The sequence below is a fragment of the Sorghum bicolor genome, chromosome 1, assembly GCF_000003195.3.
Source record: "Sorghum bicolor cultivar BTx623 chromosome 1, Sorghum_bicolor_NCBIv3, whole genome shotgun sequence".
NCBI classification, from domain to species: Eukaryota; Viridiplantae; Streptophyta; class Magnoliopsida; order Poales; family Poaceae; genus Sorghum; species Sorghum bicolor.
Genome location: NC_012870.2, coordinates 72,051,640 through 72,178,793, shown reverse-complemented (window position 1 = coordinate 72,178,793; position 127,154 = coordinate 72,051,640). Strand labels below are relative to the sequence as shown.

The 127,154-nt window shown below is 43.5% G+C and overlaps 19 protein-coding genes across 22 annotated transcripts; 10 read left to right on the top strand and 9 right to left on the bottom strand.

Annotated features, from left to right (window-relative positions):
• Positions 5,588–8,254, bottom strand: LOC8056838 (probable protein kinase At2g41970). The gene is made up of 8 exons (XM_002465549.2): positions 8,139–8,254; positions 7,592–7,784; positions 7,254–7,504; positions 7,037–7,163; positions 6,628–6,901; positions 6,325–6,457; positions 6,147–6,233; positions 5,588–5,904 (listed from the first exon to the last, which is right to left on the bottom strand). The coding sequence occupies exons 2-8, from the start codon at positions 7,683–7,685 to the stop codon at positions 5,782–5,784; spliced, it is 1,089 nt and encodes a 362-aa protein (XP_002465594.1). The 5' UTR covers positions 7,686–7,784; positions 8,139–8,254; the 3' UTR covers positions 5,588–5,781.
• LOC8085240 (ubiquitin-60S ribosomal protein L40-2) lies at positions 9,062–11,635 on the bottom strand. The gene is made up of 4 exons (XM_002465548.2): positions 11,365–11,635; positions 11,080–11,269; positions 9,567–9,633; positions 9,062–9,438 (listed from the first exon to the last, which is right to left on the bottom strand). The coding sequence occupies exons 1-4, from the start codon at positions 11,465–11,467 to the stop codon at positions 9,409–9,411; spliced, it is 390 nt and encodes a 129-aa protein (XP_002465593.1). The 5' UTR covers positions 11,468–11,635; the 3' UTR covers positions 9,062–9,408.
• Positions 12,496–14,025, top strand: LOC8056837 (peroxidase A2). The gene is made up of 4 exons (XM_002468166.2): positions 12,496–12,805; positions 12,915–13,106; positions 13,225–13,387; positions 13,519–14,025. The coding sequence occupies exons 1-4, from the start codon at positions 12,593–12,595 to the stop codon at positions 13,944–13,946; spliced, it is 996 nt and encodes a 331-aa protein (XP_002468211.1). The 5' UTR covers positions 12,496–12,592; the 3' UTR covers positions 13,947–14,025.
• On the bottom strand, positions 18,074–22,327 carry LOC8056836 (proline-rich receptor-like protein kinase PERK8). The gene is made up of 7 exons (XM_002465547.2): positions 21,831–22,327; positions 21,294–21,349; positions 21,160–21,208; positions 20,566–20,649; positions 19,629–19,754; positions 18,625–18,698; positions 18,074–18,323 (listed from the first exon to the last, which is right to left on the bottom strand). Exons 1-7 carry the CDS (start codon positions 22,305–22,307, stop codon positions 18,260–18,262), a joined length of 930 nt encoding a protein of 309 aa, XP_002465592.1. The 5' UTR covers positions 22,308–22,327; the 3' UTR covers positions 18,074–18,259.
• Positions 30,588–32,841, bottom strand: LOC8056835 (peroxidase A2). Its single transcript, XM_002465546.2, has 4 exons — positions 32,410–32,841; positions 32,066–32,257; positions 31,331–31,493; positions 30,588–31,219 (listed from the first exon to the last, which is right to left on the bottom strand). Exons 1-4 carry the CDS (start codon positions 32,647–32,649, stop codon positions 30,801–30,803), a joined length of 1,014 nt encoding a protein of 337 aa, XP_002465591.1. The 5' UTR covers positions 32,650–32,841; the 3' UTR covers positions 30,588–30,800.
• Positions 34,149–35,993, bottom strand: LOC8085239 (peroxidase N). The gene is made up of 4 exons (XM_002465545.2): positions 35,715–35,993; positions 35,393–35,575; positions 35,106–35,271; positions 34,149–34,734 (listed from the first exon to the last, which is right to left on the bottom strand). The coding sequence occupies exons 1-4, from the start codon at positions 35,943–35,945 to the stop codon at positions 34,316–34,318; spliced, it is 999 nt and encodes a 332-aa protein (XP_002465590.1). The 5' UTR covers positions 35,946–35,993; the 3' UTR covers positions 34,149–34,315.
• Positions 40,653–45,346, top strand: LOC8085238 (glucose-induced degradation protein 8 homolog). The gene is made up of 5 exons (XM_002468165.2): positions 40,653–41,102; positions 41,182–41,288; positions 43,534–43,665; positions 43,797–43,953; positions 44,926–45,346. The coding sequence occupies exons 1-5, from the start codon at positions 40,883–40,885 to the stop codon at positions 45,045–45,047; spliced, it is 738 nt and encodes a 245-aa protein (XP_002468210.1). The 5' UTR covers positions 40,653–40,882; the 3' UTR covers positions 45,048–45,346.
• LOC8056834 (pentatricopeptide repeat-containing protein At4g37170) lies at positions 45,482–48,085 on the top strand. The gene has a single exon (XM_002468164.2). The coding sequence runs from the start codon at positions 45,990–45,992 to the stop codon at positions 47,895–47,897; it is 1,908 nt and encodes a 635-aa protein (XP_002468209.1). The 5' UTR covers positions 45,482–45,989; the 3' UTR covers positions 47,898–48,085.
• LOC110436140 (protein NRT1/ PTR FAMILY 8.3-like) lies at positions 48,235–52,460 on the bottom strand. Of its 2 annotated transcripts, none has more exons than XM_021462398.1 (5): positions 52,242–52,460; positions 51,587–51,686; positions 50,858–51,075; positions 49,968–50,524; positions 48,235–49,216 (listed from the first exon to the last, which is right to left on the bottom strand). In XM_021462398.1, exons 1-5 carry the CDS (start codon positions 52,320–52,322, stop codon positions 48,394–48,396), a joined length of 1,779 nt encoding a protein of 592 aa, XP_021318073.1. In that variant the 5' UTR covers positions 52,323–52,460; the 3' UTR covers positions 48,235–48,393. The 2 variants fall into 2 exon arrangements, with proteins under 2 accessions (XP_021318073.1, XP_021318076.1); XM_021462401.1 differs by having other exon boundaries at positions 48,316–49,216; positions 52,280–52,460.
• On the bottom strand, positions 54,527–58,013 carry LOC8056833 (protein NRT1/ PTR FAMILY 8.3). Its single transcript, XM_002465544.2, has 5 exons — positions 57,878–58,013; positions 57,206–57,299; positions 56,672–56,889; positions 55,943–56,484; positions 54,527–55,848 (listed from the first exon to the last, which is right to left on the bottom strand). Exons 1-5 carry the CDS (start codon positions 57,923–57,925, stop codon positions 55,050–55,052), a joined length of 1,701 nt encoding a protein of 566 aa, XP_002465589.2. The 5' UTR covers positions 57,926–58,013; the 3' UTR covers positions 54,527–55,049.
• LOC8085237 (protein NRT1/ PTR FAMILY 8.3) lies at positions 70,166–75,603 on the bottom strand. 3 transcript variants are annotated; one of them, XM_021451689.1, is made up of 6 exons: positions 75,323–75,602; positions 72,967–73,072; positions 72,451–72,668; positions 71,503–72,059; positions 71,250–71,301; positions 70,355–71,173 (listed from the first exon to the last, which is right to left on the bottom strand). In XM_021451689.1, the coding sequence occupies exons 1-5, from the start codon at positions 75,386–75,388 to the stop codon at positions 71,253–71,255; spliced, it is 996 nt and encodes a 331-aa protein (XP_021307364.1). In that variant the 5' UTR covers positions 75,389–75,602; the 3' UTR covers positions 70,355–71,173; positions 71,250–71,252. The 3 variants fall into 3 exon arrangements, with proteins under 3 accessions (XP_021307363.1, XP_002465588.1, XP_021307364.1); XM_021451688.1 differs by having other exon boundaries at positions 70,166–71,301; positions 75,323–75,603; XM_002465543.2 differs by lacking the exon at positions 71,250–71,301 and having other exon boundaries at positions 70,166–71,173; positions 75,323–75,601.
• Positions 82,112–84,840, top strand: LOC8085236 (glutamate decarboxylase 1). The gene is made up of 4 exons (XM_002468163.2): positions 82,112–82,321; positions 82,567–82,771; positions 83,258–83,458; positions 83,572–84,840. Exons 1-4 carry the CDS (start codon positions 82,236–82,238, stop codon positions 84,550–84,552), a joined length of 1,473 nt encoding a protein of 490 aa, XP_002468208.1. The 5' UTR covers positions 82,112–82,235; the 3' UTR covers positions 84,553–84,840.
• LOC8085235 (myb-related protein B) lies at positions 87,384–88,163 on the top strand. The gene has a single exon (XM_002468162.1). The coding sequence runs from the start codon at positions 87,384–87,386 to the stop codon at positions 88,161–88,163; it is 780 nt and encodes a 259-aa protein (XP_002468207.1).
• LOC8084954 lies at positions 89,464–90,054 on the top strand. The gene has a single exon (XM_002468161.1). It carries the CDS (start codon positions 89,464–89,466, stop codon positions 90,052–90,054), a length of 591 nt encoding a protein of 196 aa, XP_002468206.1.
• LOC8078877 lies at positions 91,025–91,976 on the top strand. The gene has a single exon (XM_002468160.2). It carries the CDS (start codon positions 91,078–91,080, stop codon positions 91,726–91,728), a length of 651 nt encoding a protein of 216 aa, XP_002468205.1. The 5' UTR covers positions 91,025–91,077; the 3' UTR covers positions 91,729–91,976.
• On the top strand, positions 98,868–108,589 carry LOC8078876 (anaphase-promoting complex subunit 6). Its single transcript, XM_002468159.2, has 16 exons — positions 98,868–99,471; positions 100,241–100,375; positions 100,463–100,536; positions 100,782–100,821; positions 102,084–102,129; positions 102,514–102,593; positions 102,690–102,865; positions 102,946–103,071; positions 103,421–103,495; positions 104,354–104,479; positions 105,578–105,647; positions 106,327–106,409; positions 106,918–107,031; positions 107,311–107,410; positions 107,949–107,984; positions 108,264–108,589. The coding sequence occupies exons 1-16, from the start codon at positions 99,106–99,108 to the stop codon at positions 108,354–108,356; spliced, it is 1,740 nt and encodes a 579-aa protein (XP_002468204.1). The 5' UTR covers positions 98,868–99,105; the 3' UTR covers positions 108,357–108,589.
• On the top strand, positions 111,069–115,569 carry LOC8078875 (transmembrane 9 superfamily member 3). Its single transcript, XM_002468158.2, has 7 exons — positions 111,069–111,440; positions 111,905–111,945; positions 112,037–112,622; positions 113,404–113,541; positions 113,660–113,816; positions 113,910–114,394; positions 114,969–115,569. The coding sequence occupies exons 1-7, from the start codon at positions 111,280–111,282 to the stop codon at positions 115,186–115,188; spliced, it is 1,788 nt and encodes a 595-aa protein (XP_002468203.1). The 5' UTR covers positions 111,069–111,279; the 3' UTR covers positions 115,189–115,569.
• Positions 116,475–119,200, top strand: LOC8056832 (probable NAD(P)H-dependent oxidoreductase 1). The gene is made up of 5 exons (XM_002468157.2): positions 116,475–116,492; positions 116,590–117,108; positions 118,071–118,314; positions 118,449–118,628; positions 118,770–119,200. The coding sequence occupies exons 2-5, from the start codon at positions 116,711–116,713 to the stop codon at positions 118,992–118,994; spliced, it is 1,047 nt and encodes a 348-aa protein (XP_002468202.1). The 5' UTR covers positions 116,475–116,492; positions 116,590–116,710; the 3' UTR covers positions 118,995–119,200.
• On the bottom strand, positions 122,100–126,715 carry LOC8078874 (protein indeterminate-domain 16). Its single transcript, XM_021457085.1, has 3 exons — positions 126,159–126,715; positions 125,515–125,995; positions 122,100–123,035 (listed from the first exon to the last, which is right to left on the bottom strand). Exons 1-3 carry the CDS (start codon positions 126,349–126,351, stop codon positions 122,330–122,332), a joined length of 1,380 nt encoding a protein of 459 aa, XP_021312760.1. The 5' UTR covers positions 126,352–126,715; the 3' UTR covers positions 122,100–122,329.

Sequence of the window (127,154 nt, the reverse complement as noted above, 5' to 3'; positions counted from 1 at the left end):
ACTTATTTGATTAACTTATTATTCAGAATTATATTTGTGTTTTTATGTGTATGTTAGATAGCCATCGTATGTTTTCAATTGACTTATGTTTTTTCTTGTTATCAACTTTGTTTTTTACTTGTTATTTTAAATATTAAAATATTTTGCAGATATTTCAAGTGAATACAAATATACTCGATGTCATAATTATAGAGATGTTGAGAATATCATACTTGCAGAAGTTATGAAAGTTATTATATATATGTTTTTTTGCAAGTTTTCATCATATTATGGAATTTCTTTTGTAGTATAGATTGTAAAAGTTACTTTTATTTCATCTCCCACCCCTTTTAAACCCTTGTCCCGTACCCCCGAACGATTAGTTTCTGAAAAGAAAAAAATGTTGATGAAACATATATAAGGAGAATATAATTCTCATAACTCTCAAAGTTTCAATTACGTATATGTTTTAGTTTGCAAAAAATAAAAAGTAATGTTGTATAACTTTGCATGTTTAATTTATTCCTTAAAGTTATGTTTGGTACCTCAGCTAGTGTAAGTTATGTGTGCACTTTTCAAAAAAATATTGACGTGCGTGTGCGTGAGAGTGCAAAAGAGAAAATTGGTTGCGCGTCGGACGTGCCAAAAGAAAATAAGGCCCACGTGAACGTTTGTTTGAAAAGAGAAAGAGAATGGAACGTCATAGTACTATCCTAAAATGGTATTAGGCGGGATTGATTGTTTCCTAAAAGGGAAATATGATTGGTCGGAAAATTGTTCGCTGAAATCAGTTTGACTGAACGTTCGCAAAATAGTGGTGTCGCATTCAGGCTAAGAAGCCCCAGCTGCCAGCTCTACAGACTGCAAACATGTGCCATTGGACATGTGCACTGTTCTCGCCTATGATTTTCATTTTTCAAGATGCGCACACTGTCCAAGGGTCCACGATCAGAAAGCCACAACCAAGAAGAATTCATGAAGCTATCATGTTCAGGACCGTTTCTTCTACGATGCAAAAACTCCTTGATGTGTATATAGATTTCTCTGAAAAATCATTTTAAAAAAATATTTCTCTGAAAAATACAAACTATGCTTTCAGAGTCAGGCTAGATCAGTACATTTATTTATAGGGCGCTTGATGATTTCTTTAGCCGAGTCCATTCTAAATCTAAGCAGACAGTCCACATATGAGTTTTCAGCCTATGACGAAACGGTGTCACCTAGGGAAGGAAGATCCCGACAACTGCAAGACTGCAATGCACGTCCTTGCCGTCTGCTAGCAATGCACGTCCTTGCCGTCTGCTAGACGCCTTGTCCGGTCGACCCGGACCGAGAGTTTCCTGGATATTTCCACTGTCTTTGTCTGAAATTTGTCGATATTGTTCAGCGCAGTTAAGTTGAAAGTGTCTGAAATTTTTCGATATTTTTCAGCACAGTTAAGGCCTTATTTGGATGTAGTCGGATTTGCATCAATCCACATGTGTTGGGGTGGGTTGAAGTGGAGCTTGAACTAAATTTCACCCCAATCCACTCCAACACATGTGAATTGAGGTGAATTCAACAACATCCAAACGAAACCTAAGTTGAAAATATAACATACCTCCGGCGACAAACATACTCTTCTTCGTCTTCCCAAAGAGAATGAATCAAGTTTATATAAAAGATTATTAATATTTGTGACATCGACAGTTACACCATGAAACTACTGTATTTGGTGATGAATTTAACAACGCTTGTTTAGTAATATAAATATTGGTGTATAAACTTGGTCAAATGTAAGAAAACTTTGACTTAGTATAAAACTAGAGTGCCATTCTTTTTTGGTATGGAGGTAGTAGTATTTGACTATTTGCGTCTCGTTCATCAGAAGATCCATGCGTCTAGTTTTGTCGCTTCCTTTTGATTTGTAATGCATTGGTTAAGGTCAATGTAGGCAAGCTTTCAACGTTGACAGACATACTAGCAGCAGGTGGCAATCATTTTTCTGACGAAAGTATTGTCAACCAACTCCCTCCAGATCGGTGTACTAAGCATTTGATATTGTGTAATGTAAAGAAACAATTCAGTAGGTTTCGCATCAATCTTTTGAGGCTTTGATTGCCGTAATCCGGGTTATTACAGTTGGCTTCTGTAATCCCTGTTATTGCAGTTGGCCTAATACGTTCAAAAAAACATTTGCAGTTGACCTAATTCGGGATCTAATGACAGCTTCTGTTGACAGAAACCTACTCTCGGAGTCGGACTGGCGTTTACTAGACCGGAGAGTCATCAGTGAAAAGAAACTTAACAAATTAAGCAGATATTGTTTGCAGGCCGGTAGATCATTTAGCAAAAACTAGCAAAGATCATTTGTGATTTTGCTAGTTATGTGGCGTCAAAGAAAAGTTCAGGTATACTGAGATTATTTATTCAGGACCTGCCCAATTGGTCAACTCTCCTTCTTAAGGCAGCATGGCCATTTGGTCACCATTTGAGGTTCGAAGTACTGGTATTTAAAAAGTCCAAGTCAGAAAAGGCCATTTAGGCTTTTGCTAGTACCAATATATAATAAATGCAGCATCAAAGAGAAGTTGAGGTATCTTACTGCAGAGAATAAATATTCAGGACTTGGCCAGCCACTGACCTGGGCATTTTTCTTGAGATTCAATGTGCTCACATATATGTAACTCATGTATGGACTTTTGCCAAGGTAATTTCTTGCCTTGTTTCTACTGAGGCTGTGTTAGAGCTAATTTTTTTTGATTTTACTACTGTAGCACTTTCGTTTGTATTTAATAAATATTGTTCAATCATGGACTATCTAGATTTAAAAGATTCTGTCTCGTGATTTTCAAGTAAGCTATACAATTAATAATTTTTTATCTATATTTAATGCTCTATGCATATATGCCGTAAAATTCGATGTGACAAAAATACTGAAAAGTTTTTGGATTTTCAATGGAACTAAACAAGGCCTGAACCGAAGTTAAAGTTATTGAGCACTTGTAAGTACTAGACCCCTCGATCGGCGGTGGGTAACCTACTAACCTCACATGCCTCCAATCAGGAATATATATGCTGCAAATGACTTGACATTCACATGATGCATCGCGACAAGGGGAAGGAGAAATAAAAGAATAAATTTCACAAAACCCACCAATGGACATTGGTCATTGGTCACAAACTTATAAACATTTTACGTAGTAGATTTCAGAAACCTACCACTATATTCTAGTCTGGTTTCTCACAAACATCAACTTTGTTGCCTTTTCCTCATCCATGTCCATCCAGGCCCATCATGTCATGTCACTGATGGTTCCATCAGACTCGTATAGTTTTGTGAGAAACCAATCCAAAGTAATGGTGCGTTTGTAAAATGAGCACGTAACAAATATTATAGGTTCGTGACCTTTTGTGTGGAAATTTACTCGAGAGAAAATTATCTGGATGTAGATGTGCCAGCAACCCTGCCCCAGTAAACTATGGATGATGTGATTTTGTCACCCTCAAGCTGCCAAGGTAAGGTTGCATCGATTCGTTTTAATTTGTTTTCGCAACAATAAGCCAACAGCCGCTGATTGCTTGCAAGAAAGTTGTCACGCTACTTGAGTGAAAGGAAAAGGGCCAGGTAGTGGACTTCGCAACCGCAAGAATCGAATGGAGCACCAGAGAGTTGGCAACCCCGACCGCGGCACATTGCCATCCCATCCTCTCGTCGGCGTGGCTGGCGCTCTCGTGTCCTCTTCCACGCAGCTCGCTTGCTCGGGCCACTGGGGCTACTGCAGATTCCTTTCGTCCTTGGTCCTTGGAGCTCTCCGACGCCGAGAAGAGGAGGACGGACAAGACAAACCGACGAGCGATCATAGCCGATGATGCATCGTGCAGTGGACGGATCGATCATCAGACATCGCCGCGATCCCCACGCGATGTGCGTCAGTCACAAGCGTACGTACACGCAGGGCCGTCTCTATAATTTTGAGGTCCCTTGTGCAAGTAAAAGGGTAAGGGCCTATCATTTTTTTATATATCAAATATATAAAATATATAGTACAACTAAAAAGAATTGATTTGCACCATATGTTTTAATTTATAAAAGATAATTATAGTACAACAAATAAATAGAATAGCATAGAATTAGAAATTTAGAACCCTATCACGGAATACTAATAATAAAATTGATAAAGTATCGATCAACAATGCTCTTACTCTTCCTGCTCCAGTGTCTAGTAGTGACATCGTGTGCGGACATGTGGTGTTAGCGTGTCATGGAGCCACATTGTTGTATTGGACGATTGGACAATAGAACGAGAAGACGATAAAGAGGAACATTGATTTGCTCAACTAATCGATTAAGCGAGAATATGAAGCAACACTAGCAATAGGTGGATGTGGATGACGTGCTGATTAATGAATTTCTTTTTTAAATTAATTGATGAATTTATATAGTGTCTGTATAAGCCTTCAAAAAATTAGATAAATCTATATACTAAGTATTACATATATATTTATAGGTGCTTTAGCGCCATGGGCCCCGCCGTCGTACCGGCTGCCCAATCCCTAGAGACGGCCCTACGTACACGCAGCCGTGTCGCTAGCTTCGCTGGCCGGGTGGCGATTACGGCAACAGAAATGGACGCTGGCCTGACCGCCTGAGGTGATGACGAGCTAGCTGAGTGCAGTTCAAGAGGTACTACGTGGTGGGAACCCAACAAAAACGCATCGATTGCCGGCTTGTAGCTGCACATCAGCTTGCTGGTAGCTGCAGCATCGCTCTCCGTGTTTTGTTCGGATGCTAAAAGTGAAGCCTGAGGCTGAAAGCGACGCGTGACGCTGACCCACGTGACACGTCGATGCTCGGGGACTCATCACTTGACTCTTTAGCGCGAGGCGTTTTGCGGCGTGCTCTGTCTCGTCTCGCCTCGCCTCGCCTGCCTTGGATTCTGAAACAGAGCTGTAGTAGAGCTAGAGTAGCAGCAGTACACGCAAAAGGGGAAAAAAGAGTTCACTTTCAGGAGCGTTGTGTTCTCACGTGCTCAGCGGTTTTCCCAACCTTTTTTTTTTCTTTTACAACTGTATGGAATTGTCACGGCGCACGTCGAGTCGTCGATCAACTCAAGTTTGGAGTGAAGTGTTCCTGTGGACAGGGGGGTTGCATTGCATGCCAGGCCTTCTTACCACTGGCTGGTAGACCGTAGACCTTATCCTCTTCACGATGTGGAGGTGGAGCTAAATCCATGCGATTGCGATGCGAGACACAGTACTGGTTCTGTACTGAGAATTGTCTGAATATAACGTGCCTACATCCTCGATCCGTGCTGAAGGTTACAGATTCGTTTTGGATCGGAGTAGACAGGCTCATGCCATCATGTCAAGGATGGTCCCACCAAGGTATACTGTCAAAGAGAACACCGATGATTACGGATTGCAACTGCACAAGGTGGGTCCATCGTCTCCTCTCGCTTAGCATTTTCTGGTTCCGTGGAATCTTTGATCCGTAGTCAGGAACAGGATAAGAACAAAGCAGTGCGGCAGGTCTCTCTGCCTGTGGGGCAAGCAGCAAGTTCCTTTCCTACCAACGGAAGGGGACAAGGAGGACTGGTGATGTGGAGTCTAAACTACATACTATATATTGAAGAGTCCCCAAAAAGGTGATGAACACTTGAATCCTTTGCAGATTGATCAGTCAGTACATGTTGCATTACAACCACACTGAAGGTGAGATGTACACACAAGCGACAGATAACCAAGAACACATCTTTGGAGGACATGTGCTGGAGATATATATGCTTGTGTATCATTATCATCTATCATGTTCATGTACTGCTAGGCCCCCCCAGCTGTGGCTGCGGCGGCCTTCACAAGAGGCTGCAGCGCCTTCACCACGATGGTCATGTTCGGCCGGAAATCCGACTCGTACTGCACACACAACGCCGCCACTGCCGCCATCTGAAACACAGGAATTCTCTCAAGTTATTTTTTGATGACTGACAGGATGTGAAGATCTCAAGGAGGATCGGTTAACACTTGACAGCAGAGCGAGCGTGAGCTTGTTTAAGGATGGAAACGGTGCTCTAAATGGATACTCGTAGTTCTTTCTCTAGTATAACTAATTAAATGAACTAAATTATTTAGTTTATTTAATTACACTAGAGAAGAACCGGGTTCATTCTCATCCTTAAGCTTGTTACCTTTGCTACTGCTTTTGGAGGATAGTCGTCCCCTAGCTTCGGGTCCACGCATTGGCTGACCTTGTCCTCGCTCAACCTCGGCGTGGCCTTAGTTTTGCCAGGGAAATTCAGGTATCAGTACAGTAAGCTTATGGATTATGCTGGGGCAGGAGTAGATAATTGAGCATGCTTGGCTCACCCAAGTCACCAGACTTTGCTGTCCCTTGGGCATGGTGTGGTCCACGGGCTTCCTGCCGGTTAGCAGCTCCAGCAGTATCACTCCAAAGCTATACACGTCGCTCTTGTGCGTCAACACTCCAGTCATCGCGTACCTTTAATTTGGAAAAGGATACCACATGTCATTAACATTGTTAATCAAATCCGTTTTGTCGCTCTAGCAATCTATTTTTTTTTTTTTAAAATATCTATCCACTTGGTCGGATAGCTGACAGACAAGCCAATTACAATTGGTAACTAACAAGTCCTGTTGATTAAAGCTTACTCGGGAGCATGGTAGCCGAAGGTGCCAAGGACGCGCGTGGAGTGGAGCCGCGCGGCGCCGTCGGGCGGCTGGCTGGTGAGGTTGAAGTCGGCGAGCTTGGAGTCGTGGCCGTCGAAGAGGAGGACGTTGCTGGAGCGCACGTCCCGGTGCACGATGGACGGCTGCACCTTCTCGTGCAGGTACTCGAGTCCCCTCGCCGCGCCGTAGGCGATCTTCACCCGCTGCGCCCAGCTCAGCGCCGGGCCCGGCGTCGCGTCCTTCACGCCCTTCTTTCCTGTTCAGCAATCCTCACATTTTTGTCACGTCAGGGTTTTCAGCGTGCAAAACTGACAGATCACACATGCCGTGGCATCTGCGAATCCTGAATGGTCAGAACACCGGCCGGCCGATGATAAAAGTGTTGCAGTACCGTGCAGCGTGTCGTGCAGCGAGCCGTGTGAGGCGAACTGGTAGACGAGGATCCTGTGGCTGTCGTCCAGGTAGTAGCCCATCAGCTGCAGGAAGTACTCGTTCTTCAGCCTCGAGACCATCGACAGCTGCAACAAGAAAACCACACCGGTTTGCCATTCGTTTTGTCTTTCAGTGAAAAAGGTTTGATCTGTTGGGTTTCAGTGGGTGCGGTGGACCTGAGCAGAGAAGTCAGCCAGAGAGTCGCTGGACACGCTGGGATCGAGCTTCTTGATGGCGACGGGCTCCCCGGAGGTCAGCACGGCGCGGTAGATTTTGCCGTAGGAGCCTTCCCCGATCAGGGCATTCGGCCCGAAGCTCCCCGTGATGTTGTTCAGCTCGCCCATGGAAATGGCCGGCACGTCGACGGGGAGGACCTTCGGCGGCCCGCTGCTCCTCGGCGCATTGGGCCCTCTTGGTTTGCCGCGGCCTGGCATTGTAGCAAACTGTGACACTGTGTGTTGTTGTGTATTGAGACCTGATGATGAGGAGGAGATGTTGGAATTCAAATCTTTACCTGCGTTGTGTTGCGACGTATTCCTAGGTGCTGCTGGGTGACGGCTCGCAGGTGCGGCGTACGTATCCTCCTCGGTACCACCGCAGCAGAACATCGTGTTGCCCCGGCTTTCCCTTGCACCACCGTGGAGATATGCGGTTTGGCGGCCGATCCGGTGGATCGGATCGGCCGAGTACCTTCTGATGAATAGTTGCTGTAAAATCGGAAAGTTACACGATAAATGCTTTGCTTCCATCGACCGTACACGTATATAAGCATTGTCATTTCAGATTATTTACCAAATTTATCAGCCATTTTATAGTATTTTTCTCTCATAATCTGTCAAACGAACATGCCAATACTACCGAAAGGAAAAAGAAAACAATCTATTGACCTATCAGCCTCGTAGGAAACAGACACGAAACTGTCTGAACGTTTAAAATCAGAGCAAGGAGAAAAAGAAGCTGCAGTGCCATATGCCATAAAAGAATTTGACGGGAGGCGATGAGAGAGCTAAGGGGAGGAAGAGGACCCAGACGACGAGACGAAGGCGAGGCGGCACACGTACGATTCAAGGAAGAGGTGGCGCCGCTCCCCGCCTCGCCGACGAGCGACGAGGTGGAAGACGTGTGGCGACCGGACGACCGAGGGGACGGCCGTCGCGTCGCGGGGAGGAGTCCAGGAGGGGGAGGGCAGATGGCAGGAGACGAGGAGGCTAATAAGAGCAAAGCATGGCGCTCCCAGCACCAGCCGACCGACGCGTTTCTCGGGGAAACAAAGGTGCGCCATGGCACCTTCCGCTTGACCCAAATTCGGACGCATGCATTGGGATCATTTTGAGCTCGCACCACGCACACGGCAGTCATACCAAAGAAAACCACATAGAACAGAGATGCAGCGACAGCACCCGAGCACCGAGGCTTGCTGCAGGCGGAGCTGGAGTTGTTCGTGCCGTTTCAGTAGTTTCCTGACAATACTCGACAAGCATGTGCATGTCAACCTGCGACTGCGAGCGCTGTACCATGCTTGCCTTCACTTCGACGTCCTCTAATGTCTCAAAATAAATTAATTCCTAAAATCACCTTAACTTTGATCAACTATGTAGAAAAAATAACATCTATTGAATCAAATAATTATACTATAAACATAGATTGTGTATCTATTTCTTTCAATTTTTGAAAACATCTTGAGAAAAAATGTCTATTGTTACTAATTTAATGTCATAAATATCAACACTTAATTTATAAAGTTAATCAAACTTAAATAGTTTGAAATACTTAAAGCAACTCTAGAAATTAATTTAATTTAAGACGAAGAGCACTAATTTCAGATGGAGAGTACTTAACTTCTGTTCCGACAAGGAAAACATAGGAAGAGTGAGGCACCAGGCATATAGTTGTCCTAAATACAACTTCTCTAACTTTAATCAAGCTTGAAACTTAGCATCTACAACTTTAAATAAATACACTATCTAGACATTTTTACAGATAATGATGTATATGATGAGTTCTTTTATTAAATTGATCAAAGTTAGAAAAAAAATAGTACAACCCGGGACAAAGCCAAATTAAAGTTACTAATTTCAAATGGAGTGGGTAGGACACGGCCCCGGCTGCCCACTAAACAAAATTGCAGCACCACACTGTGACCAAATCACAGTAGCTAATTAGCTATTGCCATATAGTACTGTCGTCATCGACAATCGACAAGGTGAAACATCACAACAGACCCAAATGTTGGGTAAACAAACTCGGTTCAACAAGACAACAACACAGTACAACATGCATTGCTACAACAGAGGACTTCAATTGTCCATGAAACTGACTAGCGGCAACACCTCAGTTCTTGATCTTCTTCTTGGCCCTCAGCTGAAAGAAGAAAAGCAATAGATATTTCATTAACTTAGTTGAGCTTCAGCACTTCACAAATGGCAGGACGGAGAAGACGTGTGCTAGCCTACATACAGGCACAACACTTGCAATGCAGTAACACTAACCTGGTTGCTGTGACCACACTTCTTCTTGCGGCAGTTGACAGCCCTGGGGTGCAGGCGTGCATAGCATCTGCAGATAAAAGGTAGAACATCAGGCCAATGAGGCAATGACCTAAAATGATTTCCGGATACAATGACATGGCAATGGGCAGGTAAATTGGCAAATCAGAGAAAAAATAGGCCTCAGGGTTTCAGCTCATAAGGTCACTTCGTGCATCTAATTGATTCATCAGTCATGCCAATCACTTTCCTCAGAAGAAAAGAACACAGTTTCACATTAAGAACAAAAACAAACACCATGAGTGCACCGCAATACACCTCTAACAGGTCCAAGTAATAGAAATGTACCCATAGAAAACAAAAGGCGAATGAGCAAAACACCTTGCATAATGCAACATCCCAGCTCTAGCTTAGCTTAGGTTGCATGCAAAAGGGCAAGTGAACAGGGACCAGATTTGTACAAAAGACAGAAGCATAAACAGTAAAGTCAGTACTGACCCCACGAGACTGAATAAAAAGAACCAAACTCCAGGTAAAACTACACTGAAGTCATACAAGGAGATGACAAATACTAAATGTTACAGCAAAGCAAAGATCAAAATGACTTAAGGGCTCTCAGTTTAAAGGCCAATCTTTTTCCACATGAGAAGATCCATCAGATGTGATCTTCCTTGCCCCTTCCACGGTGCTCTTCAATCTCGCCAAATCCTTCCATCTCAACCCTTTGGTGAAGAGCAGTGCTCAGGGAAGAATAAATTCCATGTTAGTTCTTCACCAAAAGGAAGAGATTTCACAAGGAAACACCGAGAGAGACAAGCAACAAAGGAAGAGAGGAAAATACACCTCCTCCGGTCTCCGGATTCAGTGTGGTTAAAGCAAGAAATCATCATCAAGCCAGTAATTGGTTATCCCAAATGTAATACAGCAAGAAAAAAAAAGATGGGAAAATGAAACAATCAGGCTGCTCAATGATGTGTTCAGTGTTAGAAATAGAACAATGATTGGCTGGTGAGAAAATGCTTAAATACACTAGAAGCCACATGCCCAGAGGTCATGAGATGTCTGGCCAATCATAGGGGCAAATCATGTTTCTTTCAAACACAAAACTAGAGGAGTTTTTGCATATTTGCTAATGATCTCTGGTGGTCTCATGTTATCAAGGTGTGCACGCTGATAAGCTAAAAATGAGAAGTATAATATAGCATCTGAGCTGGTTCAATCGCATAATTACATATCAAGCTCCTGCTAATGCTGAGGTTAAATTCCGTTTGCCAAATTGTTCATTTCTTAATAGCATTAGATCTCAAAAGTTTTGCATACACGAATCCCTGTGCAAGCATGCTCATGTAGTTATAAATTCCACATACCATGTGAAGTTCCTAGGAATAATCATCGTCGCTACGATTCGAGATTACGTTTTCGAACGACAATATTGCACTGAATGAATAGAACAAAGTTTCCATTTCGGGGTCACGGAAATGTTAACAGGGAGAGGGCGTAGGTGGTGGTAACTTACTTGCGGCAGATCATCTTGTCCTGGTTGTACTTGCGTGCGAGCGCCTGCAGCGAGGGCTCAATGATACCACCGCGGAGCCTGAGCACGAGGTGGAGCGTGGACTCCTTTTGGATGTTATAATCCGCGAGGGTGCGGCCATCCTCCAGCTGCTTCCCGGCAAAGATCAGCCGCTGCTGGTCCGGCGGGATTCCTACGGACGGAACAAACCGAATCGCTTAGCGCCTGCATTACATGCTGCTAATATTCTTGCTTCGCTACAACAGATGAGCTAACGCGCTCGCGTACCTTCCTTGTCCTGGATCTTGGCCTTGACATTGTCGATGGTGTCGCTGCTCTCCACCTCGAGGGTGATGGTCTTCCCAGTCAGGGTCTTCACGAAGATCTGCATCTTGTTGAACCTGGATGTTCTCGGGGCTGGGGGGCTCCTGTGATTGCTTCGGCGGCGGCGGCGGCGGCGCGTGCGGGGTTTTTATACGTGGTTGAGGCGGTGGTTTAGGGTTTGGTCCTAGGGAAGCGAGGCGGGCTGGTGGAGTGATATGGGCCGTTGAAATCGGGCAGTGCGTTTTGCTTTGTGGTGTTTCGGCCCATTGGATGTGGTGCAGAGCTGAGATCAGGCACGATGCTTCCACTGATCCTCTCAAAGGAAATTTTGATTCATTCTCGCAGTAATAAAAAATAAAAATAGAATAGAAACATGATTTCATAAAAGTCTTTTTACGATAATTTTGTACAGATGGATGCATGGAACTCGCTAGCGTCAGCATCACGACTGTGCGGGGGGAAAAAATGACGCAAAGAAATATTCATGCTAATATGAGGAAGACGCACTTGAGTTAAATCCCTTTACGACACTTCGATCGCGCTGTCAGGTACAGTAATTGTTGAAGATTAAACGGAGACGAATTCTTTATTTTAACATTAAACCGCTCCTCTGACGGTGAAGTTCTAAGTGAAGTCTTCACCGATGATTGAAGCGGGGTGAAAAAGGCACGAAGTATATCAACATCGCCAACTCATATTCAGACGCACTTTTGAAATATCTTTTGCGATTAGTTGTGCTTGTGTAATGTGTGCAATAATGTAAGCGTCTATAACGACAATTAACCGCACTCCGCAGGACCATTTCCTCGTCGCCTCTGCAACACAGAGACCCTTTCTTTTTCGTGAGGCAAACAGAGACCCTTTCTGAATAATTAACCAGCACGCGTTGCCCGGAGTGAGTCGCCGCGCGCACTGTTAGTGTTACTTGCCTTGATTTGTTATTTGCAATGAAAGCATCAAGGTCCGTCCGTCCCGGGAACATGTCAAAACCTCGCTTGCACGGCGTTACTATAAGTAGAATCATCACCATGCCCCGAACCACGACACACACGGACACACGGTCACCTCTAGCTAGAGCAAGCGAGAGCCGGGCGAGCTAGCCATAAGCCATAAACCTCGCTGCACACGCGACGAAACAAAGCGCGATCACGAGGCAGAGGTTTTGGAAGGGAGTCTTTCTCGGCAAAGATCGATGGCGGTCCCGGCGATGGCCGTAGCAGCCCTGTTCGCCCTCGCGGCGCTGGGCGGCGTCGCGGAGGCGCAGCAGCTGAGCACCGCGTACTACGACGGCTCGTGCCCGCACGTCTACGACACGGTGCGGCGCGTGGTCCAGGAGGCGCGCGCCTCCGACCCGCGCATCCTCGCCAGCCTCCTCCGCCTCCACTTCCACGACTGCTTCGTCAATGTACGTGCACGCCACGCCGCCCCATGCATGGCGGTAGCTGCCAAAGCCGTGTGTGCCAGAGAACCGATCTGACTCTGAACGGTGCTCGATTGATCGTGTGCTCGTGCAGGGTTGTGACGCGTCGCTGCTGCTCGACGAGACCCCGACGATGCGCAGCGAGAAGGCAGCCGACCCCAACAACGGCTCCGCGCGGGGGTTCCCCGTGGTGAACGACATCAAGGCCGCCCTGGAGAACGCCTGCCCAGGCGTCGTCTCCTGCGCTGACATCCTCGCCCTGGCCGCCGAGGTCTCCGTCGAGCTGGTTAGTGCTCTGACACGACATATATAGACGGTGCGAAGTTACCGTCGATCGAGAGCAACACTGCGGCTAGGGATCACTACTAATTATGCCGTTTTCCTGACTGGATATATATGAGCAGGCAGGAGGTCCGTACTGGAGGGTGATGCTGGGCCGGAGGGACGGCATGACGGCTAACTTCGACGGCGCCCAGGACCTCCCAAACCCGAAGGAAGCATTGAACGATCTGAAGCAGAAGTTCGCCGACCTCGGCCTCGACGACACCGATTTTGTTGCCCTCCAAGGTATTCTCATCTAGCACACGGAACCACACACACACACACACGCACACACACAACCGAAACTCAAGTATGTGCGGCCACCTGCTGAGCTCAAATCAAAATCAAATGTTGACGTGCCTCGTTGCACCATGCAGGGGCACACACGATCGGCCGCGCCCAGTGCACGTCCTTCCAGGACAGGCTCTACAACTTCAGCGGCACGGAGCGGGCGGACCCGACGCTGGACCGGTCCTACCTCGCCGCGCTCCGGGAGAGCTGCCCGGCGGCGGTGAGCGGCGGCAACACGCGCCTGAACAACCTCGACCCGGCCACGCCGGACACGTTCGACAACCACTACTACGCCAACATCCAGAGCAACCGCGGCCTGCTCAGGTCCGACCAGGCGATGCTCTCCGCGACGGAGGAGGGCGCGGCGTCCACCACGCCGATCGTCGCGCGGTTCGCCGACAGCCAGACCGAGTTCTTCAAAAGCTTCGCGACGGCCATGATCAAGATGGGGAACATCGCGCCCCTCACCGGGGGAATGGGGCAGGTCAGGAGGGACTGCAGGGTGGTGAACTGAACCTGATTCTGTTCTGATTGTAGTTTGCTCCTCAATATATATTCACTCATCACTCAACATGTAAATTCATGATTCTTTTCCCTACAGAAGTCCATGAAATTGTTTGATTTGGGAATATGTAATAAAGCAACGTTTTCTAAAAAAAAAATGTCTCGGTCTTTTTGTGAAGCACGATTATGCCTGTAAATGTAGTGCATGCAGAAGCATGACGGAAATATTCCAAACCGACCGCTTTCGTTTTCTATATTATGATACCGTTTTCTATATTATAATATCATTCTTAAATTTTGTCGAACATAAAAATTTATCCATTTTAATTGGTTTCACAACCATTTTTAATTATTTGTTATACTCTTTAATTGCTAAAATATAGAAATATTCTAAACCGATCGTTTTCGTTTTCTATATTGTAATTCCGTTTCCGACCGTTTTTACCTCAAAGTAGTACCCAAGTTCCCATAAAAAAAAAAAGACTAGATTGGTACTCCCTCCATACTAAAAAAGCAAAGCAGATGTTTTGGGCTCCCATTCCGTTTATACAAAGCCTGACGTTCTACTGTAGCAAGAGATAGTTTAGACGTGTTTATCCCTCAAGCATTAACCATAGCCGCCTACAGCGCTCCCGCATTAACCGCAGCCGCCTGCAGCAGACTCGACGCGCCGCCCATCAGGACTCCCTTCGTCTACCGCACCATGCAAAAATCGAAGCGCCGGATAAAAAAAGGGCGTTCATAAATCGAAGCACCGAATAAAAAAAAAGGTGCCTGTGAGGCTTCAAACTGAAGACCTCAAGTTAACACCCCCACACACTAGCCATTTGAACTACGAAGTATTTTTGAAAATAATGCACCCGCAGACCTATTTAATAAGGGCAAAGGAGAAAAAATATCCTTTAATTAATCACTCTTTGGTATCCTAAATGTTAAGAATTTCAGGTATGAAAAGATTATATTCTAATATTGATAAAAGGCACCTAACATTTGCGTGGTGATGTGAGGATATGGCGGTTTAACCCTACCTTACTAATTATAAGGGCATATTTGGTTTGACCTTTTTTGTCTAGTTATTATTGGTTCACACCGCTATGGATACCATTCCTTCTTACTCCCTCCATCCTAATTTATAAGTTATTATAAGAATTTTGGAGAATCCAAACATCTCAAGTTTGACCAATATTATAGAAAAAAATAGAAAGATTTATGACATCAAATAGATTTTACTATAAAAAATAACTAATGAAGAATATAATGATACTTAGTTGGTATCATAAATATTATTATGTTATTATATAAATTTGATCAAACTTGAGCTAAACCACAATTTATTAACTCTCCTAGTGTTTTAACATTCAAAATTTAGTATAAACTTTCCCTACTAGGTGATGCCCATTTCACAAACTTGAAGTTGCTCTGGGTAGAACAGGTTCTCGGCAGAGGTTTTTTTTTTTTGACAAATTCGGCAGAGGTTGGGAGGGCTCGAAACACACCTGTGCGCGGATGATTAGCCCGGCCTTCCAACAATTTTTATTCAAGGATGAATAAGAGAAAGATGAGAAAGAGAAGCGAAATATAAGAACTTTTAACCGGTGTTTAGGAGAGATTAATATTCGTGGCCGGTAGGCCTCCAACTATGAAGCCGTCCGGTCCGGGACGCTTTGTCCACTTGGCAAAGAGTTGATTATTCTCGAGGCAGATCTCTTCCTCTGAGAAGGGGGGCTCGACAGGTCCATGAGATCAGCACGCAGCAGTTGCAATTGCTACTCCTGTCCTGGAGATCAATCACCGCACCGCTGTGCGCCCACCGCCCAGAGCCTCTTCTGTCTTTACTACCACAGCCCAAGGGTTGCTGAGAAAGTGGTGTTCGAGCATTTGGCCTTCTCGTTGTTTGTCTTTACCGTTGAACAATATGTTCGAGCATAAGGTTGCTGCCGAGGTCATCCTCCGACCGAGTGATTTATTTGTTTTTTTTTCTTTGGTGATCTGCAACTTGGTATTTGCATTTGCAATGACCGTCGCAATTCGTAAAGGTAGGTGAGCATTTCAATTCTTGCGCTCAGTCCAACGCATTATGACCTCTCTGGCTTTCAAGTAGTTGCTCCTTGATCTGGTCAATCGACTGTTAGCTCTAGCTTTGGAGTTCTCGGCTTCTGGAGCCGTGTTCCTGAGATGTAAATCAAATCTACCGAGGCCTTGTTTAGTTTCCACCAAATTCCAAAAAGTTTTCAAGATTCCTTATCACATCGAATCTTGCGGCATATGCATGAAGCACTAAATATAGACGAAAACAAAAACTAATTACACAGTTTGGCTGTAAATCGCGAGACGAATCTTTTGACCCTATTTAATTTATGATTGGACAATATTTACCACAAACAAACGAAAATGTTACAGTAGTGAAATCCAAAAAAAATTCACATCTAAACAAGGCCCAGACACAAAATAAATTGCATTGAATTTTTTAGGAACCTTTTTTTTTAGGAAAACCCCAACGGAAACTTCTCTCACGTAGGTTGAAAATTTGCCAAGCAATTGGGACGACAAATTCTTGGCTTTAAGCGAGTAACCGAGAAATGACAGACAACACGTTTGTTAGGAGGGAATTGTTACAAGGGAATGGGAGTGAAGAGATGTGTGATTTTTTTTAATTTTTTTTGTGAAAACTTTTTTTTTTGATTGGTTGGTGGGCAGGGGAGTTCTTGGAGGAAGGGGAAGAGGAATAAGAGGGCCTCAACTCTCACCTTTTAAACCCAGGGATGGGTGGAAATTCAGTGCAGATTCCTTATCAACACAGGACACGCGTATCTCCACCGTTGATGATAACTTAAGTTACGATTTCTCATTTCCAAACCCACTAACCAAACAAAGGCAGAAAAAACTCCCTCTTAAACTCTCTCATTTCCAGCACATGCCAAACAGGAGATTGGGGGTACAAATTAAACTCCCACGTCAATTCCCTCCATCAACTCCCCTTCTTGAACTCTCTCTTAATTTTCAGCACATGCCAAACAGGAGATTGAGAGTATAAATCAAACTCCCACGTCATCTGAAACAAGGTTACATCGTTCACCACGGCTTCAATAATAAAGCTAGGGGGTTCATCGACCCAAGTACAAGAATTTTTGTGACTAAACCAGTTAAGTTGTGTGCTACTCTATTAATATCCCTATTACAATGATCTACAAAGATTGAATTAAAATCCTACCATAGCTTAATACACTCATCATAAATTGCACACCTGTTGTTGCCGAAAACCCTTCTTGCTTCATCGTGTCCACGACCTCCAAACAGTCAGAATGAATAAAGAGCCTCTGGCAGCCAATGTATTGGGCTAACAGGAGTCATTCTCTAAGAGCATATACCTCCGTTGTTGGAGCGTCCACTACATTGATCAAAATAACAGTAGGATGCAGCTATGAATGAACCAGTCGAGTCTGTGACTCCTCTGGTGCCTCCATCACCCCTCTCAATTCTATAGCCTGCATCTACATTCAAGAGCAAAGTTCCTTCTGTCGGCTTCTTCCAACCCTCTCCTCGTTTGGCGTTCTTTTTAGGAGCTCGCTGATAGTTTGTTGTCAACGTCACAATAGATAATGCACTTCTTATTGTTAGTTGGATTGTCTCGCCATAAACGAAATTCCTTCATTCCCACCATATATACCAACTGACTGTTAGAATCAATTCGGCCAGACCCAAATTATTCAAAAAAAAATCAAGTGATCTCGATCTGTTTATTATTGCGAGCAATCACTATTGATCCAGACCGGTCAGCTTGTATATACTTCTGAATCTCATGCCAAACACCTATCTTTTGCCATATATCATGTGCTCGCTTGCATAAGAACAAAAGGTGTTTAATATCTTCACATACTTCATTGCAAGCTGGGCAACTCCCTGAACTTTCAGTGTCGGTTTGCCAGAATACCTTTACATGGCAGTAACCCGTGCAGCACCCTCCACCCAAAAAATTTCACTAACTCCCACCTTCAATTCCCATGCCCTTTCTCTAAACTTGCCAAACACACCGAGCTCTTCACCACGCAAAAATAGAAGCTAGAAACTCAGAATACTCAACATGCCCGTGGGCCGGATTCAGCCAACTGTACGTATCATGAAAACTTGAAAAGCATCAGAGATGACTAGGATTTCAGTTTCATTTTATTAGATAATGTTGGCAATAAAACATCCAGAGGATCCTAAACATACAATGCTAGTCAATAAAACATCTTAACAAATTCCAACACGGAAGTTATTACAACCTACAAGACAAACACCTATGGTTTCAGCTTTATACAGTCACAGGCCGATTCTACAGGACTACAGAAGAAGTGCAAGGCGTTGCTTGTATCTTTCAATCCGACGACTCCGATCCTTTTGCAACCTAAACATTTGTGAAAAAAAAGAATGAGAAGTTGAGAACTGCTTGTCCCATCAGGATCACTATCTTGATATGTTGTTCGTTTCCGCTTTACAAACAGCAGTTGTACTGGGACAATAAGCTATCAACTTTGAACATAAGAACATGTACACTAATCAAGTTTATAACAACCACGCAGAGGCATGGACCAATAATTTCTATTGCAATGCCATGCATCTTCCTAATATTATATTATTATTTATTCTGATAATTGATTAACAATGTAGATAAGGTGTGAAATAAAACAAAAACAAAATATGCATACCCAGCACGTATCCTTTTGGCACGCTTTACATGCTGCTTCAATAAGTCACTTGTATTGTATTCACCGTTTTCATTCTGCAAGATGAAGGAGTAAATACATTACTATCCAGAGTGGAATATTGTAATGTTAAATGGGATTTGTGATCTTATGAAAAATAAAGGGGCTCAACAAACTAAAAACTACTGGTTGATGATGCAGAATAAGAAACAACTCTCTGAAAATTTCATTACCAAAGAAAAAAACAACTATTTCAAGACTTATGACACAACCAATGAACAGTTTATTGGTAAATTTGGTAGGGTACATGAGTATGAGACTGAATTTTGCAATCCGTTACTTAACTCTTCCCCAGGAATGAAGAATGTTGCTTTTTAGATGGGACAAATAATGTCTTAAGCAGAAGAAGCTGCAAACAAGAGTAACCTATGTGCAGCATCAAGCTCGGGAAATACTTCTGCAAACACAAAAACTGGAAGGGTACCAAGGGGAGACAAATACAATAAACAAGTGTAAAATCTAAAAGGCTCCACCCTACAAAAGTTGTCTAATCGCAAAAAAGACATTTGCAAGTCTATATCATAATGCTAGTTATGAAGGCCCAGATGCCAAAAACTTGTAAATGACACCACGAAGGTCTAAGAAAGACGAAGAAACTGTGGCCTATTGCGTCAAATGTATTTAGCTACATCTTTAATATACTCCTTCATAGTCAAAACCAAAGATAAAACTAAAAAAAAACATCTGTCTGCTAGTGACCTGCCACATAGTTCAATCAACAGTGGATTTTTCAAACTTATAGCCTTCTATATTTTAGAAAGTGGTATTGGCATGGTATAAGTTTAATGTTCAACTTTCAAAAACCCAAAAGTAACAATATTGACAACAAACAAGTAGAATCCAAAACTGAGTGAGGAAGATAATCCCAGTTGTGAACATCATAGTCCATTTATCAGAAGATATTAACTTAGTGAGCCAAACTGCAAAGCAAATTTTATAGAAGATACCTTCTGTGGCTCTTCATCTGAATCTTCACCTGCCGCATCATTATTGTCCCTTTCTGATATTCTAGAATCTACAACTGAAGCGGGCAAAGGTCTTGGAAGAAGTGGTTCACCATTTCCAAAGCTTGGCTGAGTTAATGAATAGAACATGAATCATATGCATGGATAACATGGCAACAACGGAGTTTGGACAGCAGATGCAATCAAACATCAAGAAGAAAATCGAAAATAAAAACACAATCCATCCAGACAAGAAATAGTAGTGTGATTGGGTTCCTGGAGTGTGGGGTCAAAAACAGAAGAAAAGGGAAGGCAACATCCATCTACACACAAAAAAAGGCAGTACTCTGTGTAAACTGATAAACTGCACTTAGCAATTCAGACAGGCATGGAGCTTGTTAAACTACATGAACTAAAATAATCGATCACATGTAGCCTCTAGATGAAACAAAATCAAAAGCAAGAAACACAAATTTACAATTTATTGATCATCGCAGAATATGTTTGCCTTCATATAACTCAAATCATGTTTCTATAGTACAGCATAGAATTTAAATCATCCTAGACATAAATACATAAGTAAATATTTGTCAAGGAAAAATATCAACACTTATTTCTGAAAGCAGATTGACTCCTAAGCAAAGATTCAGATTTTTGACATATACTGATCAAATATCCAAGATAAAGGGATCTGAGCAGGAATGTATTACTTCTCATACATCATACAAATATCTGGACAAAGAACACATAATTTTAATCAAAGTAAAAGATTAAGATAATGAAAGAAGGCACCATAAAAACACTTGAGGAATGTTAATCTGTTAGGCAGCTAATTTAGAGAAATTTCATAATAAAGGCATATTGCTAATTCAGAACAGTTTTAACAAGCAACCAAGTGACCAACTGCTACATTCATATGAAAGAAGAAAAGGATTCTAACCTGACTTTCATGTGGAACACCATTACGAACCCACGATCGACAGAGAGCATACAAGGATCCCGACTCACTATCCAGCAGGTTAACCTTTGAGCAACCAATACAAAACCATAAGAAATGTTAACTGTTCTGTGCAACCCATGTTATTTATCTATAAACTTAGCAAAATGGTCCTTATTTAGCAGCATAACAATCCCTTCATAAATAAGATGATAGTCCTAACTCTGGCTTATGACTTAAGTATCAATATGATCATAATTGTTTGAAGAATATGAAACCGAACCAGGTTGTCTTGCTCGAACAGGAAAAGAGAAATGAAGATAGCAGATAACATTGTCATAACTTTTTCCGCCTCTTTACTAAATACTCCATTCCAAATTGTAAGTCCTTCTGGCTCAGAACAACTTACAATATGGAACAAAGGGAGTATTAAAATATGTAAAGTCAAATGTCATCATGGATCCTATGATCCATTTCTATGCGGATTAAAAAATCCAAAAAGTACAATCATCGCAGTCTAACAAGACCATGTACGGAGTTACTGACAATAACACAATGATTAAACTATTGCAATTCGCCCAAAGAACAAGTACTTACTTTGCGGTCATTAATCACCACAACTGTAGGTTCTTCTCTGCTCTTTTCCCTGTAGTGAAGTCAAATGCATCATAGTATGCTACACGTTTTGATTCCAAATGAGAAACACATGTGATTGTTGTTTTGTTGAATACCTGTCTTTTGGGTTGCTCTGCTCATTGGATGGACCAACAGGTGGTATTGGATTAGCCTATGATGTTCCAAAAGAAACAGAACAAATATATTAATATTCAACTTGAGAAAGTCTTTCAAAGTATGACTTCGCTATTAATTTCTCTTACAACATATAACTACTAGAAGGCATGTAAAATATGAACAAATATTGCCTTTTTTTTAAAAAAAAATCCTAATATGGCCCTACATTTTGAAATCGAGGGAGTAACATGCTAAGACAACAGGCCACCCTGATTTATTCTCTCCAGTATTCCACGAGGACTGAATGAACAATGACTAACCACACACGTTGCCATTAGATCACTTTATCTACATCGTAACATCCCACAATATAGCCAGATATTTAATCGAACACCTCAAAAGCATCAGGCCAAGCCTCCAAATGCTCCATCAGACTCAAAAAAAATCAAAATTTACCGATCACAATCCAAAATCACAAGTAAATACTTAATTGGAGGACCCAAAATTTACCGATCACGAACAAAAAAATCACTGACCTTGGGCTGCGAAGCTATAGGAACTCCTCGGGGAGGCTGCTCGGGACGCGCCGCCACGCCCGCCACAAGCGCCCGAGGCACGGCCGCGAAGGACCGGGGCAGCTCGCGCACCAGGGGCTGCTGCTGCGCAATGGGGACGGCAACGGCGTGGGTCCGAGGGTACCCGACGGCCATCGGAGGAACGCGGCGGAGCTGCGCGTTCACGGCCGCGGCCGCGGAGTTGGACGTGGACGCGGATCTCAGGGCGGGGTAGAGGATGCCGTGGGGCACGGAGGAGCCGTGGCCCGGAGGGTTAGGGTTCAGCGGCCGGCCGGTGAAGAGCGGGGGAGCCGGTGCCGCCGCTGTGGCAGGCGGGGGTGACGTGGCGAGGAACGCGCGGGGGAGCTGGCGGGATGCGGCGGGCAACTGCGAGGACGTGGCGGCCGCGGCCGCCGGCTCGGCGGCGGTGGCGGGCTGCCCCTGCGGCGGGGAGGCCATGGCGTGTGGGTGTGGCGCGGGCGGAAACGGGAGCCGTGGACCGCGGCGGTGGGGTCGCGCTTTTGAAACCGTTTGAATCCGGTTCGTAGAGTCCTGCGTGTTGTGTACGAGTAGATCCAAATTTCAGGCGCGCGGATCTTTGTGCTTGTTTAGGTCTTAGTTTACTTTCCAAAAAATTTTGCAAAATTTTTCAGATTTCCCGTCACATCGAATTTTTAAACGTGTGCATGAAGTATTAAATATAGATGAAAATAAAAACTTATTACATAGTTTAGTCGAAATTGACGAGACGGATCTTTTGAGCCTAGTTAGTGCATGATTGGACAATATTTGTCAAATACAAACGAAAATGCTACAGTACCTGTTTTGTAAAATTTTTTGGAACTAAACAAGGCCGACTTCCAAAAATTTTACAAAATAATAATAGTAATATTTTTGTTTGTATTTGACAAATATTATTCAATTATGTACTATTTATGTTCCTCGCTCTATTCTGAATTACAGGTACAAGTCGTTCTGACTTTATAATTTGATTTGAAATTGAGCGATACAAATGAGCCGCTGGCGACGGTTGGGAAGTATAGCAAACCGTCGGAAACTGAAATCCCCTTCATTCATTTTTAGGCCTTGTTTAGTTTCTAGAAAATTTTACAAACATTTTTAGATTCTCTGTCACATTAAATCTTGCGGTACATGTATGAAGTATTAAATATAGGTAAATTGCACACTTTGCATGTAATTTGCGAGACGAATCTTTTGATATAGGCCTTGTTTCGTTTGTATTTGATAATACTTGCAATATTGGATAATATTTATCAAATACAAACGAAAGTGCTACTGTTCATTTTTGCAAAATTTTTTGCAAGTAAACAAGGCCTACATGGCTTGGTCATATAAAACTGACCTTTATAATATAACCTTTTGTGAACTTTTTTGCGATGATTTTTTTATAACACATTTTAAATGCAAATAAAACTGTAATGTTTATAAATACTTTTAAATATATTAAGTCATATCGATTTTGTAGAATGTATATAACCTGCTTGTCTTAAACTAAACGATGATAGTCCAAGCGTTAACTTGACAAGTTTTTTTTCCAAAAGAAATCTTAGACTTGGCAAAATATTTTTGCAAAATAACCCACTTTGTGACACTAGGCTTTGTTGATACAGGTGAACTTTTCTTGTATGATTTATATTTTATTAAGGATAAATTATAGCATATTAACTCCATTCTGCCCTAGCGCCGCTGCTGGTCCCCCTCCCTTCCCCTCCGGAAGCTGCTGATTGAGTCTAGTGTTAGTGTCTCTCCATGCCAAATTTTTTTATTGGAGTTTTATCTTCTCCTTCTCCTCTCCGGCGACGGTGAAGGAGAGAGGTGGAATCGGCTTCTCCATTGCGGCTCCGTTGAAGATAAGGACGACAACTTCGGCGTCAACATCTTCATCGACATGACGACATGGAGACTTTTGTTTCCGGACGGTGGCATCAAGGCGGAGATGATGTCGCCGCCATAGAATAATTTTCTTCAGTTTCTTCTCCATTTTATTGTGGTTAGATCTAGCCACAATGAAGGACTATGGATAATAATTTTCAGATTAGTCATCCTCACTCTTTGGTGGCAGAAAGAAGAAGAAGGACGACACCAAAAAGAAGAAGTTCCTCAATTTCGCTTATTGGAACGTTGGCCGTCGTTCGTTGGGCATTTGTTCTCAGGCTATTTGCCGAGTGTTTGTCTATGCGGTCATCTATACTACAAAGCATCTAATAGGTTAAGTTTTGAGTTGTGCTTTACAGAACGTGAGTACATTGTAATCCAAAGTGTCTGTAACATGTTTGATGTACTCAGCTATTATATAATATAATTATTCTTTTATCGAAAAAGGGGTAATTTATAGTGAAATGGATATATCGGGAGAGGTTCCTTTTGACCACGAGTAATACGCCACTCATTTCTCTGGCCTTGTATTGATTGCTAGAATAATCTACCCTAATTTCTATAACAATGCAGTAAGATGTCAGCTCTAAACTAATTAGACTTCTTGTGGTAGAACATGTCAAGCCAGGTTTAAAGCTCCATCCAAAAACTTCAGTGCGGGATTCTATGAAAATTGGAGTGTACACAGGCAACTTCAAGATTTATGGAATTTTTTTTGCGAGTTGCAAACTTGCAACATAGTATATGACCATTTTGTTAGGAGATGCTTATGGCATACACATTTGTCTCAGGGCAACTGCCACCTCTCCTCTGCAAACATTTGTAGAGATGCCACCATGGTGAGTTGCGCACTTGCGTCCCTCAAGCTGATTTGAATTCGAGTCCAATGCCAACACAAATGGTGGTCGCATTGGCGGAGCTCAGGCTAAGGTTTATGGCGAAGGAGGTTCATCATCAGCTTGATGAGATTCAAGAAGTTTGGATGTCTCCAACAGTTGTCAAATACTCCCTTTGTCCTAAATTATTTGTCGTGTTTGGTTTTCATATCGCAAATTTAACTCGTTTTGTAAAAAATACGTGCAACATTTGTATATCTAAATAAATTTATTAAAAACTAGATAGGTGTGAGCGCTTCACCAAAATGAATCTAACTAAATGCAAGATTTATTTGATTAATATTTGGTGATAAAACTCAAAGCTTCATGGATTTTTCATAAGCACCACAACTAGAAATAATTTCATGGAAAATATGGACAATGCATATACATATTTTCATCACAAAATTGTACTTCGCGCATTATTTGTACATCCATGGATAATCTATGACTATTTTAGAAAATATGAAGTGTTGGTATTTTTAAATGTACACGAATAAAATTTGCTAAGTGCATGGATACTGTTGTAGCTTTCACTAAGCTATCGTATTTACCCACAGGGAAACAATATTTAAAGAAGTTGATAGTTCACCATCATGTATCTACTAACTAATGTACCAACCAGACTAAAGTGGAGGTAAGTGTTGCTAATGGTAGAAATTATGAATAATAACACACACATAGGAGAACTCCATAGTAAATAAATGAGCAATCTAACTAGGTTGAGAGGACAACGGGTGAGTTTAAGATTTCATAAACACTTCTCTATTATTTTAGTTTTATAGGGTATAACTAATTTATAGGTAAATATAGTGATCACACACAATAACACTTTGGAGCAGCAATACATTTTCATCTCTCGAGGGTGTGAGAAAGTGTAGTTAGCGAAGGTTGCCTAAAGCTCTAGGACACCAATCCTAATGTGGTAGATTACAATGACCTGACAACCTGTCACCCCAGGAGCTACCACACTAACAGTAGGATTGGCGTAATCTTAGGTAATTTATAGTCTAGACGCCATGTCTAAACTACCGATTACTACCCTAGTCACGCGCTATAACTAGAGCACTAAATGCGAGCAGAGATCCCATGCTAAGATATGATAATTATACTATCCATACACATGAAAGGCATAAAAAGTAAATAGAGAAGATAAATATATTAAAACATAAGTCTTGCAAAGGTAAGATACAAAGATATACCAGACCTTCAAAGATTTCTTCAGAACCTAAGCATGACTCAACTCTCTCTAACTCTCATCTAGATCTAATCTACTTCTACATCTTAAAAGATTTGTGGAGATTCCTCTCTTGTGGTGTCTTGATCGGAATGAGAAATACGAATTAGGTTTCCCATATGCCTAAGGCTAGGGGGCAGGGGCTGGTATATATAGGGGAGATGGAGTAGAGGGCAAGGAATTGTCACGTTATCAATCCACGTCATCTCTCTCGACCACAGCTGGATCCATCGACTTAAAACTGCCTTTAAATTAACGATGTAGATCTTAGGAACATGTATGAGGTGGTGAAGAATGAACAAGCTCCGTGGCAGACCGACCACCCTAGGCCTTGGGTTGACTGGCCCACAAGCTTCGACAAGAGTGGGATCGCTTGGCTTTTAAGTCGGGCGAGGACTTCAACAATTTTACCCTCCACCTCTCTAGCCTAATGCAAGAGCTGTCTAGAAGGTTTTTCATGTCGTCCCTAAGAAGTACACCAAGGTCGCTCTAGCGGTGGAGACCCTCCTTGACCTCTCCGAGCTCACCATCAAGGAGGTGATAAGCCGCCTCAAGGTCGTCGATGACCGCGAGCAGCCACTTTGTGTTAAGCTGGCTACCACGAGAGGCAAGCTTCTTCTCAACGAGGAGCAGTGGCGCGCTCGCTAGGGTGAGCAGAATAGGGGGAGCATTTAGGTTCCTTGAGCGTCCGCACGTGGCGACCACGTAAGAAGGACAAGGCTCCTCATCCGCATGGTGGCGCCGTTGGCCACGCCAACAGCAAGCACAAAGCCAACTGTGACGACATCTGCTATAACTATGGCAGGACTAGCGAGGCGTGGCGGCCAGGCCCATGTCACGTAGGTCCAATGAAGCGCCCCTGGTAAACCAGGAACTCAAATGTGATACAATACTAGTCCCAGGAGACTAGTAACACATTTATTACATCAGATAAGTTTCAGCGCAGTAGTCTTGGAAAGCGTGGACAAGGAAGGCACACTATAATAATAAGACACCAAAATACAACACCGGTCCAAAGGACCCAGAAACAAACGATATCGCCATCGAACATCTGACAAGTCCCAATGCCACAGGCTTAGTTGGGTGCAAACACGACCTTACTCGAACGCCACTTCGGGATCGAAGTCCGGATCTTCCTCTGTTTAATAAAGCAAGGGTGAGTACAAAGTACTCAGCAAATCCAACCTTACCCTACGGAAGGGGTTAACAATATATGCATATGGATAAATCAAGGATGAGGCTTAGTTTTATTTGCATAAAGCTATCTTTTTACACATGCAAGGTTTCATTTCACAAATACTGTTGTAAAAGACCTCTTTTTTCACATATGATAGTATTTCCAAAAATGGGGGTTTGATCACAATTTTAAGTGTTGTTGAACCCTTGTTCCCACAACACAATGGCAGTCAACCATTTATTTCCAAAATCACACTCACTCTCATGTTTTCACTCATCCCAACCCATCTAGTTGTTGAAACCAAACCATAACCCGTCCGAGACCGCGGACACGGCTATCCAGATAGATTTACACTCTGCAGAGGTTGTACACTTTTCCCACAAGTAGGATACCATAACTTACACCGTCGTGCAAGCACAGATCCATCAAAGTCATTACCCTCCATAGCTAAGTAATGGCGCTCACCACGGGAACACTAAGGCCACATCTCATGATACCACAATAATTCACAAAGCTCTTTTCGTACATTTCCACAATTTCACATACATCACTTAGTGTCCCGTTGCACACCTGCCTCCAGGTGATTGCCATACTAACTAGAGGGATTTAGACTAAGCCTTTCCCATGCAAGGCGAGTGGTTGTACGATAAATGAGTTAGGCAAGATGAATCATCAACTCAGTCCTTAATCGAGACAAGGCGGATATCTTCACGCTTAACCCCGCAAGGTATAAGCCACAACACCAGGGCATCCCCAAAAGAGATCTCATCCACCCCATATCCATAGTAAACACATATATAACTTGTTCATTAACCCTTTCATAATACCCACAATTTATTTTCACCACTCACACCTTTTACTTTTAAAATCATTATATTTGAAAAATATAGCGATGAGTATCCAGGATGAGTAACAAGTCCTAAGCATACTAAATAATAATATTTCCGTCGTAGCATATTATTTGTTCCTAGGTTCGAACAAGACAATTACCGGGTAATATCAATTCAAGGATGGCTATTCAACAGGTTTTAACTAAGCAGCGAAAATACTTCGTACATATATCGTACATGCAATATTTAAAACGGCTTCTACGGGTTGTGTTTAAAAATAGGATCAATATGCATCAAAGGGGATCGGTTGGACTTGCCTCCGTCGGCGTCCTCGGCAAACTCCTGGTGACAATCCGGGTCCTCGGCGTCAAACTCGCGGTACTCGTCTCCAACGTTCTCGTTTTCCGGCTCGTTCACTCCGTCAGCTAAAATACGCGGCGACCGACACAGACAACAAGCACAGATAAATAATCACATAAATTCAAATGAGCTCTAAAAATCATGAAATTAATATGAGAGGTAGATCATGATTTTAGATGAATTTAGGAAAAAGAATTATTGAAATCAGAGTTAGCATGTGGCATTTGTGAAATGGCCGGAATTTAATCATGCGAAAAAGGCTAACGGTGATTAAGGAATGGATGCTTCACGTGGGCATTTGTTTGGCTGGTAGTGCATGTTGCATGCATGCATGTACTATTTGGAGTTAATGCTTGGCCCACACATGCATGGTTAGAGAGAAATTAGCAGGAGTCATTAGAACTCTTCTGTATGTCATGGTTCTATTCGTGGAGTTCTTGGCAGTGAACCGGTACAGACAAATACATGGAAAAATACAGAAAATACTACAGAAAGACAGAGAAGAGCAAGGAGATGCTCATGAGCTGCTCACCTCGTCTTGCGACGACAGTCGAGCTCGGCTTATGCGTATGGCCGTATACGGTATACGCGAAGTGAGAGCGAGTGAGCGAGTGAGTGAACGTGTTTCTCGGGTGGTGAGAGTGAGCACCCGAGGCTGGCTTTTTATAGGCCAAAGCGCTCAGCTGCGTGCCATTAAAAATGCTACTGTAGCGCATGGTCGGTGCCTAATTTCATGCTAAGGACGATGTCCCATTTGCATGCACGTTGCATGCAAATGGACGGTGCCTAATCACCGTGTCCTTGCATGCAGGTGCATGCAAATGGACGGTGGCATGTCCTGCATGCATGCATGAGATATATATTCGTGTAGGTGCACTGCTATGTTTTCTTGTATGTAAGCTTGCTGGTACTTGCTATTATTTGTGCGCGAAAAAATATAAATGGTGCCTAGTTGTACGTTGCGACTTGCTATCTTTTTGTACAGCAAAAGAGGCGCGGGAAAAGGCAAGAGGTGGGGCCCGCATGCCGCGGTGCGCGCGCGAGCGAGTGCGCTCGGCGAGGGGGCCGGGCGTGAGTGCGCTGCGGCGCTGATGGTGGTGGGGTCGGCGCACGCGCCGTTGCCGGGTATCGGGCAGAGCGAGCGAGCAAGAGGGATAAGTAGCGGACATATGATGCTCATGCCATGCGGTGCAGGTTATATTTAAAGATAGATAGTTAGAATGGATGGAAAAAGAATTAGATGGAGATACTATAGAGCTCAAATGATTTATAGTTTTTGAAATATATTTTGAAAATAATTTTTTTAATACGAGTGATTTTTGAATGTGAATTTTTGGGATGTTACATCCAAGCCGACAACGGCGACCCGACCCTATTTCTCATGCATGGGAGTGTCGACCTACACTTCTCTCCCATACCGGCCGTCACCATGCTCTTCCACCTTGACAAGCCGTGCGCTCACACCTTCCCTGTGAAGGGTTCGAGCGATGAGAAGATTAAGTATGGTACCTCGACACGATGCCACCCACCACATGACCGGGCGACGCGAGTACTTCTTTGACCTGGACTCCACTTGCGAGGCTCCATCAAGTTCGAGGACGCCTCCGCCATGGGCATCCAGGGTGCGGGCCCTTCATCTTCATCGCCAAGACTGGTGAGCGCTGGATGCTCACTAGTATCTTCTACATTCCCGCATTGAGGAACTCAATCATTAGCTTGGGGCAGCTGGATGAGAACAGGTAGCGTGTGGAGAACGAGAATGGACTGTTGTGCATCTAGGACTCTTGTCGTTATCTTCTCGCCTAGGTGAATAGGGGGAGCAACCGCCTATACGTCCTCCACGCAGAGGTGGCGCAGCCCCTCTGTCTTGCAGCTCGACACGACGACAACACATGGCGATGGCACGAACGCTTTGGGCATGTCAACTTTGAGGCTGTGAAACAGGTCGGGATTAGTCTCGGACGTCTTCCAAAAATACTCTTTCTCGCACTACTTACTCCAGCTTTGCAGTCCGGCGTCCTTTTCTTTTGCGCACCTGATGACGCTAGGATTTCTTCTTCACTGTTTTTTTAGGAATGAAGCTGCAGAAAATTTAATAAAAAATAAAACTAGAATAAAGATTCAAAAGTACAAAGCCTCGTAACCACAAGGCCACACTTCTAAAAGCTAAAAGCTAATTCTTCTTCATTGTTGAGGACGCCATGCGCAACACGCACGGTTTTTCCAGTTCGCAAAGATCCTGAAAGTCTGAAAAGTAATATCAGAACAAGTCTCGCAGCAAGGCAGTAGGGCCTGCAGCTTGCCGCATGATCTTCGTTCACAAGCCGCAACCAATGTAATGAGATTAATGTATGTACATGTTCATTGAACAAAACTGCAGACACCACTTTATTGTTTATATTGAATCTCCATGACATAAACAAATCGATCGGTGCATCATGCTATAATGCCCTCAAAACTATACGTACATGTTTGCAGCATCCTACATACAGCAGCACTGCTTTCACCAGTAACTTATAGGCACGCCACATTTACAAGAGCTACTACTCCTTGCAACGACCTTTGCTCGACGGGGGTCTAGCTTCCGTTGACCACTCTGCAGTTGTTCCTGATCTCACCCTGGCTCCCCGTCAGCACCTGGATGTTCCCCATGTTGATCATGGACCTGGTGAAGCTCTTGAAGAACTCCTTCTGGCTGCCGGCGAACCGGCCGACGATCGGCGCCGTGGGCGCGCCGGGCGTCGACAGCAGCTCCTGGTCGGACTGCAGCGTCCCGCGGCGCGCCTCGACGTTGGTGTAGTAGTTGTTGTCGAAGGTGTCCGGCGTGGTCGGGTCGAGGTCGTTCAGCGCCGACGCGTTGCCGCCCCTCGGGCACCGCAGCGAGAGGAACGCCCGGTACCCCCTGTCCAGCGTCGGGTCCGGCCGGTTCGTCCCGCTGAAGTTGTACAGCCGCGCCGTCACGAACTGGCACTGCACGCGCCCGAACGTGTGCGCCCCTGCAAATAATGCATCCACCGAGCGAGGTGGCACGATCATCTCTGTGTCGTGCAGCTGCAGGGCATGCACGGTGGTTTTCTCCGATCCGGACCCCTTAATTAATTAATTACCTGAGAGGGCGACGAGGTCGGTGTCGTCGAGGCCGACGGCGCCGAACTTCTGCTGGAGCGTGGTGAGGTTGTCGAAGGGGCTCGGGAGGTTGTTGGCGGCGGTGATGTTGGCGGTGGTGCCGTCGCGCCGGCCAAGAGGAACGCGCCACCGTGGCCCGCCGGACTGCGCATACGTACATACACGAACGGGACCACGCGTCATGTGACCGTGTTTGTTGGATTAGAGCGTGGCACGGAAAGGAAACTGATTGGCGCTTCGAACGAACGCCCTGCTGATGACAGCCGACGAGATGTGACGTGTGAATATCCACGTCGTACTGTACTAGACTACAAGTAGGTTATCTGTTTGTGCATGCTTTTCATTTAAAAGGCGTGCAATTTTGTCAACTTCTTCTCATAGATCTCTCTAATATATGGCCATACTAGCTAGCTACTACTAGTTCAATTATTTGGCACCGACGGCTTTCGAATTATTGCTCCAGGCCCATATATAGCTATTGCCTCCCGGCAAGGCAAGCAAAGCTTGTACAACGCCAGTCCGACAGTTTGTTTGCTGCTGTGTGTCAAGTCTTGAACAATGTCGATCGTTTTGTCAAGATCAACTCATTAACGGTGATACCGAGCTTAGTGTACTGAGGTAGAATTACATTCTTCTGTGAATGGAGGTGGAACGGTGGGTCGATATATGGGTGCTAGCGTAGACATTAATTTGCCGGCCGGCTAGAAAAAACTCACCAGTTCGACCGAGATCTTGGCGGCGATGGCCAGTATGTCAGCGCAGGAGACGACGCCAGGGCAGGCCTCCTCCAGCGCGGCCTTGACGGCGTCGACCACGGGGTACCCGCGCGCCGAGTTGTTGTTGGGCGTCGCGAACTTCTCCGACACGATGCTCGAGCTGTTGTCCAGCAGGATGGACCCGTCGCAGCCCTGACGACCCAGAAATAAACACATGCCGGCCGGCTCAGAACGTACGTATGTGTGGTGCGGCGCGCGGCGCGGGCAGGGCAGGGCAAGCGCCGAAGCCGGCCGGCGTCGTGGCCGTCTGCAGAACACGGGACCGGCCGGCTGCTTTTTTTTACCTGCACGAAGCAGTCGTGGAAGTGGAGGCGGGTGAGGCTGGCGTAGATGCGGACGTCGGCCTCGTGCGCCTTCTTCAGCACCCGCCGCACCACCCGGTGCACGTCGGGGCACGTCTGGTCGTAGTACTCGCTGCACAGCTCCGCCGCGCCGGCCCGGACGCCGAACCCGAGCGCGACGGCGGCGAACATGAGGACGGCGAGCTGGAGACTACAGGCCATGCTGCTGCCACGGGACGCCATTGATCGATCTCTCTCTAGCTAGCTTCTCTCCCACAGCGAGCTGGCTAGCTAGCTGCTGCAGTGCTGCGGGCGCTAGCTCGCAGTCGGGTGGTAGCTGTTGTGCACACTGGCATGCATGTGACTCGATCAGTTCGGTGTGTTATGGCCCGGCGACGGCGAGTCTTATAGCCACGGAGTTCGCAAGGTGGTTGTGTGGCCATTTGAGCACAGGGGAGCGCGCCTTTTCTTGGATCTGAAGGATGGGCAATCATATCATTCGGGTCGATGACGAGCGTTTTTCCTGGCAACGTTTCCGTCGCCGCGTCGTTTTCAGCTCAGAGATATATGGCAACCAGCATGCATGCATGCAGGTGCGCCGAGCAAAAGAGACACCCCGCAACTGCAATTTCTGCTTGTCAGCGTATGCATGGCTGTTCTAGCTGGTTTGGTTCGGTGCGCTCGAGCACGAGCAGCAGCTGCCTGCCTACCGTGCGGGGTCACAGTCAACGCGAGCTTTAATCAGCAACAGACGTGCTCCAGTACTGTACGTGGTTGCAGACTCGCACTAGCCAGCTGTGCAGTGTACGTAGAAAGTAGCCGGAGTTGTTCAGATACTACAAAGGAGGCTAATCTTGCGTAGTCGCACAGGTTATCATGTTCTGCAGTTGCAGCTTCTCTGATCTCTCACAGCAGGTGCAGTCATATATGGAGTGGCAGGTAGTCTGGACTCTGGAAGCGGGCAATGATTCCAAGAACGTACGTTTGTTGCTGATTTGAGGATCCGTGCGCACCGCAAGTAAATGGCCAGCAACTAATCAGCTCTCGTGATCTCGTTCCCGTGTTTCCTATAGATCGAAAATCCCATCGTCACGTGCTCCTAAAACCACTGAGAGCTTGTTTGGTTGCATTCGTATCCCACCCCAGTTCACGGAAACTGAAAATGGATTAGGATGATCGAAAGCAGCCAAAAAGGCCTAACGAAATCACTGCAGGTTGTCGCTGTTGCTATACTGTACCTGCAAAACCGATTAACTGAAAGCTGGCACTCCGCATTCGGATCGGTCTGAATTTCTATTCGCTCGTCTGATCGAGGAGCCAGCTGGGATAACGATATGATCGAGTTCTGGTTTCCCAGTCGCGATCCGGTCTCCTGCACCACAGTACGTGTAGTAGAGCGGTTGATGTTGGCCACTTTATACGTCAAGGATAGGGGTGATGATGTACTAGCAGGCTGCCAATTATGGAGAGAAGGCGAGACATCATTCTCATAACAGAACAGAAAGGGGAGCACGATGGGATTAGGTGACAAGGAAATCCAAGCCAAAATCTCAAGTTTCTCACAGAGGACTGGGGTCAGCTTTTATTCATTTTGTTTGCTTGCTTGTTCACGAGAACAACGTCGATCGGGGAACGCATGCACCTACTGCACTGTAGCGACAGTTACAGATCCTATTATCTCGTTCGTTTGCAGATAGGCGAGTAGTTACCACTCATCCGTCCCAATTGATACGCTAGCTGCATGCTGGCCCATACTATAAGTATATTATTGGCTTAAACCAAACGAAACACGCTTCACAAATTACTACACAATGACGACGTCACGATCTCGCTTTTTTTTTTGGAGATCCTAGTGCATGGCAAACACAGCGTGACGACGACGTGCACGCGGGCTGCTCGATGCATATACTCAGTTGACGGCACGGCAGTTCTTACGGATCTGGCCGGCGGAGCCGGTGAGCGGGCTGATGTTGCCCATCTTGACCATGGACCGGCCGAAGTCGCAGAAGAAGCGCTGGCTGTTGGCGCTGTATGCCTGCACGAGCGCCTTCGTGGCCGCCGCGCCGTCGTCGGTGCTGGAGAAGAGGCCTTGGTCGGAGGACAGCAGGCCCCTCTGGGTCAGCAGGTTCTGGTAGTAGTGGTTGTCGAACGTGTCGGCGGAGCCGGCGTCCAGCGCCGCCGTCTGGTTGCCGTCCCCGCCCTGGCACAGCGTCTGCAGGCTGGACGCCAGCGACGAGTTCAGCGTCGGGTCCACGGAGCTCGTCGTCGAGAAGTTGGATAGCCGGTTGCTGAACAGCGCGCACCGCGCTCGCCCGATCGTGTGGCCTCCTGCGCGTCCAGTTGCCGTCGATCGGGTCAGTAAATGTAATATCTCTTCTCTATTATAATTGAAATCTTATCTAGGCAAATTCCACCTGCAAGATCAATGACTCATAGTACATATCCTACAGATTTAACGGCCCAGATTAGAAGTATGATCACGACCTTACACACCTTTAGACTCGTGTCAATCACACATCACACAAATTCACCACGGGTGCGGCTCTAAATGCTACCGTAGCGTTAGCACGGGCAATATACTAGTACGTAATAGTAAACGTCCATTCATCACCATCACTACTCTTGACTCCCTAAATCAGTCCAGCTGGGAAAGTATTGTGTGTGCAGTGAAAGATGATGAGTGGGACTAGCAGTTATACCTGATAAAACGACCACGTCGGTTGTATTCAGACCCACATCATTGAACTTATTTGTGATGGTGTTGATGGGATCGAACGGGCTAGGCAGGTTACTGTTGGCACCGGACTGATTTGCCACCAGGCCATCCCTCCTTCCCAGCAGAACGTCGTAGTCTGGCCCTCCACTCTGAATAATACACCAGCAGGTACATTGCGAGTATTTTTCAGCGTGTGATGATGATGATGAACCGATGACTGAAGTCATGTGGGAGAGAGGGAAGGGAAGGGAAAGGGACGGGACGCAGCACCAGCAGCACTCCGTATTTAGCGGCGATCGCGAGGATATCGGCGCAGGAGACAACCCCGGGGCACGCCTTCTCGAGGTCGGCCTTGATGGCGTCGACGACCTCGAACCCACGCACCGAGTTCAGGTTCGGCGCCGCCAGCTTCTCGGTGTTATTCCCGTCCAGCAGGATCGAGCCGTCGCACCCCTGCGTTAGTTGCGTGCATGCATGCAGCGAGCAAAGTCTTTTTTCAATTCAGCTATCGATCGGTACATAAAAGTTGCATTGCATTGGGAGCGTGCGTGTATATATATGTGTCACGAGCGCGGTGTCTCGTACTACGTACGTTGACGAAGCAGTCGTGGAAGTGGAGCCTGAGCAGGGAGGCGCCCATGCGGGGCTCGGCCTTCATCGCGGCGGACACGCGCGCCTTCACGATGTCCTCCGCATGGGGGCAGCACCCGTCGTAGAAGTCGTCCGTCAGCTGGCCCCGCGCCACCGCGAGCACCGCGGCGGCGGCGAGCACGGCGAGGAGGCAGCTCATTATTGTGTCTCTGCAGGAGGAGTTGCGCTCCATGCTGTCTACCGTACCTCTGCAATCTGCACAACTGTCGATGTAAGTGCTGCCTCCTCTAGCTGATTCTTGCCGCGAGGCTTATATAGAAACGTTTTGGAGTGTTGAGAGTGAGTCAGTGTCAGTGACAACGCATGCAGTTAGTGCTGTTGGATAAACGGTAGACGACTGACTCGATGACGGGTAAGCGAGGGGGGTGGCGGCTGGCTGAGTGATGATGTGTCTGCGCGCGTGCGTTTTTCTCCGATCCCTGAATGGATCACAGCCGGACGCACTGATCGATCGCCTCGGTCGAGTTTTTCTGCATGGCGGCGCAAGTACGAGTCGCGAGCACTGTGAATAATCCCGTGCGTATAGTGGAGCTTCAACCGAGTGTCCAAGTGCAAGTGCCCGTACAGTAATGTAAATTGCTAATGCACGTTTCGCATGGACCTAGTAGTGAGTGGTGACGACGGCGGCTCTGCGAACCAATCAGTCAAGTGTGCACTCTGCAGTAGCCGTGCGTGCTCGCGCATCTTGTTAGGCCATAGCCCATTACGCAGCATGATGCATGGTTTTAAATTGCCCATTTTCAAGTTCCAGTCCCGTGCGTGGACCAGTTCCAGTTGTGATTGGGAGCCCTGCGTTGTTTTTATTGCCGTGCGCGGCTGTGCCTTCTGCGTAGTATATGACTTCGTGACGTCGTCTTAGAAGTTAGAACATCTTTGATCGTCGTCGTCTCCGCTCTCCAGTGGCCCAATGGATCGGATGACTATCGATTAGTGCACTGCGCACCGTAGAATCTGCATGCATGTATCTCATACACTTCTACATCGAGTAGTCGGCTAGTTGCAATTGCAACGTGTCTCCATCCAAGAGAGACGGCGACATGCAGGACTGAAGAACAAGCAGAGTTCGAAGAACAAACAAAGCACAAGAGAAGCGCGATCGGTGCGTCTTCGTTGCACCAACCTGAGAGTTGCTGGGCCTGAATGGGCTAACTGAGTCGGTTCACATAGTCACATGTCTATGCTTGGCCCAAGTATAATAGCTAGCATTGCTCCTTGTATGCAGAGGGTTTTGAATTGTATCCTGTATCTAGGCCTAAGTATCTGTCTTCCACTTCGGTTCTTCGGGACAAATTTGGTTTCTTGGAAATGACCGATCGATTCTACTTTGTCCATTCTAAATTGCAAGTCATTCCAAGAATCTTAGAGAGTTAAAGTATTTCAAATTTGACCAAAATTATAGAAAAAATTACAAAGTTTTGTGACGTCAAATAGATATACTATAAAAATACAAGTAATGAAAAAGCTAGTGATACTTAGTTGATATTATAAATGTTATTATTCTACTATATAATTTGGTCAAATTTGAGATGGTTTGACTCTCCAAAATTCTTGAAATGACTTATAATTTGAGATGGAGAGAGTAAGAAATTATAAAACCAAGCATTTCGATTTTCGCTGAACTAATCAAACCTTTTCAGCAAAGGTTAAGACAAAAAAAAGTGTGCAGGCTCTAAAGCAAATTTGAGAAACATTTTCTCTAGCTCATCGTCGCTGCTCCCGCAAGGTGCTTCGTAGCCAGGCGTGGTGCTCACCTGCGCTCAATAGGTCCATAGAGACAGTACACCCCGTGTACTCCACCGTTCTAACGGTGCTTTTATGTTCGTGTTCAATCCCATCACTCCGTGTCATCTCGCTATCTGGTGATGTTGGGCGTGTAAAAAACTTCTATTTCTTAATAAAAGATGTGCTAAGCACGCTCCTAAAAAAAGATCACAATAACACAAATATATAGCAATTCAGATATGAGACATCACACGTAAATCAATCATAGTCATACAAAATGAAAATTAGTGAAGTACAATTTATTTAATTCGGTTCTTCCGGTTAACCGAGAGTTAGAATTTGAAAGTGCATCTAATTCTATCATGGGTTTTGGTGATCTAATAACAATATAAAAAAAAGGTCTAACAAGATTTGTGCAGCATTTCAGTTTTTATTAAGGTGAAAAGTGCAGTTGGAAAAAGGAGACCCTCTAATTCGATACACAACAAATCCTACGGCAAAAAGGGCATAAATTTGGAAGCGTCACTTGTTTCATAAATTCTTTTGAACTTATCTTGTGCAATAAGGATAGAAACTAATCACTTTGCGAGTTTCTAATTGCTCAAACGTTTCTAAGTAAAACCTAGACAGGATAGAAGACGACCCTTTGTTTTGCAAAATGGGTGCTAACTATTCAGTGGTTGGAAACTGTGGGTCTTCACCAGAAATTCAAACTCATTAGAATGTCATGGTTTTTATAATTTAATTCTCACTAAGATTCACCATTTATGTGACCACAAATTCTGATCAACGGTCATACTTTTTGGGACATGATATTATTTTCTCAATTAACTTGTGCTTGAGCTCTAAGTTATCCAAGGGGTGAAATTTTTTGTCCCCATTAGAATTTTCTGGTCCCCGCATGGCTTGCATTTGAGAAGAGAAGGGGGTGTGTGTGTTATGTGTACCCCTCTACCTATTTCTCTTGTATTAACTCTTGGACACTACAACGACTTATCTTAAGTTGAACATATTTAGAGCTCCTTTTCTTTCTCTCATACTTCCTTGGAGAGGATTTGAGGAGTGATGCGAGAAAAGTATAGTGAAATTTATTTATCTAAATCTTTTGAGCACTTGTGACCTTTGCTCGTCTTGAATTTGTGTAGTATAGCTTTGAGAGTTTTATATTAAGGGTGTGTTTGGTTGTACGCCGTCACAGAAAACAAAGATTTTGTTTGGTTTAAGATAAAGCTATGGCGGCTAAAGTGCATGCAAGTTTAATTTCGTGACAAGACTTAGGAGCTAGATTTCTTTGCTGCAACTGCGGTGACTAAATTGACTCTAGATCTAAATTGACATAGCTTTTTTTATTAGTGGACTTTTCCCTTCAGCTTTACAAGCAGCTAATAAGAAAATTTCACTATAATCATTATGAACTGTGAAAACCTTATTACTCCGTATCATAATCATAAAGGAAAAAGTCTACTTACCCCCCTGAAGTATTAAGCTGTGTCTAACCTAGGCCCCCAAGTATAAAACCGGGTTTCCTACACTCTAAAGTTTGCAAAACCAGGCATCTGACCCCCTGGGCGGTTTGGGAGGGTGGTTTTGCCACGCTGGCGGCCAGCATGTCAGTGGTTTGGACACCGTGGCGCAGGGATGCGATGCAAGGGCTTCTTTGGGTCGCTGGCAGACGGGGCCCACTTGTCAAGCGACACCCCTCAAATACCCCGTTGGCTCCCCTGTTTCTCTCCCTCTCCGCCCGCGACAGTGGTTTGGACTCTTCCTCTCCGCCCATGACTCTTCCTCTTTCTCTCCCTGTTTCAGCAACAACAACTGTGGGCTTGGAAGGGGACTTGTAGAAAGCACAGAATGATCGATAATCCTTATCATCCATCCAAGACATGCTACCCCCTGCATTTGCATCCTCTGCACTGTCTGCATTGTCTGCAGATGCTTCATCACCAGCACTGTCTGCAGATGCTTCATCGCCTGCATTGCCATCACCTTCATCCTCTACTGGCAACACTTCAACTGCCTCGGCCTGAAGATCATCATCATCATTTGCTGTCCATATCTCTTGGTCATCTGCAGCCAACTCAGTCCCCACATTCTCAGTATACATGTCCACCACTAAACCTTCTGGATAGGTACCTGTTGCAGTGTGAGCCTGTAGCGTGACCTGACAAGAGGCATCATCAACCAACAACACCAGACCTGACATCATATCCATGTGTGGCTTCAACCAATACAACCTAATGACATGGTCAGTCCTATAATGATCTTCCAGATGTCCCTTGATCTCAAAATATGACAGCTTGTCCACATCAATCCAAGATTCGGCTATATCTCCACCCAAATAATACACATTCGCCCCTACTGTCTCAAACCAACCCCCATAATGAAACCTTATGCATATCATGTCTAGGTTCGCCATCTTGAGGCCTGACATCGACAAAAACATCATCACAAACTCCACCAATCTAGTGAAACAAGAACATTCAGCAAAAACCCTAACCCCTAAATACCATGAAAAACATCAACCCAGTGACATCGCGTGAGAAAAGCACACACTTTTACTAGTCATTATTCATGAACTCAACTCTAATGCCACTAAACCAAACAAATGTAGACCCACTACACCATTCAAGGGCTTCGAACTATTTACCAAAAAAACCCCAGTTTCCCTAATTCATCCACAAAATCATCACTCATACTAATTGAGCCAAGGAGGACAGTACACGCACGTGGAGGAGAAGCTCGAAGCCGATCACTGCTACCCGCCGCAGAGCATCTCCACCTCGCCTGTGTCGCCCGAGAGAGCCGCGCTGTAGTGGGGAAGAGGAAGAGTCGCAGGCGGAGAGGGAGAGAAACAAGGGAGCCGACGGGGTATTTGAGGGGTGTCGTCTGGCAAGTGGGCCCCGTCTGCCAGTGACCCAAAGAAGCCCCTGCATCGCATCCGTGCGCCACGGTGTCCAAACCACTGACACGCTGGCCGCCAGCGTGGCAAAACCACTCTCCCAAACCGCCCCAGGGGGTTAGATGTCTAGTTTTGCAAACTTTAGAGTGTAGAAAACCCGGTTTTATACTTGGAGGCCTAGGTTAGACACAGCTTAATACTTCAGGGGTAAGTAGACTTTTTCCTGATCATGAATCTCTAGTTTGCCACAGTTTAGGCAGTTGGATACTGTTGCAAGTAACAACCAGCTCTTTCTCCTCCAGACTCTCGGGGTCTCCCGACGTCGACTCATCCTCGGCTTCTCTCCAAGTCCTCGATCCATCCTCCGGCTGCCCCCTCCCCGCGGCGAAACCCTAGCCCGTCACCTCGCCGCCCGTCGCCGCAGGCTTATGGCGCCTATGTGACCGGACCAGCAGCCCGCCCCATCTCTCCCTTGGCCCCCGCGTCTGATGTTCCTCTCCCGCATCGTACTTCGCGACCTGGACTCAATCGACTCCCCGGCCTCCATGGCGTCCTCGAAGAAGGTTGTGACCCGTGACGAGTGGGAGCGGAAGCTCCGCGACGTCAAGATCCGCAAGGAGGACATGAACCGCCTCGTCATGAACTTCCTCGTCACCGAGGGCTTCGTCGACGCCGCCGACAAGTTCCGCATCGAGTCCGGCACCCAGCGTATTACACGCTTCTCTTTCTATCTTCCGCTATTGAACTTCCCGTGGAATTTTTTGAATTTCTGATTTTATTTTTGCAGCGGAGATTGACCTAGCGACCATAACGGATCGAATGGAGGTTAAGAGAGCAGTACAGTCGGGTAATGTTCAGGAGGCGATCGAGAAAATCAACGATCTTAACCCCACGGTTCGATTCTGTCTCTGTTCCTAGCAAAATTAGTTCAAATAACGTCCGAGATGCACATTTAGGTATTTTATTGTGTTGGAGAAGATCTCGAAGTAGGGTGTGGTTGCTGGGTTGTACAGATTTGGTTTCCATCCTCCTGTAGGTCTGAAATAAATATGGTCAACTAGAGAAGCACTCAGTTTTGCAATGTGGGTAACTTGGATGTACTGTCGCTGTGTTTGTCTTTGTCAGCAATTTAGAGTTGCAACTAGTTTAGAATACAGGAATAGAATCCTTTCCCAATCTAATTTGGTGACCTGTCATGTGTTTGGAGAAGTATGCAGGCGCTTCCTGTTGTATCAAATGATATGTTTCTGATTCGATCATCAGTTCTTACAGTTATTCTACTCTTTAGATTAATTGTCCACGTTTTGCCACACTTGATTGTTCAAATAGGTGCTGGAGATTCCTGCTGAGCAGGTTGCAGTTTTGAACATCTTTGTAACCAGCAGAAACCACTGAACAACTGAAATCCTTAATAAGTACAGTAGCATCCAATACACTTGGACCAATCAAGGAGTTAGGGCCAAGTATTTTGATCATGAAAAAACCCCAACAGTATAAAGATTGCACCTCATTGATTACTGATTAAACTCAGTTGATTATTTTGTTTGCCCAACACTAATGATTGATGAGACGAGGATCCAATGTGACATCCTTTTTCAACAAGTGTTTTCTGTTTCAGAATGGTGTTTTCCACCTTCATTGTCCCCTTTCTTGGAAATAGCTAACAAGTTTTGAGAAATGTTTCTTAGGGTTCTGTTCATTTTTACATACAACTCAGATAACATAGATGACCGAAAAAATATCAGCCATATTGCACATATGGCTAGTGATTTACTGTGAGAGTTGTGTTGTTTTACTATCCTTTTTTTTAAAGGAGAAGCCCTATCCATTTTTTTTAAAAAAATTAGTACAGAAGGGAAACCTCCACCATAAGATTTTATGTTAACTAAAAGAAAAGAAGCTGTATAAGAAACACAAAGCTGTACAAGCATTCAGCGAAAAGTAAACAACAACAAGCCTGAGAGAGGCTAGGAAACTAGGCTGGGGAATCTATAGAGAAGCCCTATCCTCAAGGTCATAAAACTTCCGTCATCTAATGTTCGTTATTTTTCTTTATACTAGAACACCCAGATATTGCAATGGGATGTACAGCTTGTTGTGTGGTCACTTCGAGCTATCTATTTTTATTGGAGTTAATTGGGCTTATCCCAACCTTATTTCAATTGAACCCCAATGCCCGTAATAAAGGTGGAAATTGTTAGGAGATCGATTCAGCTTAAATGAGTGGCTATTGTGTGAACTTGTTGTGAGGTTGAGAAAGGTGGAAGGAGAGCCACAAGCCTGCATGTGCCGAGCCGTGCTGAGTCGCGACATGCATGAGCTCAGGCATGGCTAGCCATGACATGACATGATGTGCAGTGCCAGGGAAGGTTTTGTAGCTCCAAACTATGACTGACCTGTTTTGGACAAGGATAGACTCTACCTTTGGCTGGGTCCGGGCCTTGGACTCTTAGGTTTACATTTGGCATCCGTGAAAGCGAGAAGGGTGGGAGTAATGGGACGCCCCAGGCCTTGGTCTCCTAGGTCTACATGTGCCATCCGTGAAAGCAAGAAGGGTGGAGTAAGGGGGATGACAGACTGTGGTAAAAATGAGAAGGGTGGGAGTGAGGGACAACAGACCGATGGACGAAAGAAGAGGGGTGAAGTGAGGGACGGCAGATCGAGTGGCGGACCAAATAAGGGGTGGGAGTGAGAGACAATGGACCAAAGAAATTACTGTACTTTAATATTAGGTAATAGGTACTTTAATATTAGGTAATAGATATATTAGGTAATAGATATAGATTAGAAGCATGTGCATTTGTTTGTGTTCTTCTGGGAGGGAGCTCTGTAAAGGTAGCATTTGTTAACTCATGTCTCCTTAATCGTTGTGCTGACTTGGGCCTTGTTTAGTTCCAAAAAATTTTGCAAAATTTTTTAGATTCCCCGTCACATCGAATCTTTAGACGTATGCATGGAGTATTAAATATAGATGAAAATAAAATCTAATTGCACAGTTTGGTCGAAATTGAGGAGACGAATCTTTTGAGCCTAATTAGTCTATGATTGGACAATATTTGTCAAATACAAACGAAAATGCTACAGTGTCGATTTCCCAAAAAATTTTGGACTAAACAAGGCCTTGGATGAATGTATGCAGATTCTGGACACGAATCCCCAACTATACTTTCATCTCCAGCAACAGAAACTAATAGAGTTGATTCGCGCGGGAAAAATAAATGAAGCTTTGGAGTTCGCTCAAGAAGAACTTGCACCGAGAGGCGAAGAAAATGTATTTATTTTTCTAGATTTACCTTTATACTTCATTTTGGTTTCAGGATTCAAATGTAATTTATTCCACACGCAACTGAACAGCTTTAAAGACACGTTGTGTGGCTTCTGCTTTTTCCCCCAATTTTGCAGCAAACATTTCTCGAGGAGATAGAAAAAACTGTAGCACTACTGGTTTTTGAAGATGTAAAAAATTGCCCTTACGGGGAACTTTTGGATGTTTCTCAACGTTTGAAGACTGCAAGCGAAGTTAATGCTGCTATTCTTACAAGCCAAAGTCATGAGAAAGGTTAGTAACATCTATTGTTTAGTTCAAGATTTAAATTTAGCAGAATTTACATCAAATCCTTTCCATGTGTAAATGTTTATTCATTGTGTAGTTTGCTATTTAAATTAGTCAAAGTTATATTTGGATAAAGGAAGGTGAGGCTGGTATCAATATATCTTAATAATTGAGAAGAAAGGAGGTGGAAAAACTGAAACCTGGTCATATCTATTCTCATTTTATACCCCTTGAAACATTTGGCATTGAATTTATCAAATTAGTAGTATTTAACAAGTTCAAGGTTCTGAAAACTGAAAAATACTCACTCTGGTCCTAAATGTGGGTAATTTTAGATTTGTCCTGTATCATATGCATGATGTATTAAATGAAATTAATTGATGTTGTAGATCTTATTAGTGCATTTTTTCCTATAAATTTGATCAGATTTAGAGAAGTTTGACTTAGGGCAAAGCTAAAACAAAGTACATTTCAGAGTGAAGGGAGTAGATTATAGCCGACTATATTAGTTGCTGTGATTCTGTCACTGCCTCACTGGAGAAGAAAGGAATAAGGAATTTTAATTATCTCATTTGTCGTATAACATATAAGGCTCCGCAATATTGTGGATCCGAATCCTGTGCAGTGGTGGTATGACTTCAACTTGACAGTCAGCGACTGACCAACAGGTTCAGATAGTTAAAAATGTAGGGCCTTTTCTTTTGTCTCTTGTGCTTATTATAAGTGTTAATTAAATCGATATGTACTGGAATGTTTTAAAGAATTTCTGATATGTGTGTACAATTTCCAACACAAACATTTAAATTTAGTTTTTAGGGCCTAAGTCATTCAGTTTACACTATAATTCAGTATTGTGTGATGTAGTTATGTTTTGTCTTATTTGTTTGGAACACAAACTGCTACATCCCTTGTTCGGATATGTTGCGACTTGTCGGTTTTACTAAAGTTCCTCTGTATATTCTTTTCCCACAATGGCAGATCCGAAGCTTCCAAGCTTGTTGAAGATGTTGAAATGGACACAAAATCAACTGGACGAAAAGGCGGCATATCCACGAATCAACGACTTCACCACTGCTGCACTGGAAGATCCATCGATATGAATCTGCTGCCAAGGTGATGATAATTGAGGGTAGGCACCGAGCCCGCCTGGTGCCTGCATGTGGTTTGCTCTGGATCTGTCAATAGATCATCAGCTGCAGCGATTGAGTTCACCCCTTTCACCAGTGTTTAGGCTCAATGCAAGCAGTTGATCTGAAAACTTCACCTGTGTTCTACCTGTACATGATGTAGAAGACATGTTTGAACCCATTTTCAGTCAGTGCAAATATTGGATTTGATTTTTCATGGACATATTCCCTTCAAACCTGTGGTACTTGCAACACGCAAATTGTTTCATTCATGGTTTGGGCATCGAATTCACGCTCCTGCTGTCAGTTTGATGCAACTGTGCAAAGCAGCTCATTTTTTTTTCCAATGTCAGAATCAATTGGAAGAGTTGAATTAGAGAATCTCTAATAGTTCCTAAAAACACAATCAGTAAACCAACGAGTTTTTTAAGAGGCTAAGTACATTTGTTTGGTTCCACTGACCGTTTTCAAAATCTCAGCTCTAAAATATATAAGGCAATTTCGTATCAGAAATCTTGGACTATTTTTAAATTATCCTAGTTACTTTTATGTTTTTTTTTCTATCTTGTACATTTGTACTTTTATACTTTCTTTCTCTTTTGTACGTGCTATCTTCCACCCCCGTACATTTCCACTGGGTTGATTTTCTTAAGTTCGAAAGTTTGTAAACTCAAGATTGAGAGAATTTTGAAAACTCTCAAGATTGAGAGTGGGTTTTGAGAACAATTGAGAATTTGAGATGCTCTCAGCGGCTACGGATCTTAGAAGCCATTGTTTAGCCGTAACAGTATGTTCCTTTTCCTCGCCGGCGGTAATGAGTCGCATTCACGGATCACCATTGCCGCTTCCCGCGTATCAGTATTCGCTCAGCTCGTTTAGTTTCATCACTTTGACCACGGCGGTCGGCGGCCATGCATGCCGTCGCGAGCCGCTATCCGCATGAAGCCCCCTTCTTTCTCGGTGTCCGTAACCACGGCATCCCAGCTCCACGACGCCATCGACCGCCTCCTCCCGCTCCTCCGCGCCGACGCCTCCCACGCCTCAGCCGCTCGCGCGATCGCCGCGGCCGTCGCCTCATTCCGGCCGCCCTCCACGCTCCTTTCCAACCGCATCCTCCACCTCCTCTCCTCCCACCCGGCCACTCTCCCGGACGCGCTCGCCCTCCTCTCCTCCCTCCCAAGCACCGATGTATGCTCCTACAACACCCTCGTCGCGGCGCTCGGCCGCTCCCCGCGCGGCCTCGCCTCCGCGCGCGCGCTGTTCGACCGAATGCCCCGGAGGGACCACTTCTCCTGGTCCGCCATCGTCTCCGCGCACGCGCGCCACGGCCAGCCCCGCGCCGCGCTCGCGATCTACCGCCGGATGCTGCGGGAGCCGGGGAGCGCCGGCGTGGACAACGAGTTCACCGCGTCCAGCGCGCTCGCCGCGGCCACGGCCGCCCGGTGCGCGCGCGCGGGGAGGGAGCTGCACTGCCACGTGGTCAGGAGAGGGATCGACGCGGATGCCGTCGTCTGGAGCGCGCTCGCAGACATGTACGCCAAGTGCGGGCGCGTGGACGACGCGAGGAGCGTGTTCGATAGGATGCCCGTTCGGGACGTCGTCTCTTGGACGGCCATGGTGGAGAGGTATTTTGACGCCAGGCGCGATGGCGAAGGCTTCAGGCTGTTCGTGCGCATGCTGAGGAGTGGCATTCAACCGAATGAGTTCACGTACGCAGGGGTTCTGCGTGCCTGCGCAGAATTCACCTCGGAGAAACTCGGGAAGCAGGTGCATGGTCGAATGACAAAGAGCAGGGCAGGGGATTCATGCTTTGCAGAGAGTGCGCTTGTGCACATGTACTCCAAGTACGGCGACATGGGAACTGCAGTGCGTGTCTTTAGGGGGATGCCAAAGCTGGACTTGGTGTCATGGACGGCCATGATCTCTGGCTATGCGCAGAATGGGCAGCCAGATGAGGCTTTGCGTTATTTCGACATGCTATTGAGGTCAGGATGCAGGCCTGATCATGTCACCTTTGTTGGTGTTCTATCTGCATGTGCTCATGCCGGCCTGGTTGATAAAGGTCTGAGTATCTTCCATTCGATAAAGGATGAATATGGTATTGAGCACACTGCTGATCATTATGCTTGTGTGATTGATCTCCTCAGCCGGTCAGGCCTGTTTGAGCGAGCAGAAGAGATGATCAACACAATGTCTGTAAAGCCTAACAAGTTCCTTTGGGCGTCCTTGCTTGGTGGCTGCCGGATCCATAAGAATGTCCGTCTCGCAAGGTGGGCAGCGGAAGCATTATTTGAAATTGAGCCTGAAAATCCAGCAACATATGTTACTCTAGCCAATATTTATGCATCGGTTGGTTTGTTTGATGAAGTTGAGAATACGAGACGGATCATGGAGTTAAAGGGCATAACTAAAATGCCAGCCTCAAGTTGGATTGAAGTTGGGACAAGAATGCATGTGTTTCTGGTTGGGGATAAGTTGCATCCTCAAGCTGAACAAGTATATGCGCTTCTGAAGAAGCTGTATGTAAAGATGAGGGAAGAAGGGTATGTGGCAGACACTGGATTTGTTCTCCATGACGTAGAAGATGAGCAGAAGCAGCAGGACATTGGTTATCATAGTGAGCGGCTTGCTGTTGCTTTTGGAATCATTGCCACTCCGAAGGGGGCTCCTATCAAGGTTTTCAAGAATCTGCGCATTTGTGGGGACTGTCATACCACTATTAAGTTAATATCAAAGATTGTGCAGAGAGAGATCATTGTCAGGGACTCTAATAGGTTCCATCACTTCAAGAACGGGAGTTGTTCTTGCAGGGACTATTGGTGATCTGTACTGCATATACAAGGAAATGGACAAATGGTTTCAAGTTTTAACTTTTGACTTTTTGATACTGGAAATGACTAAGGTCAATGTTTGGCAGTACTGATATGGTGGCTTGTTTGGCATGTTAGCTCTTTTGCAGTACAACTAGGCAAACTGCAACAAAATGGCACTTGAATCATTCCTTCTGCAAATTCTGTGATCTTCTGTCTCGAGAGATCTGCCTTGGAATGCTAAATACTCATTTTGCTTGCTCCTTTGCAGAGCATGCACATGCTGCAGCTGTTGCTTTTGGTAAAAGCGAAAGAAGGAAGGTGAGGAACTCAACCTTGATGAATATCTGTTACGCAAACCTACATGGATGTAGGCTTTATAAACCTTGCACATCCCATCTGTAGAATGTCAGTCAGATGAATCGCAGGACTTCAGAAGTCTGTACAATGCAATGTATTTGATAAGTATGGCACCTGGAATCACATTACAAGAGTTCACATAAATATAATCAAGAGGCTTTCTTATATCTGTATCTCACAGCACAGCCCATGTAAACTATCAAATTCACAAAGCTTATCCCAGCAATTAACCAAAAGAACCGGTCGAGATGGCCTTCATTCAGATTGTCAGGGATCCATCCAGGATCTCCTCCCTGAGTTGTAATGCACGACACCAACGTCAGTATGATGGAGCTTATATAGCTTCCCAGTGAGACTGTAATAAGTGCAAATGCACTACATAAACTCCTCATGGCATCTGGGGCCTCATCGTAAAAGAACTCGACTTGACCTATACAAGTAAACACCTCAGCAGCACCCACCAAGAAATATTGTGGTATTTGCCAAAGAATGCTCATTGGAACAGCAGCCTTCTCATGAATAAGACCTTCAGACCTGGCAATCTCTAAACGCTTCAACTCAACAAGAGCTGCAGATACCATCGCAAGAATTGACAGGGCTAATCCAATTCCCATCCGCTGGAGCTCAGAAAAACCCTTCTCCCTTCCAGTGAATTTTCTAGCTACTGGCACCAGAATGCGGTCATAAAGTGGAACCCATATGATGACGCTGATTACATCAAAAGTTGAGAGAGATGCAGGAGGAATATTGAAAGATCCAATGCGCTTGTCAAGAACCATGCCCTGCTCTATGAACATGGAAGAGTTTTGGGCGTAAACAGCACTGAATATGATAGTAGTAGCCCAAACGGGAAACATTCTTATTAGAATCTTCAATTCTTCCACCTGGGTAACTGTGCAAAGCTTCCATGGGTCTGTAAAGGATTCGCTCTTCAGGTCAGCAGATGAGATAACGGCAGCTCTATCAAGGAACCTACACAAAAGAGAGGTCGATAAAATGTTATCATAGTCACACAACAAAAGACAAGTCTGCAAATCAAGCTGCTTACAGGCGTAACGTATTTGGAAAAACAATTATGTAAGTAGCATGTATCTGGTCCTGTTCTGAGCCTTAAGTTATGTTACCAATCATTGCATTTACAAGCAATCACTTAACAAGATCACAAGTACACAGTAACAGGTGTCATGATGCATTTGCTTCCTCTAGGGAGTGTCATGTTGATTTGGATTACTATAGACTACTGAGTATTGGCAATTAAGTGTCAGTCACTATTCCTATTGTATTGGATGTCTAGTAGAACTACAACATACTCTATATTCTTTGTCACAAACTCACAAAGAAGTGTTATTTACAGCCCCCCCAAAGCAACTTTTAAAACTAATTTCTGCCGTATAAAACAACTTTTTGAGATAAATAAACTTGTACCATTATTTCATACTCAACATATGAAATATAATGCAGTCAAAGTATGGATAATTCAATTGGATGGGAGGAAGTATCATGGTTGTCTGATCCTATCAATATTTCCTATTTACTTTTCATTGCATTTATGTACTTATTTTCCAGTATCCTAAAGTTGAGACAATAAAAAGTTTATAGTGAAGTTCAATGTTTTTATGGCGTATAATAAGTACTGTCATTTCCAAAAGATTCCATAAATGTTGTGCCACATGATACTGAAACTAAAGTAATTAGTGACTCCATCACAGAGAATGAGAATTACTCGAGCTCATTTGTGTGCTCCAGCTTCCGGCTTCCCTCAATTGCTGAAGTTTGGCCATCAACTTCATAGAGGAGAGATGTATCATGTGGCACTTCAATGTGCCACTTACGAAATGCTGCTATAACTACCTGGCACACTCTTGTGAGTGGACTCCCACCAGGTTTTTGGAATCTGTACTTATTTGAAGCTGTGAGGAAGAATGAAATAGCTAATGCCATGAATATAGTAGGAATTGCAAATCCTATTCCCCAACCAGTGTTATCTTGTATCCACACTATGATAGTGCCTGATATGAATGCACCAATATTTATACAGAAGTAGAACCAATTGAAGAAGGAGCCCTTCTTAGCTCTCTCTGCTGGGTCAGTGTCATCAAATTGATCAGCTCCAAAGGAGGAGACACAAGGTTTGATACCTCCTGTCCCTAGGGCTATCATATAGAGACCAACAAAAAATACGCCATACTGAAGTAAGCTTGCTTCTGGACAAACTGTTCTTAAACATGAAGGTGGCTGCAATGCTGGGACTGATGCTGACAGCGTCAAAATAGCCAGGCCCTTCAGTAAAGAAAAAAGAGATCACATACTTGATTTAAATAATGTTTCAGGAAAGGGTAGACTTTTTTTTCACATGATAAAAATATATAAGAAAATTAAAATATTCAAGTTAATCTGAATCTGACACTAATGATGCAATCCAATATCCTTCATGATCATTTTTAATGTTCAATGGGCTTGCGTTAAAACAATTGCTCAATGGGCTCCACAATATAAGAATAAAGGCTATCCATAAAATATTAAGTAGCATATGCCACAAAGATTTTATTTTGTTTTCTACAATATTGTACTAAAATATGGTTATTACTTGGGTGGCAATATCTTTGTACTTACAATAAAGTAAACTGATGAGAAAACAGCAATTGTCCAGTATTTCCCCCAATGAGAATCTGCTAAGATGGCTCCAACAAGGGGAGTAAGATAGCATGTCCCTTGCCAAGTGGTAACATGTCTTGCAGCCTCAAGGTTGCCTAGATGAAGCTTCACTTTCAAATAAGTAACTAGGTTTTTTGCAATTCCGTAGTAGGCCAGCCTTTCACAACACTCATTCCCTGTCAAAAGACTAGCAATGCTGAAACTTCACAAAACTTGATTCTGGATTTATAAGTGCAGGAATGCTTCAATTTACCATATGATCTGTAATATGGGTTAGTCTTGAAACGTGTTGTGCTATATGAATCTGACTGTTCTGGCTAATGCTGAATATATGATTTTCCTGAGGATATAAAATTTCATGTACAATGCAGATGTTTGGAGAGAGATGATTTACAGAAAAAAAAAATCAAGGATTTTCTTTTGGTTATCCTGCAGCATGGTACTTGCCAAGTGCCTATGGAGAATCTTAGGTATGTGAAACTATATAAGCACTTGTAAGAATAGGTGAGCATGTTGGAAAATTGACCTCATAAGCAAAACAGAATCACAAATTACACATTAACAATGGACAGTTGAGATTATTAATGTGATCATATATCAAACAGAAGAATAGTGTTGGTAACAGAATATGGGCATGCCAAATTATGCTGCAAAGTTTTCTGGTATATGCATCTGCCAAAAAAATACCTAGGATGAAAAAACATGCTTTCCAATTGCCTGTAGTGCCCTTTAATGCAGGACACCCTTTGACATCAACAGATCCATCACCTGTGTAAAGGCCAGCATCCTGCTAAAAGATAACACTAGCACTTAGGCTTAAACCACCTAAATGGATTACATACACTGATCTTCCATAACGCTTTAGCAGTGCTACTTTTTTTTTATCCTCCAAAAAAGAAAGAAGAAGAAAAAAAGGAAAGGCACTTTAATTGCTTCACATCAATCTTCCCAACATGGACAAACAGGTTAAGAATTAGTAACTGTAGGCGTTCAACAAATCCCTTCACATTTATTTGGCTAATCCAATTTTCCACTCCACTTGCCTGAACTCCGAATTTAGGAGATAGCATGAAATACATTACCATACAAAACATGGCATCACATTTTTTCTCGAACAGAAAACATGGCATCAATTCATACACAGAAACTGAAGAACTCTGAACTGCCTTACAAGCTTTGACTTGGACTCGAGGGCTGGATTCCTCAAGCAGGAATTTTCGTTAAACAAAGAAAGAAACAAAATAGCTGGCCCGGAAAGGAACACTCTGAATCTCACAGACTGGTTACGATAAACTGCGGGATGGAATTTGAACCACAGAGAGATGGTAAGCTGGGACTTCACCTGTGGAAGTGGAAGGAGGAGCGGTTCGTGGTCCCTACCTCCACCCTCTTCTTGCAACAGCAGCCCTGGTGCCTCATCCATGGAGACAGAGGGCCTCCCGCAACCCCAAGTCCGGTCGACGGTCCACGGGAACAGCCGGAGCGGATCAAGAAGCTCCGCACTCGTCTGAGAGGGCGTTTTTCATTCACGTCACGAAAGAGAAAAATAATTGGGTAGGAGGGTCTTAGACGGAGTGGACCGCGGCAGACAGACAATTCTACAGCTTGGTGCCAATTTTTTTTCAAGATTTACCATTAATCTAATCTTTGGACCATATGTAGAGCATTGAATATAAATAAAAAAAATAAAGTTTAGCTTTAATTTACAAGAAGAATCTTTTAAGCCTAATTAATTTATGCTTGATAATAATTGCTAAATACAAATTAAAGTGCTATATATATTTGGAGACTTTTTTTTTGCCAGAGCAGTATTCCTATACCCATGTGCCGACTCAATTTGCTTAGGTCTACTAAGGAACAGTATATTGGTATAACATTTTAGACTTTGATTTGATAAATTAGTGATATATATAATTATGTCTGTATGATATATTACATATAATTTAGCCATAGAGCTGGCTTGGGAGGCTAACAGTTAGCTGCTAATTTTTAGCCAGATGGGATCTAGGTAGAACTAATCGTTAGTCCATATCAAAGTAACAATTACTTCATTAGTCGAAGAAAACAAACTATTGGGAGCTAGAAATGGTCTTGGTAGAGATAAGACGCCTTCTGTCCTCCGTCTCTCTCATCTCAGACATTGCCTAGCATGGAGGATGTGGCACACGCCTCGTCATTGATCTGTACAATGTTTGGAGAACGAATGGAGGTGGCAGAGGACGAAGGTCTGGCCCCTGTCGTCGATCCGCGACGATATCGACCTATGTGGTGGCCCTACAAAAACTGTTATCGATTTGCATCCTCCGCTCTTGCCTCTACGTTGAACTCCCTGCGCTGCTACACACCTTCTTCCTCATCGGCAGCAGATTGGAGGTTGTGGACGAGGCTTGCTAGGGTTGTGGACAAAGCTAGATCCTGGTGTCGCCTCACCAGCGGATCTGACGAGCTCGTTTGCTCGCTAGATCTCACCTCGGCCCTCTCCATTATAAGTTGTTTTTGGCTTTTCTAAATACATTAATTATATAATTAGTGTATATCTATATACATGACAAAAATCCTTTATCTTAAAAAAAGTTTGTAAGACTAAATGAAAATAGAAACAAGTTTATCACATAAATATATAAAAAGTGAAACAAAGAATGATGGATTGTAAACCTGGACAAACCAAATTTTAGGCAAACATAGAACTAACAACTTTTCTCCCCTTGCTTCTTTGCTTCTTAAATGGAAAAGCAGAGTCCTGTCATTTGCTTAAGAAAAATATAAAAACTAGCAAGGGGGTACCTCAGGAACTAGCTCTTGAATCTCTGTATCCATGGCAGCTCAAATCTCAGTCTAGACTCAAGTCCAGACTCAAAGTGTGACATACAACCGATTAGAAAGGTTCGCACCTCAAGTAGGAGGTTGTGGACTCTCCTTTCGTGTATTACCCGGACTGCATCTTGTAGGGTGTACATCTGTCATGATCATGAGAGACTCTTAGAGATATAGTCCAGCGACAACCTATAGATGTGCTATACAAGTATATCTTTAAGTTAGACCTGTCTCTAATTATCTCTAATTATATCTTCAATAGCCTCCTTCTACATATTTATTCGCCAAAGAGGTATTCCCTCCATGCTAAATTATAAGATATTTTAGCTTTTTAGATATATTGTTTTTACTATGTATCTAGAGATAGCGTATATCTAAGTATATAAACAAAGCTATGTCAAAAAAAGTTAAAATATCTTATAATTTGGAATGGAGGAAGTAGTGCAGCTGAAGAATAAATGAAAAGCAGTTTCTTCCACATTATTAGTGTAGAACACATAATTGTAGTTGTTCCCGTTCAACCTATGCATATGGAATCCAAAGTCTAGACAAAAGGTGCAAGAGATTTTATGTTTTTGTATGGAAAGTTGTAGAACTTAGAGGAAAAAATGTACTGTTTCCTAGATGTACTTCCAAGAGTCTTTTCAATCATGATGAACTTGAATTGCTTGAATTGTTTGATATAACAAAGTTGATCAAGAACTTTACAACTCAAGAAAAAATAACATGCTTGCAAAAGTTATGATTATTGAAGAACATGGATTTGATTGTGTGCCTATTTCTGATAAAGCAAAGCTTGACATGAGGATGGAAAATATAGGTTCAAGGGTTAAGTAAGGATTTAGCCTCAAGAAATTAAGTGAAGGTAAAGGGTAAGCGATGGCTTGGAACTAAGGATGAAGAAACAAGTGCTTTGGTTAACACCAATGAATTAATCATTGTTTACGGAGTTATGCACTGTCAAGTATCAAATAGTTGTTGGATCATAAGTTGAAGTGACTTGAAACTATAAATTAAGATGTGTTGAAATAGTTCGTGTCACAAGCTCAAGGTGGATTTGCTCAAAGGATTGAGACAAGAGTGGTTAAAAACATGTATGAAGATATATTCATAAGAAATGTCATATGAATACATTGAAAACTTGTGTGGTTAAATAGACATATCCTTTAATCTTGAGTATTTGTATGTCATACTATTAAGAAGGATGCAATTTCAATTGATCAACAAGTCTAAAGTAGTGCTGAAACTAACCAAACAAGCTCTGAGAAAACCGCCAGGTTGAGGTCACAACACTTTAAAATGGTCCAGGTCTAATTAAATTCAACACATAATAGCGCTAGTAAACGCTCTTGCGCCTGTACCGCCCCGCGCAGCACACGAAAACCGCCAGGTTGAGCGCGCTGAGCGCCGCGAGGAGCCAAAAGAAGCGATCGAGGTGGCCGTCGTTGAGGTCATCGGGTATCCACCCGGGCTCGCCGCCCCTCGTCGTGAGCCAGGCCACCGCGGTCACCACGAGCGAGCTCAGGTAGCTCCCGAGCGCCACGGTCAGCAGTCCCAGTGCCGAGCACAGGCTCCGCATCGACGCCGGAGCCTCGTTGTAGAAGAACTCCGTCTGCCCGACGCACGCGAACACGACGCTGGCGCCGACCAGGAAGTACTGGGGCACCTGCCACAGGATGCTCATGGGCACCTCGCCCTCGCCGTGCGCGGCCGCCAGCGCCAGGCGCCGCGTCTCGACCAGCGCCGCGGCGGTCATCACCAGGACGGACAGGACCAGGCCAGTGCCGAAGCGCTGCAGCTCCGAGAGGCCCCTTTCCCTGCCGGTGAGTCGCCTAGCCGCCGGCACGATGACCTTGTCGTAGATGGGCACCCAGAAAATGACACTGACTGCGTCGAACGACGCCAGGGACGCCGGCGGGATGGCGAACGCGCCGACCTGCTTGTCCATCGTCCTGCCTTGCTCCAGGAACGTCGAGGAGAACTGCGCGAGGACGGCGAAGTATACGATCCCGGTGGCCCAGATGGGAAGCATTCCGATGATCACCTTCAGTTCTTGGACCTGGGTGACGGTGCAGAGCCTCCATGGATCATTCAGCTCCTCGGCTGATGTGATCACCGCAGCCTTGTCAAGGAATCTGCTCAAAACAAACAAACTTGCTAGTTACATCTAAGGACTGGACCTGAAAATGAAAAGAGCGTTCACAAATCACAGCAGGTTCAGGCAAGGACCTTAGCACTGGTGTATGCTGCAGTTTATCGCCATCCGCCATTGATGCCTTCTCTTGTAGTAACTCGTGGAGGAGAGAGTCGTCATTCGGCAATCCAACATCCCATTTCCGGACAGCTGCAACAATGACTTGGAAAACTCTCACGATTGGACTCCCCATGGGTTTCTGGACCGTGTATGAACTTGAACCCAACACGAAGCTCGTGATGGCCAACGCGATAAACAGGGTCGGGATCCAGAGGCCAACTACCCACCCGAAATGATCTTGCGCCCACACAACGACGGTGCCCGAGACGAAGCTGCCGATGTAGATGGCGAAGAAGAACCAGTTAAAGAAGGAATCCTTCTTCAGCCTCTCGGCTGGGTTGCTGTCATCGAATTGGTCAGCTCCAAACGATGAAACACAGGGCTTTATCCCACCAGCTCCGATGGCCATCAGGTATAGGCCGAGGAAGAACACAAATGACTTCGATGAACCATCCTGCAGGCAATCAGGTCCAGCACAAGTCGGGAATGATGCTGAAATGGACATTGCAGCCATCCCCTTGTGTTGAACAAGAACAGTAACCTGGTCAGTGGAAATTAAGTAGGTGCGCCCAACAGCATTATGGAAAGATTGGTTCATGGCAAGATGTAAATTCGTCTCCAGAAATGGTATAATAGAGTTTTTCCTATCCTTTTTTAAATAAATTACTTTTTATTTTTATAAAGTTTGTATTTTGTGTGCTTACAACTAGGTAAACTGTGAAGAAAGCCACTGTGGTCAGGTATCTGCCCAAATAGGAATCTGCTATGATAGCTCCAACCAGTGGTGCGATATAGCAAGTCCCCTGCCAATTTGTATAGTTTCTTGCTGCGGTAACATTATTTTCATGTAGCACTGTCTTGAGAAATGTAACCAGGTTGAACTGGATCCCGTAGTATGCTAGCTCCTCAAAGCATTCAGTCACTGCAGTAAAGGAGTAACAAGTGGGAACTGTCAAGCAAATTGCATAAGAGTAGTAGTATCAGAGAGCTTATACGGCTTTAATCAGTGAATTGAAACTGACTAGGAAAAATTCTTCATGTCATTGCAAATCCTCTGGCCCAGATTTGCCATCGCCTGTGTCTATGACATTTGGATCCAGATCATGGCATGTCTAGGATTGAGGGTTCTTTTTTTCCCAGTGGCAAAAAATGAATAAGTCCTACCCTTAGCATTTTGCATGCCCTTTCGTTTAAACATTTTTGTGAGATCTGTATGAAATTTGTTTTCTTAAGCTTACCTAAGATATAAATGCATGCTCTCCATCCGTCGGTGGTATGGTGCTCGACTCCCTTGATTTCAACAATCTTTTCGCTTGTTCCTTCTATTAAATTCTGTGGTGACACCAAAAAAAAACAAATTATATATAGTTGTTGCAAATTAAATGCAGGATAGTTCAACAAAAGATTCTGGAATCAGAGCCAGAGAATATGGATGCAAGCAGGAGTTAGTTGCACATAAACTTCTTCCTCATCATTATTCTTTCATATATAAGATAGAGTTGTAAGAAAGTTAAGGCATGACTCGATGTCAGCAATATATGAACAAAAAAGATGATGCAAGCAGGAGTTAGTTGCACGTAAACTTCTTCCTCGTCATTATCCTTTCATATACAAAATAGGGTTCTAAGAAAGTTCAGGTATGACTCAATCCCATCAATATGAAAAAAAAAATGAAAAATGAAAAAAAAACATAATGTAAAGATTAGACCTTTGAGAAAACAAATGTAAATTAGATATAGAAAATAAGTTTGGAACTTTTTGAGGCGGCTGTTCCTTCTTTCTCGAGGGTATGGAAAAGGAACACACGATGGGAAAATTATTAATAAAGATTACTCAGCTAAGTGATGTAAGGACACAACAAATCAAGCTGTAGAAAGCATGAGAGTGGAAGATGGACTATACATATCGACCTCAAGAAGTGGTTCTTCAGACAGCAGTTTCCCCCTCTGAGATTCCATAGTAACTCAAGCTGTTTCACTTGGTCTACTAGGAGAAGCGAAGGGCACTGTAGCGAAGGGCACTGTATGATTGAGGGCACGGAGAGGCTGGACGCAAAACCGAAAGAACGATGCCTCAATTTATATATGGAGCTTGCAGCAGCAGATCCCATATCAAAAAGTAAAGGACAGGCACGTAAGGATAAAGAAATGACCTGGCGTACGTTAAATCAGTCCTCCTTTGATCCTTTCCTTCTCTGAATCAACTGGCTTAGGGGTAAATTACAAGTCAATGATAATCCCAATTAATTTAACATAAGATAAGTTGAATCGTTTGGCTAATACTTTTGGTTGTGTTAAGGGCACCCTGCCATTTTTTCGTGATCAGACATTTAGTCTGTTTTTCATTAAAAAGAAATAGATGTTAAACTGTTACAACAATAGACATCTCGGTAATCCTAAGATTACCAAGACCCCCAAGCACCCGATACAAGAAAACACGCAAGAGGGGCGAAAAGGAGAGGACCCTTCGCCACAGATCTAATGGATTGGACCAGGAAAAAAAATCAACACAAAGATTGCCCACATAGAAGACAAAGCTGTGGTGGCAAAGCATCCACAAATAAGAGCAGAGATTACGGCAATGACAATGACAACAAAGCATCTATCGGAGAACAACGGTAGCGGTAAAGCATCCACTATAAATAACCAAGCAGTAACGGCACCAAAGCATTTGCCAAGAGAGTAATAGTGACCAGGTAGCCACTGTGAACAACCGAGCGACTGCAGCGGTAACAACAATAGTGACCAGGTAGCCGCTGTGAATCGAGCGACTGATGTGGCAACATCAACAGCGACAAGGTAGCCACTATGAACAACCGAGTGACTATAGTAGTAACATCAATATTAACCAAGTAGCCGTTGTGAACCGAGCAACTACAACGGCAACATCAACAGCGACCAGGTAACCGCTATGAACAACCGAGCGACTGCAGTGACAACATCAACTAAGGCAGGGCAAACCGATGCAAAGAGTAGAATAAAACACAAGCAGGCACATCAAGGAGTGTCTCTGGCAAACAGTGCGGGGGGGAGCAAGCGGAGTGCATCAATGAAGCCTTCAAAAATAGGATGACATATGTGACACTAACTTCGTTGGGAGAAGCACCCGAAAGAGATTTTTGTCCCCAAACTTGCCCCAGCAACCCCCAATGACTAACTGAGCATTTGACGATGCCTCCAAGAAGGTGATGACGTTGGTGTGCCACCATCGTCAGCCCAAGGCAAGAAGCCTGACGAGGTTTTCACCCCAAGACTACTCACTGACCACGGCAGGCCAGATCCGTACCCTGGCCAACCGGTGGAACACCAGGGGAGGAGGCCGCCACTAGCCATAGAAGGGGGTAGAGCCGGCCCTGCGAGCGCAGTTCTGGCCCTGCTGGCTAGCCTACGTGCTAGAGATAGCAGTAGGGGAGGAGGCAGAAGGGCGACACTGTAGACCATCTGTGAGCTAGGAAGCCACTCAAGCACGCCGCCAACCGCATGCCAAGAGGCCATGCGAGCTGTTGCCACCACCCAGAGCGCCACCTCTCTAGGTCAAGCCCTGACCACGGGCTAGCCAAATCTAGCCGCTGGCTGTCACCGCCTCGATCGTGCCGCAACTACCATGGAGTGCCGCAAGCTAGCCAGATCTGCCAACTTGCGACCGTCGCCTAGGCCCCAGCCTCCGACCACCCACAGGGAGGCCACATGAGCCTTGCCACAAAACCGAGGAAGGGGATGGTAGCCCGGTCCTGAGGAGCCTAGATCTGACCCACCAACCGTTGAACTTGTTAGAGAAGGCTAAAGTAGAGGTAGGTGGGGGTGGGAAGGAGGGGATGGGGGAGAAGGGATGCGACAAGCACCTTTTTTGGCCTATCATAGGCTGGCACCACCGCACGTTGGAGGGTGGTAACGGCGGCCAGAGCGAAGGCGACGAGGTAGAGTCCTTAGGGCACCCTCGAGTCGCCCTTGGGGAGCGCTCGGGGGAAGGGGCTTAGGGTTGTGCAATCATGCTACAAGACATATGATAAAAGTGGAGGGATAGACTATTCGGCACCCTGCCATTCACCTATCTTGGTCTACCTTTGGGCCTAACCAAACCAAGAGCGGAGGAATATCTTCCTCTAGTGAACAAATGTGAAAGAAGATTGGTCAGTATTTCACATTTTTATCACAGGTTGGTAAGCTTGAGCTGACTAATGCAGTACTCATTGCTCTTCCAACTTTCTTGAGTTTCCTCACTTTACTTCCAGCAGTGATCAAACAGATTGACAAATACAAATACCACTGTCTTTGGAGGGTGCAAATAAAAAGCTCCTTGAGATTGGTCTATTTACCAAAAAAAGGAGGTCTAGGATTAATCAATCTAAAAAAACACAATGAAGCTCTAATGTTGAAGAACCTTTATAAGTTCTTTAACAAGAAAGATATCCCTGGGTTGCCTTAATATGATAAAAGACAACTCAAATGAAAAATTACATAGTAAGGGATCTTTCTAGTGGAGAGACAATCTTAAGTTGTTAGATTGCTTCAAACCATTTTCTTTAGAGGTACAAAATGGTCAAATCTGCATCTTCTGGCAAGATAACAGGCTATAACAGCCCTTAAAGGAAGAATACATAGAATTATACTCTTTTATCAATGCAAAGACAATTTCAGTCCATAACTTGTACGCACAAGAGCCCATCACAGAATTGCCTTATACTCAGCTCCAAGCAGCCCAATCTTTGCTACAACATTTCCCCTTGACAAACCGGAATAACACTTGAACCTCCAATTGGGGAACCTTCTCTACCTTAAGGGCTTACACTAGCTTGATTGGCCAAATACAAGTACATCAATCTTTTAAATGACTCTAGGATTGTTTCTGCCAATCTAAAAATAAATTTTTCTTCTGGCTTCTCCAAAAAGACTGGCTCAACACTAGAAACATTTTAAGAAGGGAGAACCTATAGTTAGAATCCTACAATTGTCTATTGTGTCTATTCACAACACATGTTTCTATTCTGCCTCTTTACTAAGGATTGCTGGAATATCTTAGAAATTGAAATTCAGGATGGATCAACTTTACCACAAATCTTACTGAAAATCAAAACACAGCCCCACCCGATGTTTTTCATGATGATGGCAATTCTACTGTGTTGGGCAATTTGGACAGTAATGAATGATTATATTTTCAACAATATACAGTCACAAATCAACTCAGGAAAGGAAACCTATAGAAAAGAGATGAGATTGTTGTCCTTGAGAGAAAAAGCTTGATATTCAAGCATTTTTGACTTATGGGTCCTAAATCTGTTGTACTCTTCCTTTTGTTCTTATTTTTTTCCTTTTCTTTTTGTCTCCTAAAGGCATGTACATTGCTACACGTTAGCGTTCTCATACTCTGTCTCATGTAGTACCACACAGAATTTTTTTCGTGATGTGGAGGAAAGAGAGAGGGAAGAGAGAAAGAGGTCGGTGTCTAGCTCTCGAGAAATGGATTTTATTCCCTTTTGTAGCGAGCTATGCTCACTATATCCTTTTTCATATAGGAGGGACAACTGTGTTCACCATCTAGCGAACCAAACGTTGTACATCTATATTTGGTCAGAATGGCCAACCTATATAGAGGAAATCAAACTATGATATCCTGAGGGCCACTTTAGTAGAGCTCTCATCAGCTGCCACTCCCACTCTTCAATGAGAATGACAAGTTTGGTGAGACTTCTCTGTCTGCTGGAGGAACTCGCTCCTACTCTCTTATCACCCATAGAGAAGGGCACCAATCGCGCGATGGCACAGGCCGTGTCGATAGCAAAGGAGGAGGAGGCAACTGTGGCAAGGCAGAACATGACAAAGGTAGAGGAAGGCTGAGTGGTAGCATGATAGAGGCAGGGATGATCGGCTGGGAGGCGAGGATGGGGAAGGCGAGGGAGCGGCACGGATCTATGGGCAGTGGTTTTTTAGGCCCTGTTTAGTTGCAAAAAATTACAAAATAAACACTGTAGCATTTTATTTGTGTTTTATAAATATTGTTGACTAACTAGGCTTAAAAGATTTTTCTTTCGCAAATTACAGCCAAACTGTATAATTATTTATTTTTTATCTATATTTAATTTTTTTATGCATGTGCTGTAAGATTTGATTCGATGAGAAATTTTGAAAATTTTTACAAAATTTTTAAGAAGTAGACAAGGCTAGCTCCTGATGAGTTGCAATGCAAGTTGGGCGGAGCGACGGGAGCGATTCCCACGTGGAGCAGTGCGCCTTTGACAGGGCTTCGCTGATTCCCACGGAGAGCGGAGCCAGGGGAGGGCTGCCAAAGGTGCCCTGCAGCTGACGAGCACTTCTCTGCTCGGTGCGCTAGACTACGGGACAGCCCACTTCCCCGACGCCGTCGGCACATGCGCCCCTGTCCACACCCACATGTGCCGCATGCTGCGACAATCGTTGGCGGCTTGGGGCTCCCACCGGCCACCGCTCCGGCGATGGCCTCCTCCACCGAGAGTCTCCAGCGCCACCCGCCCACCCGGGACACCTTGCATAGCCTGCCACTGCTGCAGGACGTCGGGTCCATGTCGCCAAGTGCAAGTGAATCAGGAATCAGGGCTGACGAACAGTGAACAAAATTGTATGTGAACACACTGATGAATAGTGCATGAGAGTATCAGACCGCGCATGAGGGTTAATCAGTGCGTAAACAGTATCAAACAGTAGTAGATAGCACAGTGAACACTAAACACTGCTGAACAGTGTGTGAGGCTATGAGCGTGCTCGAATTTATGTATAAGGGTTATCTAATCTTTTAAAAATATAATAATCTATTGGTGTTAGATTTAAATTTACTAGCAAAAAATATCCGTACATTGCAACAGGAGAAAAAAAGCTATCAAATCTATATCTATATCTATATCTATATCTATATCTATATCTATATCTATATCTTTATTACCTAATTATATATATCTATATCTATACCTAATAATAAAAAGGTAAATTTTTTTTGTTTATCTTTCTCTAACTACCGAACGATGAAAAGTTTCTTTATATAACTTGTGCTCATACGAGTTAGAATAACTTGTGTCTAAATCAATATGGAGTAGGTCCTAATATAAATAGATTCCTCACATCCTAAGTATTCTAAATAGAACTCTTAATAATCAGATAGAAAATGATAAGAATTACGTTCTTTATTTTGATCCACTTTATTTAGATAGATGTTAATCAGAGGCAAAAGAAAAAAAATCAAAAGTCCTAATCCGTAGTTTCTTCTTCTTCTTCTTCTTCTTCTCTAATAATAAAAAGGCTAAATTTCTGGTCGTTTTGGTTTTTGATCAAGCCCAACTATTCGCTTGTTTCAGTCTAAAATTGGTTTAAACTCGTGTTAGGCTTCCGAGTTAGATTCAGCCCATAACTTTCCTTTTTTACCCTAACCCAATTGGACAGGAGTCTTCGTGCCATAAACAGAAAATAAGCTAAAAATAATAGAAAACCAGATCCGAATGAGAGAAGCATCATTTAATTAATCTTTAGACCAGTGGACATATAAAGATACGGTGGATTGAAATTTTCACAATTATATATTAGGAAAAAAATTTATATGTGTACTCGAAATAAAGCACTAACAGATATATTCTTTTCTTAAAAAAGTTAGGTACTAGGTTTTTATTTTTTTAAAAAAATTAGTAATGAATTTTAGAGAATAAACTAGTAAAACCAGTTAGATGATCAAATTTGTCTGATATTGGCGTTTGATGTTTTAGAGTTGTATGGCCGGCTGAAAATAAATTTGGGAATTATTGGATGACCAAAAGGGCTTCTTCTGAAAAGGTGCAACAACATTTTTACTAACCTAGGCACAGTCGGTTCTTAACACCAAGAAACTTTTACGGAAGGAAAAAAAACCTTCTTTCTATTTTAAATTGTAGGTCGAAAGAAAAACACCACTGAATGGTTGACAGATTCGACTGATAAACTCAAGCGAACAAGTTTAATTTTTTCTATATATTTCGATATATTATGTTAACTCAGAATAATTTACAATTTAGAATAAACGGAATATCTAATAGTGCACCAGCTCAAAAGCAGTTGATACGTACACTCGTGCGGTTCCACCATTACGTCACATATCTGCATGACTTGTTAAACAAGTCCAAATCTGATCTCTGCTATACAGTAATACAGGCCACGGGTAGCAGATGCAGATCTAATTCTGACAAGGAAACTATAGTTATCAACAGGTCAGCGACTGAAATGATTGATAGCATAAATGTATCTCTTTTGTTTGTCACAAACAGATTATTAGGCCTTGTTTACTTCCACTCCAAAATCTAAATTTTTTTAAAATTCCCTGTCATATCGAATCTTTAGACGCATACATAGAGTATTAAATATAGACGAAAATAAAAATTAATTGCACAGTTTGGTCGGAATTTACGAGACGAATCTTTTGAACATAATTAGTCTATGGTTGGACAATAATTACCACAGACAAACGAAAGTGCTACACTACCGTGAAATTTTTCACTTCAAAAGCTAAACACGGCCTTAATATAGATGAACTTTAAATTAAACTGCAGAAGCTAGCTCTTGCACCTGTACAAATGTATTACTGTGCATGACAGTAAATGGATGTTTAAGACTGTTCTGTTTTGCGTTTTTCAGCTCTACTTTACGTTTTTTAGTCAAACAGTTTCAGCTCTATGTATTCTGTTTGAGAAAAAAAATGTGGAGTTATAGAGCACCTAAAGAGGTGCTCTACAACTCTAGGTTTTCGTAAAGCTGCTCTACAGTAAGGTCTTGTTTAGTTCACCCGAAAACCAAAAAGTTTTCAAAATTCTCCGTCACATCCAATCTTGCGGCACATGTACGAAGTATTAAATATAGACGAAAACAAAAACTAATTATACAGTTTGTCTGTAAATCGCGAGACGAATCTTGTGACTCTAGTTAGTCTATGATCGGACAATATTTACCATAAACAAACGAAAGTGCTACGGTAGCGAAATCCGAAAAAATTTCGCATCTAAACATGGTCTAATTTTTATGAGCAGTCTTCAACATCTCTAAAGAAGAAAATTCGGAGAGCTGAGGCGTGCTACCATACCATCATGAAAAACCAGTCAGGATGTTCATTCCTCTTCGGCAACTGTCACATAGTGGCATGTGCTGCCTCGTAGCTCCACTAGACCACTAGAGAACTGGTCATCAACTCATCATTTCTGCTGCGAGCATCTTGCTGTGTGAGGATCTCTAGGGCATTATTTGATTTGTGGACGAGCCCAGCCTCATTCGCATCTACGTCAGGCTCCTGGTAGCCATGACACGGAACTGTGTTTGGTTGCCTGTTTACACAGAGTTAGGCTGTGGCCTTATTTAGTTCGCAAAAATTTTGGTTTTTGGCTACTGTAGCACTTTCGTTTTTATTTGCCAAACATTGTCCAATCACGGAGTAACTAAGCTCAAAAAATTTATCTCACAAATTATAAATAAATTGTGCAATTGGTTTTTATTTTTTACTATATTTAATGCTCCATGCATGCGACCAAAGATTCGATGTGATGAGAAATCTTAAAAAATTTTGCGAACTAAACAAGGCCTATATGTTGACACCGTTTTTGGGTATTAGCCCTTTGTGTTTGCAGATCAGCTTTTGCACCAACACTATATATCCTAAAAAACTGTTGGTTTGCTTAAAAAAAAAACAGGTTACCTGAAGCATACATAAACAATCATCATCATAATGACACGATGTTTATTATATACAAATATTACCTTATACTTTTAATTTATCTTATTACTCCTTAATATTAATTGAAATATATTAATATCATTATATATGCTAATAATGTATTAATAATATCATGATATATAATTTTATGTGCTAAAATATATCAATAATATCACGTCTTGCAAAAAAAGTATTAATGATGTCATTAGATGGCAGCCTGACCTAGGAGAAACGGCCACAATCCTCGTGTCCCCAGAGCCAAGTTGGGGGACGTTTTTTGCACATGATGAGCCAAGCTCAGGTGCTAGAGCAGCAAACCAAAACACACACACACACAAACACACACACACACACATATATATATATATAGAAGTCACATCTCATGCACCTAGCCCGGAAAAATTCAAACAACTAAGGCCTTGTTTAGTTCAAAAAATTTTAGAAAATTGACACTGTAGCACTTTCGTTTGTATTTGACAAATATTGTCTAATCATAGATTAACTAGGCTCAAAAGATTCGTCTCGTCAATTTCGACCAAACTATGCAATTAGTTTTTATTTTTTTTATATTTAATATTCCATATATGCGTCTAAAGATTCGATGTGACGGAGAATGTGAAAAATTTTGCAAAATCTTCTGTGAACTAAACAAGGCCTTAGTTTGCAAAATTTTTGGGTTTTGGCTACTGTAGCACTTTTGTTTTTATTTGATAAACATTATCCAATCATGGAGTAACTAGGCTCAAAAGATTCATCTCACAAATTACAGGTAAACTGTGTAATTAGTTTTTATTTTCGTCTATAATTAATGCTTCATGCATGCGACTAAAGATTCGATGTGACGGGAAATCTTAGAAATTTTTGCGAACTAAACAAGGCCTAATCACACGACACACCCTAGGGTCACTTTCCTTTCTGCCACAAGATTGGGTTTTCCCTTCTCATATTGGTTTGGTGGTCAAGCTAACATGACTCTGATATCTCCAATCTTGCACTTTCAAATCGCATTACTGGTATCTCGCCCGTACCATAGGATGGCAGATAAATCGTCCTTTCCACACCCTAGAAGCGTTCACTAAAGGCTTGTTTATTCGTGAAAATATGTGGTTGAAACCAAGCATACTAGAAATTAATTCAAAAAAACATATTTTCGTCATTCTAAAAAAATGAAATTTGGTAATATTGCATACAAATATATACTTATGCGCAAAAATTAAGATATGAACTTAAACTAAAAAAATCATGCAAAAAATAATAAATTTAGTAAATTTTAGATTCATGTGCCCTAAAAGACAAGATCTAGAACTAAAGCTATTATTTTCATATGATTTTTCAAAGGCGGGATTACATCTCAACTTTTGCATGGGAGTACATATTTATATGCACTATTGATGTGCCAAATTTCAGATTTTTAACAGCCAAAATAAATTTTGAATTGATTTTAATGTTCCCACCTAGTATGTGCTTTGCACCATATATTTTGCCTGTTTATTTATGCTCTTAAAACTAAAAAAATAATGTATAAATAAATTTTACTCTGCTGTAGAACTGACTTAATTTGATCTCTACCATAGCAAATTAGCACACACTAGACCTTCAGCCCATGAGGAAAATTATAGCAATTAATTTGCATGGTTTTCTCTTTATTCATTTTCTAAGGCAATACGAATATAGCTATTATGTAATCTCTATTCAATAATTATAAACTTAACAATTGTTTTCTAAGAGTATATGTTTTTTCATCCATATCTACCATTTTTCCTTTTTTACATAAAACATCTAATACCTTCAATTCGCATTTAGTTCAAACCTTACCTTAAGATAATCAAGCCTGCTTGAGCTTATCTGACGAATCTGTCAGCTACTCAGCAATGTTTTTTTCTCACAATAAGTCAGCGAACAGTACTTTTAGCCATGACTTTTTAGCCAAGCGACCAAGCTGATGATTCTTATTGCAGAACATGTCTTAGGCATTTTATCAAGTTAAGTTAAAATCCGTCTGCTTGTTATATCTTTTATTAACTTTTTTTGTATTTTAATAAAAATAATAGTTTTAGGACATGGACTATACTTTAAGCACTCCGATAGAATGTCACTCAAGATCATGGTAAACTTTGAAGTGAGGTGCGCCTAGAGGCTGCAATAGGTCCCGACCGACTACCCATAGGCCGATTTAATAATCATGAGGATTGAAATGGAGAAAAGTTAGTCCACATCCGGTTTGAACCACATCCCTATCCCCGTTCCTCGGATACCTGCCCCAAGAAAAACTTTTATTTTGAATAAGGCTCTTGGTTTGTTAAAATCCTACTAAAAGCTCAACATATAGCATAGTATAAATAACAAACTAAACTCTAAACTAGATATCTCTTCTAACACGAAATCTTACTCGTTCAGCTTATATTGATTTGATATTACGGATTTGCTTTTGCTCTCTAAATGTTGTATTTTATAACAGTAGCCTCCACGAGCAATAAATTCCCACCTGGTGATGGGGATGAAAGAAAAATCTTCCCAGTGAGCGTTCACAGGGACAAGGATGGAAAATTTTCCTCCCTGACATGATGGGAATGGGAACGAAGCTATACCCCCAACGGAAAATTCCCTGTTGACATCCTACGATAACCTTAGGTCTGCACTAACCTCCCACACTTTTGATTATATTTCATAGTAGTATAGATGGATAATTAAGTTATCATGTGGGGTTACTTATTAATAATGGTAGATATGAATAATTATTAAAATATGAATAGAACCAGATGACTAATGTATCAATAGTGATGGGAGTCTACCAAGTTGATAATCATATCTTTCTATTTTGTAATAATTTTTAGGATTTATGTTGCACATCCTGTAAGTATTAACGTGGGCCTCCAATTAGTAATATTAAGATATGTGTTGTCATCATTTGTATTACACCTATTTGGGTCTTCAATATGAAATTTGGTTGAAGACTTGAAGCATGAACTCAATATAAATTAAATAAGCTCTTGTTGTAATCCTTTGTGTGACATTATGAAATAATATTTTGACTTTCGACTTTCAATCTTATTAGTTGTCGTAAATTTTGTATCACTTGTTGAGTTGAAACACTAGTGCTCATTGTAGCTTTTATTCAACATTTTCTGTTGTATTTTATTAAAAAATATTATTGGTCCTAAACTATAGTCTTACTCTACAATGGTATAAACCATCTTTCCTCCGTGTGCTACGAGCCTACGACACTCAAGAGTTGTGCTATAGCGAAGAACTACATGTGTATTAAAACATACGGTGCTTAAAATTAAATTACATGTATTAACATGACGTAATATTTCAATTAATAAAATATATAAATTTATTTAAACTAATAATTTACAAAGGTTGTTATCATTGTTGAGTAATATAATTTAAAGTGAGGCCTTGTTTAGTTCACCCCAAAAACCAAAAACTTTTTAAGATTCCCCGTCACATCGAATCTTGCGACACATGCATGGAGCATTAAATATAGATAAAAATAAAAACTAATTACACAGTTTGTCTGTAAATCGCGAGACGAATCTTTTAAGCCTAGTTACTTCATGATTGAACAATGTTTGTCAAATAAAAACGAAAGTGCTACAGTGTCATTTTTTCAAAACTTTTTGGAACTAAACAAGGCCTGATTATCAATGATAAGGGAAAATATTTCACGCTCGATGAACTATTAAAATAATTATTTATCCAATATTTGGATGTCTACTTTGTTTATATAGTGATGCATAGCATTATGCTTACTTTTAATCTATCGACGGAAGTGTATAATTTTTTTTCCTGGAGCGTCTCCTAAGGATTAACGTGAAGGTTCTTTTGGCCTCCAATTCATTACTACTCTCAAATTATTAGATATTTGATTTTCTTTTAACACCAAGTTTGACTGCTTATCTTATTCAAAAAATATGCAGAATATCACTTCTTTTGTCATCGCTTGGTTTATTAATAAAAGTTCTTTAAGAATAACTTAAAGTTGACTACGTTTATGCTACTTTTTTAATAAGATAAGTGATCAAACTTGGGATAAAAAAGTAAACGTCTTATAATTTAGGATGAATGGAGTATATAAGATGGTTACTGCTGAAACAGCTTCTAGGATAGTTTTATAGACACAAATTTTTTATCCATCCCATCGAATCTTTGGACACATGCATGGAACATTAAATGTAGATAAAAAATAAACTAATTACACAGTTTGGTTGAAAATCGTGGGACGAATCTTTTAAGCCTAGTTAGTCTATGATTAGCCTTAAGTGCTACAGTAACTCACATGTGCTAATGACAGATTAATTATGCTTAATAGATTTGTCTTGCAGTTTCCTGACGAGCTATGTAATTTGTTTTTTATTAGTTTATAATAACCCCTCCTGACATCCTTCCGACACATTAGATGCCAAAAATTGTTCATCTCCAATCTAAACAGGGCCTTACAATTTGAAACGAATGGAGTACATCAGCAGGTCCATAACAGAACGATCGAAACAAAAACAGCCTCATGAAAAAATGTCTATGGGGTAAATGATGTATTATTATCCAAGTAATGTTGTGTCCAGTACCAAAGATGAAGTAATGTACGCTACACAAGAGATTATGACGCACTGTAGTATTTCAGAATAAACAAATTGTACATAGAGCTTTGCTGTACAAATAGATTGCAAAAAGGAAAAGGAAACCCGGAACTTTAAGCAACAGAGGCTCTCTTGCACTTGTATTGTTGAGCGTAATATATAAAAACAAGGAAATTTAAAGAGCTGAGACCAGCTATCAGCCAGAAAAAACGGTCAAGATGGCCTTCGTTTAAGTTATCAGGGATCCACCCCAATTGCCCATTTCGAGTTGTGAAATATGACACCAGGGTCAAGATGAATGAGCTGAGATAACTTCCAAGTGACACGGTAACAAGAGCGAAAGCTGAGCATAGGCTTCTCATGGCGTCTGGTGACTGATTGTAGAAAAACTCAGCTTGACCGATTGATGTGAACACCTCGCCCACGCCAACCAGCAAGTACTGTGGTGCTTGCCAAAGGATGCTCATAGGAACAGGTACCTTCTGATGAACCAGATCCTCTGCTCTTGCGACCTGCAGACGCTTGATCTCGACTAATGCTGCAACTGCCACTGCAACTGTAGATACAAATAGACCAATTCCCATCCGTTGAAGTTCTGAGAAACCTCTCTCTTTTCCACTGAATCTCCTGGCTATGGGCACAACTAATCTCTCATAAATTGGAACCCAAACAACAATACTGATAACATCTAGGGATGACAGAGTTGCTGCTGGAATCTTGAAAGAACCAATTTGGTTATCGAGGGCCATCCCTTGTTCTATGAACATCGATGAGTTTTGAGCACATACGGTGAAGAACACAATTCCTGTTGCCCAGATTGGAAACATCCTCAGTAATATTTTAAGCTCTTCAACTTGTGTGACTGTGCAAAGTCTCCATGGATTGCGAGAACCATCATGTTCATTCCACAAAACGACTGCAGCTTTGTCAAGGAAACTGTTCAGGAAAGAGAACGTGTCAACTGGGACAGTATGCGAATCTCTGCGTATGTACAAATCCTGTGTATGCTTACCTTTCATAGTTCTGAAAAAGGTTGCTGTGTCCAGGAAGTTCCAAGACACAAGCTTAAAAGCATGCAAAGTCAGAACAAAAGTGCAGTATAAATGAAAATCTGTATTTGATACACTTTGGTAAACTTTTATCTTTGAATATATGTTTTCCCCAAATATGTAATCTAAACCACAACTTCTTAATGCCTTTCTCCTTTGAGTAAAAGGATATATCTTACAGGGAAAATAATTGTCACTGGTAACCAAGAAAAGTACCTGAATTCACTACTGTGCTCCAGCTTACGACTCCCCTCAATAGCTGAAGTCTTACCATCTAGCTCATAGAGAAGAGAACTGTCAACTGGCAAATCCGCTTTTCGCTTGTGAGTGGCTGCCACAACTACCTGACATGCTCTTGTAAGTGGGCTTCCTCCCGGTATCTGAAATCTATACCTTTCTGAACCTATAAAAAAGCTTCCAATAGCCAAGGCAATGAAAAAAGTAGGGATCCCAAATCCAATGCCATATCCATAATTCTCTTGTACCCAAATAAGAACTGTGCCAGAGATCAAAGAACCAATATTTATGCAGAAATAAAACCAATTGAAGAAAGCGCCTTTCTTTGTTTTCTCAACTGGATCAGTATCATCGAATTGGTCAGCCCCAAAGGACGAAACACATGGCTTTATACCACCAGCTCCCAAAGCAATCATGTATAATCCAACAAAGTATATAAGGTACTGAGGTAAGGTCGGTTGTGGACAAATAGACCCAACACATTGAGGGGGCTGGAAAGAAGGAACTGATGCTGAAAGTGTCAATGCCGCCATCCCCTTCATTGAATGCACATTAAGAAGTCGTTAGCACTTAGCACAGACTATCTGCAGGAATAAGTGCTTAAGCAGGATAAAAGATTCATAATTCACAGGTAGAGAAAGACAAGTAGGTCTGCAATTGACGCATCATGCATGTTTTCAATGAACTATCATGCCAATAAACACTCATAACAATTATGAAGTTACTTATGTCATAGCCAAAAAGCTATATGTGAACATCTATCCGATCTTTCTTTAATTCTCAACCATGAGTTAATACCAATGCAGAACAACATACTACTATTTTAGGGCACTTAATACATTAACTTCCCTAAAAAAATTAATGCATTAACATGACACTAAGGCACAACTACGAGTTTCTTGAGATAAATGCACATATGTGTCTTACAAGAAAGTAAATAGTGGAGAAAACAGCAATAGTCCTGTACTTTCCCCAGTACGAATCTGCTAAGGTTGCTCCAATAAGTGGTGTAAGATAACAAGTTCCTTGCCAGGTTGTGAAGTTCCTCGCAGCAGAGACATTTCCTTCATGTAGCCTTGTTGAAAGGTAAGTGACCAAACTTTTTGAGATTCCATAGTAGGCCAAACGTTCACATATTTCAGTTCCTATCATATAACAGAAAGGCAATTTCCAATTGGACATGATATTAGATCTAAGTATGAAAAACTTATGTTTATGATGTTTAGCACATCAAAGATTCATAGATTTACAAACACTCTTAAGCTCAAAAATGCTGAACAAAGGTTTCCACTTAAATCAGTTAAATGTGCTAAAAAATAAGAAGTCAGTTGGACCTATGATTCCATAAATAAGTTTATAGTGACATGATTCAGCTGGTTTTCATTCAAGAAAAAAAATATGTTCATGTTATTTCTCAGCGGAAAGCTCTGACTGAATTCTTACCAAGAATCAATGAACATGCTCTCCAGTTCCCTGTGTTATGCTTTAAAATAGGAAAACCTCTAAAGTCAACTGATCCATCACCTGTGTACCCGGCAACGGCAAGATCCTGTCCACAATGTAAAATTGTTTACAATTTATCTGCAAACCATTCAACAAGCAGGTGCTTCCAGGGCAGAGAACACAAAACTATTGAAAGAAACAACAGGAAAATAGTAGATAGAATTTGTAGGAAGTGGCATTCTATTTAATGACACAGACATAAATCTTGTACTTTCATACCTGCCAACTATGATCAATCTTAAACCAGTTTTACATGATGTTAAACAGAGAATATAAGGAGTATGTCATTTCTCAGGATCAACACAAGATGCTTTCAATGGTAGGTGTACATGACTATGTGATCACCATACAGTGTTCATATACACTTCTCAACCCCACCGAAAAGCTCATTGTGCACTTCGTTAATTGTTCATTACTTCATTAGTAGATAATTCCACCACTGTGGCATTTCAGGAGAACTACTCCAGGAAAAACGAGGACAAACATCTCTTATCAAATGGCAAGATATCCTCCAACAGTAGTTTTAGATAGACAACATGAATATAAACTAGAACTAGAAAGAACAAATCATCATTACTTCAAAATGAATGTTCCAACATGATTGGAGAGCTTAGACCTCTTTATGTACTCCCTCCATCCCAAAACAAATCGATTTCTAGAGTTGTCCTAAGTCAAACTATTTTAGGTTTGACCAAATTTATAGAAAAGGGCACCAATATTTATGAGACTAAATTAGTATCACTAGATACTTAAAAGTTAATGGACCTACATGACACCTCCTTAAAAGTTAATGGACCTCTGGTGCATTTTACTCATGTATTTATTTGGTGTCATAGATGTTGTTACTCTTTCATATAAAGTTGGTCAAACTTAAGATAATTTGACTTTAGGTGATTCTAGGAATTGATTTATTTTGGGACAGAGTGAGTATCCACAAGGTAAAAAACTCACATGTCAAGGACAATTGCTATGGCCTCACCTGGAATATTTAGCAATGATGCTAAATCTATTATCTAAATTTCAGTTCCCCTCTTTGTTCATCTAATTTCACTTCTGTAAGTATTTTTTTCAACGAAAGTGGTGAAGGAACTTTTATTGTTATTGTTCCAAAGAGAAAACAAAAAAAGTTTGGTCCATAGGTTGGTAACTGCCTTCAAACATTAATTGACACATTGAACAGCTGAGCATAGCAGATATCCTCTTTTCCTAATCCTAAAGTTTTGTTGCAGCTTAACTTTATTTTTCTAAGAGATGATTTTAATTCTTCAAAAAAAAAATTACGAGACCCAGTTACAGATGCAGACGCTCACATAGAGCGCACACTCACCCCTATGAACGCACGCACGCACACCCTACCCCTATAAGCATTGATCGAAGAAAACAAAGGTTTTCTTTTGCGGAGGGTGGATTAGAATTCAGTAACCCGTAACCTCAATGACTACGACAAGAATAGATAAACGGGTCTAAACCATTCACGTTTCAGTCAAACATGTGTAACCCATTCCACTCCAACTGTTTCAATCAAGTCTTCAAAAAAGTTACCCACTACCAATCAAATTAGAAATCAAAGCTCTCAATCAAAGCAACATCAGCGTATTTTGTACTGAAAATTAAATCTAAAACTGATTTGGTTCACTTCCACTACTCCACAAGTACTTTTTTTAGAGCAAAAACATTTTTTGGAGCATTCCACAAGTAACTTTCACAAGTCAATCGATCTATAGTCCCCAACACTGTTGCGTATTGCAACCTACTACATCCAACCCATTATTCCAAGATGTATCCTATTTATTTTCATTTGTTATACAGCCAGCGTCCCCCCCCCCCCTGTTCATTGGTATTTTCATTTCACATAACTATTGAATTTGCAATCCAGCAAACAGAAGCACACACTAATCATTAATCAATTCAAAGGTCCACGTGATCCCAAGAATCCCAGGAACTGAGCAATAGAAGTGCAGTTTCCTCCTCCTTTCTCTTGCTATTCTGACCAATTTAAGCATTTGCAATCAAGCGGAACTTAGGTCTTGTTTAGTTGGCAAAATTTTGGTTTTTTGACTACTGTAGCACTTTCGTTTTTATTTGACAAACATTGTCTAATCACGGAGTAACTAGGCTCAAAAGATTCATGTGATGGGAAATCTTGAAAATTTTTGCGAACTAAACAAGACCTTAACCAAAAGAAGAAGCTAAAGGGGATTAAAAAAAGAACCCCCTACGGATTCTGAATCTTGGTGGACCAAAAGTTCAGGAAAAAAAGGAACAAAATCTCCATGCAGAACTAGTGCTGAAGTACCTCTGGCGGCTCCGTCGCGCGCAGCAGCAGGTTCTGCCGCCGCTCCTCCTCCAGCGATGACTCCATGAATGCAGCTTCTGAAGCCGTGGAGGCTTTTATCTCCAGGAGTAAGGAAAAGCTTCGAGCCTTGAAGGGTGATCAGCGATTGCTTCTTCGGCAATTGATGCTGCTGCAAGTAATATTATTATTGATTCGCCAAGCAGAGACGACGAAACAACGAGCTTATCGTTTTGAGTTTTGTATGACCTCCGCTGCCGTTTAGCTCCAGCAGAGTCGCCGAACTTGTTGGGACTTGGGAATAACTCGTTGGCGATATTACATCCATATCCTCCTCAAACCACGTAATTGCAAAAGTGTTAAATACTTTCTGAATTGTTGATTTAACGTGAAGGTGTGTCATGTGTGCACTTCGCTAGTTCTGTATGCTATTATAGTATTGGAGAAGTCTAATCCATCCTCTCATCTATTGATAGTTGTCTATTTCACCCCTCAACTATAATACTAGACTAGATATTTTATCTTTCAACCATCTAAATAATTTCTTGAGGCGATTTTGAAAATAGTTTTGCTGATATGGCATATTCAAAAGTCTATATAATCTCTTAACCTATCAAAAGTTGACCGCATAATCCTCTCATCAACTATAAAATATGTTAATATTATATTATTAGTATATTTAAAATAAGAATAAAATTGTAATTAAATATAAATTTAAAAATTTAGATATTTTTTCGGATACCACCTTGACGGATGTATCTACAAGCTGCTTGTATAGTATGCGGATGTATCTGGTTTTTTCCACATTATCTATTATCCGTAGGATATTGATGATATTACATTTGTATTTGATATCGCATGTGAAAAATTATCCAAATATTTAAATCACTATTTAAATAAGTGTTTATATTGGTTCGGTCGAATGGAAGGTCGCATAAATATCCATACTATTTTTCTCCTTAATATTATCGTATTTTATAGTTGATGGGGTCATGTAGTCAACCCTTGATAAGTTAAGGGATTATGTAGACTTCTGAATATGCCACATTAGCAAAACTACTTTGAAAATTGCCTCAAGGAGTTATTTAAATGGTTTTCAATAGTTCAAGAAGTAGACTACGTGATTTTATAGGTGAAGGGGTGAAGTAGACAACCACAAATAGTGGAGGGGGTTAAGTAAATTTTTTCCTTATAGTATTAAAAACTTGTAGTATCAAGAAAACATAGTTTTAGAACATATTGATGTGCAAAATCATGGTTTAGAAAAGAGGTCTATAATGAAGTTTTAAAAATTTAAAAAAGACTACAATTTTAGCTGGTATTTAAAATCATAAATGTTGTATCCAAACACTTCATGACACTCTAAACCAAAGTATTTTACAAAATCATAATATTTTTAAAAAAATCCAAAAAATACTTTGTACCCAAACTTGGACCGAAGCCTGTCATATTTCTGTACAAATAATCTAAGGATATACTCCTAGTAACAAGTAATTTTCTTGGGTTGCCTTATTACATTTCATAAATACTAGCAAAAATACCTGTGCGTTGTAATGAGAGAAAAAAAAACTATTAAATCTATATCTATATCTATATCTCTATTATCTAATTATATATCTATACCTAATAATAAAGAGGCAAAATTTCAAGCTCCTTTTTTCGTCCATCTATTTTTTGTCTTTCTTTTTCTAACTAACGAACAATGGAGAGTTTCTTTTATTTGGACTTATATATATAACTCATGCTCATACGAGTTAGAATAACTTGCGTCCAAACCAATATAGAGTAGGAGCCTTAATATAAATAAATTCCTCACGTCCTAAGTATTCTAAGTAGAACTCTTAATAGTTAGATAAAAAAGTATAAGAATTATGTTCTTTATTTTGCTCCGCTTTTTTTTATTTAGTTAGAATGTTAATCAGAGATAAAAGAAAAATTAAAGTCCTAATATGTAATTCCTTCTTCTTCTTTTTCTCTAATAATAAAAAGGCAAAATTAGTATAACAGTGATTCATCCACATATTACAACATGCTAAACGCTTGGTTCCTACAAAAATCATAGGCCTGGGAAATGGACCTGACACCCGGCCGGCCTTATGGGCTTAGATTTGCAGCTTGGGCTTGGGCTATGATTCACTTGATGAAGACCCCTCTTTTATAATCGCTTGGATGAAAATCAGAATCATCATCACTTCGGTCTAGACTTGTGGGGAAGCGGATAGGAGAATAATGGGCAGAAAAAGGAGCGGACACACTGAAATTTTGCATCTTTATAAATAAAGATAGATTTCGTAGGAGTACGTAGGAGTAATAAAGTCGTGTTTTGGTTTTGAAGACTAGACCAAAAGGGTAAGTATTTACTTTAGGGTAAATATTTTTTTTCAACCTCCAAGCTTCACGACAATCTGATTTTCAATCCTAAACACAAAGTCAATTAACAGCACCCTTCAATTATTAAAACCAGATAAATTTGATTCTCTAGCTAGTTTTACATATATGGTTTTCTAAATTCCAAAAACAATAAAAATCTGTTATGATCTCAAAAAAATTATAACTGATTTATTTTCAGTCAAAAAAATATGAAACTAATACCAATCTATTTTATGAAAAATGTTATCTAGCTATTTATGGTGTATATGTAGTTATTTGGAACTGGTCTATTTTTATCCTTATTGCTCTATTGCTTGTAGTCGTGCTTATTATTTATTTAAAATAAATAAGATCAAAATAAGTCTAATTAGAGCACCAGTAGGTAGATAACATTTTCTGAAAAAAATGAAAGTAATTTTATATTAGGATATGTTTGGATCCTTTTATTTTAGAAGAATTGAAATCTACATAATGGATTAGGCTATTTGACTTATAATTTGACATTTCATAACTTTTCTAAGCTTACAAATAAGCTTATCTTAAATTTATAGGGTGTGAGATGGGAATGAATTCTATAGATCATAATGCTATAATTTCATTCTCTAACTTATGAGCTTTTTACCTGTGTGCTATTATAAAAGTTTAAAATGACTTGTGTACCATCGAAGTTTTTAAAACCTCCTTAGTACCTTTGTATGAAATTTTCTTTCCCCATGTTCCACTTCGGTCAATTTTGCTTGTAACAGCACGTAACGGCCAGCGGAAAAGATGATTTTGCCCTCGGTTATAAAATGTATCAAAATTTTCATTTTTTCCTTAAGTGCCACTATAAGGATAGTACGAGGTACTGTAGCGGACTGTCCGCGCACCTCCAATTTTGTGGAGTTTGATTCGTTTATTTGAGAGTTTGTTTTCATCGGTGCTCGATGAGTACTTTTGGGTGTGCTTTAAGACTTCAGATGTGGTATCCTGCTACCAGTTAGCACGTATATCTCATATCTTTGGTGAGTGTTTTTTTTTGAATTATTTGTGAGCCAAGAACCAAAAGTTTCGAAAGAAATTTGAGGTTCTCTTTTATCGCCATTTCGGTCCTTCACTGATAGCAATAGACTGATCGAACGCAAGAAACACAACTCCTGATTCCAATAGACTGAGCGTCGTCAATATATACCTAAAGTCCTAAAGATAATCTAGAAAAGTTGAAGCGGCGTGTACGTGGTCGGTTGGAGCTAGCGAACGCATAAACAAGTCCTTGGATTCCTTGCTCTTGGCAAAGAAGCAAAGCACCGGTTCGTGTGAAAAAAAAAAAATCAGCATGATTCCGCGGATATGATGCGAGAGCGTGGCTTAGGCTAGTCTCAATGTATGTTTTATGAGAGTGTCATGCATATTAAATAGGGTGCCACATAAGTAAAATTGCTGATTTGGCAGGATCATTAAATGAAGGAGTTTCATCATATGAGAGAGGAGTTTCATCTCCATAAAATTTTGTGGCTCGGTTATCTAGTTTATAGTCTTGATAACTGTGTCATGAAAGTAATGCATTGAAAGTAACCTTAGCTTCCTGCCAACTTACCAAGGCAAAGTGCAATGTGTGTGCGAACATCCAGGCACCTCCCCCAGATGCACTGTCGTAGAGACAGAATACCACTTTTAGACGGTTGTCTAGTAGCCGCGTCCCCCCTTTCCGCCTTTGACTACTCCCGAGACAGTTTCTCCGTACCTGATTTGCCAAGCATCAGGATAGATGGGAAGGTCTGTTTGCAAAGAACGGCTCAAAATTTCTGCGTGCGTGCAATGCTGGTTTGTGAGTGATACGTAGTACTGTGTTAACGTAGGTGCTCTATCGATGAGAACATGGGGAACATGCATGTTTGGGACAGGTAGTTCGTCCGGACCGTTGATTTCCAATGTACTTAAACCTGCCTAGCTAGCTATTTTGGCTGCAGTCAATTTTGCATTTTGTGATGGATGACATTTGAATTGAACAATGAAATGGGAACATAGACTTTAGAGTTTTACTATAAATGTAAGATTTTGTTCTCCCGTGTCACTAGAAAGGGTTATTTGGTGCGACCTGGTGGGGAGCAAGCCGACGAGTAAAACAGAAGTATCTATCCTTTTTTAGAGAAAGAGAAGAGTAGCGTTTGAATGGTCTCATACTCTCATGTATCCGTAGTTGCATACGTGAAGGTACAGAGTCTGGTCTTTCAATTGCTCTTTCGTTTAACGTCTGCCGCATCTGACGTAGCAGCTGATCGAACTGCTGCCGATTCAGCGACCATTCTACAAACTTGGCAAATTCAAACGGCAGCTGGTGGCTACGACTGAACATGAACCACAAACAAAAAAAGGACTGGGCTTTCGTAGCCGGTGCAGCAATGAGAAATCCAGGAGACAAACGAAGCGGCCTACACCTACCACCACAACTCCACGACCACGTACGAGCAAGCAGCACCAGCAACCAGCAACCACTACTAGAGAAAGCCAGATTTGCCCTCTCTGCCGAGCGTTTTGGGCCCTCGGCAAAGACCCTGGATCCGGTAGACCATTCCACATGCGGCACTCTGTTTTGTATGCAGGGTTAATAGCTCGATTATTAAATCGCGAGTCCAAGAAACGCGCTTTTTCTCTCATGAAATGAAAACATGAAACGAAATGATGTCGCTCGCTCGGCAGTGTGGTACTGGTACAGCCACGGGCGGGCAGACACGCCACACGCGGCGAGTCGGTCGGTGGGCAGGACGGGCGGACCGCGGAGACCACCCACCCATACCGTGCGTGCGTGACATGTGACTGCGTGTGGCGTGCGCGGTGAGGCTTATCTTGGAATTGTTGGACGGAAAGGCCGTGGGTCATCGGGTCGACGCGCACGCGGGTTGCCGCAGCAGGCAGGACTGCAGGAGGGGGAGGCTCGCCTGGTGCCGGGCGCGGGCGGTTTCGTTTCGCCGCCTACGGCCTACCCCTGCGCAAACCGGCGGCGTCCGGTGCCGCCGCCCGCCGACTGGCCTGCCGTGCTGGACGCGCGGTGGGTCGCAGTCGCAGCCCATCGCGCGCGCTGCGCCGTGACAAGGACGTCACGCCACGACCCCGGCCGGCCGGGGCGGCTACGGCTTCCGCGCTTCGGTTTCAATTCAGAGGCATCATCTTGCGAGCGCCGAGCCACATTTGTTTATTCCTTGCCCGTTGCCCTACGCTTCGCGCAGCCGATCGAGAGCAGAACCCGGCCGCGGCACGCAGCTGTTTTGGCGCTGGTTCCACTGACGACCCTGCACCGCGCCTGGGAGTCGGGCAGAGCCGGCGAGTCTGTGGGTCGCTCGTCGGTGGAGCTCACATAATGAACGAAACCCGGAACGAGATAGAAAGAGAAATGGCTCTCGGTCGGTCTCGGTGCGTTAGCTTTCACTTCTGAATTAGTGCGTAAGCCAGCGAGAGTGGATAGAAAGCAAGAAGTTTCCTCTTTTTATTTACCGACTTCCGGCACTGACTGAAGTGTCAACTACAAATGTGGTGCCGCGATGTGAAACAGGGTGCACACGACGACGGACTCCTGCTGACCGGGAAATTCAACGCAGAAGCGTATGTATATATGTCAAAACGTACTAATAGTAGTACATCCTGTACGCACATGTTGGTCTTTTTACACATGGTTATGGTCTGGTCGTTCCTTACAGGGTTCGGTATTTCCAGGAGGAGAAACTTTGTACAGGTAGTTCACGGGTCAAGATCCTTAATCTGACCTTTTGCAAATATACCCAGAGAGCTTGTTTTCCCATTTTCTTTTGAACCACTCAGATCTTGTCTTTTCATGCTATTATTTCCTTTCTCGTTTTTTGGCGATGCGAAGAGCCAAGTGGGACCGTGGACAAAACGTAAAAATTGATTCGTTCTTCTTGGGCAAGTTAACTTTGACTCTCGCCAATGTGTTTTCCAGACATGGTTCGATCTGTTTCTTTTATAAGGACAACTACTATATGTTGTCTCTACCTTGCTCTCATCAGAGGGGAAAATGGAGAATCAGATCGTCGTCGTCCATCAATCGAACCAAGCATTGCCATTTTTACCTCCCACGGCGTCAAATCATACGAGAGCTCGCAGTGGGCACAAACTCATCGCAAAAAACGGCACCAGCGCTGCTCTTTCGCCTGCGCGGCGCCGCGGCTGCTCTTCAATTTGTCTTGCCCTCTAGATAGAGTCTCACGTACGACGCAGCGGCAGTCGTCGATTTTTTTTTTTTTTTGACTGAACGCAGTCGTCGAATATGGAAAGTTCCGGACGAAAATTGGGCTGCTATTGCACCGGAAAGCATCAGGAGGACGCGATGTCTGCTGCCGCTCTTTGCCAGGGCCAGCCGCACCCGCACCCGCGCCGCGTGGCCCGTCAGCCCGTGGGGCGCGCATGCATAAATACCGGTGCGCTACCCCCGCCACAAACACACACAACAACACACAAGCCCCCTGCAACTGCAGGTCGTCTTCTTCCCCAAGCCTAGACCCAAGAACGAAACACAGGTGTTGGCAGATCGCTCGCTCGACCGATCGCAACCATGGTGCTCTCCAAGGCCGTCTCCGAGAGTGACATGTCCGTGCACTCCACGTTCGCGTCGCGCTACGTCCGGTCGTCTCTCCCAAGGTATATGCACCCATCTCCCCTCTCAGCTGTTCATTCTTTCAATTGGATCGGCTGGCTACTCTGTCTCGCATCAATTTGTTTTTTGCCGGCGTTTGCGCTGGAACGAACGGCCGATTTGTCTGCAGCAGGGCTTTTTTTTTTTGAGCAATCTGCAGCAGGGCTTTGAGCAATGGCTGCAATGGCATACCCCGAGCCCAGTTGATGCCGAATTAATGCTGACTTTTGGTCTCGCTGCGCGGCCGCAGGTATCGCATGCCGGAGAACTCGATCCCCAAGGAGGCGGCGTACCAGATCATCAACGACGAGCTGATGCTGGACGGGAACCCGCGCCTGAACCTGGCGTCCTTCGTCACCACCTGGATGGAGCCCGAGTGCGACAAGCTCATCATGGCCGCCATCAACAAGAACTACGTCGACATGGACGAGTACCCCGTCACCACCGAGCTCCAGGTACATCACCCGGCCTCAGCAGTTAGTTCACTCTGTCGTCCCTCGCCTGTGTTGTGCTCTCAGATCGGAGAGACGGTTCTTGGTCGGCGAAGGTTGGCTGACCTGACCACGCCGTCCGGGGGCCCGCCATGCTGGCACAATTTTTTAGTTTTCCTTTTTTTTTGAGCCAAAAAAAGGCACAATTGTTTAGGTTGGGGATAGGAAGCTGCCACTTGCCGGGCCCCAACTTCCACTTGTTTTTTTCCCCCCGGCGCAGCCCACGACCCTGGTTGCTGTATAGATCATTTGTTTTTCTGTTCATCAATTCATGGCATGATCGTCACTAATGGCGCTCGTGGGATGAGAACTTTGTTTTGCCTGAAAATAAAATACAAGATCTGCGATGTATACCTTGGGCCGTGCCGTTGCGTCAGTCACTGAGATTTTGTGTTCTTTTCCCTCTTCTGACACCCGGGCACCCTGCTGCGCCGACATTGCATTTTGCAGAACCGGTGCGTGAACATGATCGCTCATCTCTTCAACGCGCCGCTGGGCGAGTCCGAGACGGCGGTGGGCGTCGGCACGGTGGGCTCGTCGGAGGCCATCATGCTGGCCGGGCTGGCCTTCAAGCGCAGGTGGCAGAACAAGCGCAGGGCCGAGGGCAAGCCGTTTGACAAGCCCAACATCGTCACCGGCGCCAACGTCCAGGTATAAAATTCATTTGATTTTGCCTCCAAGGTTCAGATTTTGAGTTGTGTTATTATCCCCCAACAAGGCAATCGCAATCGACTGCTTGATGAATCTTAATTAAAAACCTGCAGGTTTGCTGGGAAAAGTTCGCGAGGTACTTCGAGGTGGAGCTGAGGGAGGTGAAGCTGCGCGACGGCTACTACGTGATGGACCCGGAGAAGGCGGTGGAGATGGTGGACGAGAACACCATCTGCGTCGCGGCGATCCTGGGCTCCACGCTCAACGGCGAGTTCGAGGACGTGAAGCTGCTCAACGACCTGCTGGAGGTGAAGAACGGGGAGACCGGGTGGGGGACGCCCATCCACGTGGACGCGGCGAGCGGCGGCTTCATCGCGCCCTTCCTGTACCCGGAGCTGGAGTGGGACTTCCGCCTGCCCTGGGTCAAGAGCATCAACGTCAGCGGCCACAAGTACGGGCTCGTCTACGCCGGCATCGGCTGGTGCATCTGGCGCAGCAAGGAGGACCTGCCGGAGGAGCTCATCTTCCACATCAACTACCTCGGCGCCGACCAGCCGACGTTCACGCTCAACTTCTCCAAGGGCTCGAGCCAAGTCATCGCGCAGTACTACCAGCTCATCCGCCATGGCTTCGAGGGATACAGGAACATCATGGAGAACTGCCACGAGAACGCCATGGTGCTCAAGGAAGGCCTGGAGAAGACGGGCCGCTTCAACATCGTGTCCAAGGACGAGGGCGTCCCGCTGGTGGCCTTCTCGCTCAAGGACCGCAGCCGGCACGACGAGTTCGAGATCTCCGACATGCTGCGCCGCTTCGGCTGGATCGTGCCGGCCTACACCATGCCCGCCGACGCGCAGCACGTCACGGTGCTCCGCGTCGTCATCCGGGAGGAGTTCAGCCGCACCCTCGCCGAGCGCCTCGTCCTCGACATCGAGAAGGTGATGTACCAGCTGGACGCGCTGCCGTCCAGGATCCCGCCCCCTCCACCGCCGGCACAGCTGGTCAGGAAAAAGTCGGAGCTCGAGACGCAGAGGTCGGTGACGGAGGCGTGGAAGAAGTTTGTGCTCGCCAAGAAGACCAACGGCGTCTGCTAGTGACAGTTCCACCACTAGAACATCACCATGATGGTCCTCGGGCCTGGTGAACTACCCATGAATATTATCTCAGTGCCGATTTGAGTGAGCACTGCGATCTATTACAAATCTGGGTAGAGTGTGTTACTAATTTGTGCAGTTGCTATGCACTGAGTTGCTATAAGTTCGAGACCAACAGTTTTATTTTCCAAGGAAGAGAGTAACAGGCTGGTGTCGATTAATGTTCGTCATGCATGTGCGATTTCTTAAGTAGCAGTATAAAATAAACATATAGAAGTAATTAAATCAGTCAACTGGAAATTGGAGATTCATCTTTTTTTTTCTTAAAGGCTGCAAAAGCTTTGACAGATTTTTATTAGACGAAAAAAGGTTTGTTACAAAAAAAAAAAAACAGCTCGAGTGCTACCTTAACCAACGGGTCAGCTACTCTACCCTGTACACTTAAGAAAAACATGACAGGAAAACAAACATTTGGGAGAAGGAAAACTTCTGCTACTGGATAGAGATTCATCTTGTGTTTGACGTGAGTGAGGGTTTCCAAGAGCCTCTCAGCATTGCTTTATCACAAAGTTTAAAACACAGAAAAAAAAATTAGGCTTCAATAAATTGATTAGATTTTCTAAACTAACATTTATCTCTGCTCACCAAAATAACCGTTCTTGTTCTTTTCCACTCCAAAACAACCATTCTTGCTCTTTTCTACTCTCCAGTTTCCGATCCGATCTCCAAAATAACCAACCATTCTCGCTCTCCAATAAGCTTTTTAAATCCAATATATGGTAGTTCTCTCATGCTTTTTCATACAAGGAAAATTCTGATAAGCCATTGTAGTATAGAGAATGAAACCTAGAGAGTATGTCGGAGACATGAGAGATATATAAAAAATATTCATGGAATGGTTGTCCAAATAGAGATGTAGAGATTGAAGTTCAAAGAGACTCTTGGAGTTGCTTAAGCATATCCGAGAAACTCTTTACATGGCTCTTTATCAGAAAATTTAGAAAACAAATAAAAAAACTAGGCTCCAATAGACTCTCTCAACAACTCTCCATCTCTTTTGCTCTCTGAAACCACCCTGCTCACTACTAATGGAGAGACTATATATATCTCTCTAAAATCAAGATATAGTAGTTTCCTAATGATTTTTTCATATAAAAGAGACTATGATAAACCATTGAAGTATAGAAAACGAAACTTATAGTCTTTTTGAGACATGAGAGATATAGGGACAATAATTATGAGATGGTTGTCTAAATAGAGATAGAGATAGGATTTAGAGGGGTTCTTGGAGTTGAGTTGTCACCTTTAATGATTTTATATGTTTTTAAGACAGAATTACATAATACTAACATAAAAATTTCAGATAAAAATTACATGATGATACCTTTAAGATTATGGATATTTCAGAAATTTAAAACACTAGAAGTACCTTTAAAATTGCATAATGATATCTTTAATATAAAATTTCAGCTAAAAATTGCACAGTATCCGTCCAATAGGCTAGCAAAGCAGCAAGAAGAGAGGGTCCAAGCTTCATTCTTATTTCATCTACCCACGGCAAAAGTGCCACCAAGGCGCATTGTAATCAAACTCTCTCTATATTAATACAAAGACACATAAATCTCTTATATGTTCAATAAAAAGAAAAATTAAGTTGCACGGTACTATAGCATGATCAAGAGGATCCTCAAACTGCAGCTCCTCCAGCACCTTTCTTGCCTGTGCAGGAGCTAGCACTACGAGAGAAGGGAACTTTGCTGAGTGTCGCAGGCTTTGCTGAGCGCCAAAATACGGGCACTCGACAGAGCCTCTCTTTGCCGAGTGTTGCACTCGGCAAAGATTTGCACTGGACAAAGAGTGGCTTTGTCGAGTGCCAAAAAAAGTCTGGCACTCGGCAAAGAGCTGCTCCGAGTGCAACAGTCGGCAAAGAAGGTTTTTAATTTAAAAAAAATAGGCAAAGAAAAAACGGCGTGACCTGCCTGGTAGACGGCGTTAAATCTTTATCGAGCGTCACTGTGGCACTTGGTAACTCCTTTGTCGAGAGCCCGCATTTTGGCACTCGGTAAAGCAGACTTTACCGTCAACATCTTCGCCGTAATTCTTTGCCGAGTGTTGCACTCGACAAAGGCTTTGCCGAGTGCAATTTTGCCTTTGTTAAGTGCAACAGACACTCGGCAAAGAACCCGTCTGCAGTAGTGTAGAGTGGTTTTTCGTCTGCTACAATAGTCTACCATACTTTGTATATCCAAAAGAGGAACCTAGCGCGTTCGATAACAAGAAAAATTAAATTGTACGGTACTATAGCATGATCAAGACGAGCCTCAAACTGCAGCTCCTCCAGCACCTTTCTTGCCTGGGCAGGAGCTAGAGCCGTTTTTCGTCTGCTACAATAGTCTATCGTACCTGTATATCTCAAATAGTAATCTAGGAGCCGGAGTCGGAGCGCGCAAGAGCTCAAAACATACGTTGTCGTCTGAATAATTAATATGTATCGAACTCTGTATCTATATGACCTAATCGATTTCATATCATAACTGAAAGTATTATTCGCTGATTTATTATAAGAGAAAAAACATCTTTATATTGAAGAAAAAGTATGGCTTAGACAAGCGAACCGAGCCGCCGTGCGCGTCGAAACCCTGTATCGATCGAACTCGTAGTTCGTTACCGAACTCTACAAAAGGAGGAAAACCGCCGCCGCGGCCCTGCGGCACCGAACCAACCGCATCCGCTATTCCTCCGCTCCAACAAGGCACGGAAGAAACGACTCGATCGAGCCGCCGCCGCAAGAAACGACGGAAAGGCGCGCGGAAGAGGGCGATCGACAACCGATGGCGGTGCCGGAAGAGGCGGCGGTCGGCGATGGCCGGCCGGTGGCGACGAAGAAGTCAGCGTGGACCAAGGAGGAGGACGCCGTGCTGCGGGAGCAGGTCCTGCTGCACGGCCCGCAGAACTGGGCGGCCATCAGCGAGGCGTTGGCCGGGCGCAACCCCAAGTCGTGCCGCCTCCGCTGGTGCCAGCACCTGAGCCCCCTCGTCGACACCGCCAGGCCCTTCACCCCCCTGGAGGACGAGAAGATCATCGCGTCCTACTGCGTGTTCGGCAGCAAGTGGGCCACCATCGCGGGCTTCCTCCCGGGCCGCACCGACAACGCCATCAAGAACCGCTGGCACTCCGTGCTCAGCAAGGTGTACCAGCAGCAGCAGCGGGCGGCTGCACCCATCCGCCGCCTCCCCGACGGGACGTTGGTTCTGTTTCCTTTGACGCCAGGGGATGTCAAGGCGTTCCGCATGGACACCATCCCAGTGCCCCGCCACCCGCCGCCGGGGATTGGTCTGAGCGGCGAGTGCCTGAACCTGTTTCCGCTGGTGGCGGGGGATCTCGTCAGGGGCAATAATGCGAGCGAGGCGGCGGCGATGGTTGTGGATTGCAGCACCGACGAATCGCTCGTCGAGCTGAGGCTCTGGCCGTCCACGAACCACGACGGCGGCGTTCAGGACGACGAATCGCTCGCCGAGCTGAGGCTCTGGCCGTCCACCAACCACGGGGGCGGCGTTCAGGGCGATGGTGCAGGCAGTTCGGGCGCCCAAGACTGTCTTGTATCTGCCTGAATTCTTCTTGTCCTGTGGTCCCTTGGTTGCCTTTGTTCTGAACTTTTGGTTTTGTAACAAATTTCCATGACCGACTGAACTTGCGATGGAGCATAGAGGTTAGTGATACATTAGCTTGGAGCAGAGAAACTTTCGATGATGTTCTTGCATTTCTGTTGTCTTTCAAGTTTCAGGTTAATGAGACTGCATTAGACAAGGAATTGTGCTGATGATTCGGTGATGTACCGGAGACTGAAATTGAAGGGCAGAGGGCCGCTTTATGCGCCCTGTTTCTATTGAACTCGCTGTTTCTATAGAACTCGGGATGTCTTCTTGTTGATCTGCCTGGGTTTCAGATTCTGTGATTATTGTTGCTACAAGTATATAACATACGTCGTAAAATCAAGAGTGAGTTACCGAGACTTCGATGGAGAGGTCATACGTTTATTTTAGGCCTTGTTTACATCTAACAAGTTTTTGGATTTTGATATTATAGTACTTTCGTTTTTATTTGCCAAACATTAGTCAATTATAGAGTAACTAGGTTTTGAAGATTCGTCTCACGATTTACAGGCAAACTATACAATTAGTTTTGTTTTTATCTATAAAATATAAATTGATGTGACGTTTAGGGTAGCATATCACTAAATCACCCCAACATTAGATATATGCCACGGCTGAGCTTGTCAAATAATTTCTCATCTATAATTTTTAAGTAAAATGAAGAAAAATTCTCTCCAATAGTTTGACATCACAATTCTTCATCTTTTTCAACTTGGCATATCTCCTTGTCAAACGCACAAATATACGCGCGGGCTCCGTGCTTGGCATCGGTCTTTTTTCCTCATGCTTAGCAGGGCTCTTCGTTTCGTTAGCGGCCGATCGCGAAAAAAAAAGCAGGGCCCTTCGTTTCGTTAGCGGATTTTGAGGTTTTGAAAAAGAAATTTGTCAAACCGTTGGAGATGAGATTATTTTTTTCTTCCTATATTATTTTGGGAGTTAGCAAACAAGAAAACGAATTTGGCAGACGGTTGAAGATGCTCTTCATTTTGCAACGTTCCAAGATGCGTTAACGATTCCTGATTTTTCAAGTATAGGAAGGAAGGATTAAATCCTGTATCATCTTTTACTTATCGCCATAAATGAAAATTCAAAACAAGTAGTATTTCTTTCTTCTTATTAATATAGTAATATATGGTGATGGGTTAACGCTAATCAACTCCACCTATACGACGCCCTATATGTAACCACGCAGGCAACCCCAATCCTCGATCGTCTCTGCGATTCCACCCACGCCGCAAAAAAAAGCATTCCCTCTCCGATGGCTTTCTCGGCTTCCGTCGTCCAAGTCTCCGCCGTCGTCGTCTTAGCCGTCCTCTTCGCAACGGCCACCGCGGCAGGGGCGAACAATGGCACTGTGGCCACGAACACCGCTGAGATGGCGGCGCGCCACGGTGGTGGAAACTCCACCACGGCGTTGCCGGCGGCAGCGGCGTCCAACGAGTACACCTGCTATCTGTGCCAGAAGCGCAAGAGCCTGATGATCAAGCGGTGCCCCATCGCGAAGGACGGCTGCCACGTCGCCTGCGTGACGCTGCCGACCCCTTCCACGCCCTCCCCTCCGCACCCGGTGGCCGCCACCGCCGGCGGCAGTGGCAGGGACGCCGACGACTGCTACGTCATGAAGGTGTACCCTGACGGCAGCTGGGTCGTCGTAGACGTGGTCAGCTGCCGGCAGGCCGCCCCGGCGTGCTACCTCACGTGCAACGACGGCGACGAGCCTGGCCGGGACGATGGGGCCGCCGGGACCACCCCGGCAGCGCCGAGGGGCGCGCTGCCGTCCCTCCTGGCCGACTTCGAGCGGTGCGGCGACCATGCCACAGCACAGGGCGCCGCCGTCCCAGCCATTTAGCACTGGCAGTAGGCTAGTAGCCACGAGCCCACGACGATGCATTGCAATTGTCAAAATGTCCGATCGAACAGACTTTTTTGTCCCGTGCGTGTGCATGTCCACGTGAGGCCCGCCCATGTCGTTGGTCCCTCAACTATTCAGAAAATGACTATTCTGCCAAAAATATATATATATAGTACTATGAAACAAGAACGATCAGTAGACGTACGGAACTCTGAAGCGCTAGAGCCGGCTACAGAGGTGAAGAAGCCACCTCACTCACCGGGGGCTACAAACATCACAAATTGGCGATTCGGTGGTTTGTTTTCGTAAACCGCTATGAATAGTTACCATTGCTTTCCGCATTTTATCCACGACCACGCCTACTACTAGCTACAACTGAAGATAAGAGCCTGGTACGGTGGTACCGTGGTACGTCTCATGGTCTTGTTTTAATTTAAATTTTTTTAGATTTCTGTCATATCAAATCTTACGGCACATACATTGAGTATTAAATATAAATAAAAATAATAACTAATTGTACATTTTACTCATAATTTATGAGACGTATTTTTTAAAGCTAGATAGTTCATAATTAAATAATATTTATCAAATACAAACGAAAGTTGTATAATATTCGTTTTGCAAAAAAAAAAAATAGAACTAAACGAGGACATGGTCCTGAAAACATTCAGGGCCGTACGTGAAGCGTTGCCACGCGGTCCAACTCCAGAGACCAGAGTCGAGCGTCCTTTGTAGATTGCTGGCTGGCCTGTGGTGTGGTAAACGTCTGCGAATGACGTTGCTAGCTAGCGAGAAGCAATAAGTAGAGTAGCATCACTCCAAAATGTTAATACAGCCAAATTCAAGGAGCTAGATTGCTTCTAAAGTGAGAATTAAACCAGTCAAAGTTAACTGCAAATTGATAGCGGGCATTCATTCATGCTTCCCCGGAAAAGTCCAAGAACAAGCAAGTACATTAGTTCGCCGCTTCGCCCACATTTTCGCACCAACACGCACAATCTCTCCCTCTTTGCCCCTCAGATGCCTCTCTCAGCAGCTTCCATCCTCCATGCCTTCCTCCTCACCATTCTCCTCGGCGGCGGCGCCACGGCCTCCTTCCCGCCTGGCGACGGCGACGGCGACGTGAACCCGTCGACGATGTTTACCAACGACACGGGGACGTCCCGCATCGCCGACGACACGGAGAGATACATCTGCTACCTCTGCACGGGCCGCAACCCGTTGCTGATCAGGTATTGCCCCATCTACTGGGACGAGTGCCACCTCGTCTGCTACGCCGACGATGCGCCCGCCGCCACTGCCGCCGCCATTCCCGCCGCGCCCTTGCCGGCGGCGTCGGCCAATCCCAGCGGGGTGCACGACGACGACGAGTGCTACGTCATGAAGCTGTACCGGAACGGCAGCTACACCATCGTCACCCGCCTCGGCTGCGCCCGGATCGCCACGTGCCTCCTCTCCTGCGGCGGCGGCGACATGGCCGACAGCGACAGGAAAGCCCTGCAGGGCACCGCGACGAAGACTGCAGCGCCGACGGCGACGACGGCTGCGGTCCAGGGGAGTTTAACGCCCCTGCTCGCGGATTTCCAGCGGTGCGGCACGCAGGTCACTGCGACGCCGTCTCTGCGTGGCAGCGGCGGCGTCCGGGCTGGTGGTGCGCGGCGACGGCGCTAGCTCTGTTGGGACGGTCCGATCTCCGATGGATGGACGCGTACCGCGCGTGTGCGATGGCTGCATCTGCATGCGGCAATGCGCGAGTGCGTGTCAGCTGGTCGCGTGCGTAGTTTGTGCCGGTAGCGCATTTGCGTCCAAAACCAAATGACTTTGGACGCTTCTTTAGCAGACGTGATAAAAGCTGAGAGATTACCTGCTGTATCGAGCATTTGATTTGATTCGATCCCGATAAGAAAATTTCGTCCAAACAGCTCCCGGCGAGCTCCAAATTGTATCTGTCCGTGCGCTCCGTGCGTTTTGAAAAAACGGTTGCATGTAAGATACGCCGCTAGTCCGTATGATGGGTGGCGAATTATTTTTCTTCAAAATCTATCGCTCCTTTACATGGTCGGCCGCTGCGTGAAGGTTTAGGCCTTGTTTACTTTCTCCCTAAAACCAAATTCTTTTTAAAATTTTTCATCACATCAAATCTTTTAACGCATGCATAGAGTATTAAATATAGATAAAATTTAAAACTAATTGCATAGTTTGTCTGTAATTTGTGATACAAATCTTTTGAACCTAGTTAATCCATAATTAGACAATATTTATCAAATATAAACAAAAATACTACAGTATTCTGAAACAATTTCGTTGAGGAACTAAACGCGGCCTTAGGCCCTGTTTAGTTCTCCACCAAAAAAATTTTCATCCATCCCATCGAATCTTTGGACACATGCATAAAACACTAAATGTACATAAAAAATAAACTAATTACACAGTTTGGTTGAAAAACGTGAGACGAATCTTTTAAGCCTAGTTACTCCATGATTTGCCTTAAGTGCTACAGTAACCCACATGTGCTAATGATAGATTAATTATGCTTAATAGATTTGTCTTGCAGTTTTCTGATGAGCTATGTAATTTGTTTTTTTATTAGCTTCTAAAAACCCCTCCCGACATCCTTCCGACATATCCGATGTGACATTCAAAAATTTTTTATTTTCAATCTAAACAGGGCCGTGCCCGAACTGAGGAGCGCGGATGTCACAATAGTCAGGGTTCAAGGTATTGTGCACGTCATGCTTGCAGTATTTAGATCTTCAAGTATATCTCAGTCACGTGTGTTTTTAGATATAGTTGTAGCTCTAGCTTGTGCCTAGTGTGCGTGCGTTCACACGTATGTAGTGTGATGTGAGTTTGTGTTTAAGTTTGAATACTATAACTTGTACTTGAAGTCTCGAGGTATTAAAAAAGCAAAATAAATATCCAAATCATTATTTTTAAAGTAAATTGCACGACCGATCCTTAAAGTATTACGTGGTTATTATCTAGGTCCCTAAACTCTGAAATCATACGTCTAACTCCCTAATATATTTAAGTGACTTGTCCAGATCCAAAATACATATGAGAAGGGTTAGAAGCTGATATGGTCATCCACGTGGATATGATTTAAGCTCATGACCCCTGATTTAAACCCACGCGTGCAGCCGCCGGCTCGCCCCTACTCACCATCACGGCACCCGCAGCATACGACAAGGTCATGTAGGCAGCAATGACGGCTGGTTACGCTGCTGAGCGGGGTGAGGTAGACATGGGAGGGGCTTGGTCTGCGGTCATCCAGTGTTACGCTCACCCACACGGTGGGGGGCATACACCACCAGCAGCAACACCTTTGGCCGCACACAACCGCAGACACCGCCGCTAGCCATGACAAGTGGACGCTGCCACGCTGGGCACCATGGGACTCTCAGTTTAGTGTTCTTGTGATTAAATCAAGTCCATATGGACAACCACTTGAGCTTCTAACCCTTGTTTGCGTATGTTTTGGACCTAGATGAAATCACTTAAATATATTAGAGACCTAAACCATGCAATTTACTCTTATCTTTATATATATGGGAATACTATCAAAAAATGAATATCCAATCATTATCCTATAGGGACCCCTTTTATGGGATGGAAGTTGTTTCATCAAAAACTCTATTCATATCAAGTCGGAAGGATATAAGGAGTATCTTTAGAGTAGCTCTAACGAAGCTAAACGTGGGGACCATTTAGATTGCTTATCTCTAGTCACCCAAAGTGAAAACTCTCTAGTTATGATTAAATTTGTAGAAAAATATATTAATATATATGATAATATACTTATACACTATCAAGACCTATTTATTGTGGTTTTACTAAAATAGATTTGATGCTATAGATGAGATTTTAACTATGACTCAACTCAAATACGTGACTTGTGTGTGCACCTGTTATGAAGGACGTGCTACGCGCCTGACAAGGTATTATACCATGAGCGTGATGACATGATATGGTGCGGAGTGGGTTGGATTTTGCCACTTGGACCGTCAAATGTGCAATTACCAAGAGCGGTTTGTCAGTTGACGGGGGACGGAGGAATGCTTGGATGGGTGACGTTATCAAGACATTTACCATCAAGTACCAGTGCACCCTTGCAATCTCACTCTAATAATTTAATTAGAACCTCAAATATAAACCTAACCAAGCACCAATGACCTGATAACCAAATTTAAAATAATTGAGAAATCCTATGCTCTTCTAAAGCAAAACTCCACTATTTATTTTTCTTAACGTATAAGCTATCTAACTAGACAATCCACTATAATACAGTACACAATTAAAATTTGTTAGCTCATACAATTATAATGTCCATGTCAGCAAGTTGTCTATTTCTATAAACATGCAAACTATCTAACTAGATAATAAATATTTTATTATATTTATTCTTTATGTCTGCGTCAATGCGCGTATCTCTCCTACTTAAAACATGTAACTAGGACCCGTCTATCACACTCCTATGGTGAAGCCTCGCTGAACCCGCGTCTCACTCCTTGCCCATTCCTCATTCATTCGGGTGGTGTTTGTCCTCCCAATCAGGAGCTCTTCTGCCACCCAACCCTAATGTGTAGCCCGTGCCTGCCCTCCCCACGCACCTCGACCTCATCCCCTCCTCTGCTCCCAGTCCAGCAACATGGCCCTTGAGCCATTGAGCGCTCGTCTATCCCCTCCAATGCTCCTGTGTGCGCTCGCGAGGGTGCTATCTCGCCCGCCGCCTTGCTCGCCCGTCGAAGGAGGAGACGCGCCTGCCGCCGCGGGGGGATCCGTACGCGCGGACGGGCCGGACCTGACCTGACCTAACCTGCCGCGCGCCGCCGCGTGCGGGCGTGCCTCAGTCGGTGCGTCCCTCAGAACTCGCGCTCCATCGCCGTTCGTTTGGTCACGCGTGGGGGTCAGCGTGCCGTGTCTGGGATTAGATCGGTCGGGGGGGGGGGGACGACAAGGTCACAACCCGCTGGATCGGCCGCCGCGGGTTCCGTCTGCCCTTCCGATGGGATTGGAGCCGCGTCGTCGTCATTGGGGAAGACGTGGTGGGCGATCTGGAGGGGGAAGTGCGGGGGAGCGTTAGTTGCGCTGCTCCCAGACTTAATCTGGCGTCAGCCATTGGGCGAAGGATGCTTCCCAATCCAGGAGTCACGCGAGGGAGAACCCGTTTCGCATCTTTGTTTCTTTTAGGCCTTGTTTAGTTCCGAAAATTTTTGCAAAATAGGAATAGTAACACTTTCGTTTGTATTTGACAAATATTGTCCAATTATGAACTAAGTAGACTCAAAAGATTTGTCTCGTCAATTTCGACCAAACTGTACAATTAGTTTTTATTTTCATCTATATTTAATACTTCATGCATACGTCTAAAGATTCGATGTGACGGGGAATCTGAAAAAGTTTGCAAAATTTTTAGGGAACTAAACAAGGCCTTATTTACAACTTGTTCGGCCCTGCAGATATGTCGTTGTGGGTGCAGAGTTTTTTTTAAAAAAATATTCCATCTCCTTTTGTATGTCAATAAGCCGTTTAGCACGATGCCGATCAGTACCAATATGTGTTCGATTTCTCTTTTTTTTTTTTTGGGGGGGGGGGGGGGGGGGGGGGGCTAGATCGTGGACCTTTGGCAAATGCAGAAGCATAGATCCATTGATTGTACAACCTGTTCAGCCCTGCAGATATCTCTAAATTAATAATTTGCCTACATTCCTGAATTCTAGCCTCTACTCAAATTAAAAAAAATTAGCAGTCTGCAGTCCTTATATTGATAGATCAATTAGTAGTGTATAGATTTCTTGCTGCTTCTCAATGCTTGTAGTTGTGCATTGAGTACACTTAGCTTGCAGTCCTCCTGGTTCTTGCTACTGAGCCTCTGTGTCTCACCTCTGCCCTGAGCCGAGACACCGTCGCACACGTCGGCGACTAAAGCAATTCAAGCAACGTCGTGTCGCTGTGCCACCAAATCGTATGATATCTCTTCCCCTTGTTTCCTGATGTGTGGATTTGAATTAATTGCCTTAATTCAGAACTGTAAATCAATTTGAGTTTCTAGCTAGGAAAAATCCACTTATCTCTACCTCGCTGAACTAATTTCAGTGTTGGGATTACATCCTAGAGAAATTCAATTTAGTTATTTTTTGGTGTAGTAGTTCAAATTACCTTTGCTTTGCCAGATAGCTGAAGATGCTAGAAAATGTTGTCTACAAATTACCTTTGCTTTGCCAGATAGCAGTATGATGGTGCATAACAAACACAGCTCTGAAAGTAGGCATCCTATTATTTGACTGCATAAAGTTTTGTTCTCCTAGACATGTTTAGCACCTTACCTGATAGAAACAACTAATAACTTGCACTAAATTAAAACAATTACTGTTTTGTTCTATTTCCAAATTTGTATGCAAACTCTCTCATATGAAATCCTAGGAATGTGAATGCTACCTTCATTCAAGAGAGGAATAAAACATTAATGCATAGAGGTCACCATAAGTCCCTTATTTGTACTTTCTCCTCAAATCAAATCATTCAACTATTCATTCCTAATAAATCTTACTACGGAGATCCCTACACTTGAGAACATGTTCAGACCATTTAATGAAATATGAACAGTTTTACAACCCTATGTTTTAGCAGCTTCTTGTATTGTGTGCCTAAAAGTTGTACAAACACACGCACTACTATGTATAAAATTCCAGTACATATTTTATTTGCCATCTGGTTTCGTTTTGCTTGTAACAAGGCACAATCACTGACCTATGAGTAATCATATATTTCAAGTCTCCATATGATCTCTTGTATTAGTGTAGTAGTTTGATAATTCAATATCCTACTTTGGTCTTGTTCTTTCCCACGTGTATTCATAGTCCAGTTGATAGTTCAATATGATATTGTGATCTCGATCTCTTTACATGTGTATTCATAATCCAAGTCAGCCGGCACATCTCCTGCTTGAGATCACTATAGAGATCAGCTGGCAGAAAAAAATATTTCTGATGGTGGCAAGGTGAGGCATTTCAGGAGGCCTGTCATCATTGTCAGCTTGAAGCTGACGGTGATCATGACAAATACAAGTGGTGGAGTACATGCAATAGATGATGTTGGCACTGCCGCGGAGTAGTTTTGTGCTAATCATGACACTGTAGCTTATTGACAATACAATCCCAGAGATCAACCTTGCAAATATGGTTCCTCTCCATGCACTAAACAATTCTTTGGTTTCTGTATATCTTCTAAGCTGAAGTATTGTCTTATTTGAGGATAATTTAGAATAATGTCATCAGTTTTCTTATTTGAGGTTCACTTAATTTTTTATTCAATTCGATGCATCTGAATTACTATAATCTATGTTGGAGGAGCCAGAGGCAGATGTATCTGACCTGTTGATGGCACTAGGATTAACTATGATTCTGATAAATTAGCAGTTGTACTGCAGATTTTTACTATCACCTTATTGCACAAAGCATGGACTTGTCACGAATATGGCACTTTAAGTGTCATTTCTTTTTTGTAATAGCACAACACATTCAACTTAGAATTATCATGATATTATTTTTCTCATTGCAACGCACGGGTACAATGAAACTCCACTTTTTTGTTTCCATTGATTTTTTAAGTTCCTTTTTTTCTATAGAGACAAGTTAAAATTTATTTGTCTTCATTTTGAGCCATTACTTTTTGATACTCTTATTGTGTTGAAAGTTTAAATTCCTAACCTGCTATTTTTTCTAACTTCTATTGTGTTAAATTGTATCGAAAATTTTAAGATTCCCGTAGCAACGCACGGGCATTTACCTAGTATAAAAAAAAATCAAGACTCCAATGACCGGTTGTTGTGTGATCGGCTGCAGCTTGTTCACCTGTGGATTGCGTTCTTGCTCTCACTGACTCACATATGGGCATATGGCCCTGTCTCTGCTCTTGGATGTCGAGCATTAGAAGTTGGAAGAGCAAGGTTGCGCAACATACGCCCGTTTGCGACACCTGTTACTCTACAATTACTCTGTTTGACCACCGAACTAAAGTTGGGTGTTTGGATCTAAAGTTTAGTAGATGTACATGGTGGGGCTTATGGGTACTAATAAAAAAAATTACAGATTTTGTTAGTAATCCACGAGACGAATTCACTAAGCCTAATTAATCTGTTATTAATAAATATTTACTGTAGTATTATATTATTAAATTATAGACTAATTAGATTTAAAAAACCTATCTTATAAATTAGTCTCTCAATCTGTATATTTAGTTTTTAGTTTATATATAATACTCCCAAACGTTCAATAGGATAGAGACTAAACTTTAGCATAGAGAATCAAATGTGCCTTAGTTCATAATTGAATAATCAATTAAATATGGACTAATTAAATTTTATTTCTAATGTATTCCATTCTATTCATTAATTAATCAGTCTTTATTAGTTTATATTATATCAAGATTAGTTTATATTTAGATCTTCTATTTAGCATTCAAAACATGAACTAAGGCTCTATTTGTTGTGGGAATTTTTTTCCCTTCCTGCGTTTTATGTGAACGTGAAACTCCCGTGTTCCAAATAGATCCAAGTTAGTTTAGTCCATGTAAACATCCCTAGATACTTTCATCTCTATAAAACTCACTTATTCTGTTGCCATATACTCCCTCCGTCCCAAAATAAGTGTCGCTTTCGCTTCTCGAGAAATAACTTTAACTAAATATATAATAAAAATATTAATATTTATAGTACATAATTAGTATCATTGGAAAGATCTTTAAGTCTAGTTTTTTAACAAATTTATTTAGAGATACAAATATTGCATGTATTTTTTACAAATCGAATCAAACTTGTAGCACAAAAACCTAAAACGACACTCTTTTTGGAACGGAGGGAGTACTGTATATTATTAAATGTCTATATAACCGTTCAAAAAAAAGCAGGTAAAACTTTCACGGACTGATCTCATGCAACACACCAGCTGAGGTGACCCACACACGAGATGACGAGACATGAGTACATGACACAATCCATCGCTGGTTCGACCTGTTTTTCCTTCGAAACAATCCCGAACCCTAATTCGAATGTGGAACTCAAATTTCGGTTTCCCTCGCATCCCGCCCACATCCTCCACAGCCGCCGACGCAGCAGCCGAGCCGAGTCCCAAGCGGAGGAGAATAGGAGAGGCCGCCGATCCGCCGCCGGAGATGAGGGAGGAGGCGCTGGAGCGGCTGCGCGGGGTGGTGCGGGACTGCGCCGGGAAGCACCTCTACAAGTCGGCCATCTTCCTCGCCGACAAGGTGGCCACGGTCACGGGGGACCCTGGCGACATCTACATGCTCGCGCAGGCACTCTTCCTCGGCCGCCAATTCCGCCGCGCGCTCCACCTCCTCAACAATTCCCGCCTGCTCCGCGACCTCCGGTTCAGATTCCTCGCCGCCAAGTGTCTCGTAAGAAGGCCGCTGAGCACCCCCCCTCCTCCCCTCCACCCGCCGCCCCCCCCCCCCCCTCTCTTTCCCGCCGGTTCATTCCGTCGAGCACGCCGCATGCGTGTCAGTATGGGCCCCGCGTTCTGCTCCTCGCTGTTTGGATCGCGGGGCGTCCCTGGGTTTCCATTCATTACCCGCAGCTCTCGACATTTCGTCAGGCGTTCTGGGCTAGTACTTTGGCCAAACACCTTGCGGGCATTTTCAGCTGATTGTTAAAAATACTGAGATTCGCTTGATTCTATTTTGGGTGATGCTTTTGAGTGTGGCTGGGCATTTGCTTAGATACATTGCGCCCTTAGTGTCATCAATTTCGTTTTGGGCCTGTAGTGGAAACCTTCTAAATGTTCACACGCTGCCTTGATTTATGTTTGCCACTATACAAATTGATTGTGTGTTTTTGTATTCTTTTTTTATCAGTCTCCTGCTACTTAGAGCTAGTTAGAACAATGTCAGGACTTCTTAGATGGAAAATGGTCAATAGTGCCACATGGAATGAGCAGCATGTTTCTGATGTATTTCTCCTAATCCTGGAAATTAGAGCAACGAGAAGAGCATGTGGGCATATAAGATGGTGTGACATATGATTTATATAAATGTATTTTTCATATATGGATTTTTAACTGAAGGCTTCAGTTTTCCGTTTCTAGGTTAGTCTAGATTGTTAACTTAGCGAGAGCTTTGTGCTTCTGCTACAACTTCAACTTCACAGTTTTGTTTCTTTGTTTATTAGGAGGAGTTGAAAGAGTGGCATCAGTGTTTGTTGATGCTTGGGGATGCGAAAGTGGATGAGCATGGAAATGTCCTTGACCAGGATGATGGCAGTGATTTTTATTTTGATAAGGATGCTGAAGATCGTGAGATCAATGTGTGATGATGCTCCTTCCCTCCCTGAACACCTTCCTCTGTTCTGGTTGTTAGATGATTGCTTACTACTGTAATACTTGCTTGCCAGATCAAATCAGCTCTATGTTTCTTACGTGGTAAGGCTTATGAAGCACTGGACAACCGTGATCTTGCTCGCCAATGGTAAAAATAAGTAGCTTCATTTGCTTTTCTTTTGGTTAAAATTGATGGTGTATTTCAAAATAGTACCATTATCATCAATATATTCAATTAGTTTTTATGCATTTTTGCTAAAATATCTTTTCCCTGTACACTTATCCTTAATTTAGAGTTATATAGTAAAATAAAGTTAAAAGTTTGGTTATGCTGCTGCTTGCTAGTCTTCTGTTGTACCTGACCTTTATGATTTTCTTCCCTCTTGGTCTCAGGTACAAGGCAGCTGTTAAAGCCGATCCTCTGTGTTATGAGGTGAGAAGAACAGTGACTCAATGACAGTACTATTCTTTTTATGAGAAAAAAGAGCATGCAGTATCATGTTATTATTATCTTTTTTGAAACGACCGGCAGGAGTTCTGCCCGGCATATATTAATAGAGAAGAAGAGTAAGTTCAAACATGAAATAGAAGTTTCAAATTGGAGTAAAAAACAAAAAGTCAAAGAGCTCCGCTAGAGGACTACTCTCGAGATAAGCTCCTTGAGCCTCTTGGCTCCCGCAAGGCACCAGCTCCTAGCTTCCTCATTGATTTTCGCAATTAGGCTTTCCGCAGTGGAATGGTAACATTGAAAAATCCTAGCACTGCGTTCCTTCCAGAGCTCCCAAGTCACCAGGATTGTCAAGTACCGAATGGCTTTAATAGGCATACCCTCAGCCTTTCCGACTGCACGCCACCAAATGGACACAGGTTCAAAGGAAGTCCAGCCCGAAGGGTCCTGGAGCCGTCTCAGTCCAAGTTCTTACCGCAGACCAAACTCGTTGGCTGTATTGACAATGTGCAAGCAAGTGTACTATTGATTCATCCGTCCTATGACAAAGAGGACATAAACGTTGCTTTGGCCATCCTCTTCTAGCCAAGCGATCTGCTGTCCAAAGGCGATCTTGGACAGCCAACCAAGCAAAAAACTTGCATTTTGCTGGTGCCCAGGACTTCCAAATTAGAGTTTCTAGTTTGGTTGTTTATCGATCCATGAAATTGCACCATGTAAGCTGATTTTGATGAATAATCAGCATTGGTGTTGAGAGTCTATCTTAATGTCTAATTCCATGCATGTACAGTGCACACACCTTACACGCAATGTCTGAATTGTTTTATGTGTTTCTTATTTACTTTGACCTGTATATTTCTCACTTGGGTAGTCTGAACTGTATGATGAGTCTGTCTACTATGACACTCATGATGCACATGCTGTTTTTGTTGAAGTTAAACGATACCTACGACCAATTAATATGCCTAACCTTTCAATATTGTGGACAGGTGTCTTATAAGTTAGAACTATAGACTATAGTGCTATTACTTGTAGTGTCAAATGAACAATGTGTCACACCCTGTTTACTACCGTTGTTTCCACAGATTCTGAAAATTGAAATAAGCTCATAGAACTGTATAAAAACCATGTGTATTGGATATTTTGGCAATTACAATTCTCGTTGACAGTCTCTCGAGTTGATATAATGCTATATGATATTCTAACTTTGTAGGCTCCTAAATCTGATTCATTTATATATGTTTCAGGCTCTCGAATGTCTTGTTGATAATTATATGTTGACATGTGAGGAAGGTAATATTCAAATTGGGCTTTTGCTTATCTTGAGGCTTTCTTATATCTTGAATTAGTTTGTTGCATCACTTTTGGATTTAGAAGTTAGAACCACATTCATTCCCAATATGATCTACCGGCCATATAGATTTTTCGGTTAACCTATGCATTTCAATCATGTTTTAAGCAGATAACTTATAACTAGAAATGGCTAGACATTCTACTACCAGCTTGATAGGATTGATTAATCTGATTGCACATATGCAAAATGTATCTGTTGAGGGCATTTCTGTAAAATATCATAAGTTCTATTTTGTCCATTTAAATTATTTGTAGAACATGTTTTACTTGGAACCTCCTGTGGTCCTGAACATTATACTAACATGGTGCAACGGTATTTTTCAGAATCTGAGCTATTGTCCTCTCTGCAATTTGGGGAAGAAGATGGGTGGCTATCAACATTCTACTCATGTTTGATCACGAAGGTACTTGAATTAGTATCTGAACTTTGACACATGCAAATGATGGAAGTATAATGGTACTTGCTTCCTTTTCGCTAACGGTTTCTCTTCTGCCTTTAGCATGAAAAAGAAGATTTAGTTGAAGCAAAATTCAAGAAGCTTGAACAAGAAGCTTGTAGTATTTCGTCCTCGAGTTCTGGTGAAAGAATGAAAAATAACATTGATGTTTTGGCTTGCAAAGCTGAATACCACCACCAGAGTGGAGAGTACCAAAAATGTTTTCAACTCACATCCTCGTAAGTTGGTAGCATTCATTACTATTTCACTTTTCATTTACTTACAAATGTTTATTACATATGTTGCAAATTTGTCTCAGGTTACTTGAGAGAGACCCTTTCCATTTAAAGAGCACATTAGTTCATTTGGCAACTGCATTGGAGCTTGGTCATTCCAATGATCTTTATCTTTTGGCATGCAACTTAGTGAAGGATTATCCTCAAAAGTGAGTATGGATCTTAATGATTGATTGATTAATTGATTCATGATTTTATCTCCATGATCCAATATGATCAGTATTCTGACTTAATTTTCGACAAAAGTTTGGAGTATTCCTTCTGACTGAAAGGTTTATCTGATTCTATAAAAGACTATTACTGCTAGGTGCCCTGATTCAGTGATTCCTCACTTCATTTGCATGTCAATAATTTGAGATATAGTAAGGCTTGGTTGTACTGTGCACTATATGCAACCTTTCATTGCATGACTGGGTAGAAGTTTTCTCTTTTTCCTTGATAGTTTGCTGCCAATCATGATCATTGCATAATTCTAATTTCTACTCATTTCATTTGCAGAGCTCTTTCATGGTTTGCTGTCGGTTGCTATTACTACTGTATTAAGAAGTATGATCAAGCGCGAAGATACTTCGGGTGATCATCTTGTCCTGTTTAAATGTCACAATTCACCACATTATCATTTTCATTTCTAGCTTCATTATTCTACCATTTTTTTCTCGGTGAAAATCTTAGTGCGGAAACTTTGGCACTACTTGCTATTTTTTCATGGTAATTACTATTAGAATATTATTTTTTTGTCGAACTTGTACCACTACATTTCTTTGAGCCAGTGCACGGCTTGAACGACATGTAGTTACAGGTCGTGAAAAATCTATGACTTCGAAAGTATTGTGTAAGCTTGCTTCCCAAGCAATTCTGCATTTAATTTATTAATTGTGACGCCATGCTATGGTGAACAGAATATTATTAAGCAGTAGTCAGCATGTGATAACTTGAGCTAACTCAGGTTTCCTACCATGCTCTCAAAGTTGTTATCTTCAGTTGGATGAGACACCTTGCTTATTTAAGAGAATATGCATTCATGTGCTGCAAAACATGCCACACCATTTTTTTTTGTTATACTATCTCTCCATCTCAAAAAGTAAACAAAATGTAAGGCACGGTTTATAAGTTTGGAGGAAGTACTATTTCCCCTTGAACCTGCGGGAAAGCTCATGTATCAATCATGCAGAATTGTAGTTTACATGTAAGCAAAAACAACCAACATTTTATCCCAAATTTATGTATCAACTAACTGTAACCAGTATGAACAAGATGCCGAGCGCTGTTCTAAGACATGTACCTCTGGCATAAAGGCTGGGCAAGGGCCAAATAAGGTCTCACTTGAGTTTTATTTCTCTGTTCTAACTTTTATGTTTCAATGGAATGATTTTAATTGATAAAACTTGGTAGGTACTGTGGTTTACCGTACGTTAATATGTTTTCTTTCAGCAAAGCTACAGGTTTAGACGGGACGTTTCCTCCTGCTTGGATTGGTACAGGCATTGCCTATGCTGCTCAAGAGGAGGGTGACCAAGCAATGGCTGCATTTCGGACGGCAGCTCGGTTATTTCCTGGGTGAGTAATCCATTTCCTTTATTTTTCTTGATTTCTTGAAGATCCAAAGTGGTTGTTGATGGCAACTTACTTTTCATGGCTTTGGCTAGAAAAAATACTCTGTACATGTACTGAATGTTGACAAATTTACCTTTTATTCTTGAAATTTTGTGCCTGAACTTTGTCTGGTATACTTCGGATGTTTTCGGAAAGTTAACTATGATACCTTTGGTCTTTCTTTTCTGAAACTTTGACGAGCTCTCTTAATGTATCTATTTCACCGTAAAGAAATTGGATTTGTGCCTGCTCTCTAATTTGGGGTATAAAATTCTTTGGAAAAAGTCTACTTCACCCCCCCCCCCCCAACTATGGCAGGTTTGAAACTGGACGATTTAACCTCTGAACTTTCCAAAACCGTTCAAATAACCCCCTCAGATGGTTTTCGATCGGTGGTTTCGCTACAGTAACCATGGTTTTGCTACAGTGACAACGGTTTTGTATTTTTCTTTTTTATTTATTTCAGCTGAATCTTTGGAAAATCATAGTAAATCATAGAAAAATTGTAAAATAAAAAATCTAATTTTGTTGGACTCCACATGAGTAGATCTACACAGTGAATATATAATATGGCATACTTTAGTACAAAGTTTTTGCTGTAGATTTTACAGAAAATAAAAGATCGAAATCGCCGTATATTTTCTGTAAAATCTACAACAAAAACTTTGTACTAAAGTATGTCATATTATATATCACTATGTAGATCTACTCTTGTGGAGTCCAATAAAATTAGATTTTTTATTTTACAATTTTTCTACGATTTTCCAAAGATTCAGCTGAAATAAATAAAAAAGAAAAAGACAAAACCGATGTCACTGTAGGAAAACCATGGTTACTGTAGCAAAACCACTGTCGAAACCCGCCTGAGGGGGTTATTTGAACGGTTTTGGAAAGTTCAGGGGGTAAAACGTCCGGTTTCAAAGTTGAGGGGGTTAAGTAGTCCACCCCCCATAGTTGGGGGGGGGGGGTGAAGTAGACTTTTTCCAAAATTCTTTCAAATGTTCTGCAGATTGTACCTGTCCTCAAGCTATCATCTAATTATTTCCAATAATGCATTTTCAGATGTCATCTGCCAACTTTATACATGGGCATGCAATATGTGCGAATGCACAATTTCAAACTTGCAGAGCAGGTAATATACAACTGCTTATTGCTTCTGATTTTCTTGTGAGGAACTTCATGCTGATAGAGGAACTGTGACTAGAGCCAATCTATCTTTCTTTGCCATATCCCCCTCATTTACCTCAGTACTATATGTTTTTGGCCAAAGACAGGTTTGAAAACGGCATTGGTTGTTTGTCCAAATGCATCTTGCAAGTGAGCAGCCTGGCAGTTGCAATCCAGAAATCAGCTTTCTTTCTTTTTTTGTTGGTATTTGTTGATCACCTTCCACGGCAGTGCTGTTTATTGTATATCTCATAATGAGAGCCATGCTAACTCGCATCCTGCGGTCACCTTACCTAGTATTTATCATTGGTAAACTTCCATACCTTTGAATATTTCAAATACGCTGCAGAAGATGCTTGTGAATGTGATACACAAACCGGCTCCAGTTCAGCACTGTGGCTCCTCTGAATTTTGGCTGGAGCTTGGCTTTTGATCCAACTGAGCTGGGTTCTCATGCTGTTTAACTATCAGAGTGGTTAAACTGCAATCAAGTTTTGCTTGCTAACAGCTCCATTGTTTAAGTATTCTTGCATCTGCAGATTGTAGCACTACTAATAACCAGTCATCCTAAGCTTGTTGCATTACAGAAAAGTTCTTTCCTCATGTGGTGGTGATACATATTGTTTTTGGTTTCTGTGATGTAGTTCTTCACACAAGCAAAATCCATCTGCCCATCTGATCCACTTATTTACAATGAGGCGGGGGTCGTTGCGTATAATATGAAGGAGTAAGAAATTTCTTCTACTTTTGGTTCTAGACTAGATGCTTTGGTTTCACAAACAGCATCATTCTTAGCTCTACTAGTTGCTCTAGAAGTGCCATTTTACATATATCTTATTATCTGAAAGTAAAAAAACTGGATGTACCATACAGAGCTCTGGAAACCATGAAATATGCCTGCAAAAGAACAGTAAAAAGCATTAATCAGAGCTCACGGTGTACATACACTCGACTAGATGGTTCTGAAAATTTGAACATAATCTTTAATAGATATATGTGCACTCTTCAACTTGGTGAGGCAGGTTTGTTGTCTGCTTTTGTGCAATATGGTTTTGCTTACTGATACTCATTCACTTTTATCTGTTCAGCACTGAATTCCTTATGACATTCCATCCAATATATGTGATAGTTTGTTGAATAGAATATCAATTTGATCAATATCCACTGTTAAATTCATGTTTAATGTTTTTTTTGACTCTGCAAACACTTGATAGAGTTGTTTGTTCAACATTTAGGTACCGAAAGGCAGTTCAGTTGTTTGAGTTAACATTGAAGCATACTTCATCCTCTCTGAATGAAATGTGGGAACCAACATTGGTGAATCTTGGGCATGCACTTCGGAAACTCAAGTAATTGATAAATTATGCCATATTGCTGTGTTTAGTTTTTACTGAGTTCTTGAGCTTCTTTATTTAATACTAACTCAACTATAGACTTGCCTTTGCTGATCCCATGGCCTTCTCAATTGATTAATTTTATGCATGAAAATGACAAGTCAGTTTATTGAATTAAGTTATCAAAGTTATGCGAATATTCTCAGATGAAGGCCTTTTTTCACCCCTAATTTCTATTCTTATTAACTCTTGTTGAACTATTGTCCATGGTTTAAGTATTTATTGTTTGAACAGGGAATATCAGAAAGCAGTATCATATTATGAAAAGGCACTCACTTTACCAACCAAAAGTTTGAGTGTATTTGCTGGTCTTGCTTATACTTACCATCTTATGGTATTTTTTCTCTGATCCTCTTCCATTTATTGTTTCATACAATGTTTGCTGCTGTTTTGCTGTCTTGTCATACTATAAATAAATGTATTTATATAGGCTGGAAGTTGTGGTATGTTAAAGATCATTTAGCTTCTGTCGATTTTAGGTCCATTGATATTCTGCAAAGTTTTAGCCATAAGCCCACAGCCATATGCATCTCAATTCTTCAGTTATGGTGGCAGTTATTTTATACTGAGTGATGCTTGAGGTATATCTGTTAACTAGGTGCCATTGTTTAGAAGTTCTCTTAGAAATAATAACCACATAATAATGGGTCACAGTCTTGGTGCAAGCTTACTAATTGTAGTGGCAGTTTGTTGAAATATAAGTTGGTACACTGACAATTAAACAGAAGAAAGTTTAACTTGCATATAAATAAGCACTACGTACTACAGTAAAACATAGAAATGATTTTTTTTTTCATGTTCTAGGTTGACTGATCTTCATATATGTCCAGAATTTATCTGAATTTTATGCATGCCTTCTTTTTGTTATGCAGGATGATTTTGAGGCTGCCATAAATTATTACCATAAGGTGTGTCCTTTTGATCATTTCAAATTCATCAACTCTAATTAAGCAAATTCATAGTACTGGCTATGCAAAAACAGTACTGAGATACATCTTTCCTGGAGTTCTCTGTGCTTTGACTTTGTTGTTAATATATGCCTGCAAATCTGCAACCCATGCCCCCAAAATTGTCTCTAACCAGACGTGTAACGTGTTGGTTAATGGGGACCAACTCCTTTTTGTTCTGCATTCAACAACAAATGCTTTATTGGCCAGTGGTTTTCTCATGTGTCCTTTTTTGGTCAGGCTCTATGGTTGAAACCAGACGACCAGTTTTGCACAGAGATGCTAACAGATGCTCTTGGGTCCATCTGCCAAGCTCGTAGAAGAATAGTTTAGGCCTAGTCGAGGTTTGCTAATCGCAACAGGTGCTGTCACATGCTTAGATAATTATTTTCCATTACACACATAGTAGTAGCCAATTATATGTAAATTTGTTGTTGTACAATATGTAATTGCTCAAGTTCATTTCAGCCGCTTGAGGCTGATCGCAGTGTAAAGCCAAAGTTTTTGACCTTTTAATTTATATATACTCTGATTCCATTATGGCAAGCAATTTTACTTTACTCTTAGAGCTTGGCTACTCCGTTTGTATGGAGGGGGTTTATCGAGAGGTTAAAAGGTCTCGACATGACTATGAGTCCTATTGATGGCCTGCATTAGCTTAGCTTTGTGCAGTATAGTTTGTATACATTTCTGTAAAGTTTCTTATGCAGGCTTGTATCTTGCTCAAAGCTACCCAATGCAACATTAGCTAGTTACATTTCTGTAAAGTTTTTTTTACACGCGTGTAGTTACTCTTATGTCTATATCTCTAGATTTAAGGTGTATATGACCGGATGAAATGTATATAGACGAAGTATATGATCATACTAGACCATCTAGGGTGATATGTATGTTAAGTATGTATGCATACATAGAGTACGTGGTTATACTTATTGTATATAATATAGTAGTGACATTTTAGTAATATATTAAAAATATGAATTCCTTTGAAAAAATTCGCGTGGTAAGATCTAGAGTATCTTAATATGAGTATATATACATACTCAAACTGATAAACAAGTATGAAAATATACACAATGTAGTTTATTGAAGATAAGAGTAACTACACGTGTAGAAAGATACAACTGATGACACAATAAAATATTTTAACATCCTCTACTTTTACTAGAAACATGAAACATTTAATAGAACATATAAAGTGACTATGCAATAATAAAATATAAACAAATGAACATAAATTTATTAGGTGTGACTTGTCTATATAGGACAACTAATACAAAGGCACTGTATATGTTTGTTGTATTAAGTTATGTTGCATAAAGTCTCTAATCTGCACAACTATTTGTCTTGGCCTTATGATGTAGTTTACTCATGTTTGGTTACTTGCAAGTCTTTATTTTGTCTAGCCCTTATCTCAAAGCCAGCCTCACATTGTACACCAGCTCCGCTATGCAGCGCAAAGCACATTCGTAGTATAACTGTATATAGGATGCTATCCAAGTGATCAAACACCAATAAATTGTATAGCTTTGTCCAGGTAAAAACTATATCCTAGAGGTGTAAACAGTATGGATATTTTCTCACTGATCAACCAACGGGCTTCAATACCTATATGAAATGTACCATATCCGTAAAATATACGAATTCACGCTGTTTGGCTCGCTGAAATTCAGCTGCTGTTGCTGATACTGTTGTGAGAGAAAGAGATTATTCTTTTACCGATAAGTTCAAGCGTCATTTCAAGGTACTTAAACTATATATGATATCGATATCCATTCATATCTTATTCAATATATAAATAACTAAATCTATTCGTAGTACATATCCAATCTGTTCCACTCCTGCTATACTTCCTTTGGTTAAGTTTATAAGGCGTCCATGTTCGTTTTGATGAATTTTGGTTGCTGTTGATTTGTTGTGAGAGAAAAATTCATTTCCTTTGCTTAGTGCTGTAAAAAGGACGATAATTATTGGATAGCATATTTCATTATAAATCTAATAGTGTCAAATTTATACTCGTACTACAATAGCGAAGGAGCATGTAGCCTAGTGGTTACAAGAGTCTTAGTAGCAACTCATGTTATGAGTTCGACTCCCCTGGGTGTCTATGGTGACTTTGTTAATCTTTAGGATTTGCCGGTCTAGCCTGTTTAGTCATGGCTGAAAGTATTGTTCGCTGATTTGTTGAGAGAAAAACACTGCTAAATGTCAGGTAGATTCAGTACATAAGCTTAAGCAAATAGGCTGGGATAGGGTTCTCATCGACAACGAGACACCTATGATGACTCTGTCAACCTTGAGAATTTAACTGCCCAGTCTTCGAAGATATTCATAGAGATTAAGTTTACATACGTGCGTTCATAGACATGAATCTACGTGCGCTGTGAGTGTTTGAGTTCGACTCGCAAAAAATTATATTACAATAAAACAATATTAGATAAATATTGGTCAAAGATTATAAAGTCCGACTCTAACATCCACGAAATGACATATAAACTGAGAGCTCACCTTAATATAGATACAGTACTCAGATCTTAGCATCTTCTTATTATTGGTCTGGGAGTGGACCTTAGCTCAAATCTCAATGCGCATTAACTCTGTTATTAACGGATCTAGAGCTACCAGTAAGGTAGCAAACCAGCCTTCTGATTAGACGCCCTTCTGGAAATCATATGACCAGAAAACTATGAATCCAGTTAAAATTTACAAAAGTTTGACTTAAGATACGTACAGTAGGTAGCAACTTTTTTTTTGCCAAATAGGTAGCAACTTTTTTCGGCAATAATGGATGTGTGTCTGAATTTTTTTTGTTCGTCTCAGGACAACTAGTATCTCATAGGATCTGAAACGGGGAAAAAGGCGCGCAGAAACTTGAGTTGGACTCAACCGGCCGCTTGATGGTGTCAAACCGACGGACGCACCAAAGACGTGGGTTCGCTCGCGGACCAATACCATCACGCTCCGTCGCCACCTTCCACCACCCGACCTGAAAACGCCATTCGAGGAGTCCAGGCCAACCCGCCCCGGCCCCGACCCCGACCCAGGCCACGCCACTCCTCCAGATCTCCCCCTCCCTCCATCCCCTCTCCCCTGTCCGTCTCTATTAAGCAGCAAGCAAAGCGCCACTCGCAATCCACCCTCAGGGCCTCGCTCGCTCAGATCTCTCCGCCCGCGCCTGCGTCCCCTTGTCCGCGTCCCTCCTCCCACCCCCCAAACCCTCGCCCGCCTCTCTCGTCAACGCCGCCCGACGAGAGCGATGGCGGCCTCGCCGGCCCCGGCCGCGGCCGCAGCGCTCCTCGTCCTCCTCGCCCTCGCGGCGGCCGGCGGCGTGGCGGCCGACGGCTCCGACCACCGGTACAAGATGAACGAGCCCGTCCCGCTCTACGCCAACAAGGTCGGCCCCTTCCACAATCCCAGGTGAGGCCTCGCCCTTCAGATCCCTGTCGTGACGAGTGGTTCGTGGGTGCTGGGGAGGGATCGGATCCGTTGGATTCGTGGGATGTGCGGATTATTCCTGCGCGATCTCGTGGGCAAATGTTCGGGTGGGGTTTGTGCCACTTCGGTCAACGCCGACAGGTTTCCGAGATCTAGGAGACAAAACCGGGCTCCTGTAATAGGGAGCGAATGGAATTGCAATTGATTCAGTAACCTTATTAGGACCTTCTCGGAGGGTTTAATTTGCTTCCTATTGGGCCTGTATAGGTATAGTGCCAAATTATGAATTTTACAGCTGGTCTGCATTGAAAATAATTTCTTCGAGCTGTGAATCTGTTACTGTTAGGCGTTGGATCTGTGGTAATGGAGAACAGTACTCGTACAGGCTAATATAGGTTATACAGCTGAGGGGTTTGCCGTTCTTACATGGTTGCTTTTCCTTGCAGTGAGACATATCGTTACTTCGACCTGCCTTTCTGCTCTCCTGGTCAGTTTGTGTTAATTTCAAGTCTTTTGCTCATTACCGAACTAGCAATGATTAAAACCTGTAGTATGCTAATCGACTGTATCCACTGCAGAGAAAGTGAGGGAGAAGAGTGAGGCCCTTGGTGAGGTCCTCAATGGGGATCGGTTAGTTGATGCGCCTTACAAGCTTGATTTCCGTTTAGAAGTTGAGTCCAAGGCAGTTTGCTCAAAGAAGCTTACCGTAGAGGATGTAGTGAAGTTCCGGAATGCAGTGGCAAAGGACTACTACTTCCAGATGTACTATGATGATCTCCCATTGTGGGGGTTCATTGGTAAAGTTGAGAAGGGAGGCAAGGCTGATCCGAGCGAGTGGAAATACTACCTGTACAGGCACATCATCTTTGATATCCTATACAACAACGACCGGGTGATCGAAATCAATGTGCACACTGATCAGAGTGCATTGGTTGACCTGACGGAGGATAAGGAGACCAATGTGGAATTCCTGTACTCAGTCAAGTGGAAGGAAACACCAACACCATTCGAGAAGAGGATGGAGAAGTATTCCAGCTCCTCCAACATGCCACACCACCTGGAGGTTCATTGGTTCTCAATTATAAACTCTTGTGTTACTGTCCTCCTCCTCACAGGGTTCCTTGCAACAATCCTCATGCGAGTATTGAAGAATGATTTTGTCAAGTAAGGGCCTCCCATCTTCATTTGTCTCTGAATATGAGTAATTGCATTCTTGTTGACGATAACCATTTCTATCATAAACAGTAACACACTACAAAAAATTCCATTTCCATTCAATTGTTGCCTTAAATAGAAAAAACATAATTGCCCTATGATTTATTTTCTATTACCTGAAGTCAGGTCCGACGTGTTCGTGTTTTTGTGATATACTCCTATTTGAACTACTACAGTACTTTTCGACATCTGTTTCTTTCAATATATTCTGCTAACTTCATGTATAGCACATCCAACCAAATAATATTTCATCTCTATATGTTTTGGACTGGAGAAATTGTTTTCCTTATATTATACCTCTACTCATGTGCCTGTATATATGTTGGTAATTTATATTATGCATTAAGTAATTAGTATTTTTTTGGGTGGAACTGATTTTATCTTAGTTGAATATTCTTCAACGAACTAGTATCTCCCATTTATCAAAATGAAGCATTGGCCTATTTTAAGTTACTCATAGGTCTTTTTGAATGATGTCATCTAATCATGTCAATTCATATTACAATAAGAAAATGCTTGGTTTGAAACAAATGATGACCCACCAAGAAAGTATGTTGAACCTATCCCTTTTCTCCTGTTTAAATCATGTTATTCAGCGATAGTGCACAAAATGTGTTAGCAACTTATCATGATATAATTCAGTTGCATGAACATCTGTATGTTTATTTAATTTCAGTTGCATATATATACACCTGTATGTTTATGTTAGACTGTACATTTTCACTTGAAGGTATGCTCATGATGAGGAAGCAGCTGATGACCAGGAAGAGTCTGGATGGAAGTATATCCATGGTGATGTCTTCCGGTTCCCAAAGAATAAGTCACTATTTTCTGCTGCTCTTGGCACAGGAACTCAACTATTTGCCCTGTAAATTACTGTGGCTATTTTCTCTCTCTTTATAATATTTGCAGGGCTGAAGTGATTCCTCCAGCTCATTGTTTTGACAAGAAGATATCTAACAATCTTTTCTGTGGCATCTCTACAGCACAACCTTTATATTTCTTCTTGCACTTGTTGGAGTATTCTACCCCTACAACCGTGGTGCACTATTTACTGCATTGGTTGTCATCTATGCACTCACTTCAGGAATTGCTGGATACGTTGCTACCTCTTTCTATTGTCAGCTGGAGGGGACAAACTGGGTATGTACTGCCTTTACCTTATATATGTATGTGACCAAATTGAAATACTTGTTTTTTAATGGTAGTAATGTTGCATTTTGCCTCCATCTTCAGGTGAGGAACTTGCTATTGACAGGATGCCTGTTCTGTGGACCTCTCTTCCTGACATTTTGCTTCTTGAACACTGTTGCTATTGCTTATAGTGCAACAGCAGCATTGCCCTTTGGCACTATCTGTGTCATTGTGCTCATCTGGACCTTGGTCACATTTCCTTTGCTTGTTTTGGGAGGTATTGCTGGCAAAAACAGCAAAAGTGAATTCCAAGCTCCTTGCCGTACCACAAAATACCCCAGGGAAATTCCTCCGCTTCCCTGGTACAGGAGAACTGTTCCACAGATGGCAATGGCCGGGTTTTTGCCTTTCAGTGCCATATACATCGAGCTATACTACATCTTTGCTAGTGTCTGGGGCCACAGGATTTACACAATCTACAGCATTCTGTTTATTGTCTTCATCATCCTCCTTATTGTCACTGCATTCATCACTGTTGCACTGACATACTTCCAGCTTGCTGCTGAGGACCATGAGTGGTGGTGGAGGTATGCTATTTTCCTTTAAATCTTGCTTTTGAATGAATACTTACGTCAGTGTGCTGGTGCAGTGGTGCTCTTAGAAAATAGTTAACATGGAAAAGGATTTATCAATCGAGTAGCAGATTATATTACTTTACTAAGTCTATTATATCACTGTACCCTACTACAAGCCTAGAAGTAATTCTTGTGGCCGGTTTATCTGAATTTTATTGATTGAGTAGCAGATATATATTTTACCGAGTCTATTATATCACTATAACCTACTTCAACTTGTTGAGAGCCTAGAAGCAATTCTTGTGGCCGGTTTATCTTTTTGCCACACTAATAGGATTCCTGATTAATTCTCCCTTCAACAAATGTCACTGGAGGTAGTTAAGCAAAATGTCACGCAGAGCATCTATTATCTGAATGACATAAGAAGTCAGCTGCTGAAATCTATTGTAGCACTGAATTCAACTGTGTGATATTATGTGTGTAGAGTGTAGATTGCTTTTAAAACACAAAATGGTTGATCAAACAAGTATCCTGCCCCTTTTAACATTTTGTATCAAATGGAGCACTGATTTGTTTTGTGCTGCAGGTCATTCCTATGCGGAGGATCAACTGGATTTTTCGTGTACGGCTACTGCCTGTACTACTACTATGCGCGATCAGACATGTCTGGCTTCATGCAGACATCTTTCTTCTTTGGCTACATGGCCTGCATCTGCTATGCATTCTTCTTGATGCTTGGGATGGTGGGCTTCCGTGCGGCCTTGTTCTTTGTCCGCCACATATACAAATCTATCAAGTGTGAGTGAGCGGTTGTTGGAAGATGAAGAGCAGCAGAGTTGTACCCGTTTTTGGTGCCCACTGAGAAGTCTCAAATATAGAAAAGGTTAGCTCTCGCGTGCAACAGGAGCAGCTAGAGATTGCCATGTTTCAGATTAGGCCATTATTTATAGGAACAGGTAATGAACCTATAAATTTGTTCTGTTTTTGTGACTGCTGTGATAAAAATCGTCTTTTCCTTCGTCCTATGTATTATCTCCTAGTGACGTCAGACAGTACTATAACTTTTGTTGGAACCGTGACATGCTGAATATCTGTGGAATACCCATGTTATGTTGTCATATATATTCTCTAAAGCATATAATAATAATAGAAGTGTAGAGACGATGCCTGAGGCACGTCCATTTGTACGTGTATCATTTTCTTGTTCATTGTGGAGTGTTGATATACACCCCCAGACTTTCGGTACTCCTGTCGCGTATTTGCATATTGCTTTCAGTGATGCTTTCTCAGGATTGTGGATCGAACACCTTATAAACCTTTTGATTGGTTCCTTTTATTTTAAAAAAAATGGTACCTACCGCCTGCTCATCTTTCCGTAAGCCGGCCGGCCCCTAAAAGCGAGAACATGAGCGGTGAGTGCGAAGTAGCCGATTCGCTTGGCAAAACGGTGCAGCCGCAAACCTTGCAAGTTGCAACGCAACTCTGGTTGAGGCTTCGCTAGTTGCTAGTCGCTACGCGGTACTAGGTACTTTGTACAACCGGGCTTGTTTGTCCCTCCGGGGGCTTGGGACTTGTTTAGTGAACACTGTAGCATTTTATTTGTATTTGATAAATATTGTCTAATTATAGAGTAGTTAAGATTAAAAGATTTGTCTCACAAATTATAGACAAGCTATATAATTAGTTATTTTTTAATCTATATTTAATTTTCTATGCATCTGCTGTAAGATTTGATGCTGAAATTTTTTGCAAAACTTAAACATGGCCTGTTTGCAGCTCACCGAGATCGCACCCTGACAGACAGCTCGCCAACCAGGCAACAATCACAGTCGCAGGCGACTGAAATCGGACGTGCTTGGCCAGGCAGCCTGGGGACACAACCAAGGTTCCTATCGGATTCACGGATTGTTGTAAAAAAAAAAAGTTTCTATCTATGCCGGAGCGGCGAGTGATATGTCGCATGCGGTGCGGCGTGCTTACGAGATGATATACTCGGCGACGCTGACGCAGCGCGGGGGCGCGGGGACGGACGGCATGAACTTGCCCAGTCTCTCAGGTCTGAGCGATACAACAAAACCGCATGGTGGCATGATCTGCGCCTCTCCCGGTGGTGAGTGCCCGAGTGGTGACCGTCGCTGTCTCTTTTTCCCTTCTGCACCAAACCTGCACGGAGTATTTTGTACTGATCCGTCACGGCTTCCATGAAGGTCCGGCGAGGTGGACGGAGGTCGCGTGACCGACTGACCGTTGCCGGCGACGCCAGCCCAGACCCACCAGGTCCCCCCTCCCCAGCCGTGCCCGCGAGTATATATCTGCCGTGCCCACCGCATGTGTGGTAGTAGCCCAACACAACACAAGTCAAGTCAGTCCGAGCCCCGCAGGTGTCGACACCGCGCCGCGAGGGTGGGGGGAAGGGGGGAACTGGGGACCATGAGCGCGCCCGGGCGAGCTCCGTGCGGCCTGCCGCGCATCGGGCTGGGCACGGCGGTGCAGGGCCCGCGGCCGGACCCCGTCCGCGCCGCGGTGCTCCGCGCCATCCAGCTCGGCTACCGCCACTTCGACACGGCCGCGCACTACGCCACCGAGGCGCCCATCGGGGAGGCCGCCGCCGAGGCCGTGCGTGCGGGGGTCGTCGCCTCCCGCGAGGAGCTCTTCATCACGTCCAAGGTCTGGTGCGCCGACGCGCACCCGGACAGGGTGCTCCCGGCGCTCCGCCGGACGCTCAGGTGCGTGCGCTGCTTCCTCTTCTTCCTTATTCTGCCTCGGGCTTGGATTTCGCTGCCGCGATTGCCGCGTCTGAGATTTACATGCTGCTTGATTCGTGCACGGATGGACATGGATCGTGAATGGTATGCTTGGGTTTGATTCAGATTTGGGAAAGGAAGTGGGACTCTGTTTCTAGTTTAAACGTTGCCCTCGATAATCGTCGTTTCTAGGCCGCAGCATACGCGACAGTCCCTTCTTTATCACATTCTGTACTACATATGGACAAGCCGGGGATAAGTATAGTTGGTGATTTAAGTGTAGTCAGTGATTAGTACTCCCAAACAACTTTAAATTTATATAGGAAAAATACTACTATTTAGTGTTAGCAGTAACCAAACGAAATCTATTTACTCTGCTGTATGACATGAATTTAGTGGTTCTTTTTTTTTTTGGCTGTTTTTAGTGCCTTCCTGCTTGAATTGTTGTAATAGTATTATGTTAGCAGTAACCAAAGTAATAAATAGTCGGCTATAGCTGTTTTATATTGTGTACTGCTATTTGTACTCATGTTCAATTTAGCTCTTTTAGCTCGGTTTTAGCTTTAGGAGAACCTTGTAGCTAAATGCCTATAGCCTGCTACCTAAGAATTGATTTCAGTACAGTTGGGTGGATTGTCGTATTTGACGGTGCTATTGGTCCCATTCACTTGTAATCTACGAAAGTATTTTTCTTTCATAGCAAATCAATGACTCTCTTTTTTTTTTGAGAATCTTTTTAAAGACGTACATCGGAGTACCATGCGTCCCTAACAACGCAACCAAATCGTCAGCCTACGTGGAGATGAGTGAAAACAAAAAAGAAAAAATAATAATTGGCTAACTGGACCTCCTAGCTAGCAATGTGCGGTTGGTTTTGGTTTTAGGCCTGCCTGAGTGCCTGACCGAGGTATTATATCTCCATTCGCGCAACCATCCAAATGCAGCAATCTCCAGATGGAGTACGTGGATCTGTACATGGTCCACTGGCCCGTGACCATGAAGGCCGGGAGGTACACGGCCCCCTTCACGCCCGAGGACTTCGAGCCGTTCGACATGCGATCCGTGTGGGAGGCCATGGAGGAGTGCCACCGCCTGGGCCTCGCCAAGGCCATCGGCGTCTGCAACTTCTCCTGCAAGAAGCTCGACACCCTGCTGTCCTTCGCCACCATCCCTCCCCTCGTCAATCAGGTCCGCCCGGTCCTCCACTTATTACTCTCAGCCGACTCTCGCCGTCTTTTTCGTTGTAAATTCAGCATGGACCGATGCAGACCATTGGCAAGTTTATCTCTGGGGGTAATAATATAATAAATATATAATGACAGGTTGAGATCAACCCAGTGTGGCAGCAGCATAAGCTGAGGGAGTTCTGCCGGGAGAAAGGCATCCAGCTATGCGCCTACTCGCCCCTGGGCGCCAAGGGCACGCACTGGGGCAGCGACTCGGTGATGGACTCTGGTGTCCTGCACGAGATCGCCAAGTCCAAGGGCAAAACCGTGGCACAGGCACGCACAGCATCCTCCTCTACCTCTTGTTAATTGACAACCTAATAAACGGAAGTATTATATAAGTACTGACAGAATGCTCTCTATGGACACTCTCTGACATGCTTTGCACGATGGATGGATGGATGGATGGAAAAACAGGTGTGCCTGAGGTGGGTGTACGAGCAGGGCGACTGCCTGATCGTGAAGAGCTTCGACGAAGGGCGGATGAAGGAGAACCTGGACATCGTGGGCTGGGAGCTGACGGAGGAGGAGAGGCAGCGCATCAGCAAGATCCCCCAGAGGAAGATCAACCAGGGCCGCCGCTACGTCTCCGAGCACGGGCCCTACAAGTCCCTCGAGGAGCTCTGGGACGGCGAGATATAAGTCAACGTCCGTTCTGCCTGCAGGCTAGCTGCGCCATGCATGACGACGGACCGAGAGGAGCGGAGCTCCCCGTCATCACAAGTCACAAGGAGTGGCTCGTTCGTGCTCAATAATGGTCTTTTTAATTATGTCCTTTCCATCTGCAACAAAAATGATGATGCTCAGCTGTGCGTGAAATAAACTAAAAGGATTTCGGGTTAGTGTAACCACCCTAGCGCCAGGAAAATTAAACCGACCGAACTAGCAATAGCTAGCACAAGGCACACGAAACCTGTAGTTGTCCCTCTCGAAGAACCGAATGCCGCAAAAAAAAAAAAAGTGCGCTCGCACTTGCGACCTGCGGCTTCGCTTCGCCGTCGGCCACTCGGTGTCCCCGTTGACGACCGCCGCTTCCCCGGCGTCTCCGCGACCTGCTTGATGCTCTCGCACGCGCTGATCACTTCACACTTTGATCAGCCACGGGCCACGGCGGCTCATCATGAGTAGCGACCTCACGGCCGGGAATTGAAGCCGCCGTGGGCCGGCCGGCCCAGGGCACAGGGCCTAGCTTTCAGCTTTGGCTCGCCAGGCAAGGGGGCCTTGGTGTCGCTGCTCCTGCTCGTTGCAGGACCAGATGTCTGTGCTTCAGAGTTCAGGCTTGCGTGCTTGCTTACATTGGTGCAACCAAAGAAACATAAAAAAAAAAAGAATCCGAGAAAAAACAAAAGCAAGTTTGCAAGGCCGCGAGGGTATCATTGCGCCATCTCTTTATGGAACTGCTACTATATCGCCGAGCATCGCCAAGCATGTCTAGATGCTTGCAGCGTGCTAGGACGTTGTCTAGTCTAGGGAATATTTGCTTTCTAGCTTGGTCAAACAGCATTGCCAATCTTATCAGGGTAACATCGCTTTTTTAACCTGGATTATGATCATGGAGAAAAGATCGAACGAATTGTACTCCGGTTTACAATGTTGCCAAGGAAAAACGTATGAGAATTTGTGTAGTAACCATGGCAGTAAAGCTTAAGCGCGCAGGTCCCCAGGCGAGAAAGAGAGAGCATATTCTCTGCAGTAAAAAGGACCATGGCCAGCATTGTGTTTTTTCACAGAGCATTCAGCGCCGGATGAAATGGATGGCCCTGGCGTGACCGACTGACCGTGCGGTAAAAAGCTGTACTACACGTGAAGAACGCAGGCCAGGAGTAAAGGCGTTTTTTGGTCCCTTTTGCTAAAGTGTGGCGGGAGGCGGGAGGCCATCATCCTGCTGTTGCAATGCCCACTTTTGCAGGGACGGAAGCACAAGCACTGATGCCAAGCCGACGAGTAGCAGGCAGTGCAACCTGCTACACCCGGTCCAGTACAGTATCGGGGGCCTAGCTATCCAATCTGAGGTTCTTTGCTCCGCATATTTAGTACTTCTAATTCTCATAAATTCTAGATGGATTATTCTTTGAGCTTTGCCATAAAGTGATGCATTGTCATTTCATCTAACAAAACTACAAAAGTTTAGATTATGATTCTGTGAAATCATTCGTGTTTTTGGTCTCTTCTTTGTCGAGAACGAATCCTAGGACATTGGACCATTATACTTACAAATAGCTAGTTTGTTCTTTATAAAAAAAAGATCAGTTATAGATCGAAGGGGGAAAACAACAGCGGGACAACTTGGAAGAGTGGTCAAGGTCTAACATACACACATCTATATGGATGTATAGGCAGCATGATCTGATTGTTGTATATGGAAGCAGAGGATATGGACTCTAGGATGACATCATTACTGCCTTCATCGCCCTTCACCTTGAATGTTGTGAAATCCCTAGTTGTTGAGGCGGTAAGGCTGAACTAATGCTCCCTAGGCGAAATAGGAAGTAAAATGACTACTTTTCTTGAGAGTTCTTGCCCAAGTCAAGAATAAATCTTGTATTAGACCACCACCAAGTAGATCGATCTCGTAGCCAAGAACCTTCCACCCAAGTTTTTCTCTATTGTCATGAGTGGGATCTTTCCACTATACACACTCTCTATCCAAGTGACATCTCACAGTGGTGTACTCAACGCTGATAGTCACTCGAACTCTGATTTGGCGGTCTCCCACAATGATTTGAAAGGGAGGTCAATTTTATCGGCCTACTGAAGTAGAAGGAGAGACTGGGTAGTGGGGAGCATGGAGATCGATGGAGCGGTAGAGGCTGACCTATGACACTACCTTTGTGTGGGAGCCATGAGGAATATACCATGGCATGTGACGTGGAGGCACATAGTGGGATGGGACTAGACCTGTATGACATGCTATGCCATGTTTAGGGAAGACAATTGCGGACTTTGAAATTGGCCTTTTGAGAGAGTAAAAAACGTGACCCAAATGATACCACAAGACATGTTGAGGGACATGAAAATTGAATTTTGAGAGAGTTCACAAACTTGAATAACATCTCGTAACAAAGTTGAAGGACCACACTCATGTATTGTACTATAAATTCAGTCCAATATGTGATGTACTACTCTCTCCATTCCATACGTAGGTCATTTTGGTTTTGATTTTCTAGATGCAATAGTTTTACTCCTCATTATTAATTTTTAGGTTGTTTTGACTTTTCTAGGTACATAGTTTTTTGTTGTGCAACTATATGTATGCTGTCTAGAGACACAACACTTAGTACATGCCAAATTGTAAGTTGGTGAAATCCTGCTACTAGCTGGTTTAGTGCTTGCGTCACTAGAATCCTTGAGCATATAGCTGACAGATGGCGGTGTAGTGTGGAGAGGCAAAGAAGTGCAATATATGGATGGGAATCACAAGCAAGGAAGAGATGCATCATGCATAGAAGTCTAGAACCAGCAATTTTGATTAAGGGAAGCCAGACAAATGTGTACATAATTATATGTTTGAAGATTTGAAGAACTTAAAAAACACCTTCTTAACAAATTCATCATTTAATAAAAATGGGTGAACTTGATATTTCTTATGCTATAAATACCAATATTTATGTATGTATTTAAATGAATCTACTGTGTTTGGTTGGGGGTGGGGGTGTGGGGGGGGGGGAGGGGGGTGGGTGTTGTTGTTGTTGTTGTAGAAGCCTTGCTTTCCGAAGATGACAAAATGGAGTGGAATCTCGTAGACACTTGAGTCTTTTGACGTGCATGATCTCATTCATACCTTTACGAGGCCAAAGTTGCAAGTTGTAGCACCCTAAAAACCAAGCGGGTGCGTGGTTGCATTGCATGCATGCAGTAATGGCTACAAGACACGATCGACACAAGGCCGGCCGGCCGGCCTACATACGAATTAGCTTAGCTAGCTCTACATACACAATCTCCAGCCGCGCTGTGCATGGCATGCACGAGTGGTGGAGCTAGATGCCTGCTGCTCCAAAGCCCCCGCCTCCTCTGATAGAGTCGCAGGCCATCGCGGGGCCGGCGTGTCCCTCGCCGCCGCCGCCGCCGCCCCTGACGACGGCCGCCACAGCGAGCGAGCGCTGGCGGCACGCGTGGCAGGTGACCTGCGCGAGCAGGAGCGCGGCGTGGTCCCGCAGCGCGAACGCCTTCTCGAGGTCGGCCCGGGCGCGCTGCCTGGCGCGGCGGGCCTCGTCGAGCGCGCGCTCCGCCGCCGCGGCCTCCCCTCGCGCCCGCTCCCGCGCCGCGTCCGCCGCGGCCTTCTCCTCCATCGCGCGCCGCAGCTCCTCCGCCTCGGAGTCCTCCTCATCCTCGCCGACGACGGCAGCAGCGTCGGCGCCCGTCGCCGTGACGATGGGGCCGATGGAGAGCTGCAGCTTCGTCGTCGTCGCCGCCGCGTGTGGTCGTTCTTCTTGTTTCTGGGACGCGGTTGTGGTGGTGGACAGGGAGGTGCTAGTCAGCGGTGGCGCTGATGACGATGCCGCCGCGGAGGAGGCGGGGAGGAGCTGGAGCTCCGGTGGCGGCGGTGCTACCGTGGCCGGATGCCGCGGGACGGCCGGACGGATGACTGGGAGCGCCGACGGCGGCACGGCCACCACCGCCGCCGCCTCGCCGCGCATCCGGCTGGAGTTGCACGCGTCCTGGTGCTCGATGAAGCTCTCCACCCTGCACCGAATAAAAGCACATTATTGATTATCCATCATTATCAGCTCCTCACTAACGTAACCACCCAACTTTAATCGCCCGCACCGCACACGGTGATTGTAGAGGCTGTGCGTTCGCTGTCACAATCACGAGCAGGGGATCGCACATGCGTGCGCGAGATGGCAAAGCCCCTTTGCACCGCCACCGCGACGCTAGGTGCCTTCCTGGGCGGGCGCGCGTGAGAGGAAAGAGACCGCACGGCGTGCATGCATGATTGGCTGATCGCCTGCACGCTGACTCGCGGCGCGCGAGAGCCTAGATGAGACCGACCGGTGCGTGCCGATCCAAAAACAATCTAGCTGAGCGAGCGGCAATATGATTGGCTTCCACTCGAAGCATCGATTCAGTTCAGGGGACCGACAGCTACAATACATGGCTATGCTCTGTGTGGCGCTAGCTACATGTATTTTTATATATACATGCAACATTATAATTTCGTCAGTATTTTTTTGGATGCCATATACTTAGCAGCTGATTGTAACATGGAACGAAGCAGCTACGTAACAAGGATGATATCAGCTAGATGAGCGATGACATGCATGTGGGGTGCAAGTTGTGTGTGAGGTCCCATGCATATGCATGGAGATCGAAAGAGGCATATATCCGGGCGGTGGTATATCTATGCGCTGGTCAGTGACAAGAGAGTGTGGCTGCCAACGCCAATTATTAAAGGTGTTAGGCCATGCCGATGTTGTTGTTGTTTTGTAGGAAAAGGAGGCGGACGGAGCAGAGCACATGGGCGCAGCGCAGCGCAGCGCGGCGGCCGTGGTGCGTGGTGCACTGGTGCTCGTGTGTGTGTGTGGGTGTCGCCTGTACTTTGGTGGATCAGACCCAGGGGGTCCGAGGAATGGAGCAGCTTGTCTCTACTAGAGAGCCTTTGACGGCCACTCGCTGAATGCTCAGCTGGTGTGGCTAGTCTGGTCATCAGTTCCCAACTCCATTAGAAGAGAGTACATGTTCACCTGAGCACATATGGTCAAATTAAGGCCTTGTTTAGTTCCCAAAATATTTTGCAAAATTTTTCAGATTTTCTGTCACATCAAATCTTACGGCACAGGTATGAAACATTAAATATAGGTAAAAAAGATAACTAATTACACAGTTTATATGTAATTTGTGAGACAAATCTTTTGAAACCTACTTAGCCTATGATTGGACAATATTTATCAAATACAAACGAAAGTGCTACTGTTCACATTTTGCAAAATTATGTGCTCCGAGTGCAGGCATATAAGTATGTAGGCATGCATGTCAAGTTTTTTTTTTAAGTTTTCACTTGTCAAGTTTGCATGCACAACTATAATAATGATAAAATTTTTATTTTAAATTATAAGTCATTCTAATTTTGCTAGATACATAAATTTATTATATATTTAAACATAATAATAATATATATGCAGATGTGTAACCAAATTATGTACCTCGAAAGAATAGAACAACTTATAATTTAGAACGAAAGGGCTAAATAACTCAAGTATGCACATCATTTCATTAAGGTCGTTAAGGATAACAGTGAAACTAAATAGCATGCATGCAATGGATTGATGGATGCATGTCAGATTCTCTCTTGAGTTTCCGTGAGCTAGCACAGTGGGGAGAAAGAAAAACGCATGCGCCAAGACAGTTCCTGGTGGATGCGGCATCGCTGTCGCCCCGTCGCGTTGGAATTTTCGGTCCTACCGCAACCCGCCACCGAAACGATCATATCCCACTGCACTGTGCACATTTGCAGTGCCACCATCGATATGATCTGCCTTTTTTTTTGTGTTCTTGGCAAAAGAAAATAAAGATGTCATTTCTTCCTCCTCATCACTTATTAGTAGTGGATATTAGATACTATGGAACCCACTCGATCGTCATCAGCTATATATTCGGTAGCTGAGCTCGATAGATAGATGGATAGATATCATGATTATGATTAGCTAGCAATAGCATGCAAGCAAATCATAGCCCCACCAATGTCCGTACGCATGCAACCACTAGTATATGATGCGTGGTCAGCTTGCTATCGCTAAACAAGGGATCAGACCCTAATTAATTGGTGTCGGCTGCCCTGCTCATGACACAGGCATCCAGGCACCCAGGGCCCTACTCGCAAGCCGGCCTGCCGGCACCAAGCTTTTGTCTTATCTCCATGCAAGCCTGTCCATCTCCGATCCCACCGGAACGATCGATCGAAGCGGCAGATCATTTGGACCACCACCACCGGGTGTTCGTGCGTGGTTTCGTACGTGCGCATGCACGTATGTATATATACGCGTGTGCGCGATCGATCGAGTACTAATCTTCTACGACAGTTCTACTACATACTAGCTATACTACGATCCTGGGAGCATATATATATATATATATATATATATATATATACATATACATATACACGTCATTAATTAATTAAGTGGAAAGGATCGATCGGAGGATGTACTGTGTGGATATATACCTTGAGAAGACGCGGCCACAGTCGCAGGAATGGCCGCGGGTGCCGCAGGTCTTGAGGTGTGCCTTGTAGTCGGACTGCACGGCGTATCCCTTGGCGCAGCGGGCGCACACCCACTGCCGCCGCCCGCCGTGCTTGCGCCGGAAGTGCTTCTTGATGCCCACCAGGTCGCCCAGCGCGTGGGCGGGGTCGTGGTGGAGGCAGCTCGGCTCCGGGCACACGAACACGCGCTTCCGGGGGGCGCCGCCGCCTCCCGCCGTGCTGCTGCTATTAGCGCCGCCACCGCCACCTGCTGCACCGTCCTCGCCGCCAGCAGCAGCAGGCGGCGGCGCCCGCTTCACGAGCCGCCACGGCACCTTGTGCCGCCGCCGGTGCATCTGCAGGTTCTGCTCGCGCTGGAACCCCTGCCCGCAGATCTCGCACACGTACCGGTCCGACTCCAGCAGCGTCCGCGGCGACAGCGCCACCACCTCTGCATCGGGGTCTGCACGTATACAAAGCAAGCAGGGGTCAGTACGGTGCACGCATTAGCAAAGTGCGCGCCTGCTTGATGATAGATAGTAGTACATCATGCATGCATGCAAGAAGATGGATCAAAGAAACGCGTCTATATATCCAATAACGAACGACGTATAACCCGCGCGTACCCGGCGTGCCGGGAGGGCGCCTCTTGCGCTTGGCGGGGGACGGCTGCTGGTCGGTGAGGCAGGAGGAGGAGGGAGGAGGTGGCGGCGGATGCGCCGGCGGCGGCTGCCGCTGCTGCTGGGACGCCGAAGGGGACGACGAGGAGGTGGAGGAGGAGACCAACATTTGGTGGTGGCTCTTCACCAGTAGTGCCATGAGCGTTAGAGTGTTTGCTTCTTTTAAGGGGCTAGCTAGCTGATGAGATGAGTGAATGCCCTGGCCAAGCAATTAAGTTAAGGTCTCACTACTCACACTAGCTACTACCAGCAGGCAGCCTTGCTTGGCTCCTTTAATTTCCCGGCCTCTCTTGGTTCTCTTTTTGCTCCTTAGTGGGATAGAGGTGCCAAGGGAGGCTTTATGGGGTGGAAAGCTTAAGGTGCGTATATGGTTGTGTTTGTGTGTGGAAAGGCTTTGGGGGCATGGGGGGATCATATATAGCTAGCTTGAGATAGAGGGGGTGGTGAAAGAGAGAAACAAAGGGCTTTGTCTATATCTCTTTGCTTTTGTGCGCTGCTGCTGCATCGGTGTGTGGGTGTGCCCCCGGCCCCCCTTTTTTGAAGGGGGAATGTGTCTCATATACTCATTGGATAGGCAGCTTTTATCAAGCCTTTGTTTGCTTGTTTTAATTAGGGCTTCTCTTTGAGATCATATCGGTAGCAGATGGGATCATGAGATCGAGTACTATTCTCCCTACTATCGATCCTCGTCACACCAATTGATTATGGTGGTTAGCTTAATCTGTACACACATATCCTTTGCATCCATCCATGTGTCCGTGATAACTGCCGGGTACCTAAGCTACCTATAGTGTCTACTACTACTAGTAGAACATTTTGTTTTCCCCTTTTTAGTTTCCTTCTTTCTTCTTGGGCAGACATGGTTTAGGCAGTGAGATAATGCATGGAAACTTCTCCTCATGCTCTTGCATGTGGTCTTTATTTAGTGTTGTGTCGTTATAC

Coding starts and splice junctions, on each gene's coding strand:
- LOC8056838 (XM_002465549.2), bottom strand. CDS start 7,685: ATGTTCTGCTGCGGTGGTACCGAGGAGGATACGTACGCCGCACCTGCG. Junction 7,164..7,253: donor TGGCTGACTTCTCTGCTCAG/GTCCACCGCACC, acceptor TTCTTGTTGCAG/CTGTCGATGGTCTCGAGGCT. Junction 6,902..7,036: donor GCTGCACGACACGCTGCACG/GTACTGCAACAC, acceptor ATTGCTGAACAG/GAAAGAAGGGCGTGAAGGAC.
- LOC8085240 (XM_002465548.2), bottom strand. CDS start 11,467: ATGCAGATCTTCGTGAAGACCCTGACTGGGAAGACCATCACCCTCGAG. Junction 11,270..11,364: donor CAAGATCCAGGACAAGGAAG/GTACGCGAGCGC, acceptor TTCCGTCCGTAG/GAATCCCGCCGGACCAGCAG. Junction 9,634..11,079: donor GACAAGATGATCTGCCGCAA/GTAAGTTACCAC, acceptor TTTTATCTGCAG/ATGCTATGCACGCCTGCACC.
- LOC8056837 (XM_002468166.2), top strand. CDS start 12,593: ATGGCGGTCCCGGCGATGGCCGTAGCAGCCCTGTTCGCCCTCGCGGCG. Junction 13,107..13,224: donor CCGAGGTCTCCGTCGAGCTG/GTTAGTGCTCTG, acceptor ATATATGAGCAG/GCAGGAGGTCCGTACTGGAG. Junction 13,388..13,518: donor CGATTTTGTTGCCCTCCAAG/GTATTCTCATCT, acceptor TGCACCATGCAG/GGGCACACACGATCGGCCGC.
- LOC8056836 (XM_002465547.2), bottom strand. CDS start 22,307: ATGGCCTCCCCGCCGCAGGGGCAGCCCGCCACCGCCGCCGAGCCGGCG. Junction 21,350..21,830: donor CTATAGCTTCGCAGCCCAAG/GTCAGTGATTTT, acceptor GGAACATCATAG/GCTAATCCAATACCACCTGT. Junction 20,650..21,159: donor TGGTGATTAATGACCGCAAA/GTAAGTACTTGT, acceptor GGTTGCTCAAAG/GTTAACCTGCTGGATAGTGA.
- LOC8056835 (XM_002465546.2), bottom strand. CDS start 32,649: ATGGCGTCCCGTGGCAGCAGCATGGCCTGTAGTCTCCAGCTCGCCGTC. Junction 31,494..32,065: donor CCAAGATCTCGGTCGAACTG/GTGAGTTTTTTC, acceptor ACGTATGCGCAG/TCCGGCGGGCCACGGTGGCG. Junction 31,220..31,330: donor CGACCTCGTCGCCCTCTCAG/GTAATTAATTAA, acceptor CATTATTTGCAG/GGGCGCACACGTTCGGGCGC.
- LOC8085239 (XM_002465545.2), bottom strand. CDS start 35,945: ATGGAGCGCAACTCCTCCTGCAGAGACACAATAATGAGCTGCCTCCTC. Junction 35,576..35,714: donor TCCACGACTGCTTCGTCAAC/GTACGTAGTACG, acceptor CAACTAACGCAG/GGGTGCGACGGCTCGATCCT. Junction 35,272..35,392: donor CTAAATACGGAGTGCTGCTG/GTGCTGCGTCCC, acceptor TGTATTATTCAG/AGTGGAGGGCCAGACTACGA.
- LOC8085238 (XM_002468165.2), top strand. CDS start 40,883: ATGTTCCTCTCCCGCATCGTACTTCGCGACCTGGACTCAATCGACTCC. Junction 41,289..43,533: donor TCAACGATCTTAACCCCACG/GTTCGATTCTGT, acceptor GAATGTATGCAG/ATTCTGGACACGAATCCCCA. Junction 43,666..43,796: donor CACCGAGAGGCGAAGAAAAT/GTATTTATTTTT, acceptor CCAATTTTGCAG/CAAACATTTCTCGAGGAGAT.
- LOC8056834 (XM_002468164.2), top strand. CDS start 45,990: ATGCCGTCGCGAGCCGCTATCCGCATGAAGCCCCCTTCTTTCTCGGTG.
- LOC110436140 (XM_021462398.1), bottom strand. CDS start 52,322: ATGGATGAGGCACCAGGGCTGCTGTTGCAAGAAGAGGGTGGAGGTAGG. Junction 51,687..52,241: donor TCCTCCTTCCACTTCCACAG/GTGAAGTCCCAG, acceptor ATCTTTTAGCAG/GATGCTGGCCTTTACACAGG. Junction 49,217..49,967: donor GAGCACACAAATGAGCTCGA/GTAATTCTCATT, acceptor TCTTTTGTGTAG/GTTCCTTGATAGAGCTGCCG.
- LOC8056833 (XM_002465544.2), bottom strand. CDS start 57,925: ATGGAATCTCAGAGGGGGAAACTGCTGTCTGAAGAACCACTTCTTGAG. Junction 57,300..57,877: donor CTGAAGAACCACTTCTTGAG/GTCGATATGTAT, acceptor GTGTCACCACAG/AATTTAATAGAAGGAACAAG. Junction 56,485..56,671: donor TCTTCACAGTTTACCTAGTT/GTAAGCACACAA, acceptor GTTCAACACAAG/GGGATGGCTGCAATGTCCAT.
- LOC8085237 (XM_002465543.2), bottom strand. CDS start 75,388: ATGGAGTCATCGCTGGAGGAGGAGCGGCGGCAGAACCTGCTGCTGCGC. Junction 72,060..72,450: donor TCTCCACTATTTACTTTCTT/GTAAGACACATA, acceptor CATTCAATGAAG/GGGATGGCGGCATTGACACT. Junction 71,174..71,502: donor GAGCACAGTAGTGAATTCAG/GTACTTTTCTTG, acceptor TTTCCTGAACAG/TTTCCTTGACAAAGCTGCAG.
- LOC8085236 (XM_002468163.2), top strand. CDS start 82,236: ATGGTGCTCTCCAAGGCCGTCTCCGAGAGTGACATGTCCGTGCACTCC. Junction 82,322..82,566: donor GTCCGGTCGTCTCTCCCAAG/GTATATGCACCC, acceptor GCGCGGCCGCAG/GTATCGCATGCCGGAGAACT. Junction 82,772..83,257: donor CCGTCACCACCGAGCTCCAG/GTACATCACCCG, acceptor TGCATTTTGCAG/AACCGGTGCGTGAACATGAT.
- LOC8085235 (XM_002468162.1), top strand. CDS start 87,384: ATGGCGGTGCCGGAAGAGGCGGCGGTCGGCGATGGCCGGCCGGTGGCG.
- LOC8084954 (XM_002468161.1), top strand. CDS start 89,464: ATGGCTTTCTCGGCTTCCGTCGTCCAAGTCTCCGCCGTCGTCGTCTTA.
- LOC8078877 (XM_002468160.2), top strand. CDS start 91,078: ATGCCTCTCTCAGCAGCTTCCATCCTCCATGCCTTCCTCCTCACCATT.
- LOC8078876 (XM_002468159.2), top strand. CDS start 99,106: ATGTGGAACTCAAATTTCGGTTTCCCTCGCATCCCGCCCACATCCTCC. Junction 106,410..106,917: donor GTTGCGTATAATATGAAGGA/GTAAGAAATTTC, acceptor TTCAACATTTAG/GTACCGAAAGGCAGTTCAGT. Junction 107,411..107,948: donor CTTATACTTACCATCTTATG/GTATTTTTTCTC, acceptor TTTGTTATGCAG/GATGATTTTGAGGCTGCCAT.
- LOC8078875 (XM_002468158.2), top strand. CDS start 111,280: ATGGCGGCCTCGCCGGCCCCGGCCGCGGCCGCAGCGCTCCTCGTCCTC. Junction 113,542..113,659: donor GGAACTCAACTATTTGCCCT/GTAAATTACTGT, acceptor GCATCTCTACAG/CACAACCTTTATATTTCTTC. Junction 114,395..114,968: donor GACCATGAGTGGTGGTGGAG/GTATGCTATTTT, acceptor TTTGTGCTGCAG/GTCATTCCTATGCGGAGGAT.
- LOC8056832 (XM_002468157.2), top strand. CDS start 116,711: ATGTGTGGTAGTAGCCCAACACAACACAAGTCAAGTCAGTCCGAGCCC. Junction 117,109..118,070: donor GCGCTCCGCCGGACGCTCAG/GTGCGTGCGCTG, acceptor ATCCAAATGCAG/CAATCTCCAGATGGAGTACG. Junction 118,315..118,448: donor TCCCTCCCCTCGTCAATCAG/GTCCGCCCGGTC, acceptor ATATAATGACAG/GTTGAGATCAACCCAGTGTG.
- LOC8078874 (XM_021457085.1), bottom strand. CDS start 126,351: ATGGCACTACTGGTGAAGAGCCACCACCAAATGTTGGTCTCCTCCTCC. Junction 125,996..126,158: donor GCGCCCTCCCGGCACGCCGG/GTACGCGCGGGT, acceptor GTATACGTGCAG/ACCCCGATGCAGAGGTGGTG. Junction 123,036..125,514: donor TGTGGCCGCGTCTTCTCAAG/GTATATATCCAC, acceptor TATTCGGTGCAG/GGTGGAGAGCTTCATCGAGC.